This window comes from Podarcis melisellensis (genome assembly GCF_964234715.1).
Source record: "Podarcis melisellensis genome assembly, chromosome: 1".
Classification (NCBI taxonomy): domain Eukaryota; kingdom Metazoa; phylum Chordata; class Lepidosauria; order Squamata; family Lacertidae; genus Podarcis; species Podarcis melisellensis.
This window is the reverse complement of record NC_138528.1, coordinates 64,333,178-64,473,594: the sequence shown is the minus strand read 5'-3', so window position 1 is coordinate 64,473,594 and position 140,417 is coordinate 64,333,178. Positions and strand designations below refer to the sequence as shown.

Here is a 140,417-nt window from a genome sequence, read left to right as displayed (position 1 = left end):
TTTTATTAATAAACATTATGCAAGACACCTGAGAACCATGCTCTTCCGGGACGCTAAGTGACACCCCAATCCCATAATATGGATAAAGTCTCTCACATGTTGAATAAATACATGATAGGGTCACAGGGTTGCACTGCTTACCCCTATCCCCCCCCCAACAGATGCACACACTGACCATGCTCCCTGATGGCCACACATTTAGTGGCCTTGTGAAGTGGCCCTATATATCTACAAGAGACAGAAATCCTGGTAAGAGTCTTCAACAGTGATAACCATCTTCTTCTGCTCCTGGGAGGTGTTATCCCTGCGCCCAGGGGTTGTCTGCCATATTCCCCAGCTCCCAGTAGGGTGTCAAACCTCTTCCTGCTGATGCTTTTGATTATCTGGAAGAAACCCCTTTAAATAGACTCGGAGTCCTGCAGTGATTTCATGCTTTTTATTGAAGCTTGTAAAACAGAGATTGAATTTCCCCCCAAACCTCAGGCCTTTATATACATTATTTCCACAATGAGTCCCATCTGATTGGCCGATTCTGCTTGCCTTCTGGAGCCTGATTGGTCTTCCCCTGCAGGCCAATCAGTTGTTGCATTCTAGGATCCTACCTGCCTATTGTTCTAGAATCCAAGCTTAGTACATAACATCCCTTTAAAATGGGCTATGGACAACCTGTAACTGATGCCTGAAGCTCCCATTACTAGACCACTGAAAGTAAGTTTGTATGTTAGTCTGGATTAAGCATAGGATTAATTATTCCAATAATTTGATATGGTGATTTATGTCAATTTTGAGCTGCAACACTTGCTATTTCTCCCCCTCCCTCTGTTTCCCCCTATACTCAATTTGAATAAATTGTCTAATTGGATTCCTGAGCTGCACTGGTTTCTGAACACACTCAGGGCTGGTTAATCTCCTGTATACCTTAGGACTGCTTATGGCTATGCTACTGGCTGTTGAAGTGCCTGGGAGAGTGGTGGGGAGATGGGATGAAGTTGGCAAGCCAGGCACTTAGAATTCATCTGGCTGCTTCCCTGCACTAGAGGAGACCATAGTAAGGCACTGGGAACCCTGTCCTTGCGCTAGGTGACACATAAGCAGGCAGTGGTAGCAGAAAGAAAGGACTAGGATGGGTTCCCCAAAGACCCCTACTCTGCAGGGTTGTCCTTGGAATTGGGACCCTTCCTGTTTGTTACAACAGCTACCAATTATCTGATGGCAGCAAATATATTAAATGAAATAAAAAGTGGGTTTCCCAAGTACCTTAAAAAAAAACCAAAAGAAAAAAACACCAAAAGAATGCTAAGATGAAACATTTTCATCTTTGCCAGGAAAAATGCTATACACATAAATGTTGGATGTTTGCAAAAAAAAACTTCTGATTACCATAGGATAAGGATTGCTGTTCCAAATTCTACAACTTCATATCACATTTTATTTACACAATTATGTACAAACCTTGATATTCCTTTGGTTGTGTGGTTATTTAAAAGATTGTTCCCTCACCTGGGCTAGGACCAGTGGTAGAGGTAAATTCTTACCACACCCTCTAGCAGCTGTTATCACTCACTTTCCTTCTAATCATGCTAGCCTTCCCCAGAGTCTTTGACAAAAACTGTCATCCTGGAGAGTTGTAATCCAAATCAGCTGAAGCACGCCAGGTTGGGGGAAGCTGGCATGCTCCAAGCCATTTTCTCTTAGTATTGAAGGAACATGAGAGAGATGTAGCGCACTGATGTGCAAACCAGCCCCAGCTTCTCAGGCATTTGCTCCATCACTTTTCTCAGCATCTTCTACTGGAGGCCATTCAGAACACACATGATTCACACAGTGGATTCTCTCTCTTCCAATGATAATTTGTGTGAGCCTCCTACCTGTAAATGAAAGGGCAGCACAAGAGCAGTATGGGAAGTACAGTGGTACCTCGGAAGTCGAACAGAATCCATTCCGGAAGTCCGTTCAACTTCCAAAACATTCAACTTGCAAGGCATTCGGGATCCAAGGTACAACTGTATAGCACAAGACACTAGCTAGGAGGTTTGGAGATACAGGCACATATAGATGAAATCTTGCACCATATTCATAGTATTTGTTTTGAAAGAATGACATTAAAAGACTTTAGAAATTCTGATGAGTGGGCCAACTCGTTTAAACATTCATAAAATAATCCAGTCTTCTTGCCCTTATTCATAAGATACTGCAGGTATGTTATGCTCCCTGCCTCTTTAAACTAAGTTGTGTGGAATTCCCACACATAAATAATAGATTTTCTCTAGCATGACCAAATAAGATCACACACCCTCAAGCCTATTGTTCTCTTTTTCCTGTTGTTGTTTAACAAGAACTCAGTTTTTAGGCTAGATATGTCTACACTATTTTAAAGAGTACATAGCTTATAGCATATCCGATACATGTCTACTCAGAAGTAAGTTCCACTGAGTTCAACTAAATTACAACCTTAGTTTACTATTTTACAATTTCGGTGATTTATACATTTTAGCTGAATTCTTCATGCATTAAGCAGCTCTAAAATTAGTTTTAAATTAAAGTGATACACTTGCAACCTGATCCTCTATGCGTTTGGTTCCACTGGCCCTGTTCACATGTAATGCTAAGCTAAACCGAAGCTTAGAGCGAACATATGATCAAAGATCACAGCAGCGTCCTTCTCCCCTGGTCCTGCTGCCACCATGCTACCCAAGGCTAAGCCATGGTTTGGCTTAACATGATATCTAAAGCCAGGCTTGTGGTTTGTCTCCCCCAGGAGACAAACCACGACCAGTAAACCAAGAATAAACCTCAGTTATAGCTCATTGTTTGTCTGGAGTGAGACAAACCATTAGCTCAGATTTGAACATAGCTCTAAGCCAAATGCAAGCAGTACAGCAGCCACAATCTTTGTTCCAAAATGCCACGCATTTGCTTATTCATACTAAGACACGGAATTGGCTTAGCATTTCATGCAAACTGGGTTACTGACTACAGAGGAGCTTACTCCTTTCTAGGTATACATAGTTTTGTGTATTTATTTTACAACATAGCACAGCTAGGGTATAAACAAAAAAGTATTCGGTTTAATATCATTTTGAATTGTGCAAAGTTCTTCACAAACACCATAAGGGCTCCTTTATATTGAAACTTCTGTGAAACTCATAGCTTTGGAATGTCATACCACCTCCATTAATTCTGACTTGACAGACAGCTTCTATGGAATTAAAGTATCTACATGTACCAGTAAAAATTCTTTGAGTGGCTGACCCTCATTTAAACTTAATAAAACTAAGTGCTGTAATCTTAAATCTACCATTTTCAAAAGACAAGATTTTATTAATGAACATACTTCAGAATGTTAGCTTACGTTGAAAATATATTCACTAAATTATGCTCACCTACATTTAAGTCACTTGTATAGGTATTTTTTTTTCTGCTGGAGACTTTACAAAGCAAAAAAATATTATTACCATTCAGTCATGTTACAATCCCTGCTTGTTTTCCATGTAAAGAGCAAACTAAGTGGCAAGTGATGTATTTAAAGAAAAGATAATGGTACCTAAGTGTTCAGATTTCTAGTCTGCTATCACATGTGAACACTTAAACTGTATAATGGCTGCATTTGAAAATAACACTAAAGTATGATTTAGCAGCTTCCAGGTCATGTGGCCAGCATGACTAAGCCTCCCTCGGCCAATAAAGTGAGATGAGCGCCACAACCCCAGAGTCGGTCACGACTGGAACTAATGGTCAGGGGTCCCTTTACCTTTACCTTTACCTTTACGATTTAGCATTATGACAAGCCTGTTCAAGCCTTGAACTCATGTGTTCCCCATCCTTTCTCCTCCTCAAATGCTGCTGTGAGGGGATACAAATTTCCATTTCTATTTTAGATCAACCATTGCTTAGCATTACATTTGAACCCTAAACTGTGTCTAATATTAACTAATGTTTACTAAAACAAAGCCAGCTTCATACACCACTGTTTGAAGTTATCTTGTTTTAGTAACTACAGTTAATTTACTACAGTTTGTATGGGTTCAGAACTAAGCTGCAAAAACAGAAGTGGAAGACTCAGAATGTCTCTTGGCACTGCACCAGGTGAGATCACAATGCTTTATTGCCAATTTGGTGCCTTCTTCCTTTAATCATATAAGGAATAAATGGGTAAGATACTTTCAGTTACTCAGAGGAGTGTGTTAATTAGGCAAGAAATGAAGGAGAGAAGGGGAGAATTGGGTAGAAGAAGAGAAGGGAAGAAAGCAAAGAGAAAGGTAACATTCTCCAGTCTAACCCAGCTAAGCCTGGCTACAAAGGAACACACACAGAGTAGCGGCAGAATTCAGAGTGGTGGCAGAAACAAAGCCCCATGTATTCAGCAGGTATGTCATAAAACAATTTATTGTTCAAAGTTTCCTTTAACAGCCTTTACTATTAGTCTTAATAGGTGGAATGCGCATCTTACCTCATAATGGGAAGAGGACTGTATCTTCCAGCACTGTGTAGTTTGCCAGTTTTAGAAGATGCAGTCCAATTAGCTGCATATATAAATGATGCACATCGTTTGTTAGATAGAAAAGGCCTGTTTGAAGCACTCTGGCTGTATTTGCAGGATGCTATTATGTATGTATACTGCCTTACTGTAGACATCTTCTAGTGAGGCAAGATCTTGCAACTTGGACAGGGATCAGCAAACATTTTCAGCAGGGGGCTGGTCCGCTGTTGCTCAGACCTTGTGGGGGGCTGGACTATATTTTGAAAAAATAATAATGAACGAATTGCTATGCCCCACAAATAACCCAGAGATGCATTTTAAATAAAAGGGCACATTCTACTCATGTAAAAACATGCTGATTCCCAGACTGTCCGCGGGCCGGATTTAGAAGGCAATTGGGCCGGATTCGGCCCCCGGGCCTTAGTTTCCCTACCCATGAAAAGTAGAGCAAGACTTTCAAACAATGGGCTGCAGAAGGACCTCCTGGGAGAAAGGCACCCAGATGCCTCCCATCTACAATTTTGGGCTTGCTTGCTTTTGAAATAAGTACTTTAAATAATTATATTGATCCTATTTGGACTGCTGTCTGGGGCTGCTTCCAGACGACCTGTTTATTGAGCATTCCATCTGATTTGATTGCAAGGAGATCAGGCCACGTTCACTCTGATTGGTTTGTTTGGAGGCTGGACCTTCCATCAGAGCGTCCCATGCATTTTAGTACATTTTCCCATCACTTTCCTTTTTGCTAAAAATATTTTAAAACTTCTGTCTAAATTTATCTGAATTGGTTGTGTTTTTTAATTAACCCTTAAAAGGTATAAAAAATAGTACAGAAAAATATACTCTGCTATATTCTGTGAAAGGATATACATCTAGGGCTACTGAGCATAATCATATTCCTGCCCCACTAAAAGGAAAACAGTGTGTCTTACATTGTCATTAATAGCATACAACTAAATATGTTCTCTGATGTGCACATTCTGAAAAGCCACAGCCAATAGAAGCTTTCCACGAGATGCACCTTCAGCCAGATGCAGTCAACCTCACATGTGTTTCATGCTTTCACATGAAAGTGTTTCATGTGTAGGGAAAGCATATTGGGCAAAGTGGATCTTAATCTGTTACAGTATATTTCTGTTTGATTCTGGGAAAAATGCTATGGTAGTGAATGTAAACCAACCTAATAGATTGTGACAGGAAAAGTCATTTATAGGAACAAGCAATGATGGGGGTAGGGTAGGGGAAGAATCGAGAGATCTAAGTAATGGCTAATCAAACCTAAGAGGCTTTACCCAATTAATCCTGTGGTGAGGAGCTATCCAGATTGCTTCTGTCTCCACTTCATTTCTGTTACTTACCATTTGCTCTCTAGCAAGTCAGTTTTTAAGCAAACATGTCTCATTCTTCTGCACATGAAATCTTGCAGTGTTGGTGAAATGTCATGAAGACATCACTATAAATGTAGGTCTTCCATAACCACAGTTTAGCTAGACACTGTACGAGACACTTACATTGCTTGTCATTTTTTTTTATTTCAGAGATGTTGCCACCTTTAAGCACTTGTGATTAAATGATGATAGAAGAATTGTACAAGAAGATATTGAAGGATCTGGCCGTACAGAAATAAATTTTGAAGGACTAGATTCAACAAACTTATATTTCCTCTTGTCTTCTAAATTAACGTGAGGCAGGGAAGACAAATGTTTCAGAAATAAAAATATATTCCATATATAATGTATCTGCAAAAGAAAATCAGCAATAGCAGATGACAGTTGCATAAAGTTTTACAGTCCAAGTAAAGCAAACCTATGACGAGTTTTGAAGAAATAGATTAAGTATTTTATAAGCTATTGCTTGCCTACACTGGCCAGCTGAAGGCTTTAAATAATTTAATCCCTAGAGCAACTGCCAAGCCCAACTGGAATACTGAAACAAGGCTTCAGTTCAGTTCAGTTTGATTCATGACAGGTGCCATCTAATACTGCTTTCATAATGCAGCAACCCTGATGCTTTCAGAGGATACATAAGTTTACTTATTTGCTAACTTATGGACAATTCACACATGCAAGTTTAAGAGTAACCTTTGCTTTTTGAGTCCCTCTTCTACTTGCTGTGTTAACTACAGGAGATGGTTTTCACCAGAGAAGGGAGTATATGTGCTTCTCTTAAACTTACTTTTTCCTCCCATGCCTAACACAATGTGTTACATTGTAATCATGTGCATGTTTAATTGTTTTTAAATGATTGCTTTTTATATGTTTTAGCTGTTCCTAAGATGCCTTGAGCTGCATCAAGGAAGAAGTGTGGAGTATTAATAATATAATAATATTTTCAAGGCCAGTCAAGACAACTAACTTTTCCCGATCTTCACAATTTGCCCCCAGTTTAAAGAAACACAAGTACATCTGAACATATTCAGAGTACCTGTCTACAGCTACCTCCTCCCTTCATCACCTGGCTCAATAACAGTGCTATAATTAAATATTATTACATTTAACAAAAAGGAATACTAAAGGTGTGTGAACATTTTTTTTAACTGAAATATTTTCTAAGTCTACATTAAGTTTGAAACATCCCCCCCCCCCAAACTCTGCCCCAGTGACAGCATAAGCAATGATCTCTGCAATGAAACAGGGGGAGAAATATAGGCTTGATGAAACTTTAAATTTCACCCTATTTCAAATTGACAGGTCCTGCCCCTCCCCCCCTTCTGAGGCTATGTGGAATTAGTTGTGTGTTTTTCTGGGCTGGTCTCCTGTACCTGTCAGATGTCTCAAACTGTACATAGCCACTGGTATTTCATAATCTTTGCTAATGCCTGTCTCCTGTGGCTTTTTCTTTTGCAAAGCATTCTCTGAGGCTCGCACAGAAAATACAGACCTAGGTGCCGTAGGAATGAATTATTAGAGTACAAAGTGTAACCTGGAAAGGATCCAAGAACGGTGACGCAGTTTTGCAAGCCTGTTGACATAAACTAAGTCTCTGCGCTGAGGCTTCTGAACAGAGCCAGAGAGTTATTTGAATCCAGAATCTGAAACCCAAAGAGTGTGGGCCATTTTGGCATTAGGAAACAAGTAGGCAGGAGGCAATGACTCTAGCAGATTACATTGAACAGGAAATGGATTTGTTTATAATAATCATCACTGTTTTCACAAGAGCTTTTTTATTATTAAGGCAGGGACATGAGGTTGGAAGGAACTGAGTAAGGGAGTGGGGGACCTGGTTGAAGTTATCCCTGCCTGGCAAGTTAATTTAGCATAAGAGGGATGTGTGTGTGTGTGTGTGTGTGTGTGTGTGTGTGTGTTTTATTTTGCTGTTAAATTCAGATCCTACTTTCCTCCAAGGAACTCAGGGTGTTTTCTTTCCCTTCTCATTTTATGCTCATAACAACCCTGTGCAGTCAATTAGGTTGAGAGATAGCGACTGGCCAAAGGCCATCTAGTGAGTAAATGGGAGTGGGAACACAGACAAAGAAAGGGTGGCAGTGCCTCCGTCAAGTCTTCAGGCAACTCTGTTGATAGTTACCCAGGTAACCCATTGTAACAGGATTCTGGTCCAGGTGCTTGACACAGTTGCTTCTAAGCTCCCAGTAACCCCCTTGCTGGAATCAGGTAAGAGGAGAAGCTTTGAGAAACAGGAAAAAAAATTGCTCTTGCATTGTAAAAGCAGGGAAGCCCATTCCCTGCTCCCCTGCTTTTACAATGTAATTAACAGATGCACCCACCAGTAATTTGAACACTGATTTAGTCAGCAGGCTTACCTCCTCCTCTCTCCCCACTCCCCCTTTTCAGGCAGACTGTCTGCCTTTTATAATATATTTAAAGTGCCACTAAAACACCAGTAAAAGTTAATTTGTCCCCTTGTGGATATGTAGTTTATGTGCGACATGATGATCAGCCGAACAACTGCAGTGGTACCTCAGGTTAAATACTTAATTCGTTCCGGAGGTCCATGCTTAACCTGAAACTGTTCTTAACCTGAAGCACCACTTTAGCTAATGGGGCCTCCTGCTGCTGCTGTGTCGCCGGAGCACAATTTCTATTCTCATCCTGAAGCAAAGTTTTTAACCCGAGGTAATATTTCTGGGTTAGCGGAGTCTGTAACCTGAAGCGTATGTAACCCGAGGTACCAATGTATGTGCAATACTTTTCCTGCCAACTCACAGAACTGGTATGCCTCTGAATACCACTTGCTAGGAATCATAAGTGCAGAGAGCGCTAGTGTGTTTTTGGCCTATCGGTGAGCTTCCCTTAGGCATCCAATTCACCCCTGTGGGAACAGAATGCTGGACTCTTGGTCTGATCTAGTAACACTCTTCTTATAGTCAGTGGCGTAGCGTGGGGGGTGCAGGGGGGGCCGGCCGCACTGGGCGCAACATCTGGGGGTTAGGGTTAGGGGGCGCAAATCCACGGGTTGGGGGGCGCAAATTACTTGCCTTGCCCCGGGTGCTGACAACCCACGCTATGCCACTGCTTATAGTCAGTGCTAAAAAAAAACCCACACACATTTGTTTGCACAGACCATTGTGCATGCTACTTCCACAGCACTTCCATACCCAAGTTAATGTTTCATTGGGAGAATGTATTTTACTGGAATGCCATCACCTGTGCATGTTTTGTGGTACAAGAAGCTAAAGTGGGACATTCTTAATCAGTAGGACATTCTAGTCAAAGCTTTCCACAGACAGGTGGGGAGAGGAAGCAAAATAATGCAAGCAGGTGGTCATTGTGCAAAGGGATGAAGATTAGCCTTAAGATCTGGGGTCTTCTATGTAAACAGGAAGAGTTGGCAGATATGCACAGATGGCCTTCCTTCTTTAAACACGAAATCTCTTTACTCACTCTGGCAGCCCAGCAAAGTGCTCACTGTTTAGCTGTGCTTTCCAGCACCATCATTTGTGTTGCTTATTTATTTTCCTGTCTTTCTGCTTAGGGAAAGTCATCCAAACCACAGTCAACAGGAGTCCATTATAGGATTAATTGTATATATCCAGTAGGATAAACACATGGACAAATGTAAAAATAAGGTGGGTGACAGATATGAAGTCACTGCCCAATAATCTGAAGCCACCCTGCACACGTCTACCACCCAATCATTTTTTGCCACTTAACTACAGAGCTCACCCAGTTTAAAATCAGCCTCACAGCTGGGAATGTGAGAAGACTCTCTGATGGCTCCGTCTTGCAAATAAATCAACCTTAATCTACAAAAAAATATTGTGAACATTGTACTGAATACTGGGCAGCAGTGCTTTCCCAAATTAGTTAAAAATAATAGTTGATGCACACAACAGAGTACGGTATCTCAAGGGCCACATTCACTTCTTAATTTTCTTCACTGAAAATATTTGTATGCTACATGTGCTTAATTATAGGCCTGCAACAGTTAAAATACAATATAATAGTTAACACGCTGCATCAGCACAGTACTCCAGTGCCCCTTATTCCTGACCATTGGACATACTGGCTGAAGCTGATACGAGTTGTGGTTCAGCAACATCTGGAGAACCCCAGCTTCCCCATCCCTGCACTATGATTCTGTGTCTACTCCCCCCCCCCACTCATTGAGTTCAGTGAGACTTATTCCCAGAAAAGTATATACAGTGGTACTTCGGGTTACATACGCTTCAGGTTACAAACACTTCAGGTTACAGACTCTGCTAACCCAGAAATATTACCTCGGGTTAAGAACTTTGCTTCAGGATGAGAACAGAAATCGTGCTCCAATGGCATGGTGGCAGTGGGAGGCCCCATTAGCTAAAGTGGTGCTTCAGGTTAAGAACAGTTTCAGCTTAAGAGCGGACCTCCGGAACGAATTAAGTACTTAACCTGAGGTACCACTGTATAAAAGCTAAGGTAAAGGACACCTGGATGGTTACCAGTAAGTCCTGTCCAAAGCGACTATGGGGTTGTGGTGCTCATCTCACTTTCAGGCCGAGGGGGCAGACGTTTGTCCACAGACAGCTTTCCGGGTCATGTGGCCAGCATGACTAAACCACTTCTGGCACAACAGAACACCGTGACAGAAACCAGAGCGCACAGAAACGCCATTTACCTTCTTGCCACAGCAGTACCTATTTATTTACCTGCACTGGTTTGCTTTCGAATGGCTAGGTTGGCAGGAGGTGGGACAGAGCAACAGGAGCTCACTCCATTGCGGGGATTCAAACCGCTGACCTCCTGATCGGCAAGCCCAAGGGGCTCAGTGGTTTAGACCAGTGTTTCCCAACCTTGTGCCTCCAGCTGTTTTTGGCCTACAATTCCCATCATCCCTTGCCACTGGTCTTGCTAGTCAACCACAGCGCCACCTGCGTCCCTAAAAGTGTGTATAGGACTGCTTTCCTGAAGGTTTACAGAGGCATTCCAATGCACAGGCTGTTAACTGGGTGTTAACAGGGCATGAATACTTGTGGCAAACTCATGTTTACCCAGGAAGAGCCACTGGTGGTTTACTACCAACTGATGCAGGTTCAAGTATGACCTTCAGGCATCCCTATGTAGGGTTAGATGTAACTGAAGGCTACAGACCTCATCATTCAGGGGGAATGCAACCCTGCACAGAACAAGCTGTATGCCAGGTACCTTACTTGGTCCCTTGTATCCCACAATGGAAGAAGGGGATAGCTTTCTACTTTGGAGATGTGCACATGTACAGGAAAAGCTTTGGGCCAACAGTGAAGGGAAATAACAAAAGGGAGGGGGGTAGAGAGTAGATGGGGCTGCACTGCTAACTTTAGATCCTGTGGTGCTTCACAGTTAAAAGGATCCAGTCTCAGAGTGCTTTGAAACAGTGAGGACAGGTGGGAAGCAACCTGACATCTGCTTCTCCACAAGTCATAAGCGTGGGGGGGGGGAGCCATACATTTCCAACCTAAAGCAGAGGCTGATATGGGGAGTAAAGCTGCTCTGAGGAGTAAGGAAGCATAAGTGAAGATGTAAAGGGGGAAGAAAAACACGGAGAAAATAATTTTAATTTTAATTTTACCTGCCTTCCTTCTCCGTATATTTTTCCTCACATAGACTTGCAAGAAAGATTAGGGATTTGGTTATTTTTTAAAGTTGCCACCCTTTTCTGGATTGCCTTACTGGTTTAAAAAATAAATCAAAACGTTATTCATTTTCAAATTGGTATTTATTTAAGATTATGATCGGCATTTCCCTTTGTTCTCTCTTGACTTTCCTGCATTTTTCTTCTCTCAGAATCTATTTCATCACAATTTGTATTCATCCTGTGTTTCAGATTAACCACCACTTGGTTCTATTTTTAGACTTGACAAGATTACTTATCATGCCACCTTCAGGAGAGTTAACAGACCCAGTTAATTTCTATTTCTTGTCCAATTAAAACTGTGTTGGAGTCATCAGCAGGGTACTTTCTTCTTGGCCAAATGAAGTTTTTGGCTGAGTTTTTTTCCCGGGGTAGGTTTTGGGTTTCTATATCCGAATATTTAAAATTATACATACTAGTGAATTAAAATCTGTGTATGCAAGTTTAGTAGGAAAGATGAAAGAAACCTCAAAAACAGTGATCATTATTGTTACTACTACTACTATTAATATTTTATATATATTTTATTAGCCACTTTGAGTATCTCCATTTGGAGATCTACTGTAGATTGTGGAAAGTGTCTTGTCCATTTCACAGAATAGAATCATAGACGTGGTTGTCCATAGATTTGGCCACATCTTGAGATATCCCCACCAAACTTGGGTTCCTGACCAGGAGCAGGTGGTCATCATCAAAGTTTGGATGCAGGACACCATTTTCACACAAGATGGCAGGCCAAAATGTGAGTTTGGTTTGACTTTGCCCATTTTTTGGTCTAGGTTCATCTACCTTTCAAGATATCATCACCAAACTCGGCACAAGGGTTCTCAAGGTGGGAGCAGCAAACTTTGTCACCATTTGGATGGCAGGTGCCATCTTGAATCAAGATAGTGGACCAAATAATGACTTGGATGTGACTTTTTTGGCATAGGTTCAGCTGCCTCTCAATATATCATTACAAAACGTGGCATGGGGATTCCCAATGTGGGAGTGACAGTTGTCATCAATATTTGGATGCTGGGCATCATTTGATTCAAGTGTGACTTTGGTGTGACTTTGCCTTTTTTTGGCATAAGTTTGGCTGCCTCTTACCCTATTATCACCAGCCTCAGCATGAAGGTTCTCGAGGTGAGGGTGGCTGTCTTCACTGATCTGGTCCTCGAAACCAGTCCTTTGCTCAGTGGCACCATGTTCTTTAAGCACATGTCTTTTGAACTTGGCTTCAGTTGACAATCTCCATGTTGATTCCGCAAGCCTCAGGTCTGTCCTTCCCTGCCTTCCTCATCTCTTCTCTCTGGTCTTCCACCTTAATCTTACACATACCCATCCATTACTCTTCTGCCAAAATTCTTTACCGCTTTCTCATAACTTGGTGGTGCAATTTTCTCCTTCTTAAATCCCTACATTGGCTTCCTTTCTTCTCTTGTACCTTGCACAAGCTTCTCTTCCTGATTTTCAAAATCCCTTCATGAGCTTGCCCTCCCCTTATTTCTTTTAAATTCGCCTATTTTTTTTCTTTTTAATAACAGCAATGACAAATTTTAATTTAAATTCTCAGCTTTATATATCGACACAACCTATCTAATAACCTTTGCTTGTCCTGCTCCACCACTCCAAAGATCTCATGCTCTTTTATGCAGCTCTACCCTTTCTCCTTTGCCCTTTCTCCTTCATATCCCTGGGACTGCCCTACTAGAATGTCACTGTGAGAACTTATCCCATACTACCTTCAAATCCCACTTCAACCTTTGCCTTTTCTAGGAAGCCATTAGAGTGACCTTTTAGTCCCACTACAAAAAAGCTGAAGTACGTGTATAAGAAATAATTATGTATTTTCCCCATTGACTCCTGCTTCTGTTTCCCTTCCTCTGTTGTTTTTCTTCTTTATTTTTAGATGGTAAAACACGTCCCTTGGGTAGGGATTTATCAAGCACCGTGTACGTAGATGGTGCTATATATAGCAACCCAGTGTTCTCCTTGGTGCATCTAACTAGCAGTCACTTCCATTACGGTAATCAGATCTAGGAACTCTGACCTTCGGATATACTAATTGCTATGCTATAAAAGTAATTAAACGGAAACAACAGGACAGTGTTGGAAACACCGGACAGTGTTAATGGGCACAGCGATATGTTCTGTTGCATCTGACCAAGCGAGTCACTCTTTGCACTACGGGAAACGAAGACAAATCAATTCAACACACAATGTGCAACATGGAAGGTTGGAAAACCATCTGTGTTATGTGTAACTCTGTAACTAGTGCCCGAGATTGTTTTTCTTCTTCCTCCTAATCTTTTTTCCTTTTGTGTGAGGCCCTTTTGATTGTAAGTCTGAGGACAGGAACTATCTTATTCATAATATTTGTATGCCATTCTGGCAGTCGTCTTTTGGCCATAGAGTGGAGCGAAAATATTTCATATAAATGAATTGTGAGACAGTGGAGTGATGAACATAGCTCTCTCATCTGCACTCCCAATATGTGTTTCACTTTCCAGGTATCCAGGACACAGGTACCCCATTTCATTTTCTCTCCACCAGAGCAAACAACAGCAAGAGCAGATAATTTTGAGTGGGGAAAGGGTTAAGAAGCCCTCCTTCCAGCAACCCCTCCACTGGAAATCATAATTTAAGAGACAGCTTTCGGCTGCTTGGAATGTGCAGCTTGGCTCCGAAAAACTAAAAACTGCCTCATACTTATGCCCATTAGCATCATTTAAAAAGAAATACAAATAGTGGAAAGCCATGTGACTTAGGTGGCTTGTGTGCTGTCCAGGTTCTAATCAATTTTTTAATTGATTGACATTATACTGAAAGATTTTCATTTATAAAGGAATAAACTGATAAATGAAAAGGAGAAAGAAAGAAAGAAAGAAAGAAAGAAAGAAAGAAGGAAGGAAGGAAGGAAGGAAGGAAGGAAGGAAGAAAAGAAAGAAAGGAAGGAAGGAAGGAAGGAAGGAAGGAAGGAAGGAAGGAAGGAAGGAAGGAAGGAAGGTTGGTTGAAAACCACTGATGAGCAGCTTCATAGCCTCTGTTCTCAGAATTTTTATATTTAAACTAGACTTGGACCAAACAACCCTTCAAACAGAGGACAGCAAATCCTCTGTGAAATAGGGCATGTGGCCACTCTAGGGACTGATGCATAATAACTTATAAAGTCTGTGGCCACCATGAAGAAAAGGGAAACTGTGGAACTGCCATATCACATGGGAAGTTATCTGAATGAAATGGTTCTTCATTCTCTTGCTGCTTTGGCAGTTAGGCTATGCCAGCGCAACCACATGAAAATTGTGTGTGTGTTTGTGTAGTGGTAGGAAGATGCATTGGATCAAGTGGCAGAATGACTTCAAAATGATTGTATGGGCTGGGTGTTCAATATTGCATCCAGTTGTTTTGTGGTGATTGTGACAAAAACTCACACAAACTGCAATTTTGAGAAATCTTCCATGTACAGCACAGAATCATGTTCCTCACATCTAAAAGCCTGGTATTTTTTGCCTCGCCAACAAGTGGGTCTATAAGAGAGTATTTCATTAGTTTCCTTTCTAGAGCACTGCTGCCTATAAAGTGAGCAAGAGGATATTGAGAGCAGTAAAAATTAAATGTATATTTGAAAAACCAAGCAATGAATCATCTGGAAAGACATGTAGGGCAAAAGGCACCTTAGACATCCCACTGTAAATAGCAACTCCAGTGGAGATTATAGAGCGGCATATCTTGTTTCAGTGTCATAAGCAGCTGTATACATGAATACATTCATGAGATTATTATTTTTTAAAAGGAACCAGACTCAGTGACTGGGACATCCAGTTTTGTAATTTTGGAGAGGCCAGTCATGCCCACATTATATCCCAGGGGTCAGGAGAAACGGATGATTTGTTCTAGCTTACACTCTCTCATCAAGCTTTATAATTTGCCATGGACTCAGGTCAGAAATGCCTTGGCTGATGTGAGAGGCAAAGAGCTGAATATATTGGTTAGAAAAGGAGGGAAAGTCCCACGGCATTAGCAGGACACCTTGCACTGGCTTCCACTATTGGCACAATTTAGCTGAATCTGGCCCATTATTTTAAATTTGTTTGTGGAACCAGGTGCAGACAAAAATATATTTATATTTCAGAACAAGGAGCAGCTTCAGGAATTGCTTCAAGTATGTAAGACAGGCATGGGGAACTTCCAGACTTGGGATCTAATCTGACCACAAGGCTTTTTCATCCGACTCTCAGCTCTCTCTCTAAGCCCTCACCCCTTTCCCCCAGGTCATGCCCCTCCTCCAACTGTCTCATTATGTTGTGAGCTGCCTATGCAGAAAGAGACCTCTTCTAGCATGGCCAGCTTGCTCTGTTTATTTTCTGTGTGCTGAGAAAGAAGCCCTCTCTCTTTTTGAAGAACAGAAGAGCCCCTTCTCAATGTGCGTAAGCCGACGTCAGAAGAGGGTGTGTGGGTGTCTACATGATGCGAGTGTGTGTGAGGGAGAACAGGGGACATGTTTGTTTTGGCCCTGCCCTCTTTTGACATGCGCCCCCAGACCATTTCCCCCCAAGGGAATTTAGCTCTGATGGGGTGTGTGGGAGAGTTATCCACCCCTGATTTCAGAGCACAGGGTTGTCTGATCACATATTTTCAACTCTCACAATGCTTTAAAGACTATTTTAAAATCACAGCGTTTTTTGACAGCTAAAGCTGAAGATTTAGAGCCAGCCTTTTATATTTCCACAAGCATACCATGCAAGCCTTTTAGAAAAATTTAGATACACCCCTCTTGGCGAGACACAGCCCTCTTTGCACAGCTATGGTATGCAGCTTTTCTGAAAATGGCTTAATATAAGAAGAGAATGAAAGAAATTCAGCTAGCAAGATTTCAATGCAAATAGCCACTTGCTTTTACCCTAAATGCGAACAGGCACATTTAAAAATTAGCCAGTGACCTTCAGCAAAAGACATTTCATCCATCTCGTGGACTGCATTATATATAGATGCTTTGGTTTTAGTAGCACTGACGAATGCTCAGACTTAACTTTGTCTGCATCCAAGACCCAAAAGATTGTGGAATCAGTTGGCTCTGGAGAGTGTTACTTGGTGAAGGAAACTGACATTAAATACAAAAACAAAAACAAAAAAGCAATCATTCACTAGTTCCTTTGAAAAATGTAACAATAGCAACTCTGACTGACAGCTGGGAAAAAGCAGACAACAGCTGATCTGATCGTGTAAGAGAATTCTGCTGGGACTGTCGCTTGTTTATTTCGTTTATGAATCACTTCTCATAAAACATCCCAAAGTGATTAATAATAAAACATAAGCAATAAAAACATACATTAAAAACCACGTCAAGTCAAATACAGATGCAAACTAGGACAACCATTTTTAATTAAATGGCTTGCTGAAAAGGAAGGTCTTCAATAGGTGCTGAAAATACAAGCTGGCAATAGACAGATATAAACCATGAGGGAGTTCCAAAGGTATCAAGCTATAATGGGATTTGTATACTAGTATCAGCACCTTGAACTTAGCCCAGTAGCTAATTGACAGCCAGTGCAATTGTTTTTAGCTGCCAGGGCTACCCAGCCATGATGATCCTGAACCCGTTTATGCAATCCTATAAAGAGTCCCTTTTGAATTATGGTGCTGGAGGAGACTCTTGAGAGTCCCATGGACTGCAAGAAGATCAAACCTATCCATTCTTAAGGAAATCAGCCCTGAGTGCTCACTAGGACAGATCCTGAAACTGAGGCTCCAATACTTTGGCCACCTCATGAGAAGAGAAGATTCCCTGGAAAAGACCCTGATGTTGGGAAAGATGGAAGGCACAAGGAGAAGGGGACGACAGAGGACGAGATGGTTGGATAGTGTTCTCGAAGCTACCAGCATGAGTTTGACCAAACTGCGGGAGGCAGTGGAAGACAGGAGTGCCTGGTGTGCTCTGGTCCATGGGGTCACAAAGAGTCGGACACGACTAAACGACTAAACAACAACAACATAAAGAGTCCCAGATAGGTGAAGTTAGAATTGCAGTCTTAGTTATTTAAGGCTGAATTCAACTCAATAGATTTGCTAGCAGGATGCAAAACATACATCCAACACACATACACAACGTTTTGTTGAGTGCCCCAACTTGTTTTAACTAACAGGCAATAACAGATTTATCCCCTGTGAATCTGTCTAATCCTCTTTTGAATCCATCTAGGTAAGGAGTGATTACCACCTCTTGAGGCAAAGAATTCCATAAATTAGGCTGCAATCCTAGCCACACTTTCCTGGGAATAATCCCCATTGTATTCAGCTGCCTCAAAGGGGACTGGGGTTAGTATTGTGCTGTTGCTTCTGTTCTCAGTTCCAGCTTCTCCACCCCCTGCAAAATTGTTTGAACCTCCATCCTGTTCCTCACACTTAGCTGCCCTAAAAAACAAAAGAAAACCTCCAAACTCTGTAGCCTTTCCTCCATAAAGTACTGCAGGCCCTTGATAATTTCCATTGCCCTTTTCCAGCTTGGCAATATCCTTTTCGAGATATACCCAATATTCTGGGTATATGCCGTACATAGGATCATCGGAGGCATAAAGCTGGCAGGCAAAAAGTAGCCTCTTGAGCTCTGTAAACATTTGTGTAAAAAAAGCAAAAACCAACAACCACAACAACTTGCATTTCAGACTCCAGCTTGATTAGAGTGCATCTTATGATATTAGGAACTATTAAAAGCTGCCTACAAACAAAGGAAAAAGTTGTTGCTTCCATGTCCAGTGAGGGAAAGCTTGCTGGATTTGTGTCAGTCTGCCATCTAGTGGAGCAGATCTAGTACAAAGCCTGCAGGATGATCTAAAAGAACCCAACAACCTGTGGAGAGCCAAGAATTCACTTATGTTGAGTCTCTTAAAAGTCCCCCAGACATGTCACTTTATATTGAAGCTTGCTCCAGTTTTGACTCCATACTTAGTTTTCCCATCTCATATGTGGCCTTAGATTAGTAGCATAGCATGAGCACCGATGACTCCAACAGTCCCTCGTTCCTCACACAGGAGTTCATTACGTTGGCATGCTTGTCCCACTTCTCCAAATGGGGATACATTTCAGGGGTGCAGTTACTCCCCGGGTCTGGTTTCCTCTGGAAGGACATCACTGGAGACTTTATTGCCATTTTGTAACATTTGCAGTCATTTACTACTTGAGCATAGATGAGGTACAATGCCCCACAAAATTAACTAAGCCCAATAGCACATTCTGATCCCTCCAAATCCCAGCAAATGTCCTTTTCTCAGGAAGAGGCTGTGAATGGGTCATTCCACCTGCCCTGTGGAATGCCCTCCCATCAGATGCCAAGGAAATAAACAACTATCTGACTTTTAAGAAGACATCTTAAGTTTCAGGAATGTTTCTTATGTTTTATTTTGTATCGTGTTTCAGTTTGTTGGAAGCCACCCAGAGTGGCTGGACTAACCCAGTCAGATTGGCAATAAATAAATAAATAAATAAATAAAAATTCCTTAGCTGGGCAGGGAAGACAATTGCCAATCCAGAATCAAGTCCAACAAACTTTTGTGTCTTTTATACAAAAATAGTCATTCCTTAATTGTCTGTGGGTTCTAGGAGGGCAAAAGCAGCCTAATCCTCCTATCTGAAAGAAGTAAGGTGGTTGACAACTTTGCCAGAACCACTAAAGTCCAAGATATGCTTCAGGCAGCCTGCAGTGATAATGAAACCCATTTGCAGGCATATTGAATGCAGACTTCCAGTCCTCTGTATTTGTCCTTTAGGATTCTCCCCAAGGTATCCCCTTCTCTCACCAGGTCATGACCCTCATAGGGCCTGCTCAGCATCCCTCTTGAATGCTTTTGCCTTCCTGGAATGTGTCTTTGAACCGAGCTCCATTCTAGAAATTGGAAACACAAAATTTCTACGTGCAGGCACACGTGCACACACACACCCCTGTCACCATCACGTACACATCTATTCTGGGATGGAGTTTCAATACCCTGAAACTAGCTGTGTGTGCAAACGTGGGGTGTGGGGGATTCTTAGTCTACTCATTGTAAAGCACTGGAATTCCCGGCGTCCAGGTCTACCCATTAAGCAAGCGAGCGGGGGTGGCAAGAAGAGAGATGCTCGGCAAAGGAGCAAGGCTCCCAATTGGTTGAGACTGTGAGAACGGACTGAATTGGCGACTGAGAAAACGGACTGCAAGCTCAGTTCCATTCGGTCAAAGCCAACTCCTGCGCTCAGCGTGCTTTTAACTAAGTCCATGCCTCTTGTACCAGGCTCCGGCTTGGGGGTCTCATAAAAAAAAAAGAGGAGCAACATGGGCGTGGCTGCCCCATAAATAAAAACACATAGCAAACTGAGGTTCTGCCCCCCCAAAAAAAGAATCCTGGCTACGCCCATGAGGAGGAAGAAGGGCGCAGACTACGCCAGCCTACCACCTCTCGCAGGTACTACATGGCAAGTGTGGAAAACCTTTGGCCAGATGATGAACTACACCTTCCATCAACGCGGGCCGTTGGCCACGCTTCCCGGGGCTGAGGGGAGTTGTAGTTCAACAACATCCGGCTCCCCTCCGCCTACGGTATGCCGAGGCGTCAAATAGCGCCAGCGGCTTCCTTCCCCCATGATTAACCATCCTTTCAACTTGTGGGCGTTTTCCTTGCTGCCCCCCTTTTTTCCCCCGCCTTCGTTCCCAGTATCCTCTTCACTCAAGTTCTGGTCTGTTTGTTGGCTTAACCCTTCGCGCGCCGCTCTCCCCCGCCCCCTTTATCATACTGTGCCGCGAATTCCTTCCTTCCTTCCTTTTCCCACCAGCCCTTGCGCCATCGCGCTTTCCCGGTTGGCCCCGCCTCTACCCTTTACTGAGGAAGACTAGAGTTGTGGGGCGGTTGGGCCGCCATTTTGTTCCTCGGAACTAGGCAGGAGCGGCACGCAGGGGGCAATTTGGTGGGCTGCCTGGCCGGCCGGCTAGTTGCTAGGTGTGCGGGGGTTTGGGGAGGGGGAGGAGGAAAGAGGCGTGGGTCAAGTGCACACATTAAATACCCGAGGCCGCTTCTTCCCACCCCCTTCGGGGGCCTGTTTTAGCCTGCCATGTCTGGAGAAGCTCCCGCCGGCGACCAGGTGAGCGACCAGGGCCCTCCCGAGCTGAGCCAGTCTCACTTGGCGGGGGAGTTGTTTCGAGGGCGGGGGGAGTAGGGTTGGGCCTGGTAGGACGACCGAGGCCTGGAAGAGGTGAAAATGGCGATTTTCAGGGTGGTGCGGGGTCGGGCCTGTGTAACGTGCGCGCCTTTGTGCTGCGGCCTCAGCGCTGCTCCCCCAGTTCGTAGAGCCTGTTGAGTTTCAGAATTTAATATTTCCCCATCTTCCAACTCGCCCCAGTGATTTCTCCCCATTCAACTCAGTAGCTGGCTGGAACCATGACCGAAAATGCTTGTTTAGAACACAGCCCTTTCGAGGTCCCTGTGCCCGGTAAGGGTATTTAAGATTGATATTAATCCTAGTATTAAGGCCTTAATTTAAAGCTGATCCAGTGTGCACTTAGTCGGGAGCAAGCTCCGCTTTGTTCAGCGGCCCTTACGAGAATGTGTATAGCGTTGAGGCCTTAATGTATTTTCCCTCGTGGACTTAATTGCTCGGACGCTGAGGGGGCGTCTTTCCATTCAAATTTCCACGTGTGAGATAATAGGCGAATGCTTACAACTTTATATTACTAGAACGCAGGAAAGCGTTATTTAACGCACTGCGGTTTCATGAACCTGGGTTTAAAAGTTTCTACAGGTTTTGTTTTAGGAATAAACTGTTGAGTTTTATGTACCCGATTTTGTGTATTCAAAGTAAAGTGGGTGTGGATGTGCTCAAAGTTGAATGAAACTGCTTTAAATTTTATTTTTAATAAGAGTTTAATATTACAGAAATATTATATTATGGTGTGCTTTGTGAAAGAGACTACTTTTGGGGGGGGGTACCTTTAAGGTTAGAATTGTATCCAAGGTAGAGATATACTGAAGGAACTAGCCAGAATCCAAACATCACATGCACTGAAGTTGTGAGGCCAGTTTGTGTTTCTTAAAACAGAAGCTGCCTCCCAACTGTGTGGCAAATTACTGTTGAGGTTAGAAACATAATATACGATATAAAACAAATAGAACACAGCTTTTCAAGTGAAGGAGGTTCCACAAGCCCTTTAGCTTATTTTTATTTATTTGGTATTCACATTAAATTTGCAGATCACAAAACAAACATAACTCTGCTTTTAAAGTTAGGATTGCAGTTAATAATTCCTTCAATACATTTTAAGTAACATATGCCACTGGTTTCTGTTGAACCAAGTGGATGCCAAGGATTGCTTCCTGTTGGATTTATTTCTGGGTGCTGAGTAGAGTTTAAATCTCAGGTGATCAGATATAAAAGTTTTGTATGTGCATATGGATAGTCCTTCCTGAATGCTTCCTTTTTTTGTCAGCTGGGAAAAAACTAAATCTTTCTTCAACTATTCTGCCTGTGAAATTTTGATTATGTTCCTTCTTGTTAGTAGTGCTCTTTGGTTGGGTTTGGGTACATCAAGGTAATATTGGACATGGCAGGCTAAATTTCACTAACCAGTCTAGTCTGGTTATTTTGGCAGAGTGCATGAAACCAGGATGGTAGATGGTACTATAGTTTGCTTTGCTTCTGCGAAGGTGACAGAGTTTCTGGAGAGGCATACCTGCTCTTATATAATACAAACCTAACAACAACCCTCCTTCTGTTACTTGAAAGTCCATTGCATTTCCCACAGAACATACTGCCTCCAAACTGGAAGGATCCCTGGTTTTCACCTACGGTTGCAACAAATAAAAACAAATCCAAGTATCTTTGGATGCAATAGTCTGGATGAAGGATTGTTAAGGGGGGATTATCTTTTAAGCCCTCCGAACCTCATTTTATCAAACCTGATGTCTCAGTAGTACAAGCTGAGAACTGAAGCTGGAGACATGTCTTAGACTCCTGTATATCCACTGCTGCAGCCTGGATAACAGAAGGAGCTATGTTGGGATGTCTTCCTGTTATGCAGTTATTTATTCCAGCCACAGTTTTTTTTATTCATTTCACTAGCATGGGAGGGGTAGGCCTCGTGATTAAGCAGGGGCAGGAGCGAAGTTGAGTATAACTTGAACATTCCTAAAACCAGTTACAGATAGGTAGCCGTGTTGGTCTGCCATAGTCAAAACAAAAAAAATTATTTCCAGTAGCACCTTAAAGACCAACTAAGTTAGTTCTTGGTATGAGCTTTCATGTGCATGCACACTTGTATCTGAAGAAGTGTGCATGTACACGAAAGCTCATACCAAGAACTAACTTAGTTGGTCTTTAAGGTGCTACTGGAAATAATTTTTTTTATTCTCAAAACCATTCAAGGAATAAATGTGTGCATACACCAAATATTGGAGCACACTGCTTTAAGAGACAGAAGTTGCCAACAAAAGTGTTGGAAGACAATTTCAAATCTTGTTGAAGTTCTTTTCTGTAGAGCAGAGCTTTCCAAACTTTGCACATTGGTGACACACTTTTTAAACATGCATCATTTTGCGACACAGTAATTCAATTTTACTAGCAAACCAGAGGTTAAACTAATCCCTTATAAGAGTGTTCGCATAACACACCTACACACTGCAGCCGACACACGTTTTTCATGACAGTTTGGAAAGCTCTGCTGTAAAAATACAGGCAACTGTTTAAAATCCATGGCCATAGTATCACAGGCTTGGGAAACTGAAGTGAAACGGTAGTTGCTAGCAATACCTTTACATGGAAAAGGATTCCAAATGTCTTGGTTGTATTTCAGTTCAGGAAGAACAAAGTTAAGAATAATTATATGAAGATGCATGTCCTACTGAGTCCAGTGGAACTTCCTTGCTAATAAATGTGCAAATGATTTTAGTTTCTGCAGAATTTATAATAAAAATGAGAACTTATCAGGCTATCTGTCTCAGAACTTGCATGAGTGGAATCTACTTAATATAAACATAAACACTACAGTTTTGTCTAATCCAAAGCAATGTTCACCGGCCAAAAACTGTTCTTGTATGTTGGATAGCATGTTTGCTACATAGGCCTTAGGCTCTGCCATAAATCAGTGCAATAAGGCAAACATGCACTGGTGTTCCAGCATTGGTATTGTTGGCACTATATGTGGTTTCACATATCACTCTGGGTTGAAATGAAAGTTCTCTATCTAGGCTAGAATTTGGACAGGTGTCCTTCCCCACCATCTATGGGCTCACATCAAGGGGCATGGCTCCTGACTTCAGACTCAATTCAGCCAGAGTGGATCACTCATGGGAATGCATGGGAGTTTGGGATGCATTCTAGAGTACAGTTCATGTAAGGCAGTGGCAATAGCCCACAGACCTCAATGTAAATTGAGTTTGCATCTTTGACTATTGCCTGAATCCTCTGCAATGTGCATAGGTTCCTTGACAGACAATAAATGAGGAAAGACTTAGGTGAAGATTGCCACTCTGTAACCGAGTGGTTTTCAAACTTTTTAATATGGTCCCACAGGCAAATGGAAGGAGTATTAGTATACAGTGGTGCCCCACAAGACGAACGCCTCGCAAGACGAAAAACCCGCTAGGCGAAAGGGTTTTCCGTTTTGGAGGCGCTTCACAAAACGAATTCCCCTATGGGGTTGCTTCGCAAGACGGAAAAAATCTTACATTCCCCCCGCGGGGTTTTTTCGCTTTTTTCGCCCTTTTCTTAAGCCGCTAAGCCGCTTATCAGGTGTTCCGCTGATAAGCCGCTTAACAGCTGATCGCTGGAAGCCGCTTGACAGCTGTAGCGCTAATCCGCTAAGCTGTCAATGGGCTTGCTTCGCAAGACGAAAAAAACGCTATACGAAGAGCCTCACAGAACGGATTAATTTCGTCTTGCGAGGCACCACTGTACATCACACTTTATCAGTGCTCTGCTCTCCTCCCTCCTTATGACCAGTTCAACAGTACAACATCAGAGGAAAGAAGGAAGGCGGTAAATGGCTCATTCACTGGTTTTCACTGCCATCAAATAAATGTTATTAATTGATCTTACAGCAAAGCACAGTCATTTTTTACCTCATTCATTCCCACATAAATTTTAAGAATGGTAACACTTGATATAATTTTGTCACCTGGCTGGGTTTAACATTTTGCATTTTCATCAGCTGTAATACATTTATGACTTGTTTAAAACTCAATTCTTGAGCCTGTGTTTGAATACTATCCGTTCTCTCAACCCAGCAGCAACAGTTAACCAGTCAAGGAAGGTTTCATAATGTGCTTAGTTAAGGTAGATTAATGTAAGAACATGCTATGTGTACCATTTCCTTATTGTGTTGTTCCAGACAGCTAATTTCATCAGTCCCAGTATGTGCTGCTCCCATGGAAATGGAGAATTGCATAAAATATCTGAAGCTCAGAAATTACACAAGAAGTTTTATGACTGCATCTTTTTGTTAATTGTATAACTGTCCCTTCTCTACTATATAGTGAATCAGTTGGTTCATTGAAGCTTCATATTTCAAACACACCCACTTCTACTTCTCACATATTCCCCAGTTTGGAAAATGTCTGTGCGTGCATCATTGGTTGCTTAACCTTGTTCTATTTTACTACAGTGTTCATTAACCAGTACAGTAGACAAGGAGCTGTCTTTCTTGACTGAGAAGAAAGACCAATAGTGAATGTCCAAGTAGTTTTGCTGTCCTGCAGAATGAATACAAAGGCAGTCCTCCAGCCACACATGTATTGCAATGGGAGGCAGCAGTGTGCAGCTGAGATTGAGAACTCAAATCTGTTGATCACTTTCTTAGGCTTGGAAGGGCAGATAGAGATTTGTTCTTTCATAATAAGAAGTAGCTTACTGCTCTTTCAGTGAGATTCTTTTGCTTCATGCTATTCACACTTAAATTATCATAGGGTTGATTGATTTAAATTGTAAAAAAGACCAATTTAAATCATAGATGTAAATTGTTTCTCATTTTTGGTATTCATATATTTCCTGTGCAATCATGCATGTTTACTGAATGCTGCAACCATTAAAATGCATTGTTCCTAGCTTTCTAGGTGCCAGTTAAAGGTGGTAGTTCCTAGGGAAAGGTGATAGAAAGTAAATGCTCATGTTCGATAAAGAATAAATATTCATAACTAAAGAACTGAAAAAAATGCAAACTGAAATAGTGGGAGGCATAATAGAGATACAATAGCATGTAGTGGATGATTAAGTTGGGGTTCATTATGACAACTCTTGAATTCTAGTACACATAACAACTTGCTATAGTGGGTCCATTAGGAAATCCACAGTTATAAATATACAATACTTTTAATATAATACAACACTATTAATCTGTTATTATTATAATCTATCTATCCTCAGTGGACCCCTCCCAGTGCTTTATCTTTTATTCATTTTTAAGGACCTTGAATTTTGTTTTTGATAGTTGGTCATGATTCAGTTTTCAGAGTAAGTGTAGACATATGGGTGTTAAATCAAATTTCTTTTTAGGCAGGTTATTATTTTTTTAAGCCGCATATTACAAATAACGTTTAATTAGAATTATTTTAGCCACCCTGTACTGTTCAGCTCCACATATCACATGCCTCTCCCCATGAAGTTTGTTATGCCTGTCATCTTTTTTTCTTTCTTACTACAAATCTGAAAATGAAATGCAGGTTCCCTAGTCAGAGAGTGCTGTAATAAGGATTGCATGTTAGATCGTGCATTTTCATTTGTAGTCCATAGGCATGTGAATATAGGAGAGGCCCTGCTTGTAGTCCCACCCTTGACATTACTGCCACTTTCTGTAACAGCTGTATGGTGTCTGTTTGTAGAGGAATTTCAGTGTGAAAGTACCTGATTTTGTGGCTCTGCACAATTGGGATACTCACACAATTATCAGATTACTATAACGTACTCTAGGTTGGACTGAAAATGATGTGAAAGCTGCAACTGGTTCAGACCATTGCTGCCACAGTTTTGACTAGTTCAGCCAAGTAGAACAATGTAACGCCAGTCTGCACTGGCTGCCTATATGCCACCAAGCCCTATTCAAGGTGGTTGTGTTATTTGTTCTGGATGGCAGCTAGTGTTGTGCCAATAGACCTTTGCTCAGACAACAGGACTGTCACTTTCCATTGCTGTTCTGTTCAGCCACAGACAGCATTGGGTAACAAACCTTTCCCTTCAACTTGAAGGTTCCCAAGGCAGCTGCAACATTTCATCCTACCTGGGCTGCAAGATCTACTGGAGATGCCCTTGCTATTCCATGTAGAGTCCTATGGGAGAGGACCTTTAGAATGAATGCCCTGCCACAAAATTGCAATTGACACCAACTCTGTTTTGTTTTAGATGCTAATTAATACTTTTTCATCCAGGGCTTTGTTAGTGAAGGTGAGTTTAGTGGTGTATTGTGGCAGGAACAGATAAAGTATTACATGCTGTAAATTTAAATTTATAATTTTGTTTAACTTAATGGTTGTCACTGCATGTGTTAGGGATATAATAATAGTTAACAATATAATAAATCTAATTCATAAATGAATACTGTTAGAAATCTTAGCCATAGGACTGTTTGAGCTTATATGAATGAGTCCATATTGATTTTTTGTAGCTGAGTCTCATAAGCTCAGTTCATTAGGACATTGGGATTCTGTTTTATGCCAAAGTTGCATTTACCTTCATTACCTCTGCTGAAGTCAAGTCAGACTGGTTGTTGTAGTAGTTACTATTTTGCAAAGATACCTTTATATAGAATGAGAGAAAACATGCAAAATAATAGATACACTGTACATTGTACACTGTACATTAACCACTGTACATTAACCTGGCGTGCTCTGGTCCATGGGGTCACGAAGAGTCGGACACAACTAAACGACTAAACAACAACAACATTAACCACTCATGAATTGCATGAGTAAACAACGTAGATCCCATATTTTTGCAGAAATCAATAAATTTAATAAACTGATTATTTCAAGTTTAAGGGTGGTGGTGTTATTTTTTTTTAAAAAAAGTAAAGTATTAAGTCCCGTTCATGGATTTCTCTACCTGTTCGAATGCTCTACCTGTTCGAACATCCTGGTATAATGTTCTGCTGAATTAAAGCTAAAAGCCAGAGGACTAAGTCATGACACAGTCCTGCAAACCAACTATGCTCATACTTACATTATTCTTCTTAGTAGTTTTGCTCATTTGAACCCTTTTGCTTTGAATGGAATGGAATGTGAAAAAGTGGGAGTTGGGAGAAGGCAAGAAGAGCCTGCTAGATTAAGCCAATGGCAGCCCATGATTCTTTTGCTCCCATCTTTTGAGAAAAGGTACTGCCATGTTTTGTAATCCTGGAGACAGCCCTGTGTTGATTTTATTGCTTTTGAGCAGCTTTTTGTATTTTAAGTAAATAATAATGATGATGGGAAACTGTCAACTACCTCATTGATACTGGCCTGCAAGACTGCAGTCCTCTAATACACAATGTAAGATAAATAGGCTCAACTAGAATGTTAGTTTTTCCTTCTTGTTGTGTAGCTCAGCCTTAAGGTTATACTGCAACCACAGTTGCTAGCATTCTTGAGTGTTGCCAAATCTTAGTGCTAGTATACTGCACCCTTTCCAAAGTTAGATTCAACTCAGTCTTTAACTGTCACTAATAGTTTTTCAAAATTCCATATATAGCTAGACAACTATAAATATGCAAAGGTTTGGAGTCTTCCCAAATGACTGAACCTGGCACTTGCGCACTGTATAACAGCTCGTGTAGACAAACTCTTCTACTTGCTTCATATTTTAGATTATAAAATAAAATACTAATTTCAAAAAATATCTAGGCATTGGTTTAATATGGGTTGCTTGTGTGTAGTATCTGAAGTGTTGCATTTTTTTTTTAGTTACACAATAATGGGCTGCATTCTTTAAAAGAACAGGGAGTTATTACTACAACTAATAAGTCCCGTGTCTTCAAACTTACCTTCTGTCATAGCTTATTCAGAAGATCCTAGATTCATGGGATTGGGAGGAAGTCCAGTCACCTTACGCAAGCTCTTTGAAATCAGAATTTATTTATTTATTTGATGATAATTTGTTACTTTATTTATAAGAAGAGCACTCTTAAATCTTTGGAATCCAGTGGCAGGGTGAAAATCTATTGTTATCCTAAATTATTTTGAGGCTATAGAAGGAATTACTGTACCATTAAGAGAGTACTGCCAGGCAGCAAGATGGGCAACAGCTTTATGTAAAGCAGAAAATAATAAAATAGTGTAGAATTGCAGATATTTCATTTAAATTGTATTTTTATTTGTCTTCCTCCTTTCCTCCTCAGTTTGCATTGTAGACCAACAGTTTAAAAAGTTTCTCTCAAAGACTAGAAACTTGTTAAAATAATTCTTAACCAGTGATACTCTGTTTTTGTTGTTGTTCGGGAGAAGGGAAGGAGCTATTCAAATATTTTGTATTCCAAGACTGAATCAAACATGCATGTATTATTCTTGGTACTAATGCAGAAGACTGGTGATGCCTATTACAGTAACCTTCAATTTACTCTGTTATTTTAAACCTAACATTTTGAGCCATTTTTTACATTGCAATGGAGAGCTTTTCTGTGGACTTGATGTGTGATTCTTGTGCATACGCATCAAAATACTACTGAGGAAAAACTTGTAGGCTGGCATATATCAATCTAATGATTGCTATGGATATGTGAACATTGATGATATAGCTAGCAGATAGCATTGATTTTATTAACATATTGATATATCCTTTTAACCAACTACTTTGTGTTTTCTAGGCTGCTGAATATGTCCCAGAAAAAGTAAAGAAAGCTGAAAAGAAACTAGAAGAGAATCCATATGACCTTGACGCTTGGAGCATTCTCATTCGAGAGGCACAGGTTTAGTGACATAGGATTACATTTCCTTATCAATGGGTCCACTCACAGTGATTGGTTCTGAAGTAAATGTCAATACATTTTTACATTATAAATATTGTAAATATTTATTGGTTTTCAATTTTTAGAATCAACCTATAGACAAAGCACGGAAGACCTATGAACGCCTTGTTGCCCAGTTCCCAAGTTCTGGCAGATTCTGGAAACTGTACATTGAAGCTGAGGTTAATATTTTCATTTTCTTTCTTAAACATATAATAGGAATTTAAGTTGGCACTGAAACATAACTTGTTAGGCACATACACAAACTCAGGTAAAGGAGGGATTGAGCATTTCTTAATTCTGTACAACAGGTGAAAGGGGGTAATTAAAATTATTTCTAAATATTTGGGTCTCTCTATGATCTGATGATTGTTGCATTATGGACTTGCAACAACATTAAAACCGTTTCAATGGTATTGGAGTGCTTTAGCCTTTTATTTACTTGTCGTGTCAATTTATTGCCTCCTGTGTCATTTATTTAGAGCTCCTTTTCCCCCATAAAAATTAACAAATGGCTTTGTGATTTGTTGGGCTCTAACATTTTTATTATTATTCCTAGGCTGTTTCAGTTTTTGAAATGTTTGCTAGAGGGGGGGTTGGAAATGCATATTTTTATTTGAAAATCACTGAATGCGGTAAAACATAAATGTGAATTATGCAAGTCACATTTTCAAGTACCTGTCTAACAAAATATTTCATAACCAAAATGAATAAGCTTTTTATCCTGCTCTGTTAAAAGTGCAAAGGATGAACTGAAATTATGGATAGCATTCATTCTCAGAAAACCATCTTCATAATAATACTTTATATAAATATGACTTTCCCTGGCATGTGGAGATGCATGTCATAGGTTTTTAACATTATAATAACTATAGTATTTATGTCAAATTAGAGTAAACTTAAATCTTTATCTAAAATGGTAAGTAAAATAAGTTGTTAGGTGTTGTATGCGGCACCCTCTCTGCTAATGCAGGTTCTCAAATGTAAGGCAGGCTTTTTAGAGATGTATTCTCTACACCCTGCCAGCAGCATGTCCTGATCCATACCAGAGGCAGTGGGAATATTGATCAGCCATACTGATGATTAGCTTCTTTTTTTATCTGTGCTGATTTATCCACAGGTAGTATCTGACATGTTTGTTCCACAGATGAAAGATCTGTCCCATGAATGCTACTCTTGTTTTTTCTGTTAACAGAGCAAAAAAGTTGAATGCCACGCTATTTTTCTTGTTTTTATGTGATGTGCTTGGTCATAGCTTTAGGCTGTGGACTTTCCCAGTTCTTCTACTTGTCTTCAGAAGGCTTGAAGAGCTGCTGGTTTGAGAACCCTGGATTTAAAACTTCATTATAATAGCACACTTGCCTATGTGAATCCAGTAGGCAATATTGTCCTTTCTTAGTGGCCAGTACTCACACCTTGTAAACTGTTAGACTTAACCGTGAAGGGCAAAAGTAGATAGGGATTCTGTGCATTGTCAAAGTCTTAATCTTCAGTAATACTATTATAATTTCTTCTGGAATCTTGGAACATTCCTGCCCTCATCTCCCTGCATACTCCCTGCTCATTTTGTAAATTTGGTTTGACGTGTTGGGGGACAACCCTTCCCATCCACCCACCCTGGAACATTATTAGGAGTAGGCAAGGAGAGGACAAGGGAAGTTTTGTTGTGCAGCTAAAAGTCCTTGCACTGGCAGAACTATTTAGTTGGATACTGCCCAACATTGGCAATCCTAGTTGTAGATAATAGTTTATGGTAGAATAAGCTGGAACATTCACCTTTAGTATTTGGACAATATCCAGGATCCTATGGTCTGATTGAACTACCAGGGCCTGTTAGCGGAAATCTGCATAGGGACTTCTGCTAGCAACTCAAGACTTTAACCCTCTCCTTCCCCAACATGCCACACAACCCCCTTCAAATTGGCTTGGGGGGGTGTGAAAGATGCCCTGCATCTGAATAGCAGACGGGAGGAGAAAAGAGATTGTTTCCTTGGGGATGAGAAATGCTTCTACTGATAGAATGTTTTAAAATGTACAGCATTGAATTCCTCCCAGTGTGCCATCACTGTCTTCATATGCATTTCAGCTCTCTCCTTCCAACCAACCCCCTGTGACCCCCCCCCAATGAATGCCTTTTAAAAGCAACACCCATGAGCAATGAGATGGGTAATTTGTATCAGAAAATTTTTAGTTTCCCTAGAGAGCATACTTGTTTTACTTGTATTTAGTAAATAAAGCTAAAACCTTTGAAACTCCCATGCTTCCTTAATATTACATTTGTAATTGGTACATTTTTACTAATGAAGCCACAAAACAAAAAATTCTTTCCCAAATCACTTCTCATGAGACTTGGGAGACTGGCAATGGAAAAGAAGTCAGGACATTTTTTCATTCTTGGGCCCCTTTGGATGCTCAACCCATGGATACATGTCAGACCAAAGGTACACCCAGTAATAATAAAATGTATATTCTGTCTTTTCTTCAGAGGGGAACTGGCTAGAAAGTACTCACTATGGTTGTACTTGAAAATAGGATTTATAAGCTGTTGGTTTACGTAGTGGATTTTGACTTTACAAGTATTTTGTATGGCCCCAGTTTTCTTGAGCCATTAGTGCCGGCCTCCATATGAATTAAGGTTTTGGAAATCTTCTTTTGATTCCCGTGCCTATGACTACAGAAGCATTATCCAAGCCACTAAAGCATTGTCTTGTCCACTCACTCATAAGCATATAATTACAGAGCAAAATGATAGTTAAGTCTGACAAACTTCTTATCCACAAATATTACCTTGCCCTGGTCCTTTTACTGCCTTAGAATTATCATGGGTTACATGTTAATGAATTAGCATTTTAAAAGAAGTAATGGAATTTGTCAAATTTAGTTCATATGCAGATTGTAAATATCTTTAAATTTTAAGAATATAAGAAATATTGTGTGTCTTATTCTGCTGATTTCGCGCCTCTAACTCCTATACTGTTACTATCTTCCTGTTTATAGTCTTAAACACATTGTGTGACAGTAAGCCTTACTGCTTTTAATGAATCCTTTAAAAATGTCCTTAATCAGTTTTAATTTGAAAAACCCATAGGATATTTTTATTTCAGTACTTTCCAGGCAAAAATCAGCAGATTTCTTGAGATACCTTTTGGCCCAATTACTTTGCTAGTCATATTAAAAATGGTGATACCCAACAGTATGCAATTGACTTCATGCAGTAGGATATATCCTTCCTCTGCTCCACCTCAGGAGTGCTCCCCCACTCCCTTGTTGACCTCCAAATCTACTCCAGAGGGTTAGTAGTCCCATTGCATAAGTGGAAGTTGATTCCACTGGCGAATGCTTCTTGCTGGATGTTACCATGTAAAGGACTGGATTTGGGGCACATTGTTTCCTGCTGTGCCAGTGACACTAGAAGGATTATGTTAAAAACTATGTGATGTGTCAATTCCGAAATGAAAAATACACTCTGGGTTTATTTAGTCCTACCTGTGTCACTCAGTGGTTATGAGCAGTATTAGGATGTAGGTAGGAAACAGGCACTGGCTTCGTCCCCTAAAGCTTTATATTACTACTCGTAGTATCATTTACTGTTGGAAAAAATGTTTTTAATATTCTAATTTTCTAACATTATGAAAAGAAATAATTTCTTGTAAGTCAACTCCAAAACTTTGCACACAAACAAAATTTTTGTTTGTCATTCTGCCTTTGTCTTGTCAGGAAATAGGTACATGGCATTCCCTTTTCTGTCACTACTGCTTGATAGAGTTCTTCCTATGTGTATTTCACAGATTTTGCATCTATGAAAAGTTGTGTGTGTGAGTTGAGTGATGATGTATTTGATTGGGAAGGAACATGAATATTCGGCTGTGCCAATCTCTGTCCAATTAAAAATTGGTTGTTTGACACCAAGGTAGTTAAAATGTGTTCCTGCATAACCAGGGGTAGTTTGTGCCAGCTTGAAGGTAGATAGAGACTATAACTTTCAAGGCTACTGCTATGGGACAAATGAGATGGGAACATCTAGCTCCATCTATGTCTATTGTTGTCCATGAAGCAGCATCGGCTAGGTATAGAGAGAATCCAGGACAGAGCTAGGCCATGGAAGATTCCTCTTCTTCCATCTTATCCTGTTTTGCCTGGATTGTATCCCAGCAATGCTTACCTCGGTGCATTACCTGTTGCCTAGCAATCCTTTGCTTCTAAAATGTAGTAAGGTGTTTGTATTGCTCCTATACTCATTCAAACGTAAGAGTCTTTATTTCTACCTCTTCATCCAGAAAATACCCTTCCTTACTGTCTTTTTGTTGCCATATTTTATTCTCTTGCCACATCATCTTGCACATCACAGTGCAAGGTACAGATACATTTTTATTGCAGACTTATTTATCTTCATCCCATGTTTGATCATCCTTCTTTGTGGTTTCTTAACATTCACTCTCCTGGATTCTGCATCTCCACAGAGCGAGGCATAATACTGTATTGGTTAGCTGATCAGTGTTCAGGATACTGTGTCAGGGAATAGATTGGAGGAAATAGAACAGGAGCCCAGATTATTCATCTGGTCTTTCTCAGTAGTGAGCATGTGGATGGTGCTGGGCTAGAAGACAGAATAAGTTTTGAATGCTAGCGAATCTGAAAATTTGAGCATCAGCTCTTATGACAACGCCATGCATATGGATACAATTATGCAGTAACATGCTTTTATAACATACAAAGTTGTACAGAGGCTTAGCTATGGAAAAAGCTATGGCACAAGGATGGTGATACAATTTAACTTGAGAATATCTAACATGAACAGCTAAGTGAACATGATAAAAATTAATGATTGCTGCCAAATTCTACAAATAGTACTATGCCACAGCTAAAGAAACACAGAATCTTGGTGAATCCTCATGGCACATACCAATGACTAGATCTGAGCTTTCTCTTCTTACCTCTTCTGATATCCTGGGCCATTTTTGGTAAGTTTAATTAAACAGCTTCCCATCCAATAGCTATACTGTTACCTACCTCACAGGGTTGTTGTGAGGCTTAATTAAATGTTTTAGGTCCAATAATAGTGTGGAAATGTTACAAAGTACTATTCGGGGAATGTACTACACAAGGGACAACAACAACAAGATAAATTGACAAAATATATCCCTTTGATTTAATTTTCCGGAACGAGCAGTTAAGTGGCAAAGGCTACAATTCAAAACACATCTACTAGATAAATTTGTTTTCTGCTATGTGAATGAACTGTAGTAAGCCTTCTAAAGCCATAAGGAAGAGATTTGCCCCGAAATTTGGCTGCTTCTTAGTTTAAACAAAGGATAGCAACCCTGCGGGCCTACAGATGTTATGCTAAATTTGCATCATCCCTGAAGGTTGGCCATGTTGGCTGTGGCTGTTGGCAGTTGGATGCTGCAACACCTGGAGGGCCACATATTCCCCACCCCTAGTTTACGCAAACCGCATTGTGCTAGATGTTGATCTTGTGGAGAACTGTAGTTAAAAGTGGAAGTTTCAGGTGTCCTTGCAGCCATGAAGGAAAGAGAGCAGGGAGTTCCTTGATCTGTTAACATAGTGGGGAACCATGGCTTCTGTTAACTGGGCCTGAGAGACTTTCTTCCAGATAGACAGAATTCAGTCGTGTGTTAAAGTTTAACAATTTTGATACTTAGAACTTCATGTTATCAAACACCACAAATAAAATAATAGAAAATAGGGAATTTACATTTTCATTCTCGAATAATGTCCCACACCACTGCAGTTTGTATTTTTAAAAAATCTAGCTTCATAATAATATGCTTGAGTGTTCCAGTATAGTACAGTTGTAGATAACTAAGAAGGAAGTTTTACTTAGGCATTTGAATCCTATTGCTGTAGCTGTATACAGGACCCAGACCAAAACCCTAAACCAATTTTTAAAAATGTCTTAAAACATTCCTCAAGTCAAAACACATAGTTTTTTATGTGTACTTTATTATTTTTAAAATAACATTACATTTCACAGAAGATTAACACAACATTCATTAAAAACAACTTTAATACATTATACATTCAAAGAAGGGGATGGGGAAGGAAAGTGGAAACACGGGCTTCAACATGACCCACTGGGCCGTGTACTTCATGCAGACAATTCCATATACGAGCCCAAAATTTTGACAGTCGCCTGTTGAAGGTCACTTTTTCACACACTGAAAGAATTGAGAAAACAGACTATTTATAGTTAAAATTCAGTGATCTCTCCACCACTGCCCAGCCCCCCACAAAAAAGCAAAACCAACCGGGATAAAGAGGTTTCCACACTTTTCCTTAAAAACATGTCAGGAAAGCTGCTCAGTATTATGAAGCGGACTGTAGATTACGAAGGCTCGTGAGGGAACAAATTCTCAAGGTCTTGTTTTCACATTGAAGTGGGATCATTGAGCTGCTTTTCATTAAACTAATGCTAAACAAGCATTAAGTAACAATGCAGTGTGTAATCCCCCCTCCAATTTGTCAAAGATTCATAAACTCTTCTTAGGCTCCAAAAACTTAATATAAAATTTGATATGAAAATCGGCTTTTTTCTTTTTAAAAACTAGTGTTGGAAATTTGAATTTCCATTATATTTGAGAGTGTAACTCTAACTAACGTGTTGGCTTTGTTGCACTTTAGCATAGACTAAGAAGGATTTTTTCAAAAGGTATAGAGGCCACAGAAAATGTAGGATTTCAGGATTATGCATCTTTTTCTTATAGGATTTTTAAATATTTTGATACAAACATTCTGAGAAAGACATATTTAGAAATATATGGTTGAAAATATGATTGTTTGAGAATGTGCTTGGAGTTCTTTAATGTGAAATACCTACATATTGCTAAAATTTCCTCTGAAATTAATCTGATGCTATTGCTACAATTATGTAATACCCTACTACGGTAATTTTTTACAAAGTTGCATGTGGTTTTCTGTAAAGCAATTGTTTATACTAGACTTTGAAACACCTCATGAATCTCATACCTTTTTTTAAAAAATGTACTTGTATATTGCTCCTTACCTGTTAATAAATATTAATTTCTATATGCTTGTTGTAGTGTTGCATCAGAAATCAGATGCAATTGTGTCTGTGATTTTTGGCCCATCATTTATTGTAGTACGAGTGTAACAGCCAATGGAATTACCGGCAACTTAAACACAGAAGATATTACTTTCTTGCCTTTGAAACACACTACAAAGCTGGGATTTCCCACATATGTCATGAGTTTATATAATAAGCAATTCCAATAACCTGGTATACAAGACAAAAAGAAGTTAGGATTTGAAATACGAGCTTTCTAGTATAGTGGCTGTACATGGTTTTAAAAAATCATCATTCTTTCTCTTGTGTGTGCTCACATACACTTGTATTTCCCCCCTAAATATTAGATTTTTGTAGGTAATGCAAGAGACTTATTCCTAAAGTCATTCGGGAACATTGGACATAAACAAGGCAAAACAATTATTTTGAATTATTTTTGGAGTACAGAATCATATTGAGTGACATCCAACCCCCGCTTGGGTCAGGAAGGCGCTCTTCATCTCTCCTCCCTGCAGTCCTTAGTGTGCTTCCAAAATCTCCTCTGGAAGTTTGGGAGACCCTCTGGAGCAGATGTTTTTGGGAGTAATGGGCAGTTGCAGGAAGGTGGAAAGGGAAGCAAACAGGCTGACACAATAAGATGTCACATATATAATTCTTCTGGGTATCACCCATGGTAGAATTATTTTCACCAAGTACAAGAATGGCATGGGTTTCCTTTGTGCTTATCATGGCTTATCATTTTGTTTCTTTTGTTTTGTCAGCTGTTGAATAACACAGAGTTTTCAGATGTCAAAGAAAAAGCAAATTAAAAACTTATGATACAATAAAATAAAATTAGAAGCTTCTCCCCAGCCCCCTTCTCTAGGTATTTAAACTTGGAACAAAAATACTTGCAGAGGGGTCATATGATTTGCTAAAGGAGGCTGCTATTCACTTTCTTCTTCCTGAGCTATTTCAGAAGCCTAAGGCTGTTATTGAAGAACTTAGCTGCTAAATGTAATGTAAAATGTAATGTAAGCATGCTTGTGTGTTTCTCCATACAGTCTGCAAAGCACACTAAGGCTTATTTTCAGAATTTATGGTATTAAGTACACAATCTTAGTTCAGGAGCCTGCATTCTGTGTCATGTGTTAAATAACTAGAAAATATTTGGGAGGGGGTCAAGTTCTTTGGCTGCAGAAATGCAAAAAGTTCTATTTGCTATACGCAGGATTGTGTATTTTATACCCTGCATGTAATAGTCAGATTCTGTCAAGGTAACAAGTTTTACTACATATACAAACTAAAATTACACACATTCACATTTTCCATATTATTCAAGCTAGTCATGGGGAGGCAAAGAATCTGTGCAGTACCAACACATTGTTCACTGAAAATCGTACTTTGCCCTGGTCCAGCTTCTGAGATGTCACTAAGCATGTTCACATATTTTCAATATGCAAGGGTTAGAATCTTTAGAAGTGGTGGTAGGAATGGAGGTATAGAAAAAATGGTCAAAATGCTAAATTTGGGACTTGCACACAGCTATGGAATGGACACAGTCCAGAAATACTTTTACTGGGGAGTATAATTGCATTTCATTTTCATGTTCTAAGCTTTAGGTTATGCCTTAAGTTCTCAAGTGCTGTTCATGGGGTTATACCCCTTAAGTAGTGGACTCAGTTTAACCATGCTGCTGCATCCAGTGCTGCTATCTCTGGCCTAGACCATGTTTTATCAGCTTTGCTTGATTGCAGCTTCAGCCCTTACGTAAACTAGAGGTCTGGTGGTCCTTTTCACGAGTTGCTAACCTCTAAACCTGGTTATGTAGTGTGGTGTAACTCTTGAAAAGCAACCTGGAAACTTAGCTGGTTCAGAATATGCTAACTTTGCTTTGGTATGGAACTGACTATAACCCAGGTACTTCCCTGTCTGAGTTATAGGGTTGCCAGTCTGTTGCCATGATGTGTTCAATGTGCTGGCCCTTAAATAGTCATATGAAGATACTTAGGGGAGTGTCATCTTCCATTGATTCCATTTGTAGTGAATTTAGAATTAAGATCAAGTGAAAAAGCATGATGGCAAAGCTATCCTCCAAATGTTTTCTTTAAAGAGAGAGTTCCATTATGAAAGGAAGACTTAAACAAGCTGAAAAGGGCAGTAAAGGAGAGTTAAGATCTGCAAAATAAATGAGTGGACATAGAATTTCCCCCCCCCTAATGCTGTATCATTGACATACGATAGAGATGGGATGAATTCATATGTAACTAGCAGGTTCATGCATATTTAGAATAAGTGAGATATGTTCCTTCCAGGTTAAAGGAAAATATACCTTGGAAACAATGAGACCATTGTTGTCAGCTCCTGTTTGGCCAAAGATGAAGCAAAATGCATAACTAATTAAAACCTTTAAACCCAAGAAATTAACTACCTTCTCTTGAGATCTTGCAACATGCTCCCTTGCAAGAAAAAATACAATAGGTGCTACTGCAAGTAAGTAGTTGTAATTTTAAAAGATTGCCACAGTATTACTGTTGCTATTCCTCCTATACTAAGGGCCAGGACAGACTCTTAAAATTGTACCCCCAGCTTGAGGGAAATAGTTTACAGTATATGAGATTTGACAATTGTGTTTCATGCTGTTATCAAACATTCTTGCAAATGATTATACCCATCATAACAAATTACCTTTATTAAGGTAATACAAGTTCACTCTGTGCAAATCTTTCAGCTTAGAATATGTGTGTGTGATAGTTTTGTAGCAATAAGTCATTTTGCCATAGTGTAGGAGATTCTGGGATGGACTGTTGGCCCATTATTATTATATCCTGTGTGTTTCCCAGAAACATCTAGCTGGCCAGTATTCAAAATAAAAATATTTGAGTCCTTGGTCTGATCCAGCAAGGTAATTATTGCACAATTCATTTTTGGAAAATAATGGTTATGCTATGAGACAATGTTACAGCCAGCCAGCCAGCCCTTTTATCCTTCCCCTTTCCAGGGTGTTCTAACATTATAATATTTCCTAGCCTTCTCTAGGATTTCCTAAATGTATTGGAAAATGTATGGAACTGGGCTGAATCCCAGCATTGCATGAGCCAAGTGCACTTCCCCTCCTTTCCTCCCCACCCTCAAATCTGCTCTGAAGGCTCACAACCTTCCAGAGCACATATTGGAGGTATACATGGGTAAGGAATGGAAGTTCTAACGTACCTTTTAATGATAAACCTTTGAAATAATTTTTGTTTGTTTGTTTGTTTTAATGTTCCAGTGCCCTTTTACATTCACAAAATGCATGTCTTGTCATGAAATACCAGTTAGAGCATAATTAAATTTCTTCCATTCCTCCATATGTATATTTGATTGTGTATGCCTTATTTAGCTGTACGAAGTATACTTACTGTTGTGAATACGACTGAACTCTCCTTTCACAAAAATACAGAATAAAGAGGCATTTTTAAAAGAACAATTATTATTTTCTGTATCCACTCTTTTCACAGTAGTTCTTCATTGGCTTGAAATGAATCTGTCTTCAAATCAAAACCCTGCCCTAATCCAAAAAATCTTCCCTTCATTAATACATATTTGCTCCATATGCCAGCTATTCTATAGACGCACACAATTCACTTTGTATGCGACAAGTGGAAATAGACCACAACACGAAAGGGATGCTGTTAGCCCAAACAATGAACCAAGCCATAGAAAACAACCACACGTGTCTGTAATTACTCCCTTAGGGAAATTTATGTGAGAAGATGACATATTTCATTATTTCAATATTTCTGAAAACATTGGAGTCATTGGACTCCAATATAATATATCTTTGCAATAAACTTTGCCACTAAAGGTAGTGAGCTAAAAGCTAATAGTTAATCATATTCAGTATTGGAGACCAACTCTTCTGAGCTAAGCATATCTGGCATAATACCTAGTTAAAAGATGGGACTGAAATTATAACTCATTTTTAATTTCACCTTTTGCACTGCTACTTCTTACATGTGTGATACCTAAACACTTAAATGAGAAGTGGCCTATTGGCTTTTCATTTAAACTTGCAGAGCTTTAAAAGCAATGTGAAAAATGGAAATTGAAAAGCTCTTCAGTTGTACGTGGGGAAGAGAAACTAAACTTTCTTTTTCGTACACTTTGTTCTTAGGTGGCCTTTCCTTTGGAATCCAGCTTGCTTCATTTTATCCAGTGCCTTCAGATTGTCTGTGTCTCTTGAACACTCCTTACCAAAATAGTAGAATTGTTCTGAGTCCAAAGCGCCCCCCCATTTTTTTGTCTATCCTGTTTTCAGCTGCTGGTCATGTGATTCTATCCAGGGAGCAAATGAAATTTCTCATCTTCCCATGCCACACAATTCATTTAGGGGCTTATAGCTGTACTGCTCCCTATGAGTTGCTTGTTATGGTGCAAAGTAGAAGTCTCCAGAAATAGTTGGATATTGTTATTTTTTCTAAGTATAGATACAGTCATACCTCGGGTTACGAACGCTGCGGATTGCGCATTTCCGGGTTGTGGATCGCGCCGAACCCCGGAAGTACCGTTACTTCTGGATTTCGGCACATGTGCAGACGTGCCGAATTGCATATCGCGTGCGCAGATGCAGCGCTTCAGGCTGCGAACGCTGTGGGTTGCGAACGTGCCTCCAGAACGGATCAAATTTGCAACGAGGTATGACTGTAGTGGCTTGTGAATTTTGTTTACATAAACTATTTGTAAATAATTTGCCATTCGTAATTTTTTCTCTCCTGCCTCATCAGCTTAGACTTCTTTGCTCCAAGAACTTTGCCTTGGGCTGCTAGACCTGAACCTTAACACTTGATGGCTACATAAGCAAGGAGGGTTTTTTCTGGGGGGGGAGGAGTTCTGGGGAGAAGAAATGGGAAAAGGTGTCATTTATTCCTATTCTTCCTTTAATTTCATAGCATATATTCCATCCTCCTTTTCTTCTAGGATACTCAATATTAGCTGTATGCATTCAAGGAGATCCATTTCTTCCTCCCTCCACTTTCCTTTCCTACCCCCCCCCTCAGTTGATGACTAAACCATATACTGGCTCCATTACATCATTTTGTTTTTATTTGTAGGCTTGGCTGCTATCAACATCTATCATTGAACCTCAGAGGTGCTAGTCAGACCATTGTGTGTGTGTGTGTGTGTGTTTTCACATGTAGAAAGTCCATGTAGCACCTTGTCCAGAGTATTTTCAAAATCTGAAAATAGGCTCCAAATAAATTACTTCAGATAAAGGTTGATGAGAGAGAGTGTGGATATATTTTCAGAAAAAGCTCTTGTCAGAAATGACTTTAATACCAAAGTAGTTTTTTGTTCAAATCCTTATTTTTTCTTTGTCAACCACCATTGCAATTATTTGTGTTCTAAACTTCATATTATATGTAATCAAAAGAATTGAATCCTTTTAACCACTTTCTAAAACGAGTTCCTTGTGTGGCTGGAAAGAGACTTCAAATATATTCATTTTTACATAAAATACAATAAAAAATAAACTTAATTATAATAAGAAATTAGTTGGTTCAGATTTAGAAACAGTGGTCTGTGTTGGAGACATCAACCTTGTTTGGCCTGTGGGCACATTTGTATTTTTGAGCAACCGCCATAGGCACCCCTCTCTCCGGTTACTTCACACTCCTTTCCCTAGATCAGTTGTCCCCCCACCCCCAAAAGTCAGTGAAAGTGGCAACTTGAACGCACACTTTGCTTTTCCAGGGGATCTTTGTAAAAGTCCAGTGGAATGAATTTGAAAAGCTCTTCTCATTATTTGAACTTACTACTTACTTTTTTAAAGAAGAAGGTAACTCTAAGAGACTTGCAAAAAATTAAACAGCATGAAAACAGTATAAAATTCAAACAGTAAAAGCCGAATATTATATTTACAGTGGTACCTTGAGTTACAAATGGCTCAGGTTAAAAGCGCTTCAGGTTACAGACTCCAGTAACCTGGAAGAGTTACCTCGAGTTGAGAACTTTGCCCCAGGATGAGAACGGGAATCGTGTGCTGGCGGCACAGCAGCAGCAAGAGGCCCCATTAGTGAAAGCACGCCTCTAGTTAAGAACAGTTTCAGGTTAGGAACGGACCTCCGGGATGAATTAAGTTCGTAACTAGAGGTACCACGGTATAAGAGAGTAGGACTAACATATCTCACACAGAAAAGGCCACATATAATCAAAACCAAAGCCCTGACAAGAAATGCTCCCCTCCTCCGGCACCTAAAGATACATAATGATGGCACCAGGCATAGCTCCTTGGGGAAAGCAGCGCATAAGTGGAGAACCATCACTGGAAAGGCCTGCTCTTGTTTTTACACCTCCTGCACCTTCCTTGGAGTGGGTATATGAAGAAGGACCAAGGGTATGGGTTGGTTTATGTTGCAAAGAGTCAGTCCTTAGAGTATTGGGATCCTGAGACACAAAAAGTATTTATAGGTCAAAGCCAGCACCTTGAATTTAGCCTGGAAATTAATTGGAAGTCAGTGTAGTTTGCCAGAATTGGAGCTGAAAGAGAAATGGGAGAGAAAGTAACCCTTCTAATGTCTTGTCAGTCTGTTTCTAATCAATTCTTTAGTTTTTCTCCCTGCTTCTTCAATATTACATTACATTCTTCAATATTACATTAAGAACTATTGTGTCCATAGAGTATTCTGTTTTTACTCTTTGCTACAAAAATTCTCCCTGTATACTTTTCTGCATTCCACATGAGCATAATCTTGGTTTTGGCCACATCTTCTCCCAACACAAAAAATTGCATTTCATAACGATACATGTTATACATTTTCTAAATTGCTTATCTATCTCTTGTCTCACTTCTTGTAGAAAAAGGTGCCTGCTAAATCTTTCTCCTGATTTCCTTTGGAATTTCAACTCTTCCGGTTTTTTAAAGCTCTGAGCCAGTCAGGTTTCTTTCTTTTTCTAGTCGCCTTCCCATCAATTTCTGCTTGTATATTTGAATTTACAGCATTTTCTCTAACATGAAAAAAAAAATCTTTTGGGTATCATGTCAGTTGTCTTTATCCATAATGTTTATGAATCTCCCCATCCATTCAGTGATAATATTAAAAAAAAAATCCCTGAGGAAGGTTTGTGTGTTGCCTTTAAAATCTCTGTTTAATCTGCAGTAAATCTATCAAATATTAAAACCATCTGGGATTCTTGACTCCACGTTGTCCACAGACTTTCTGAAGAGGATTCAAGGGTGGACCAAGATTGGCCCACCCCTGTTCTGTGCATTTGGTCATTTTAATGCTTTCCATCAGTTTGCCCCGGAGTGACCAACATTAAACTAAGTGGCCTATAATTCTTCCTTGTCCTTGCTTTTTCATTTTAATTTTCATTTTTTTAAAAAGATGTTTATTGTTAGTATTGCTAATAATTGGTCTCCGTATTTGAGGACTAGAAACTGCTCAATCTTGGCAGGAATTTATTTTGGTTAGATGATCAGCAATTCCACAGTTGGATTCTTTTAAGAATTCTTGGGTTGATAATTTTTTGTTTTTTTAAATAGGGCATAGAACTTTATTTCTTGCCATCACGTTCCTCAGTTCTTTAGACAAACAGCTATCTACCTGACATGTTCTGTAGTGAAAGTAGATGCAAATAATTCATTCAGTTTCTCTGCAGTCGTCTTTTCCTCCTTTAGTACATGCTCGGCCCACATTTCTTCAGCCCTATTATCGCAGCTGGTAAAACTAGATTAGCAGGCTTTTGAAACAATACAAAATCTGCTTAATGGAGTGAAAGTGGAATATGTGTATTTGTTATTCTGTAAACTTAACTTCAGGGAATTTTACCAGGGTGGTTTACAAGACTGTAAAAACAAATCAATGATAAAAGCAAAATAATAATAAGAACAATAATAATTATTAATAAAGTAATAATAAAATGGCTTAAGCAGCAAATTCATCTTTTACACTGCATTCACATGGGGGGGGAGGAAAGTTGTTTTTTTCTCTTAATGTTTTGAACTTGAAGCAGGTTGCAGTAAGAAGTGTGGACAGAAGAGAGGGCAACAGAGTTATAAAGAGGAGATTTTACAGACTTGGGACAGTGTTATAGCATAAGGCACAGGAATTGTAATGGCAGGGGAGAGATCTGATATTTGATGAAAACTACAGCAGAAAAGTAATGTGGATGAGGAAGAATCCACAACAGGTGTAGCCTAGTTCAGAAGGGTGGATAAAGTTAAATATAAGAACAAGAAACTTGGCATTTGTGCGGAGCGTGTACCCAGAAGAGAAGGAAAATGATTTGGGAAGGCCAGGTGTGGGGGAAGGGAAGGCTAGCTCAGAAAGGGATCTAGCCATCAAAATAATAGCAGTATTTTCAGAAGCCAGGTTGTTTAACTTGTTTTGCATAATGCCCAAATGTCAAGTTGCTTTCATTCAGGAGTACAGCTGTACTTTGAAACGGGGAGAGAAATTCAGCATAGTGCTATGGCAATTGTGTCCGCCCAAGATTTTCAGCTTGCCAGATGGAACACCCACCCTCCCCCTTTCCCCCTGTATGCTGTTCTGGAGATTCGCCCAATTCTTCCCCTCCTCCCCTGCAAATTTCAGGGCACACAGGAAGAGGAGAAAGAGAAAAAAGCCCGCTGTGCTGGTGGAATGATGGGACTAGTTAATTGAATCCCAGCCACATTGCTAAGAGGACATTACATTTGGAACACTTGCAGGAAATGGGGGCTGCAATTTTGCAAAGTTCTATATTGTATGTCCAACTGAAAATCAGTGGGACATAACCACCTGTGCATATGTGTAATATTTCAGGGAAGGAGCAGGACACAAAGAACTGCTTACAGGTGAGTGCAAGGGTTTGCACACACTGGTGGATTTTTTTTAACAGCACCCCCACTCCCCCAAGTGGCAAATTACAAATTGCTTTGGGAAGGCCCCTTGGTACTTAAAACTCATTCACCATGGAGAACGCAGGCTGCTGTTTTCAGAAAGCATATGCACAAAGCACATTAGCTACAGAGAATTAGTTGCATGGTTTGTTAGTCTGGCCAAACTCTTATTGCAGTGGTCAGCAGCCTTTTTCAGCCGTTGCCGGACTATATTTTGAAAAAATAAATGAACGAAATCCTATGCCCCATAAATAACCCAGAGTTGCATTTTAAATAAAAGCACACATTCTACTAGTGTAAAAACACCAGGCAGACCCCATATATAACCCAGAGATGCATTTTAAATAAAAGGACACATTCTACTCATGTAAAAACACGCTGATTCCCGGACTATCTGCAAGCCGGATTGAGAAGGTGATTGGGCCTCATCCAGCCCCTGGGCCTTAGGTTGCCTACCCCTGCTGTATTTCTGTTTACCAAACTTCATTGCTGTACTTAAAGCTGCTTAATTTCCAAGCATGTTGAAGCTTCTGTTTCCTTTGGTTTAATATCCACTTGTATTCCTAAGATTTTCCTGATTGAATACCCCCTTCGTGTACCTCTGAATTCTAAGGTATGTCTTCACCTGGGAGAGGTATTCTATACCAATAGCAAGCTCTAAATACACACACTGAGAGCCACAATAGACTTATGTTTCTACCGAACTTGTTATCTCCCTGACTCCCAACGTCTCACTTCTCCATCTGCTTTTGGTCCTTCTCTCAAAAGCGTTTTGAATCTTCTTTGATCTCTTTGTGAAAGGTATAGAGCATGTTTGTGTCTTTTGCTCCTGTGCTCCAAAGACAAATTTCTACTGAATTTCTGTTCACCTTGAACTGCTTGTAGCTATATCACTTCACAAAGAATAGCATATATCTAATCACACTACCTGCCTGGTGCCTGATATGTTGATTTCTACCATGGGTTCTACCATATTCTTAACATACCCTCTAAAAATGTGTTTTGCCTATGTGAGGTGCATTGTTAACCACTACAGGTAGGTAGTAACCTCATCCTTTTGCCCATTTTGTAAGAGAAACAAAACTAATATAAAAGAACAAATGTTCAGTGTGACTTTTAAGTGTTTGCTCAAATTATTGTCTCTCTGTGTTGAATTAGTGGAACCTTTGACCAGTGTTGACAGATGGGTTCCAAGCTTCTCATTCCATGCCATGGCTAACACATGGCTCATCCACACATCCCAAGTAATTTTGGGTAGCCCAGAAAGGTCATCGATAACCTGGCTGCAGTTAAAAAAATGTAAATGGGTGGTGCTGTCCCCCCCCCCCATTGCAGAGAAGGGGAAACGAAGGTGACACCTCTATATTTTTACTAAAGGGCCCCTTCTGCCCCCTGGGATGGCACTGTTCTTAAAAGGTTGTCGCCATTGTTAGGTCTTGGAAGGCTAGAAAACAGGAAGAAGACCTAACAGTGGTGTCACACCAAAGAAGGGGCCTTTCTCCAATGTCAAGAACAGGCAGGAAAGTGCTGGGGCAGGGGTAGACCCTGCTTGAGAGCAGGAGCACTGCTAAGTGAATGTGTGTTTTTGTCTGCTGAGTCCACCCTTCCCCTGCTCTGTGTGCAGGCTCTTGTCTATCTCCTGTTGAGTGCCTGAATATGTAAGTGGAATGCCTGCCTTCCCTGGCTGCTGAGGGTACGTATATGTGCCTCTGAATCAGGTTTGGGTGGCATGCAGCCCTCTACTGCTGAATTACCACAAGAGGACTAAACACATGTAACAATTTCCCCACCAGTCTGTAAACCTGCATAAAATTGGCATACATCATCATACATTCAGAGCCTAAGCATAAACAGTTTTTATGTCGATAAACAATTTTACTTGTGCTGAACTCACATAGTTTGGAATACAACAACACAATTCCACCGTTCCTTCAAAATAAATAGCATGTCATTTGATGCATTTAGAGTTTACAAACAACTCTTGGTTAATTTTTACATTTCCACAAGGGTCAAAGTAGGTTTTAAAACTCTAGGTGTGTAAAACTTACCCTTCACTTTTCTCCCTTGGCCAGTATTCCTGACTGGGTTATCGCCAGCCTATACCTCCTTAAATGGCAGACTATTTTTTGGATGCTTTTGAAAATGAGTATCTATAAGAAGCTCAGACCCTCTAAATTATAATATTGTTTACAGTGAGTGCTAAATTGCTAGAAAACAGAGTCTTGTGTGGGAAATCTTCTGATACAGATCATAATGATAAGCATATTCTCTCTCTCTCTCTCTCTCTCTCTCTCTCTCTCATCAAGCCTATCTCTTATTGTTTGAGATGACTATTGCCATCAGACTAAAGTCCTTAAATGATCTTCCCAAGATACATTATTCCTTAGATAATCATTCTCTTGTTTCCTGAAAGGGACACATTCTGCTGTGAAATTTATACAGATTCATACACTAATCTCCATCATCCTTTTCAATTGACTAGTTTGTAAGATGACGTTGGATTGTATTTGTAGTGACAGAACTCTTAAATTTATGCCTACACAATGTGGTGTTGAACACTGCCAAAGGAAGAGAAGATCTAGAAAGTTAACTGGCCTGGCTCCAAAAAACAGCTCCAGCAAAAATAGAGAATGCCAGAAAACAACAGTCAGCAACTTCAAAAATGTCCAAATTGACATGATGTCAAGCTCTTGAGTTTGGACACCTTTAGGATAAGTGTTCCATCCAAAGAGAGAGATTGAAGTTGATGATGTTCTCAGGTAGATAGAAAGGCAAACCATCTGACTATGCTTTATTGCAATTCTGTAGACTTGATTTTTTAAAATGGACAAAGTTTCCATCATAAAATTAATCTCCATGGTTCAGGAAAAGGAAAGGTTGTTTTGTTTCTTGTTTGTTTTGGATGCTGCAAAGAAAATGACGTTTGTATTAAAATTGAAGATACAACATGCACAGTTTGGAAGGAAATCCAAGTCAAGTTGCTATGTAGGTGAAGCTGTAGTAAGAAAACCATGTTCTTATTACCGAAAAGTGTCCTAAATTGGCAGAATGAATAGAAGGCTGCATTAAGAAACAAGGAAAACTTAAAAGAGCACACAGAAATACAGTATTGGCAATGAAAATGCTTCTGAGAAGACTTCTCCAAAACAGCCAAGCCGTAACTTATAACCATTACTCTACCATAATGTAGAGAATACAAAATAACAGTTGTTTGCCAAGTTCATAAACAAGTGTGCTAAGTTAGTTGCATAATTTATTGGTGGTTTTTCTTTTTAAAACTTGCTGTAGAGTAAATTATTGGTTTTCATTAACTCTCCATAAAGTACTTATAAACTTGTCATAACTTTATCCTCATACTATCCTATCTCTGTCTACTAATCATTGTTCCTTTGATAATAATTCTATTGTTCCCTGAAAGGGACACATTTTACTGTGAAATTTATGCAGATTCTCATACCAACCTATTCCCAGCTACTGAAAGACATCTGAAATTATCTGAGAGTACAGTCAGTCTAATAGAGCTGTCCTAGATTATTTAAGACTTGACAGTAATCAACTTGAATTGTGATTGTGCCCAAAAAGAGTAGTTCAGACACTGAAGCACTGGTGAAATGGGCTCTCAATTATCCTTCCCACACTTGAAAGCAGGCCAGAATCGTCATATACACATTGAAGAAGATAAGGGACAAAATGGAATCCTACCGTGACCATTGCAGTGGGGTGACAGTTTTCAGTTTCTTGGTGCTTATTCAGAGGAATGAAAGAACCACTCTGCCAAATCACGGCTTGTAGCCAGGCCAAATGAAGTCTCAAACTCAAGTGGCATTCATCAGTCAAATTTCAGATGGTTATTGTCATACAGCCAAGTACATTTTTTTTTACACTGCATGGGTGAAGACACTGAAAAAAATATTTCAAGACAATGAGTCATAACCAGAGTGCTGATGTTCTTGATTTTGTACTTGAGCTGCAACTCCCAAATGAAAATCAATATTACAGAAAGCTGAAAACTGCTAAGAATGAAGACATCCTGGGTCAATTAAACCCATTCATCACTAAAAACAATTCAGCTGGCTAAGGAGATGCAACAGCAATTGGGAAGGAGTTCTGTTATCACAGCTAGTGTCATAGAAATTATTATGCAGAGTTCTGTGCTCTTTGCTGTGAATCGAGACTCAGTGGTACTCTTACTCCCATTTTCTGGCTCAAGCTCTGCAAAATTCTAATCTGAAAATGGTGGGGAAGGACACATAGCAACAACCATGTCAGTGTCTAGTAAGCCAACTTCCTGTATTTCTAGCCAATTAGGCTATTGACTGAAAAGCTTTCAAAGTGGATGAGTATGTCTTCAAAGCTTTATGGAATCCTTTTGGGTTCACGAGCGCTGAGGGATTGATAGTCTTAACAAGGACAGAAAATCAATTTAGCCTATTGCCTTTGTTAGCTAAACATTGTTGGAAGTACATTGCTTTGGAAGTACTGCATCTAGTGGGTTTCAAATTGCAAAGCAGTACCATGGCGAAGTTGTGGAAGACCAATAAGACTTGTGGGATTTCGTAGGTGCTAGTAGAGTGGGGAAATTAGAATTGGGAGTTTGTGAGATAGAACCATCTCATCTTCCTCATCTGTTCAGTGGAACACAAAACCTCCTTTTTAGATACTGCCCTGTCTCTTCTTATTTGTTCACTGGAAAACAAAACTGCTTATTCAGACTATCATATATCAGTCTTAAATATTCTGCTAGAAATGTATTTACATCAGCTCCCTCCCCTTTTTCCACCATGGAACTTGCCATACATGGGTTCCTATATTGTCTCCTCAAGATGCTGACCAGAAGCAAACAGACTTGGCTTCAGTGAGGTTTCTGCATCATGCGCCTTCAGATCATTGTTTTCTGACACGGCTAGAAAGAAACTCTTAACAGGCCAAGTGCAAGCTCAGCTCTTCAGGTGGTAAAACAGTGGCTGGCAACAGTGCTGTGTGTTTCCTTACAATGATGCTCTGTGCAGAACTTGCCCAACTGTGAGCCTCCCGGTAGCACGAATGCTGGGAAAGCCAGGCCACATGGCTTTGATTTTCTGAATAGAACAGCTGATACACTAGTAATACATAAGTAGATTTGTGTTCTTACTCTCCTAGCCCATGAACCAAAATGTCCTACCAGCCCAACTATCCTTCGTAAGCTGCAAGCAAGATTTTCATCAAGGATTAACTTTAAACCTTTTATTATTCCATAAAATTCATGTGCCACTTGATGGTTAAAACACCTCAAAGCTGTTTCCAAAACTTCCATTTCAAAGTTTTTTACAGATGAAGCAGAGAACGACCCTAACTTTTTGACATAAGAAAATGGCACAGCACAGCCAGTGGCTAACCTCTGACAAACTGTTGCAGTTGTCTTAAAATTTATGAATGCTGATTTTACCACCTTATCATTTTTACTCTGCCACTTTTTTTTTTTTGCTAGTCCAATAGGCCTGTTCTTCATGGCCAACTGATTTCAAACTGTAAATATGACTAGATTTTCAAGAGCTTCATAGAATGCAGGTCTCCTGTTCAAAGGAAGAAGCCAAATTGTACTGGGCATATCCAAGACTTATGGATCCTGACTTTCAGTAACACGTTTTTCCCACCTTTTTCCCTAACCACTGTCATCCCACTCAAATTTGCCATGATCTCTTTAGTAATTCTTCATTTCCTGAGACGGCAGACTTTCTATCACAATACCTTCCTAAATATAAATAATATGTTCTTGTTTCTTACTTTGGATGTTTCTTACTTTTCGCCACATTGAATTCTGCTCTGGGCAGCTCCTTCAGGAACAACATGGGAGGTGGGAGGTGACTTAGTCCAGGAAGGAGGTGTATTATATTTTAAAAAGCCCCAATGTGTAAGCAGAAAATGGTACAGCCATTTGAGTCCTGACCTGACCTATTTAGCTAAATATTAGAAGCCATGTCTGGCAAATCTAGCCTCAAATACATTTCTGTAGTAACAAAGAGATGGAACCAATATAATGTTGAACAAAAGGAACCTGCATCTTCTCTTTGTTAACAATGATCTATAGACTCGGTGCTAAGATATTGGTTAGTTTGTACTCAAACTCCTGCTGCCTTTAAGTTTTACAGAATAGCTTTAATAACACAAGAGGTGTTTTTTTTGTTAGCAAAACAACACCTGTCTTCAGGGCTTAAAATAAGGTATCTTAACTAGTCAGTGAACCTTAGTCTCATATTTCTCAAACAGTAGCTTCCCATGCCTCCTGGCAGACTCTTTTAGGAGCTGAAAAGAATTTCAAAAGCAGCTTGTAATACAGGTTTTACTGTTTGGGGCGGAGCCAAAAATCCACAAGGCAACTGCTAGCCATTGCAAGACGGAGCTGTGGTGCTCCTGTTTCTTGCTCCCAGAATCTGATAATTAGAAGACAGATGAAATGGTTCAGTTTAGTTATCATGACATTAGTAGGTGCATCCTTTGAATTTGCTTCATTCTTTTTTCATAAGCTGTCTGAAGTCTATCACTAACTCTAGTGATGTATTAAAAAATGAACACTTAAAAAAAAGGCTACATTTGTTCTACGTTGGCTGTAATATGCAGAAATCTTTTCTCTCCCCCCCCCCCCAGCTTTTTAACAGTGAGCCATGATTAAATCAGGAAGTGTTCAGCCACTGTTTCCCATTTCATCCCAAACAGGAAACTATGGTTACCAGCTTTGGAGCAAGCCAAGTTAAAAATTGGTTTATGATCCTGGTTTGTTCCAAAGCTGGTAACCATCGTTTCCTGTTTGGGATGAAATGGGAAGCAGTGGCTGAAGACTTCTTGATTTAATCATGGCTCACTGTAAAAGGAGTGTACATACAGGCAGAAATCTCAGTCATCCAAACCAGGTCATTGTGCCACAAGCATTTTTAAAGAGTGGAATGACACAGATTTCATATTCCACTGTTTGAAACAAGATATGAGAAAGTGGAAATAGAAAAGTTTTCATATATAATGACATAAAAGCTGACATGTTTATAAAGACGAAAGGAATTCAATGGTAAAAATAGCATACCCTCATTTATTCTTCAACTAAATATTAGTGTAATATATGTTTCTAAGAAATACATTTGTACTGGTCTCAGCTATGGTTGTAAAATGAAAGTCTTTGGGTGTATAAGGGTATATTGTATAATCACACTGAGGCTTACAAAGCCTGTTAGACACAAAGGGACTTCTGTAATATGAGACAGTGTGTGTCTTAAAACAGTGTCTTGCTATGGTCTTGCACAATTACCATTCATGTCAATGGCCTGTTGTCTTCCACCTTGTTCCAGAGAAAGAGAAATAAAAAAATAGTGAATGACGCAGGTGGCGCTGTGGGTAAAACCTCAGCGCCTAGGACTTGCTGATCGCATGGTCGGCGGTTTGAATCCCCGCGGTGGGGTGCGCTCCCGTCGTTCGGTCCCAGTGCCTGCCAGCCTAGCAGTTCGAAAGCACCCCTGGGTGCAAGTAGATAAATAGGGACCGCTTACCAGCGGGAAGGTAAACGGCATTCCGTGTGCTGCGCTGGCTCACCAGTTGCAACTTGTCACGCTGGACACAGAAGTGTCTCCGGACAGCGCTGGCTCCCGGCCTATAGAGTGAGATGAGCGCACAACCCTAGAGTCTGTCAAGACTGGCCTGTACGGGCAGAGGTACCTTTACCTTTACCTATCTTTTTGTGCCCCTGTAAATTGGATGCAAGAGAGTTAGAATTTATGCTTCCTTATTTTCTTTTTTCACATCTTAATTCAGCCTCTCTTGCTCCATAATGAGCAAGGATTTAATTTAAAATGGACAATTGAAATCTAAGGCTTTTCTACTTTCTCTATTGAAAACATTCAGCATGGAAAATGTCACAAGGAAAGACATGCAAGTTTTGGGCCTTTACAGCTCCTTATTTGTAGGAAGAAATGTGCAGCTGGTGTTTGTGTGGTGGACAAATACTTGTTACTGGGGAAAGCCTATTTCCCCCCCAGCTAGCAATGAAATTGAGAATACAGTGTGGAAGATATGTTAACTGGTGTCATTGGTACAAAACAGTGCCTATCTGTCCAGTGAGTGATATAAATCTCTGGTGCTGCTATATGCACCATTTTATAAACTGTTTTTAAGTTTAATTCTTATTTTTGTTTTTAAAAGATTAATGGCAGAGGAGGAGTATTCTGTGGCTATATCACTGTAGCAGGGAATCATTCATCTAGCGTCTAGAACAGTGGTTCCCAACCTTTTTTTGGCCACGACCCACATAAGCATCTCTAAAATTCTGACCCCCCCCCCGTGACATATAATTCTTATTATTCAAAAAGTGAACTCCTATTCACGTGGAGGAAGCCTAAAAGGCCATTCACTGTTAATAACTCATTCTCAAATTGCCCCCCTTAAAAATCAAATTGCCCTCTGTGGGGCGGGTGCCCCATATTGGGAACCATGGGTCTAGAACATAGAACATGCAAAGTGTCACAGGATCAATCCCCAGCATCTTCAGCATCTTGCTACAAACATGGGAAATTAATGCCAGTCAATGTGTGGTCTGATTCTGTATAGAGTAGATTCTTGTGCTCTAATCCCCCATGTAAACTGGAGACATCATCAAAGTTCCTTCTTCTTTCCACAGCAACACCCTTCCATTTAATGAACCTTTTGCTATTTCTCTTCTCCTTGTCTCTCAAGGATAAGCACTCTTCCCTTCTGATGCTGGAGTAGACATCTACCCTTGTAAGCAATTTAGTGAACAGGGTTCACTAAATGCAGCGCCCCACAGTGAAGCTAAATCATTTCCTTCCATTATAAGTGGGATATTCTTTAATGTGCTGGATCAGGAGCACTAAGAGTTTAGTGCTACATTGTAAATACCCTCTAGAATATGGTAGCCTGCTCCCCACCCCAAATTACTAGCCTACAGGAGGCTGGCAGAAAAGGTGCAGAGAGCTGTATTTCAATGCTGGGCATGGATGAAGGGGCTTCCCTCCTCTAGCAACCCACTTGGCTACTGTACTGAGCTCAGCGGACGAATGGAGCACTCTATGTTTCAACTGATGGACTCACCTGCATGCAGTTCCTGGTCACCTGTGGTTGCCAGGGAAATGTTCAGATGCAATAATGGTTTAGTGCTAAGGGAGAAAAATGTCTTACTGTCTGGAAAGGCTCAATAGAGACTTTGCGGCCCCTCTTGGTTTTGTGCCAGCTTTGCCCGTCAGTGGTAGTACAGACAGAAGCACTCCACATGTCTGGACTGTGATGATCAGAAGAACTGAAACAGTGCACCTGCTGATCCTGAATATTGCAGCCCTGTAGATGTACTTTAGAAATCAGTTATGTAAAGCAATATAAACTTACCAACTCATGGGGATCTTTGCAGACTGAGTTGGAATGCAGAGATATGGGTGAAAAAATACGAGCACTTACAGTGACTTTGAACATTTCATTGCTGACCAGGAACAGGCTGCATAAGTTCCTAGTGCTTCATATTCATTTATAGCAGGGGTTGTCAACCTGGTCCCTACCACCCACTAGTGGGTGTTTAAGAATTCTAGATGGGCAGTAGGAGGTTCTGCGGCACAAGCTGAATCCTCCTTCCATCGAGCACTGGTGGGCGGTAAGGAAATTTTAACATCAAGAAAGATCATTAGTGGTCAGTAGGTATAAAAAGGTTGACTACCCCTGATTTACAGCTATGTTCCATGTACAATGATAGGGCAGGCTTCATTGCAGAACCTTTGTTTCAGATGTGACATTGCACAAATGCCGGAGACTTGGGCACCCTATTCTTGCCTAAGTAATATCCAAGCTGCTCTTAGACTGGGTTTCAGTCTCCATGGTCTGCTTTTGAGTCCTGATTCTAAATTATTATTATTTAATTCCTTTACAAAAGGAACTAGTGCTTGGAAGCAAATAAGGAGAGATTCCTCTCTTCCGAAGAGACAGTACTGGAATTGTGGCTAAATTGGACAGTGCATAGCAATGTGTTATTGTTCACCTGTACTGTGGAATGGAAGCTCACAACTGCAGGGTGCATGCGACCCTCACTATATATTATGTACCTTGTTTGGAAGCTTATCACTAATATGACCACAGTGTCACGCGGAGAAAAAATAAAGCACCCAAATAGTGGCTTTCAAATTTTGTTTCTTGAGGGAATCCATTCCATGTACATTTGTCTGCTAAGAAAATCCCATCTGTTGAAAACTTAACACCAGCTAGGCCTTTTAGACATAATCACAGTTGTTCTATGACCACTGAAATTATGCTCTGCAGCTGGGGAAAATCTGCAATGGAAAAGCTACTTCATAGAGGAAACCCTTCAGAGCAACCACACTTTGGAAACAAAGTTTGAAACAAAGTTCTTTGGAAACAAAGTTTGAAAACTACTGCAGGAGGACAGAGTGCTCTTGAACTCAGGTCCTACCTTCCAGCTTCCTACTGGCATCTGGTTGGCCACTGTGAGAACAGGGTGCTGGACTTGATGGACCACTGGCTTGATGCAGCAGGCTCTTGTGTTCTTAATGCCACAAATGGGTGCCCTGTAAGCTTTAGGTAAAGCATTCATTTTTGGCAAGCTTTGATGGCTGCTTGTGCAAGAAGTGTTGCATCAAACACATAGCTAGACATACATAAATGTTATCAAAACCAACTCCATACCGAATGAAATGCACATAAAGGGTTTTTAGTATGTAAGTGGTTTATGTCTTGTTCATAAGAAGAGCTCCAGCTGTTTCAGGGAAAGCAGTATTATCCTTTTAAAAAGGGGGTGGTGTGGGATTCATCAAGTTGAAGAATATTTTGCATTTAATGATGAAATGGAAGTCCTAGAACACCAAACCGACTGAACCTAGATCAGGGTGCAGAACCCTCACCCCAAGGACTACATTCTCATAGGCAATCTCTGGAGGTGGCAGGCCAGTGCTCGGAGGGGCAGTGGGGAGAGTCAAAAGTGTGGGGGGCAACAAATGGAATTCTTAACTTGGTGCAGTAGGCTACATATCAGCCACACAGAAACCAGGAATGCATACACACGCCTAAACTATTAGTTGTAATTGAAGGACACATTCTAAGCAAAAGCACTTGAGGAGGGTTAGCTGAGCAGTGCCTGTGTGGGGAAGAGCTCAAAGGAGTCTTAAGAGACCACGAGCTGGAGGTTCCCCATCCTGACTTAAATAATAATATAGAATGCTTTTACTTCTTTAGTGCAAGATTGACCTAACCGTTTGAGTTTTGTTTGTTTTACAGATAAAAGCAAAAAACTATGACAAAGTAGAAAAGGTGAGTGTATAAGTATGCCCTATATTTTAAATAGATTTGGAAGGAAGAATAAATACATGGATCATCTATTCTCCTTTGTTAAGTGATGTGGAGAAGTCAGTCTTAAGCTTGCAAACAGCTACAGTAATTTGTGCTAGCATTTCCCTTGGAAATTGAGTATAAAGTGTCTGTCACTTTGTGGCAAAAGGCAAGAAACTTGGAAAGGGGAAGAGACACACACCCCTTCCCATTTCTAACATCTGCTTGAAGACCCATTTTCCACAAGAAGGTTTTGGGGTCATGGCCTAGTGGTGACTCCCATGTGAGTACCTCAAAAAGAGGTTGGGCTGCCCCAAGCCTTGTGACTTCAAAAGTACTTACATGCAGGTGCCATTTGTGAGAACCACATATGAGAACCACTGCCCTCCATATGGATACTGTCTCTGTAGCCACCAGGCATCCCCAATCTGCAGCCCTCCAGATGTTTTGGCCTACAACTCCCATGATCCCTAGCTAACAGGACCAGTGGTCAGGGATTATGGGAATTGTAATCCAAAACATCTGGAGGGCCAAAGGTTGGGGGTGCCTGTACTACACTCATGCAAATTGTAGCAACTACACAAACATTTCCCACATGGAGATGCCAGACGCCGCCTTTGTGTGAGTGATGCCAGTCTGCGAGCTCACATTCTTGTGGCACTCATAAGGGAACTACCATTAAGTATGAATTGAGTCTGTATTTTTGCCCTCATGAAGGGAAGGGAAGGGACATTCCACAGTGGGGGTGCCACCTTTGAAAAGGCCATTTCATTCACTATATCACATGAGGCTGCTTCACTCACTCGGCAAGGGGCATCCTGGGAAAGGTCTCTGAAGAAGATTATAGGATAAGAAAGGGTGGAGGGAATCCCTTTGGTAACCAGGCCCCAAGCCACTTAGAACCTCAAAATTTTACAGCAGTGTTACGAATTGAGCCTGGAAATGGACTGGAAGCTAGTGTAGATAGCAAAGTGCCGGCATAGTATGATCAGAATCACTAGTCCCAGTTTGTGATCTTGCTGCCCTATATTGGACCCGCAGAATTTTTCAAGGCAGCCTCACATATTGCAGTAATCCATATGGGAGTTTACCAAAGCACAGCTGTCTGTCTAGGTAAGATTGCAGTTGATATGTCACCTTCATCTGATAAAAGGCACTCTGTGCCACTGAGGCCACCTCTGCGTTCAGTGACATGATAGATCTAGGAGCAGCCCAAACTACAAGCCTCGGAAGCTGGCTTTGGTCTGCCCTCCATGGACCACTTCTTACAGGTAGGAGGAATGCCTACTTGTCAATCACCTGATGTTATATATGACATTGGATGATTCAGATTTCAAAGGAAGATTCAAAGCTGACTCAGAAGTGTGCTCTTGATTCTTCCCTTCTTCCTTTGCAGCCTGACTTTTGCTTAAGATGGAGCTGAAAAGGATTATTCTTTCTTTCCAGTCCTGGTTTGAGTTCAAGATGGGGTTACCAAAGTTTCTACCACAGGCTTTGTCTGCACTCAGAGTCAGGAGCTCTGTTCTGGAGCTCACAAGTGAAACCAATCCCAGTTGATCCATTTATTATGAAATTTTTAAAGCACCACTTCCCAAAGAACAATTGGGAGCACACTTTTAAGGCTCCTGATCATTCCTTTGCAGCAGCAGTTTTACCTGCCTCAATCCCTGCTTTAGGGGGAGTGCAACTCTCTCCAGAACAGGTTTTAAACCACTCAGATAAATGGATGAACCACTTAGTAAAGTCATTCCTCCTTGTATGCTCATCTGCTGTTATGCTCATATTTCCCAGTCCCACTTAGTCCTTTCAGCTGTGATCCAAAGTTTATTTACTGCTCCTACACACAGTAATTCAGAGGTTTATCTGAATTTATCTGTGCTTCAATATGTGTAAAATGGCAATGTCAAAACAGAGGTACACCACTATGCCAAACAGAAGATGCATGAATTGCAAGGTTCTCGTACTAGATGGGTGCATTTCACAGTTCTGACAGCATCCTTACCTTTACATTAAGACTTGGCTGTTATTCCTGAGACTGTGCCTGTCTGTTTTAAAAGGAATGCAGACTGAACCTTAGTTTGTTTGTTCAAGCTCCAAAGTGCCTCCTGATGTCTATTCATGGATTCCTGTTGTTGTTTTTCTTCAATGTGACTAGCTGTTTCAGAGGTGCCTTATGAAAGTTTTACACATTGACTTATGGAAGTGCTACCTTTCGTATGTGCGAGAAACCAAAGGGAAGCTACCTAGTTATAAGTAAGTAAATGCTGTTTGTGTTAGCTTCTTTTTTTATTGCAATCTAATTCCTTTTTCAGTTAAGGATGCTGAAGCAGGATCACAGTCTCCCAAGTTAGCTTCTCATTTAAAGTAATAATTAGACAAATATTGCCAATGTAGACCTGCCAATGTAGCAAGGTGAAGCAACCTCCACCAAGACAGGCGTTGGTAAAGGCAGGAACTGATGCCTGAAAGGTTCAGCAAGACATTTAAAAGGGTTGGCTCCAGTGGGGGTCACGTGGGGACACCCAACGTACAATGTTGTCCTAGATGGCCTAGTGCCATAAACTTGGGTCAGCACTGACTCCTACATGGTGTTCTTTGTCGTTGTATACATGCCTCTTGATTCCTTCCAGTTGATTATTAAACTTCATTTGCGAACAAAGTGGCACTTCTGAAGCAGCCTTACACAAGGTATCAGAAGGATCTGTTGCTTTTTTCCCACTGATCTAGTAATCCAAAGAAGGCGTAATCGTCACAGCTGTTTCTGATTCCCCTCCCACTGACAAGTTTTGTTTATTTGATTTAGTTACGAAATTTCTAGACTGCTCTTCATCACACACAGCAATTACAGGGCAAGTTCTCAAATAATATAAAATTACATCATAAACCTAAAACAGCAATAAAATACAATCACTAAGAGGCCAATTGTCAGAGCAGGATAAACCTGAGACTTTGCGTAATCTCTGCTAATTTCCTCCCAAAGCCAGGAAGTACAAGTATGCTTTCACTTGGCACTAGAAACATAACTAAGTTCTTACCATCTGCACTTTTAGGGAGAGAATTCTATAATTAGAGCAGCACAGTGCCACAACAAACCAAGCCTGGTGCCATTTTATTTACTCTCTTAAGTATTTTTTCCAATCACATCCCATGTAAGAAGCTTAACAACAATAAGGGTTGTACAACTAAAAACAAAACCAGTTATTTAAACCCAGAGAAAGAACAATAAGAGCAACATTTACACGATAGTATCCCCTCATATAAGCAGGCATGTATTGCATTTCTTTCAAAATATTAAAAGGAGGATGAGGAACCATTAGTGAGCTTTGGTTAAGTCAACCAGCTACAAATCCACCTAACACTTACCTCATCCAGCCCACATTTTACTAGCTTCTCCACAAGAATATCATGGGGGACTGTTAAAAACCTTACTGAAATCAAGATACACTACGTCCACAGTATTCCCCTGATCTACCAAGTGAAATGAGATTCATCTGGTATCCTTTTCTAAGTCCTCACAGACCAACCATTATCTGTTCTAGGACCTTTTCTGCTATCAACATCAAGCTGACCTTGGTCTTCTCTCACCCCTGGAGATTTGAATTCTTCTAAAATAGCTAGATGCTCGCTTACCACCTCATTTTTATCTTAGACTGCAGCTCCCTCCTTGCATAATTTGTTCTGTTATCACTAGGCTGGGCACTGCTTATTAAGATTGTAGTTTAAAACTGTATTTTTTGTAATTTTAATAGTAATTTTACCATGTGGCTCTAATAGTGTATGTTTTTTCCTCCAGAGAAAAAATGGCTCAGGCATATGACTTTGCTCTGGATAAAATTGGCATGGAAATAATGTCGTACCAGGTATGTTTCTTTTCACATTAAATATTTATTTGTGGTGTTTGATTAAATGTTCACTGCTCTGATTCTATATATTTTTACATTAGATCTGGGTGGATTACATCAATTTTTTGAAAGGCGTGTAAGTACAAAAATCTGCCTTCACTCTTAATTAATGCAGTGTTAATATTCGTACAGGTTGCAGTATGTAATTGCTGGTATGTTACTGTCTTGCCTCACAATTTAGTGAAGCAGTAGGATCCTATGCAGAAAACCAGAGGATAACTGCTGTGCGCAGGGTATATCAACGGGGCTGTGTGAACCCAATGATCAACATCGAGCAACTCTGGCGAGATTATAACAAATATGAAGAGGTAAATAAAAAGATGCCTGATGTTCAAACAAGATTTAGCTATTTTCTTCGACCTGCAGCAGTGAGATTACTTGAATAGGCTCTCTGCAAGCCCCTTTCTGAGTATTTCAAGTGTAGACCTCTGAAAAACATTGTGAAGGGTGGACAGAAGGAGCAGGACAATAAAGTCTTTTTCTGTAAGCAGCACAAACCTGCCTCTCAAAATTGCTGGGACTTTTTGTTTGTTTGCCTGTACACTTTTGCCCCAATTCTAGGTGGATGAGGCTACTCCCATTGCCTTAAAGATCCTGGGTCCTCCAGCCATCTTTAGATTCTTCATCTGATGGTGTTCTTTGTACAGTGGGAAGGACCATGTCCCAGTGCCAGGAACAAGAGAACGAGGAGCTCCAGTTCACTGACTTGGGAGATCTGTGCCTATCATTTCATGGATACTTTAATAGGGATTCCTGCATTGCGGGGGGTTGGACTAGATGATCCTTGGCATTTCTTCCAACTATAAAATTATATGATTGTATATGCTTAATACCACTAGGCTGCAGAACATAGGATTGTCTCCTACTGAAGCAGCAACTTTACCCTCTTTGAGCCGGACCCTAATCCAAATGACAAGTGTTTTCCCATTTTCTCTAGCAGAATAAAATTGTAGAATAAAATTGTATATAACATAATAACAATAACCCCTCCACACACATTGTTGAAAAGGTCATAGATTGCTTAATCAGCCAAAGGCCTGGGAGAAGAAGAATGTTTCCGGCACGTGCCTAAAGATACGTAATGAAGGTGCCAGGCAAGCCTTCGTGGGGACAGCATCCCCAAAACAGGGAGCCACTGCACAAAAAGCCTGTTCTCAAGTTCCATCCTCCAGACCTCTTGTGGAGGAAGCACACAAAGAAGGGCCTCAGGTGATGATTGCAAGGACTGGGTCAGTTCATATGGGCAGAGGCAGTCCTTGAGGTATTCTGGTCTTGAGCCATTTAAGACAGGCTTTCTTAAACTTGACCCTCCAGATGTTTTGAGACTACAATTCCCATCATCCCTGACCACTGGTCCTGCTAGCTAGGGATCATGGGAGTTGTAGGCCAAAAAACATATGGAGGGCCGAGTTTGAGGAAGCCTGATTTAAGGCTTTATAGGTCAAAACAAGCACTTTGAATTGGGCCCGGAAACCAATTGGCAGCTAGTGTGGTCAGGCCAGGATTGGTGCTATAAATAAAAAAGCCCAAACACTTAGAAGAATAAAAACAATCAGAGTAAGGCCGACCCCACAGTAGACAGTGTTAAGGGGGCATCCCTTGTCTTTGCTATCCCACTGAAGTGGCTCTTGCCAAAGGGAGCCCAGCTTTTATTCCACCAGCCCAGCTAAATGCCCAGCTGGGAGTGACGTTTCAGGTGTTGCTGGGAGCTGCCAAGTCAGGGCTTCCGGAGGCAAGAAAGCTCAGGAGTCCCACTGGGAAGCAGGCAGCAGCAGGCAGCTAGTTCCCCCTTCGATGTTCCTGGGAGTCCTCCCTTTCTCACACAGGGGTGCTGTGTATCCAGAAACCCCCACAGCAGCCCAGCTTTTATTTCACCACTTACATGGGGATAAGTACAAAGTGACAGCTTTCCAGTGCAGTTCTATGTTGATTAATGCTATCTAAGTCTCAGTGAGTTCCATGATGCCTACAAATGAGGAAGCATGCATGGGATTGCAAGCCTACTGTGGTCCTGGGCAGGGCTTCACTTCTTTTTTTTCTGTCTTCCAGGGAATAAACATCCACTTAGCTAAGAAAATGATTGAAGATCGCAGTAGAGATTATATGAACGCTAGACGTGTGGCTAAGGTACAGGCTCCCGGTTGTTTTGTTCCTCTTTTGTCTTGATCTAATACAGCATGAATATTTGTTGCATGCTTGAGCTGCAGCAGATTACTAAGTGGAGTTGAAAAAAGGAGTAACTTTAATATAAAGTTTTGTTTCAAAGCCCACCTTAACGAAACCTCTTCTCTGTTTCTTCCTATCTCTTCAGGAATATGAAACTGTGATGAAAGGTCTGGACCGCAATGCTCCTTCGGTCCCACCCCAAAATACTCCCCAAGAAGCTCAGCAGGTAGACATGTGGAAGAAATATATTCAGTGGGAAAAGAGCAACCCTTTACGTACTGAAGACCAAACCCTTATAACAAAGAGAGGTGACTGTACATTTTTGTTGTGCTCAGAAATAGTGCAAAGATAACCATAGTAATTAAGTCGTGCTGATGTTACTTCGGGGTGCAGCACTCTTACAAACTATACAAACCTAGCTGCCTGGACTGTGTACTTAAATCCCATTGATTGCCATGGGCATATGGGGCACAGATGGCGCTGTGGGTTAAACCACAGAGCCTAGGGCTTGCCAATCAGAAGGTCGGCGGTTCGAATCCCCGCAAAGGGGTGAGCTCCTGTTGCTCGGTCCCTGCTCCTGCCCACCTAGCAGTTCGAAAGCATGTCAAAGTGCAAGTAGATAAATAGGTACCGCTCCGGTGGGAAGGTAAACGACATTTCCATGCACTGCTCTGGTTCGCCAGAAGCGGCTTAGTCATGCTGGCCACATGACCTGGAAAAACTGCCTGCGGACAAACGCTGGCTCCCTCGGCCAATAAAGCGAGATGAGCACCGCAACCCCAGTGATGTCCGTGACTAGACCTAATGGTCAGGGGTCCCTTTACCTTTACCTCGTTGAACTTTGCTTTTCTTCAGAAAGAAAAGTTTCTACTTAGATATTCCTAGCACTCCATAGGTAGATAATTTCCAAAAGGAACCTGTTGGTGCCTCTTGAAACAGTAGTCATAAGCTCCCATGGCTTAGGGTGCAAAAACATTTGGAATCTTATAAAGAAAACATCACGTTGGTCCTTTTGCCATTCAAGGGCGTGTATAATGAGACTTTCCTGTGAGGACAGAGCTCAGCTTGACCACCAACAGTTTCAAAGTCAGCATTTTATTAGCTGGAGAGGGGTCAGGAATTATATGTCTGGAAATCTCTAAAGATGTTGATAGGGCATAGAATTGAAGATCTCTTGAGATCATGTGGCTGGCTCTTTAAGAGACCTGCATTTTTAGTTACATTTGTGAATCATTGGTAGTGATTCAGCTCGTAAGGTTCCACCCACTAGAAATCTATCTTGTTTCAATGTCTTCCCATAGTGATGTTTGCATATGAACAATGCCTGTTGGTGCTGGGACATCATCCAGATATTTGGTATGAAGCTGCACAATATCTTGAGCAATCCAGCAAACTACTAGCTGAGAAAGGGGTAAGAGAAGACAGTAAGAAATACTGCATTTTATGTACAGCATTTAAACATATTTATAGTTGGTACTAAACTAAATAAGTTGAACTTGGGTCCATTGAGATCAGTGTGAAGTTAGACATGATTAAGGCAAGTCATGATTTCAGTGACAACTAAATTCAGCTAATTTAATCTGGACCCAGCCTATCTTTTCATTTGTTTGTTTTGTGGGACCTTGTTATTTGACAATGAAGTGGTTAATTCTATCAAAGTTGTATGGGATCATATGCAAAAATATATCATCCCATTTTTAAATTGTGGGAGATCTTTAAAATAGAAAATAAAAATACCAAGTCCATAAAAATAATTAAGTATTCTGAATTTACCATGTTGCTAAAGTATATTCAATTTTTACAATTAGCATGTGACGTGAAATCACATGTTTCTAATAAGATCCATTATTGTAGCTGCTGAGTTTTTGCTACAAGGTAACCCACTTGGGTTTCCAGTATTCCTGTAGAGCTGTTAATGAGCACAGGACTGAAAACTCTTTTTGTTTTTCATACTAGTCCTACAGTTAGTTGATTTTCTCATATTTTCTCGATTCCAGGACATGAACAATGCTAAACTGTTTAGTGATGAAGCTGCAAATATTTATGAACGAGCAATCAGCACTTTACTAAAAAAGAACATGCTTCTTTATTTTGCATATGCAGATTATGAAGAGGTGAGTCCTTAGGTGACATTATTCTTTCAATCTCCAGTTCAACCAGCTTTTTCTTTCTTGTGCATAATCTTGATTGGAAAACTTAATCTTGGCAAATTCAAATAAGCAGGGCTGGTAATAATTTTGAGCATAAACTAGTTAAACTAAACATGGCCTTTTTTGTATTTTCTCAGAGTCGGATGAAATATGAGAAGGTGCACAGCATATATAATCGGCTCTTAGCTATTGAAGATATTGATCCCACTTTGGTATGTTTAGTCTTCATTGTTTCACCTTGTTGAGATGACTATAGGATAAAAAGTTGTATATTTCTCTTTGGTCAGTTCCTAAAGTATTCCAGTTGAAAATGTATAGATAATGTCAGTCACATTTTCAAATTTTGTTATCAATTCCCTTTTTTCTTCCAATTTTTTTTGTACATTATTCAGCTGTTTTGCCATGTCTGAGGTGTATCATTTGTGACTCAGTAAAATTTGAAAGATTTCATGTTGTAATCTGTTTCTAACCTTCCACTTAATTATAAATAATTATGAGCAGAACTGTTGTTGACAATAAGAATGGCCTTGCTCACAAATAACAGCAAGCCAAACTTAGGAATGAGCAAGCATTCTGTTGCTTAGAGGGGGGAAAGTGTGGCCTCTTTGCACCTCTGCCGGTTCTGCTGCTGTGACCCTACTTAGAACTAACCATGGTTTGGCTTAGGATGGTATTCAGACCTGGGCTCATGTTTTGTCTCATTTGAAACAAATCAAGAGTCACAACCAAGGTCTAGAAGCCATGTCTTTAATATGGTGTTGACTTCTGAAAACAGAGTCACAGCTTAAAGGTGATCCTACCTTTTCCACCTATATGTTTCAGGTATATATTCAGTATATGAAGTTTGCAAGGCGAGCAGAGGGCATAAAATCAGGCAGGATGATATTTAAGAAGGCACGAGAAGATGCCCGGACCCGTCATCATGTCTATGTTACAGCTGCTCTGATGGAGTATTATTGCAGCAAGGTATTATTGCAACACAGTGAATGAAACTTTTGCTTCAGCCTCTGGATTCTTCTGTCTACAACTAATAACATTTTGAAATCTGCAGGACAAGTCAGTGGCCTTTAAGATTTTTGAGTTGGGGCTAAAGAAATATGGAGACATTCCAGAATACGTCTTGGCATATATTGATTATCTTTCTCATCTCAATGGTAAGTTCTGGGAGCTGGGATAATTCATTACATTGGACTCTGGGATTATAACTTTTTTCAAGACAAAAACCTTCTTTACCTGAAATTGAGCAGTTTGTTTGGCATGGACCTGTGAAAATTCAGAATTCAGTTACCACTGATATTGGTGGCATCCCTCCACATTATATCATCAGTGAGCAGATGGGACTTCGCTGCTCATTGTTTTGCATACTGCTTGCTTTGTCAGGTCTGTAGCCAATAATGTGTTGGGGGAAACTTCAAGAGTGTGTAGATGGATGTTGATGCATCGTAATGCATAGCTTATATGTAGATAATTTGTATAGAATTGTGGCTAAGAATGTGAGCTGAGAACCTTCAATTCAAATTTCTCCCCACTCAGTAGTAATTGTAGGCAGGCTGCTATTTCCCCAGCTCTTCTCTCCATCAGTAAAATCAGGATGATAGTGGGAGACACCCAACATTGCACAAGTGGATTTCTACTCCCCTTGCTCTCCTCTTTCCTGAAGTCCCCCACAATATCAAAATTCTCTGGAGCGTTGGGGGATGAAATTAAAAGCCAACACCTGAGAACGGTCAAATCTCACGACTGTTCTTCAACTGGGTTAGCTTCAGACTTGTGCTGTGAGGAGTTCCACTTGCTTTTTGGGAAGGTGGGCAAGGATTTTCTTTTTCCCTCTGCAGCCCTCTGAAAATCTGTTCTGGGGGTTTGTAGCAACCTCCAGAGGAACACAGGAGGTATGGGGCAATTGGCGAAAGAGAAAGGGGCAGCTGGTGAAAATCATCGCCACCACCTTTCAGGGAACATTTTGTGTATGGATGGAGTCTTGCTGTTTGCAGGCAGGAAACTCACATCCAGTCCATAGACTGTTAATTTGAGTGAGGACTTCAGATTGAAAAATGAGCAGCCTGCAAGAACACAAAGGGCACAAAAAAACCAATGGCCAGTATTGTCCTAAGCAGCTGCTTCTTGTTTAGTACTTAAGTGTGCTGCTGCTGCTGCTGCTGCCACCAATTTTTAAACAGAGTATTTAATTCTTATTTTATGGTTCTGGTTGTTTTAATTCATTTGTGTGTGTGTTTTTATACCTACCTCTCAGCTGCAGTTGTAATTTGTGGGTGTGTCTTCTGCAGAGTAGAAGTGAGACTTTTCTAAAGCCTTTTCTCCGTGTGTCTCTTCTCCCTGAGATTACTTTAGCAATAATGAAACTGGAGTTGCAAATTGGGTTTTTCATCTTTCACAGGAATTGAAATTATGTCAAGATATTGTCTCTCCCCTCCCCCCCGTAATGTCCAGTTTTTTTTAATATATATATATATATATATTTAAAGCTTGTTTTCATCTTTCTTTTTTAATACTTTTTTTAAAATAGAGGATAATAATACAAGAGTCCTGTTTGAACGAGTATTAACCTCAGGGAGCCTCCCACCTGAGAAATCTGGGTAAGCTTCGCCAAAACTCCATTCCAAGTCGTCTGCTTTGCTGTACGTGACAACCCTTGTACAACATAGATATTATCACAGATTAATGAGGGGATGGTTGTTGCAGCCTGTACTGCCATTTTCGTCTTAAATAAGGAGCCAGCTGCTGAGAGAGAGAAGCCAGAGACTGTAAGAATTTTCTATGGAGTTCATTCCTTGGATGCCAGAACGTGCTCTCATCTCCATTGTGAAGATAACTGCTATATGGAGTGTTGTTGGAAAGTAGACTTGGCCAATATAGAATATAGACTCAGAGCACTGGGGCATTTTTGCTTGCATGCATACACACAGGGGCTCAGATCTATACCTCCCTCCTGCTTTCGTTCCATGTTTACCCACGGAGATCGTCTCTCTTTGGCAAATGCCCTCCACAGCCTCATAGCCAACTCTGTGCTGCCTGAAGCCTATTCCAGGAAAAGTAGAATTTGGGAATTATGTAAGTGGTAGCTAGACATTTATCTGCTGTTAACCATTTTTGTTTGTCAGTATCAGGTAGTACTTTCCCCCAGCAACCACGGCTTCCAGTTACAGTGCAGTGTCATGCGGTTTTTGCATGCAGCTTTTTTCCTTCTACATTCTGCCTAAAGGACTCTCTCTCCTGTGCCCTTGGTGCAGAGGGGGCATGCACACCAACTGGTTGCCTCTTGCTTTCAACCTGAAGCACCTAGCAAGCAACACCAGCAGCAGGGAACCAGTTTCTTTGCCTGGCACTCCTTGCCAGGGCTGCATGTACAATGCATACAGATGGTCTGCAGGCCCCTTTACCAATTCCCAGCTGTTTGGCATTGTAAACTACCTAGGAGTGAACCAGTGGGCTCCTTGCATAGTGTGTGTGTGTGAGAGAGAGAGAAAGAGAGAGAGAGAGAGAGAGAGAGAGAGAGAGAGAGAGAGAGAGAGAGAGAGCAGGGAAGAGGGGAAAGATCAAAGATCTGTGTGTGTTTCTGTGTCCACGAGTGGGGATAAGATTGGGGAGCAGGAGAGAGGGAGTCCCTGCCCTACCTGCTATCAGCATGCTGCTTATGAGCCGCTGGTTTGCTGCCCTGGATGTACACAGACTGGCCATTGCTGCCTTCTAGGATGCCCTCTGGGTACCAGGCAGATGTATCTGCTATGGCTTCTGGTTGTAGAATAAAGACATGATAGTTGACTGGCAGCTGCCCACAATTCCCTTCTCCATCTTGCCAACATGGAATTGGATATCCGGGGTAGCAAGCCACTGGAAAGAGCAGACGAGGGGGTTCCTTAGTCAGTGGGCAAGCAGCTGGCTTGCAGTGGATTGGGCCTGCTGGTTGCTGGTAACTGTTGCAAGTGATTGCACTTACTGCAGGCCATGTGTGCTGAGCATGTTTTCTTTTGAACATTTGTTCTCTTTCTGTCTTTTCTTTCACAGAGAGATATGGGCCCGATTTTTAGCTTTTGAAAGTAATATTGGTGACCTGGCTAGCATACTTAAAGTGGAGAAACGGAGGTTTACAGCCTTCAAGGAGGAATATGAGGGCAAAGAAACAGCTCTACTAGTGGACAGATACAAGTTCATGGATCTGTACCCCTGCTCTGCCAGTGAACTCAAAGCTCTTGGTTATAAGGTATGGAGATGATAACATTCCAGAATGTTTAGTTGGAGAGGGAATGCAGTTCCATAGCATTGCTACTTGCATGCCTTCAGTGCTGCTTTAAAAATGTTAAAACCCCTTAACTCTCCTAAGCCTTTAGATGTCCATTCAAGCACAAGCAAAAACACCTTCTCTTTGTTTGGAATTACTATTCATTTCCGTTTCTTTTTTACTGTTTTCGTCACCATGTAGAAAACAGTTCATATTATTCCAAATTGGTGGCTGTTACCCTATGATAAGCTATTTGTGGGCAGTAGCTCCCATCACAGAATCACAGAGTTGGAAGGGAGTTGGGAGATTATGCTGTCTAACCCCCTGCTTGATGATGAATATACAATGCAGGATGCAACTACCGCATCCCTGACAGATGGCCATTCAGCCTCTGCTTAAATAATCTCCAGCCAAGAAAGTCCCACCACCTCCTGAAGCAGTCTGTTCCACTCTCCACATGGCAGGTGCGATTTTCTGTCGAGAAGAGAAAGGTTGCCATTTTGGAAAATCGCACCAGCTGCATAGTAAGCTGTTGCAAGTATATGGTTTAACACTTTATAGCAGTGCTTGTGAGGAACAATTTAAACCACCTCCATGTGGTACCTGTAAGGTGAAGTCTAGCTCAACAGAAGATGTTAAAAAGCCAGCATTAAATCCATTCCAAGTTTTACTCCATTCAGGTTCTAGACTGCTGCCAGTGATAAAAAGTATCACTGACCACATACTTCCCATGTGATCCCAGCTTAAAATACTCTTAGCTGATTATCAGTTGCCTGCCCGCATCTTTACATATGAAGTGCTGGTGCATTGATCTTACAGTTTCCTAGCCAAGTTTCTAAATCAATATGGAGCTAGTTTCTTGCTCTATCTGTTATGTTTCAAGTTTTTGATTCTGTATATTGGAATTTAATAATGCATTGCCTGTATTTTTAATATTTTGCATTGTTTATTGTAAATAATTCTAGGCAAACTTTTATTACAAAGGCGGTTGATAAATTTTAAAATTATGAGCAGACAGAAAACTTCTCTTCCATAAAATTGGGCAGGGTTTGGTCTGGTGTCCATTGTTGCTTTATGCAAACAGAAATGCTACTCTGGACCAGTCTATGTTGAGCATTATGGGTTCCGCTCCTGCTTGTGAGCTTCCCATAGGCACTCAGTTGGTCACACGATAAACAATATGCTGGACTATAGATCAGCCTTTGGATTGATCCAGCAGAGCTGCTCTCACACTATTTATGCTTCTTCTCATGCTATGAACTTCCAGGATGTGTCTCGGGCAAAGCTGTCAACCATAATTCCAGATCCTGTTGTGGCTCCTTCAATAGTGCCTGTGCTAAAAGATGAAGCGGACAGGAAACCAGAGTATCCAAAACCAGATACCCAGCAGATGATTCCATTTCAGCCAAGACATTTAGCACGTAAGCTAATATCGAGTCATGTAAATGTGAAATAGAAGTCTACCTTATTCTGATTGGCTGCTTCTTTAAAAAGCTTCAATTCATTCAGTTCATTCTCATTTGGGCACACAACTAGAATGTTTTATACCCTTCCAATTCTCTGCTAAATTGGAATCCAAGTACAATAAACAAAAGTTTGAGGTTTTTGTTTGTTCTTGCATAGTGCTTGTAAGGTCAGTTACATCAACCAAAGGAACTCCCATCAGCATGCAGTTGATTCTCCTTAGCTGTAAGAGCCATGAAGACTTAAATGTGTTTTATTTTATTATTTACTAGCTCCAGGTTTGCATCCAGTCCCTGGTGGTGTCTTTCCAGTCCCGCCTGCTGCTGTAGTTCTAATGAAGCTTCTCCCACCTCCCGTGTGTTTTCAGGTTGGTCATGAGATCCTGAAATGTTTTAATGACTTTGCAGTCTGGTTGTGTTTTGCTTCAATGCATTAAACATTTCATTTTCTTTTGTCTCACTGGTTTTTACCATAGCATTTCCTGTTAAATGGTCCATCTTTTTTTTCTCTTGCAGGGCCCCTTTGTGCAAGTGGATGAAGTCATGGAGATTATCAGGAGATGCAAACTCCCAGACAGTAAGTTGCTTTTGTCCTTTTTAAATGCATCACTAGACTGTACTATTTCACTTAAACTCTGATGTCTTGGGGGTGGCTATTTGAGGTATTGACAATCACACTATTTAAGGTTAATGACACTGCTGTGTGTGTGTACTCAAATTAGCCAAAATAATATTTTTTCTTATTTTCAGGACAGTGAGTAAATATTTAGCGGCTTCTGTAACTACTGTTAATAGAGAACTCTGTCTTGAAGTCCACAAAGGAAGTGGCTGTAAGACAGAAGTTGAAATTACAAAGCCATGCTTTTTTAAATACATGTGTGACTTGCTGGCTATATGGTTCTAACAACCACCCCATAAAAGATCAAAATAGGATTTTGCACCCATAATGACACAGGAATATTCTCTTGTTGAAATCAACAGAATTAATTCAACACTGTTTTGTTAACTGTGCTGTTTTTTATTCATTTTCAACAATAGCCACTTCGCATTTTCAGTAGCAAATGTGTTTCTGCATGGTTGGCACCTGTTGCAGGGTGAATACTACAATTTGAAGTTGAGGCCCACATTTGTCAACACAAAATGGACACACATGCAACTTCTTGATGCAAGTCAGCTATCCCTTTAGACTGCTTTTTTCTGGGGGGATGCATACCCCTAAACATTTTGTGAATCTAAGTCTAGCCTCACTGAGGGGCAATATATCAATATGAGTAGGAAAATGAAAGTACCCCTAAACTTTTTTTTTTAAAGAAAAAAAGCACTGCCTTTAGATGTGCCTTTGAGCTTTAGTGTGTAATGTCAAAGAGATGGACATACTTTGAATAAATCAGCAAGCAAGAGCTATAGCAGATAATTATATACCACAACTATTATCAAAGGTATATTCAAATGTGTGTGTTTCAAGTATAGCTCTTCATCAACGCAAAATCTAATGTAAACCCTCAATATTCAATCCCCCAGTGGAATATCATTTCATAACCTAATTGGTTTGCTAGAGGATGTTGCTCTAGTTCTAATATTAAAAGATTACATCGGTACTTGGCCTTTGTAAAGAGCTGTACTTGAAAAACATGACACTTGCATAATTTGAGTATACTTTTTGAAAGAACACCAGTGGCTTGTTCTTCTGTGATCTTATTTGAAACAAGAATTTCAAAATGAAATATTTTCCAAAAGCCATTTCCTGCTAAACATTTTTTAATTGCCCTGTGAGTTATTAAATGCAAGGCTAGTATGGACAATTTAATGCACAAATAAATAATAAAATTAATGAAGCATATAAGGTGGGCACTGTCATAATTCTTCAGCCCACATAATTCTAACAACAACTATTTCTCTTCCCTGTTCCAAAGCTGTGGATGAAGCTGTGCGAATCATTACTGGGGGACTGCCAGACTTAACAGTGGAAGGGAATGGACCTTTGGAAAATAATGCCCTTCTTAATAAATCTGTAAAAAGACCAAATGAAGATTCAGATGACGATGAAGAAAAAGGATCAGTGGTTCCTCCAATTCACGACATTTACAGAGCACGACAGCAAAAGCGAATCCGATGAGACATGTTGCAGTCGCAATGATGAAGACTAAAGGACTTGTAACAATTGTTTTCCTTCTACAAAATCAAATGTTTAAAAGGGATTGAAGTTTCTAACAAGCATCTTGCAACTGAGGTTGTTTTATTACTGTGGTGCCTCTTTTTTACCAGCTGATTCTTCATCAGAAAAGAAAAGGGCAGGTGAATTTTACAACAAGCAAATTTGAGCTCCAGGTTTTGAACACAATTTGTGCAGAATGTCTGAATTGCATTTGGTTGCTCTTCACATGTGTATCCCCATCTTACCACTTGAAATCTTGCAGGGGTCCTGACAGTTTTATTTTAAAAACTGGATAGCATAAAAATTGTGAAATATTTTAAATTCACACCTCTGGAAAACGAAGTTGTTCTCAGTTTGCTCATTTAGTGTCTGTCCTGCCTTATTCTTTGTTTTTATTTATGGCAGAATGAATGGAAACTGTTTTTTGTAGTTTAAAATGGAAGAACATTCCTTTCCAATAAAGGATCTCTCCATAACGTCATGCCTCATACCACTTTATTTCTAGCATTGAGAGGGGTGACAGCTCTTCCCTACCTTTTTGTTTGCAGTTTGTCTTTCCTTCCCCCTCCCATTGTAGGCAGTGGTGGTGGGGAGTTAAGTACACCAAGCTCCAGGATTCCTCCTGTGGAGATGGCAAAGGAACAAGGGAACCCAAAATTCCCCACACCACTGGCAGAACTTGCCCAAGATGTACCAGACAGCCTCTGACAATCTGGGTACAGTTGCTTTGCTGGGGCTCCCTTCTGGATACTGGCGTACCCCTCGCAGCTGGCCTTCTAACAGCTTTATTAACTTATTACAGTGCAATTATTCAGAAAATTCATATCTGAACATACATGACAGACTAAAAGCAAATGTCCAGGAATGTCATTTCATGTTATAAATATTAGTAGTGGCTGTTCTGCAGCAAGAGCCCTCTTTACATCTGGTTCAGCTAAGAGCTGAGCCTTCATGACAGCACTGTAGTCATGGCAAATTTTATTATATGCTTTCCTTGGGTAGCTTCCATGAATTAAAATGCAGTATATGGGTTTGCCTCCTTCTAAAAGGCTATTTGTTATACTGGTCTTAAAGAAACAATTAGGTAAATTGTTATTTCATTTGTCTGTGGACCAATTTCCTTGTTTTTGAAGCCTTGGCCATTTTTAAAAACATGGCAACAGTGACATTACTCCTAAGAAGCAATATTGTTGAAACAAAGCACGGTTGTTGAGATTCAGCTACAGTGGACCTCCTAAATGTTCTTCCAAACTGGGAATATACTGCCTTTCTAGCAAGGTACCCAAAGCCTTCTACAGTTTTAAAAACTGTCTTGGAGAGAATGGTTGTAATCCAGACAATCATGTCAGCAAGAACCGGTTTAATTCTACCGCATGGCAATTAACACCCTGAGACAAACCGCTGCATTCGGAATGCTGCAAGCAGTTGATTTTTACAAATTCCAGCTGGACCTCAACTGATCTGAATGAACTCAGACTAAGGTACGTTCTGAAGCTTAGTTATCCACCAGCTTCTTACCTTCTCAAAAAAAGTATTAAAATATATATAAATGCAATTTTATACTGGAATTTCTAAAAGTATAATTAATGCAGAAATGGGATGAAATTATGGGGATACATTTACTGGGGATTATTGCAAGGTCATGTGCAGTATCCAGCCACATTCAAACAGAATGCTACCCATCCTACAGGTCCTTAGGGGCCAGTAATAGCCAACACACAGGTATGCTCTTGAGGTTACAAATACAGTGGTACTTCAGGATTGCAAACTTAATTAGTTTTGGAGGTCCGTCCTTAACCCAAAACCGTTCTTAACCTGAGGCACGCTTTTGCTAATGGGGCCTCCCACTGACACCATGCCACCGCCGTTTTCATTCTGGGGCAAAGTTCTCAACCCGAGGTACTACTTCCGGGTTAGCAGAGTTTGTAACCCGAAGTGTTTGTAACCCGAGGTACCACTGTAACCACCTCCTTATGTGGCAAGTGGCACTGCTTCTCGAGTAATCTACTAGCTAAAATAACTCAATGGCAATAACGCATACACAGTAACAGGTGGCATGGGGGAGTCCACATCACTCACCTGCTTCTGGTTGTGTCACTGCTGTATACCAGGACAGAGGGACAAGGGAGAGGTCTCTCTTATCTCACTGTCCTCTCAAATCTCTTTGTACCAGTATGCAGCGGCACTGCAACAGAAAGTGAGCGCTGCAGTCCCACCAACCCATCCACTGCTCCACATACCAGCAGTTCTTGTAGAATTGCACTTTAAGTATAGCTCTTTCTTCCAGGACTTGAACACATACATGGATATTAAGGGGGAATTAAAAAGATAAAATACTTGCCTGCAACAAGTAATGAAAGGAGCAAAAACTGCATACAGACCCGAAAGAAGAATGGCGGGCAATCACTGTTTATCTGTAACTGCAACATGTAAAGTACACACAAAAATTTATCACAGATGAGTTACAGTCTCACATTAGTGGTGCATAGATGAAGTAAACAGCAGCAACATAAAACACATAAGAAAAATAGTAACAATATCACATTAACAGCTTCAAGGAAATACAAGTCAGACAATATTAGAATACTGAATTTCCACCTTTACCATCCCCACCCCTTTCCAACTTATTGTTGCAAATTATCAAGCAGCACTTTTTTCTTTAAATGGTCAGATGTGTAGGAAGCTAAGCCTAAAGGAACAATTTGACTAATATAACCGAGGAATAATTATTTTACTTTGGCAGTTCTAGACCCGAGAGGTACAACCCAGCCAAAGTTAAGTACAGTGAAGTCTATATCAATGGGAGAGATGACTGTTTTTTTTTTTGGGTTGTGGTCAATGTTGTTCCGTGTGAAGAACACTGATTTGATACTTTGTGGTAGCCCAGGGTATCTTATCTACTCATCTATCTCCTGAGTTGGAGTGAGCTGCGCCAGGTTTAGGCCTCACCAGTGTGACAAACACCTTGGGAAGGAGGAGGAGATCTAGGCATTCCTTAATCTGTCCTGCCTTTACTGCAAGCTGTACATGTCTTTGCTTGCTGCTTCTATGTCCTTCTATTCTGACTTTCTTCAGGCTTGTTTGTTGTTTTCATTCTCTTTTTCTTGTCCTAAGAGAGACAGAGAGTGGCTGGCTGCTTGACCAAGCATTTGATTGCTTTCATAAGTGTTTGGGGCATTTATGGTGAGTGCCATTTGTCTCTCATCCCCAGTCGCCATCTTTGTCTGCTGGAGCAATGGTTTGCATCCCAAGGGAAATGCAGGAAGTGGCCCCTGTTGACCTACCCAATAAAAAAGCAGCTGCCAAAGGGGAAGCAGGCCCTGGACTGCTCCTTCTGGCGTTCCATGGAGGACACAAAGCAGCTCAGGGTGCCCAGAAGATTGGCAGCACCTTGGCAGAATGTCAAAAGCTGACAGAAGAGGGGGTTCCTTTAGAATAGCCCCTGGCTTCGCTTTCCCACATCCCGGAGGCAGAGAGGTTCACCCATTTCTGGATCTGCAAGGCCAAAATGCTGACCCGCCAAGGCCCATTTGATGCAGCTGGGCTGCATGGCACTGCAGCTATAAGAAGTGAGGGAAGCTGCTGTGAATATTCTGAGGAACTTGAGTTAGGCAGCCTGGGGTAAACAATGGATTAAGGGCCTGGGACCAGGAGGTGGGGTGGTAATGGCTTCCCTCCTTTCTTGGGGACCATCTTGACTGTGAGTCCTGGAAGACCTGCTACTCAGGATACTTACAAATTCTTGCCGTGCGATTCAGGATTTTTTGTTGGGGGGGGGTCAAGATTTAATTTTTGAGATATTGATTTTGCTGTTTTTGATACAGTGGTACCTCTGGTTAAGAACTTGATTTGATCCAAAGGTCCGTTCTTAACCTGAAACAGTTCTTAACTTGAGGTACCACTTTAGCTAATGGGGCCTCCTGCTGCTGCCACCGCCGCACAATTTCTGTTCTCATCCTGAATCAAAGTTCTTAACCCGAGGTACTATTTCTGGGTTAGAGGAGTCTTTAACCTGAAGCGTATGTAACCTGAAGCGTCTGTAACCCGAGGTACCACTGTACTGATTTTTATTTTTATTTTTTGTATCTTTTGATCATGTTGTGTACATTTTATTTATCACTCATGGCTACTTTTGTTATGTTTGCAGTTATGTAATTATTTTCATGTAAACTGCTTTGAGAATGGTTTTAACTATGGATAGGCAGCATACAAATAAACAATGATAATGATAAATCTAGTTGAAGAGCTGTCTGCACCTCTCACAGGTGTGACCAAGTTACCTGACCCAAAGCCAGTGACTAGATATAGTCCAGTTCCTGCTCCATTTACATCTGTGACCAAGGATGAGTGGAACTCTCTGCTGAAGTACAAAAAATATGCTTGTTTTGGCTAACAAGTTTTATGTTCTACAACTTGACATTACAGAACTGCTGAAAGTACCTTCCTGTTGCTAATCTACTCTGCCACACTTCACACCTGAAAGATGGTCAAGCACAATTTGGAGATGCCACTGAGACATGCCTAGATTTCACCCTGTGCACCTGAGCTCCAAAAAACCACTGGTTTACCTAGTGATTCAGCACATCTCCCCTCAGTTTTGCCTTTTTCACATCATTTTGTGCATAGACAATGCTACAGTCAAATCATATTTGAACAGGCAAGGAGGCAGGAGAGGGAAAGACCTGCAGTAAGAAGTATCCCTCCTTACTGCAGAGAGATTTGAGGCAAACAGATTCCATTTTTGTGTCCTTTCAGCTGCCCTCTCTGGGGCACAGGATTTCCACATCCATCCTTGCTAGGTGGGCTAAGGCTTGCATTGTCTTTGCATACAAAATTCAAAAGATTCCAGTACCAAAAAATGTGGCAACGCATTCCACAAGGGCTGCTGCCTTTCCACCAATGCTCCTTTAGAGGATATCTGTAAAGCAGCTACGAGCGTAGCCCCAAAAACCTTTTGTCAAACACTATAAAATTGACAAGTATGTCATTTAAAAGTATGTCAATTTTATAGTAAATTGACAAGCATGTCTCAGCTGCGGTTGAGGCTGTCCTTCAGCAGATCTTCCCAGATTAATTGTTAGGGTCCTGCCCAAATTGGGGTTAGCCATTTTATGTCCCAACCAGACAGGCTCACTCCCACTGTGGGTGCAATTTGCACCTGCCTGAAATACAGGTCTCCATAGTGTGAGTGAGCTAGTTAAGGGCCACACCCATATTCAATGAGTGTAATAAAATTTGAGAGTTGATTGGAAGTATCACCTTGTTGGGATTAGGTTGGCTGCGTAATTATCAAGCCTTGCTTTCAAGGCAAATTTACTCCTGTTGCAGTTCTACTTTTGGAGAGGGACGATTGTATGTTTGTCCTTGTTACTGTTCTATTTCATAACCATTTGAATTTCAATGCCTGCTTTCCACTTGGTGAGTCCATAGACTGAGGAATGCTGGGAGCTCCACCCTCTTCCCAAGACATTTGTCTTGCCTTTGCTGCACTGGTGGGTCCTAAAACCCAACCTCACAGACTCACTCAAACTTCATAGATCTACGTTTCAGGTAGGTGCCAACCACAGTATTTCACAGAGGAAAACCTTTTAGCCCTATACCTTTGCCGTATATCCAGACATCACGAGCATCACATTTCAAACACAATGGGCCGAATAGTTAAAGAGAACCTCTTTTTAAAAAAACCATAAACAGAGAAAGTTTCATCAAATAATGATGGGTGGGGGCTGGTCTGCTTTACAGCAATTCTATTATTCAGAGAGATCACTTAAGCACTAATGTGGAGGCTTTTATCTTTGTACCCTTTTAAGATTAAAACAGCTACCAAACATTCAGGAAGCATACTGTGCATTGTGGCTTTTCAACCAAAAGCAATTTCAAAAGCCAATTCACAGAATTATTTTTGCCTCACATATTTGTGACAACATACACATCCATGTCTCAATGTTAGAAAACATTTAACAAGAGAGCCTACCTAAGTATCCAATAAGTCACATGTTTATGAACTCCTGAAAACACTTGTTTTAAAACCTAGCAGAAAGTTTTCTATAAACTCCATGGGACATTAAAGGTAGTCCACTTCCTACTATAAATTTAAAATCACTATTTCTAACATTCAAATAAAAGTATTGCATCCAAGTCCAGCAAGGGTGATGCGACGGGCAGAGGGAAACTTCCTGCCTGTGGGTTGTCTGCTGGATCAGGCCTTCCAAAGGCTACTCTATGAGGTAAAAGGGTGGTGGTGGGGGGGGAGGAATTCACCATGATCAGTGCCAGCAATATCTCTGCCAGCACACATGCTAAGCTGTAGGCTCATAATGTACAACTATGTTCAAAGAGCACTTGAATTGGGGACACAGTATTATATTACTAAACTAGGAGCTAACCCAACTTCTCACCTAAATCACAGGCTTTTATAATATGTAGATAAATTCCAGAATGTACTTAAATGGATACTCTATTATCCAACTTTTTCAGATATCCAAAGTTTTCCTCACCTATATTAGCATTTCATGCCTCCAGCAATACAGAAATTCCCCCATCAGACTTTTTGTTTTCACTTCAAGAGGAGAAACAATATATAGAGTCTACAGAATGTGAATACTGCAGTAGAGAAGAACCAGAAAATACTCTACAAAAATATAGTTTTATACGCTTTTGGTAGAATATCTGCAGGTACAGAATAAAATACTTTAGGGGAAAAAACCTGGCTGGCAGAAGGACTTAAGAGTGTTGAAGACTGCATATAAAGTGCTTTAACTACCAATATCCAAGTTTTGAGTATCTGGAAACTGAAGTTACTGCTACAATTTTTGGGATGATCTTCAGAACTATTTAAAACTTAATATAGAAAGAGAAGTTTACTAGCCCCTTTTGTATCAATGTACATGCTAATAGGATAATTTGAACATCTATCATTTTAGTCTTACCTTCAAGCCCATATTTCAAAAGTCAATACACCGTCAGTTCTTACTTGCTTTGAATTAAGTACTAAACTGATGTGTTTTCATGTACCTTTTACATCACCTGATGTATCCACTTGCCACTCAGCCATTGCTACCGTATTAGTGAAAGATTCCCAGCAAAGCTGTTGCCCAAGGATTGTAAGCTTTCTACAACACATACAGTTGACCACCCTGATCCAAATAACAGTGATCCATGTATAGAAGCACACTCGCATACACAGCAGCCAGAAGGACCAGGATGGGAGGGGAGCAGCACATCTCTGCACTAGTCCAATGGCGGACTGGCATTGGCTTCGAGCAGTTATTAAACTTGGGTGAAAGCAGGGGGAGTGAACATTTAAATCTTGCAACTTCTCACTCTACCTCCAACACACAAGTGCCTAAATAAAACTGTGCTGTGTTGAATTTTATTTAAGTTCCTAATCAGAACTGGTCTGTGTTTGAGGGGGTCTGGTGGGGAATAAGGGATACCAAGACAGATTGTGGGGATCCCCAAGAAACAGCTGGGATCTGAAAGAGGCCTCTGTTTCCCAACCCTCAGCATGAGTGCAACAGCCTTCTCCTACCCTATCTTCTTTAGGGCAGCATACCAATGAGTCTGACATCTTCCCAGTTTTGCTCACAGATAGCTAAGATGAGTCTTCTTCATTCAGTATTTTGCTGAGAACTGCATCATAGTAAGGACTGAAGACCATCTTGTTGTAGTCAACAAGGCGAACGTACTTGATAGCAATTTCCTCCAGCTCTTTCTGAATAGGGCCTAATCCACCAGGAATGGCAGGAAGAGATTTCTGATGGCCAGAAGCAAGGTAGCTCTCCAGAAACGACTGGATTCTTGAATCTTGAGAAGGGAAGTAAATTATTAGTAAGACTTACTGAAAGATCCCAAATTCCTCTTTTGATAATACGCATCAAATAGGCCCATTATGGTGCTTAATTTTTATTTTCATACAACCATCTTATCGTAATCACAGACAGAACAAAATCTGGAGTTCTTTTAGCATCATTTCACCTTCATTTCAAACATTCCCATGTATCTCTGCTTCCCAGTTCCAAGAGGAACACCACCACTCATAGATAGAAAACTCAAACCTAACATCACTTTTCAGTAATACTTCAAGAAAACGTTTCATTTTCCAAAAGCAGCCCTTGCTTCCTGGTTTTTTACCTCCACACCTTGACAAAGTAGCTTTTTAATGGTTATGCTAGGCAGTGGTTGCAGGCTCCTGCCACTTCCCTTTACAGGATCCAGCACTTAAGCATAGTTTCCCATTACATGAAAACTTTGAAACTGGTTTTTAGCTTCCAAACAAGACAGAGTCATTCAACCAAGGTTTAATGTTGGTTGAATACCTTGGCTTGTTTTGAAGCCATTAGTCATAGTTTCAGGATATGCATATAACAAGAAGCTATGGCTCAGTCCTGGCTTGCTTTTGCAGCTCAGGAAAGGGAGGAATGAAGCAGCAAGAAAGGGGCTGTCTACAAGTGCATACTGCTCATGCATATCCTGGCTCTTGGAACCAGGATTTTTGGCTTAGTCTTATGATGTGCACATGCAGCCAATACAATCTCTCATCTCAAAACGAGTGCATTCACGCATTTGAAGCATTACTATCCCCTTCACTTTACAAAAATAAGATATACCCATGTCCTCAAATGTATGTTTGACTTAGACATGCACAACTATTGCAGGGAAAAGAGCAATCATCTGATCTACAAAGCATACCTATCAGTTTGCACACAGTGTTATTAGGCTTGGCCACAGCCTGGATCTGTCCTTTAAGCTCCGTCTCCTTCTCAAGTGTGAAAGGTGTGAATCCATGTTGGGAAAGGCAGCTATTAACTTCAGCACAAATCTTTTCACTTATGACAGCCAATGCTTCACTCAAGTTGAAGGAACTAGAAAAAGATGATCAAAATTCTCTTATGTTTTAACAACTCATAAGCAACATGGAATTGAATTGACAGGTTAGCTAATGTATGCCAATCAAACAAAACATGAGCTATACAAGTAAAAACCTTACAGGCTGAGGGAACATTACTGGAGGAATCATCACACACCAACCACTTCCTTTTTAAAGAGGGGATTTGAGTTCTCAAAGAAACAAGTGGGTGTGTCTACATTGGGTGGGGGGTGTCAGCAATTTCCTAGATACAACTAGGAGCTACATTAAGAAAAATTCAGACTCATAACTCTTCAGAATGCTCTGCGAGTGCACATGTTTAAATGTTCCCCACATAAGAAACTACCTATAACCCTTTCCCATTCCATTTTATTTCTTACATGTGAGTATCAGGAGATTCCCACAGCCCTGTATTCTGAAGTGATATAATCAAAGGTTACTCCAAATGTGAAGATTAGAATTATCCGAAAGGCTATTTATTCCTCATAATGGAAATTCCTCATAATTTCTAAAGCCTTTTACTACTTGGAGAAGTAGGGAAGTAGTGCAAGTCTCATTTCAAAACAGGCCTGAGTTCTAGTTGAAACTGACATCTATATCATCCTGCATCACCCTACAAAGGGCCCCAAAGGCACATGGTACTCACGGGAGGTGTAGACCTGTCAGCAGTACCCGGATAACCATTTTGAGATTGGCCGTAAATGCTGGCAAGCCTGAAAGTGCTGTGCCTGCAGCATTGAATGTTACCAGAAGAATCGCTCCAGTTAAGATAAGCTGGTCCAGTTCCAGCTGCATTTCCTGGAAGCGGCTCTGGTCCATTAGCACAGTCTGGGGAAAAAAATTAACACAACAGAGGATAGTAAATTCAGAATGCAGGGAGGAAGGCGAGATGATGTAATAGTTATATAGTGTAAGCTCTCCACATCCATTTCCTAGTTCAGGAGACTGTCTGGTGAAGGAGACAGTGCTTCTAAAGTTAACGGCAGCACCCTCACCTCAATCCTCTGGTCTCGCCAGGTGCAGTACTAAGTATCCTTGCAAGAACAGCCGATCCACCCAAGCCTCAGCAAAATATGTCAGGTCAGCCCTTTCATCCACGATAAGATTGCAGATGAGCATAGACCTGTTCCAGACTGACTAACAGCTCCACTTGACAAGAGGACTCAGTGTATAAACTACCAGGAACTTCTGGATGAGCAGAGGGCCCCAAAAGAGCTGACAAAGACCAAACGTCAAGATCTCTAGCCCAGATGGTAGTCAGCCTCTCCATTTAAACTATGCCTCCCCGATGCCCACAACCACTGAGGATGAGGCAGCATTATGGTAGCTGCCTGCCACAAACAAGCACATCTTGACACCATCAGCCAAACGCACTGTATGCAGCATAAAGATTAGGTTCAAAGATGATAATCTAAACACCACCAACAACAAGCACATTCCACATTGCCACACAATCCCATATTCATCCCCATCCTTCGCATTCAAAGGGACTTGCCCAACCAAGTTCAAGTGTATGTCTGAATGCACCCTACCAATCCATACATTGTTATAGTAATTGCAGAGAAGCAAATAGTTACCTCTGGAAAAGGCTTTTGCAGATGATCCCATTTGAGGAGCTTAAGGTATGCATGATTCTGTACAGCAACAGGACAGAGCACAGGAGCAGTACTGGTAGACGTGGCACCATGATCAATAGCAGGCACCATTCTGGATCTCAGGTCATCCGCAGCTTCTTGCAGCCACTCAGTGACGAAATCTAAGGAATCTGTTTTGAGGGAGAAACTGACTTACCAGACCATTTTCTCATCAACCCATTTTCCTGCCTATCCATTTGAAATATTTTTATACCGCCCTTGGTCAAAACAGATTGCACAGAATGGTTTGCGCAATATATGAACAAAATAAAAACAATAAAAACAGTTTAAAACAAAAGACATGAAAAAAGCTGACAAATAAGATGAGCAGGTGTAAGATATGAAACAATACTTAAAACGCCTAGGGGAATAGATAGGTCTCTCATCATCACATATAAAATATTTCATATTTGGAGCACCACAGCTAAGAAAGCCATCTCTCTACTTCGGATCAGCGTCACCTCCAATGTGAAAGATATTTAGGGAAGGGTGTCGGTCTTTAGGGAAGATGGCCTTAAGAATGAAGGCATGTTGAATAATTCTACCCAAGGGCCTATTGTTTCTGGGTTTTCAGCTGACTGAATTTTTTTAGTTTGTTAATAATTTGGCTTTAAAAACTGAAATAGATATCCAGACATTTGCACTCTGAATGCTTATTTTTATTAGCACCGCTCATTTTCCCCTAATAAAGTAAAGGGACCCCTGGCCATTAGGTCCAGTCGTGGCTGACTCTGGGGTTGCGGTGCTTATCTCGCTTTATTGGCCGAGGGAGCCAGCGTACAGCTTCTGGGTCATGTGGCCAGCATGACTAAGCCACTTCTGGCGAACCAGAGCAACGCACAGAAACGCCGTTTAGCTTCCCGCCGGAGTGGTACCTATTTATCTACTTGCACTTTGACATGCTTTCAAACTGCTACATTGGCAGGAGCAGGGACGAAGCAACGGGAGCTCACCCCGTCGCGGGGATTCAAACCGCTGACCTTCTGATCGGCAAGTCCTAGGCTCTGTGGTTTAACCCACAGCACCACAGTTATGCTAAAACTGCAACCTTTAAACTGCATTGCATGCTCCCATTCATGGCACTGAGGAACACCCAAAGTTTATGCAGAAGGACCTCCCATATACAGCTCATCAGACATAAGCCCCCCTGAGTTCATTAAGCTTTCTGCCGTTCATGGGGAGTTATTTTGGCATAATTATCAAATTAAGGACTGAACAGTTATGATGAATCAGCTTAATAAATTTCTCTTTTAATAAACAAAAAGCAGATCATTTAGCAATGCAAAATAACAAAAACCGTACTTGGTTGTTTCTCATAAAGTTCCTGAAACTTCTTCCTTTCATATTCAACTGACTGCTGCATTAAATGTGGCCTTATGCTGGTGACAGCAAAATTAGCCATGTCCATTTTCATCAAGTCCAACACAGAAAAAATCTCTCTGCAAAATCAAGAAGACATTTCAAGCAGGTGTGTGTAGTTATTTAAGGACATTTATAAATCGCTTAATGTTTTTTTTAAAAAAAAGAAGAAGCAATGTGCAGTATTTTAAAAAATGGTATCAGTAAGAAATACAGCATGTCTAAATGTCTGCAATAAATCAAGTCACATGCCCCCCCAAATTGCAATATTTATCAAATGTAAAAGGAGATAAAGCAAATGAAAAAGTGAAGAGCTAAGGGGGCAAATCATATTTAAGTAATCTAACTAAAGAACTATGTGGGGAGAACTAGAAACAATCCCCTTTTAAAGAACAGGAAGAAATACAGTGCTTTCTAGAGCAGTGTTTCCCAACCTTTTTTGGGCAAAGGCACACTTGTTTCATGAAAAAAATCTCGAGGCACACCACCATTAGAAAATGTTAAAAAATTTAACTCTGTGCCTATATTGACTACCATATTTTTCGCCCCATAGGACGCACCGCCCCATAAGACGCACCTAATTTTTTGGGGGGAGAATAAAGAAAAAAAAAATTTTCCCCTCCCCAGGCACGGGGCAGGCGCGGGGGAAGCCCAAGCTTCCCCCGACCCCAGCCCCCAGAACAGCCTGATATCCGCAAGCCTAGGGAGCCACACTGGTCTCCCCAGGCTTGCGGAGAGGTGCGTGAAGCCCGGGGGCGCTCTTCAGCGCGCACCAGGCTTCGGGATGCAGGCAGCTCTGCGGTACCCTCCAGAGCCCCGTGCGGCTTCGCGCTGGGATCCGGGGGGTGGCGCGGAGCTGCAAGAAGCCCTGGAGCGCAGGCAGCTTCGCACCACCCTCCGGAGCCCCGCGCGGCTTCGCGCCAGGATCCAGAGGGTGGTGCAGAGCTGCAGGAAGCCCTGGAGCCCAGGTAGCTCCGCGCCACCCTCCGGAGCCCCGCGCGGCTTCGCGCCGGGATCCGGGGGGTGGCGCGGAGCTGCAAGAAGCCCTGGAGCGCAGGCAGCTCCGCACCACCCTCCGCAGCCCCGCGCGGCTTCGCGCCGGGATCCGGGGGGTGGCGCGGAGCTGCAAGAAGCCCTGGAGCGCAGGCAGCTTCGCACCACCCTCCGGAGCCCCGCGCGGCTTCGCGCCAGGATCCAGAGGGTGGTGCAGAGCTGCAGGAAGCCCTGGAGCCCAGGTAGCTCCGCGCCACCCTCCGGAGCCCCGCGCGGCTTCGCGCCGGGATCCGGGGGGTGGCGCGGAGCTGCAAGAAGCCCTGGAGCGCAGGCAGCTCCGCACCACCCTCCGCAGCCCCGCGCGGCTTCGCGCCGGGATCCGGGGGGTGGCGCGGAGCTGCAAGAAGCCCTGGAGCCCAGGTAGCTCCGCGCCACCCTCCGGAGCCCCGCGCGGCTTCGCGCCGGGATCCGGGGGGTGGCGCGGAGCTGCAAGAAGCCCTGGAGCACAGGCAGCTCCGCACCACCCTCCGCAGCCCCGCGCGGCTTCGCGCCGGGATCCGGGGGGGTGGCGCGGAGCTGCAAGAAGCCCTGGAGCGCAGGCAGCTCCGTGCCACCCTCCGCAGCCTCCTCCAAAGGGCGCCCCGCGCTCCGCGCTGCAGGCTGCCGCCCGCAAGCCTTGCGCGCGGGGGGGGGAGTTCCCCCAGGCGCCCAAGGCTTGCGGACAGCTGCGCGAAGCACGGGGCGTCTTCCAAAGGGCGCCCCGCGCTCCGCGCTGCAGGCTGCCGCCCGCAAGCCTTGCGCGCGGGGGGGGAGTTCCCTCTCCCGCCTCCCTCCCGCGGCACACCAGGCAAGGTCTCACGGCACACTGGTGTGCCGCGGAACACCGGTTGGGAAACACTGTTCTAGAGAACTATTCTGTTGGCGTATGTATTATATGCTAAAAATTACCTTTAGCAGTTTTTCAGATTACCACTGCCCAATTCTTGCTTAGATGATAAGCCTGAGACAGCTTCAGACTGCAGTTGGGGCTTACATGAATTAATGCTCATCTTTACAAAAACAAAGAGCCCCCTCCCATACAGAAATTACAATGTCAGGCAGAAGGCCGGACTAGAATACTTTCCCATGCATCTGGTATCCAATGTGGGAAAAAATCTTTCTCCTCCTTTCCATTCCCCTTCATCATTGAGGAACATACAAGCAAAATATGAATTCCCACCTCAGTCTGACATGTCAGCTAAAGCTGTAGGGAAGAGTAGACATAAATGCCACATTTTGTGCATATTTAGGAGTATACATGATTTTATTTACTTTCTAAATTAGCTGGGGGGGGATCCCAATTGCAATGAATGCCTCTATAAAAGTAGTCTTGATAAAAATATAATTTCCATATTATTCACTATTTTTGCACTTGCATTTTCACCAATAACTTCTCCATTAAACAAACACGAACACACACTACATGCATAATTTTTGTATTCTGCCAATGGTTATCAAAAACATTCAAAGTATTTTTCCATAGGCAGATACTGATTTAATGTGAGTACCTGAACAGGGGAACAATTTCATGAATGTCTTTCAACTTCTTAATTTCCTCATCTCTAGCTGGAGCACAGAGCGTTCCCATCATTCCAATAATGAACTCTGCCAACTTCGAAATGTCAAGGGCCCCATTCTCTGCCTCCTGTTTTATCAGCTCCAGGTCTAGAGCTTCGGTAATCTGATTTCTTAATCTAGTATGGCCAGGCAGCAAAAAAGACAAAAGTGTCTGAAAGAAAACAATGTTCCTTTGTTAGCTCATAGCAGTATTATGTTGCTGTATCAATCAACACTATTCCAAAGTGAATAACAGTTGCAGCAATATTGTGTTACTAGGAAAAGTAAAATAAGGCCAAATCATTAACAGTTTTAATAGAAGTTTTCATTCACTGTGTACAGAAGAACTGTTTTGGGGTTGTATCCAGTGAAGTAATCCCATGTGTACAAGGATTTCTGCTTGTTCAAGAACATCCCCTTCCAACCCTCTGGAGCATATTTGGGGGATGGAATGTGGGGAGAGGGAGGGGTAGTTCCATTCTGCAAGTGGGAGCCCTTGCACAAACGGGATGACTTTGCTGGATGCAACCCTTGGTTTCTGGAACAGGGGATTAACAATGGTGCTTATGTGTGTATGCATGCATAAACTCCAGTGTATTGAAGGGTGACAAATTCTGCTCCATTTTATATCCTTAAACTCACGTCTGATGCTTCCATTCTGCAAAGTGGTGTCAAGGAGGGACATCAGCAGGGAAACAGGGGGTGTGAGAAAGGGCACTTAACCTGTTCTTCAACTGCCACTTTGCTGAAATTTTAGAATGATTATTTCCACCACAAACATGGATCTGAAACAGAGATGGGGTTGCAAGAGAGGGAGGATTAAGCTCCACTTCTCTTGCTGCCACTTCGTCCCTGCAAATCTCCCTCTACTCACCTCACTTTGCAGAGGAGAAGCAGTGTGCAGGTTCTGAAGATACGTGGAGACACAATGAGTAGTTCCAGCACAGATATTAAAGGGGCTAGGGAAGAGGAATGAAATGCCTCAGTCAATCAAGTGGCAGACTGTGACCGACATAATTTTTCACTAGCGACAGGTTGTAAATTGGATTATGAGACAACAGAAACTGTTTGCCATACTGATTCCAGAGCACAGAGGGGCAGGGCTTAAGGCTATGAGTCATTATGGAAGCGCTGCAAAGCTATCCAAAGGATTCAGGTGTTGCCTGCCACCAGTCCATGCCCTTATGAAACAGGGTCAATGCTGAAGACAAGACACTAAAGTTGCCATTGGCCTAAGAAAATAGGAACTGCCTTGATAGATCAGGCCAATTAATTTATCCAGTCTTGTACATTGGCTCCAGCACTACCCAGTCAAACGCCTTTGTGAGGCTCGAACAGGACATGAGGATCTCTGTTTGTCTAAATCAAAGATGCTTCTGAACATGCCCCATTGTATTTTTACAACTCTTTGCAGATATTAGCAAACAACGTAGATGAAGTCCATCTGGAAGATAATATAAACACTTGGACTTTCAAAAAGCTTTTGACAAAGTACCTGCCAAAGGAACTTAGCAGTCACAGGAAAGCAGGGCAGAACCTTTTTACTGGGAGCAGGAAAGAGTGTAGGTCTCTGTACTGGGATTGATAGAGCTGCAACTACCCTTAAACAATGTAGAATCATGTATGGACAAGAAGTATGCTTATGGAAATACATTAGCCCCTCTTACCTCTTTGATCTCTCCCACAAGTTTAATTGCATGATCATATGATGGTGGATCTTCCTTTAGCTGTGTTTCCAGGCAATCCCAAAAAGCTTTGTGGACAATATCCCTTACTTTTCTTTCAAGGCTGACAAGCAACACAACAGGAGAAGAAAAGTGAAATGGTAATTCTAACACAAAGCCAAATACAATGAGCTTGTGATGCTTTGAAGGGGGGGGAGCCATCACTAGCAGTTAGATGGTTACTTGAAATGTCCAACATTACAGTTGAAGAAAATACATTGGTAGAGAACAAGATAATTCACTGCATCCAAGAGGAGGTTCTAGCTCAAAAAGAACACGTAAGGGAGACTCTGTCGCCAAAATGGGATGAAAAGGATAGGGGGTGTAGCTGCCAGAAGGGCTGGAAGGTTTTGAGAACTCCCTCCATAAATAATATGCAAAACAGCTTCCTAAATGAGTTGTGTGGTGAATGTGGAAATTTGAATCACAGTTGATTGTGTGTGTATTCTGATGTAAGCATTCTATCTCCTCCTAGGGCAGGAAGGCTCTTAATAGACTTTATGTACAAACATGAACATAACGTTCCCTGACTATATATAGGATATAACACTTGAGCTAGATGTACAAAGCTAACCTTCATGGCTATATGAGCCTGTTGCTGATGGCCTCCGGGGAGAGGATGTGGTTCACAGGGTGAGGAGGATCCCATGCATTTGGTTCATGGCAAACAGAATATGGTGTATCCACTGTTAACAAGCTTATGTTCTCTCAACAAATGCCTGACCAGCCACAAGATTTTCTGTATTTCTCACTTCCATGTAAAAACAGTGAGATGTTTTAAACTGATTTTTCCCCACCCCTGGATCCACTAGTTGCGGTGCTGCCTTTTCGTACAGCAAAAATTATATTTTTGTTTTAAACTTTTTATGCCTGCGACAATAGACATCATACCTGTTTTCTGGCAATTCGGCTGGCTTAATCTGGAAGCCTCCATTGACGACAATTTCATGGGCCAACACCATGTTGGTAACTCCTTTTGCCGTTTCCATTAGTTCCTCCACTGATACAAACTGAGGAGGGCTGGCTGTAAGGCAATGAAATATACTTCAGCAAAATGTCCCATTAATTTATAAAATGGTAAATTAACAAAGATGACTGTTCCCATCTCACTGAGCATGGCCTGTATTATTTTAAAGTTTACAGTTCCTAAGAATTGATAAGGATGGACAATCAAAGATACCACTGGAAATAGTAGAAGTAAATGTCCACTATATTTCAATAATGTCCTCAAAAAAAGATAAGCTATCTAATGGTGCATCTCAACCTTTCCCAGTGTGGTGACTTCCAGATATAGTTGGCCTGCAATTCCCGTCATCCCTGACTGGCTGGGGCTGGTTTGAGTTGGTCCAACAAGATCTGGAGGGCACCAGGGTAGGGAAGGCTGCCATGTTCAGTCTGTGACCATCCTGTAGAGCAGTGTTTCCCAACCTTGGGCCTCCAGCTGTTTTTGAACTACAATTCCCATCATCCCTGACCACTGGTCTTGCTAGCTAGGGATGATGGGAGTTGTAGTCCAAAAACAGCTGGAGGCCCAAGGTTGGGAAACACTGCTGTAGAGTTTGTATGCTACCATCATGTTTGAAGCTGCACAAAGAAGTGGGCTGTTTACAGGTCATTCTGTGCAATTCCGTGCCTGTAAAATTCAAAGATGAAGAGAAGGAATATGCTTCTCCTCACCAAGCCTTCTGAGAAAGGAAGGTATGGTCACAAAAAGGAAAAAGTGAAAGCTGTCAGATGGGCAGAATTTGTGCTACAATAACATCAAAGAGGAAAATTTGAAAGGAGGGCTGTTAAAAGGAAACAAAAGATATAGCCCTTCATCAATAAGTGAGGTATGCTGAATTCATGACATTGGAAGCAACCAAAAACTCTGCCATTTAAGGAAGAAACAGAAAGGAAAAGCTGCAAGATTTCCAGCTTCAGGAAATCAAAACTGAGATTGGACTACAAATAAGCATAGGGCAGTAGTCTATTAATGTGCCCCATTAATGCTAGGATTCTCACTTGTGCAATGAGATTCCTGCATTGCAGCAGGTTGAAATAGATGTTTGGACTAATCTTGTGAAGAATGTAAAGAATATAAAGTGAGAAATTAAGGAAAACTTATGGGAAGGATAGGAAGAACAGAGGTTATGGCGCCTGAAGTATAAAAGACGTGTGGCGTAAACGGTGGAAGTCTTTTAAAACATTTTAATTAAGTCTGATATTTTGCAAGATGGAAATATAAAATTGTATGCAAGTATAGATCTGAAATTGTTGTTTATGGTGAACACTTTTCTATTCTCTAAATTTCCATTTTTAAATTTTCTTTTTTCTTTTATTCTCTTTTCCCCCCTTCTTCTTTTTGAATATCGCTTTACAGATGTATAAATAATTATGTTCATGTGTTTACGTAAGAAATTTGTTTCTTTATTTCTTTTCTTATTTGATATTCTTTTCTTTATTTTGTATTTAATAAAATTTATTTAAAATTTTTTTTAAAAAGGAATAGATGACTCTCGGGGTCCCTTCCAACACTACAATTCTACGATTCCATTACTTTCACACCCTCTCCTTGCATGTGCCCTCCCCAAAACTGCTCAAGAGATTTGGGGAAACCATTAGAACAGATTTAGGGGGCATGTGGGAGTAGGATAGGATAAAACATTCAATAGCTCAAGCAGAAGTCCTTGTGTTCACAGAACATTCATGTAGCACTACTTTGGATACAACCCACAGTTCTAACATTGGGTGTCAATCCAATGTCTTATTTCCTCCCCATGCATTGGAGTATGTGGTGCAATATCACAAAGTGAGGTAGAAAGCCTGGTTCAGCGTTACTACTTGTTTAAGAAATATGTTTTATTGAATAAAAAAACATGCTGTTCAGAAAATGCTCCATTTATAGTGAGAAAATTACCTTGATGTACAGAACACAGAGAGAGAACTCCTGGAGGGTATTTTGGTTCTGAAGAGGGAAATCAGGTTTGAAGTAGTAATTTTGCTTACCTTGAGGTGTATTGCCTCTGCTGGGACTTGGCGTATTCTGTCGAATCTTCTTTCTGGAAGACTGTTCAGAGTTATCCAAGTTGTCCTGCTGATTATCTTCTGATTTACCTGATATTCCTTCACTTGTATCTGGCCTGCCTGGGTCCTGGGACATTCTCAGCTTTTTGGATTAAGAAGAAAGAAATTAAACCAATACACGCACTCCCACTGAGGCCAAATTCTCTGCTAAATCCTGCATCTAATTCAGTTAATCCAACTAGGATTCTACCTAAGAATTTTGAGGGGAAATTCCCTGAAATGGGGAGGGGGGGGATATGTACTGTACAGAAGTTAGACCTATTTATTTAAAAACACTTGAATAAAATAACACTGTTTCAGTATTGACAATGTTGCCTGGAGACGTTTGGGTAACAATAAACTAATAGATAATCATCATCATCATCATCATAATAGCAGCAACTGTAATTTCAAATACGGAAAGATAGTAGCTCTGACATCATGCCATATTAAGAGCTGTGATATAGGCTGGAAAATAATCCCTTTCCCAAAGTACATGGTATTATAACCTTAATTAGTAGCATAATTAATAGATATAACACATGGCAAATAAGGCAGTTTTAAAGTTATAATAAACTTTTCTCAGGTGGCTATATTTGACGAAGCATAAATGTATATGCATATAAAATACATGCATGCGTGACAAAATTATATGGCTCTGGTTAAAGTATGTTCACATTTTTCAACAATTTCCTGGGTTTGTCACCTTTTTAATTTTGTGAAATGTAACCATGTAAGGAAATGTACGCTACTGAACAATCACAACAAAAATACTATTCAAGTAATGCTTTTTAATTAATTTGCACGTAACATTTAAACCATATTTGAACTGCATTCTGTACACTTAATTGATTCACCTTATTCCCAATAAAATATTTGACTAGTTATGAGTTATGAGTATACTGGGAGCGGGGGGTGGACTTTGACGTGTTCAGACAGTTTTGCTTACTAAATATAAGTCATACATGCTAAGGGAGTTCCCCATCAATTTAGGGCACCGGAAACCTTTCCCAGAAATGTTTCTAGAATATTTCTGGTTTTAACTTTTCGTTTCAGAAAATGTTGTTTTCAGACTATAGCAATGGCTTTTGTAAAAAAACAAAACAAAACCAAAAACCAGCCCCTATTACTGATAGAACATTAATTCACCTAAAAGGCAATAAGTGATGAAACAAGAGACCTTTGCCATCCAATGATGTGAAGATGTGCGCTTGCCTCCACAGATCACACACATCTACCAAACTAACATCATCTCAAACAGAACACAGACTATGGGAAGCAGTTCACACTTTCAGCATCAAGTCACTGAGCAATGAGACAAGTGATGCTGATGGATATGAAGATCTGTGTTTCATCTCCCCAGGAAATGCTGATATGAATGAGATACTGCCTCTCATCGCTTAAGACTACAAAACAAAATCCATCCCGGTAAAGACCATCTGGGATATGCAAAGCTGGCTGATTGCCTGGTTAGCTAGTCTAGAAGGGAAGCCTCTAAATCAGCAAAATGGACAAAGGAAAGGAAGAACAAAGAAGAAATGCCTCACACAACTCCTACTATAATTTTTTTTTTAAGAAAAATTGCTCAGAGGTAGCAAATGGGATTTGAGCAGCCTGGGTGGGGCGGGAAATCTGACCTTTTGAGTCTATAATCCCATATAGGCATTCAGGATCATATTATAATTGCGTGAGGCTGGAGAGCACATGCCTGCCCTTTAGATGCCATTACCTCAGCCTCTCCACAATGCCATTCATGTTAGTGGAGTCACATCAGCATTCCAAATGCATGTAGGCTGCCCCATGAGATGGATCTCCAAGCGCTCAAGGTTCCAGCTCATGGGGCCATTTGGAAGGGTGTCACCACCCTCCAGCAGAACCCTGCAAAACAGGGTAGGCAGGGTGACTGATCATAGTCCCACTCCCCAGCCTCATGTGATCATAGGCACATGTTCTTGAGGGCATGCACTAGATGATAGTAGCCTCTTTGCCATATAAATGAATTGTCACATAAATGAACTGTCACACTTACTTCTCACTTAATGTCCTTGGACCAAGCCTTCAGGGTGTAAGAAAAGGGCAGAGAGCTAGCGAAGCAGTGGGGCGGGACTACAGCTTCAAGTTCTGCAAAGCCAAACAGAAGCAAGAGGTCTGTAAGAAAGCCACCACAACAGAGTTAGGTTCCACAGCAACAAATACAAAACACCATTAACAAAGGGCAGATTTGAAAATAAGCACAGGAATCTGGCATCCTAAGCCTCCCAAATCTCTTACATGGAAGGAGGCCCTACTTGTTTAGATACAATATATACATAAATAGGCTTGTGACTGATTATAGGAATTTAAAGGCAGACTGTCACAGCAGTATCCTTCCCATATGACATTTTCCTGCAGTCACACTGCTATTTTCATTATACTGTACTGTGTGCTGTGTGTAGAAAAAAATCCTAGTTATTTTGTACTCACAATGCCTCTTTCGAACTCACTAGCATCATTTGAAAAGCATTTAGAATCCACTATGCATTCTGTCAAATTTTCTTCAACACAACTGACACTGAGTTAATTAACATTCAGAAATATATCTCATAACAACACATAATAACACATCAAACATTAAAATGCTTCCCTATACAGGGCTGCCTTCAGATGTCTTCTAAAAGTTGAGTAGTTACTTATCTCTTTGACATTCTGATGCAAAGGAAAGTTAGAATTTTCTCCGGATTCATCTTCTTGAGTTTTGACACAAACACAAAAGTTTCCCAAACCCAGAAGACCCAAAGTATGTATGACTGATATAATCCAGGATCGACACCTGTTTGTATATTTAATATATTATTCACATTCTAGACAAAACTTCTAAAATAAATAGAAACATAGAACATAAATAGAAAAATAGAGCAGACAGAGTTTATCCATATTTTTGATGAATTGTGTCTGGACTTCTACCAGTGCTGCCTTCAGTTTTTCGAAGTAAGTGTTGGTTAATAGCTTATGGATTAAGCAAAGAGCTTCAACAAATAGAACAAAACAAGACACTTTGCTAGATTATAGTGTACCATGTTGCTATTTTTTTTTTCCTCACCCCAGCTTTGGAAACAGATGACTGTATAGGAAATGAGGGATTTAAATAACCGGTTTTCCACTCTAATAATTAAAACTAAACATCCCTAACTATACCCATGATTTACACATATTTACGGTTTGCACTAAGCTCCCTGGTGTCATATGTAGTTTGAATGGCTCGGCTGTCCATAAATTGCCAAATTAAAAAGGAAGCAACCTACAATGCACTGGATTCTTCTGAGCGCATTCAACAGCAGAACTATGCCTGTGTGACCAACTCCAGCCAAGTAGTTCTACAGCCTCTGACATCATGGAGTCTTTTAGCATGCTTGTGTAAGTGAAAAAGAATCCAAAATAGCAACATCCCCATCAAGAAGGCTGATTTCTCAGACACCAAGAGACAAACTAGATATGAAAATGGCAGATCCAACATGGATCCTGCCAACTCCATATGAAGTGGTGGAGTGGCAACTGAATGGAAGCAGGGATGTGTGGGTTGGGAAAACTAACTCCCCCTCCCAGTAAAACTGCTGTACATCTGCTGCTTTTCTCCAGCACGATTTATTTTGGTTCAGAATCTCACTGAGAGGAAAACAATAATGGCAGTTCGTTGGACAAAAAAGGATGGGGAGAGTCACATTTACCATCCCTCTGACCACTTTTACATATGGGTTCTATGACAGTAAAGATATGGGTAACCGAGATGGTAAAACCTGTTTGGGTTCTACCACCTCAGACTACAGACTATATGACTGAATCCGTTTCCTTACACACACACACACACACACACACACACACACACACACAAAATTCTCTTCACTAAATGTCAGGGAGAGGAGTTCTAGCCGAGGTTTCTTCCTAACATGCTTGCCTTTATCATGTGAAATATGCTACTTCTACTGACACTTCCATCATTTTCCTTTCCCATTCAGTTCTCATCTCAACACATACTTCCTTTTAATCCTGATATCATTTCCCCATATGATTCTCCCCCCTTGTTATCATCACTTTCCCAAATTGCCCTCTCTTTACTTTCTTCAGAAGTTCTTTGGTGGTCCCTTTCCCCAACATTCTTAGACCCGCCTCATTTTTTTCACTCAATCTTTTCTTTTCTATTTTAGCATTTCCAACTTCACTTTGGTTTTGTGTGTTTTTCCTCCTTTTAATGCAGTAGCCTTTGTGCTGTAATGCACCTTAAAGGTATGTGAACCGCTTGCCAGAACAGGTGAGAAGTATTTAATCAGCCAAGTGGTTGAGTCTGCCTCTAGAGTATGTGTTTGCACCTGCTTTTGTTTAGACTAATGAATAAACCTGATGGATGTGTGGCGGGCTTGCACATCCTTGAGTTTATTTCACAGAACTTTTGAGAAGCAACCACCATAGCCTTCCCTATAAGCCACAGGGTTTAATTTGAGACAGGACTTCACAGCTTCAGAACCTTAGGCAGTGTGATGCTCACACTAAAAATATGCTAGGTAATCATTATACAGTAATAACTTATTCCATAACATGGGCCTATTCAACCAGCAGACATGCATTGAGAAATGACATCCATGTCAAAAGGCTATAATTTCCAGCTAGGTTTGCACCCTGCCACCTCCCAATTAAGGGGTGTCTGAACAGAAGGCAGCAAAGGAAAATGAGAGAAACAGAGCAATACAGATCAACAAGACAGAATTCCTCTTTGATGTCTTCCAAACTTTGCAGCCAAGTTTTAACAGCACTGTTTACAGCAGGGGTGGAGAACATTGTTTCCCAAGAAAATGCCCCCCCCCACCACACGGAAAAAAATGGCACAGCACTGATTTAAATCAATGAAGTTCAAACCAGGCAGCTTTACAGGCATAAAAAGAAAAACTGAGATTTCCTCCCCACTCTCTTTTTCTACTGTCATGCACACATGAACATATGACTGTACACAAGTTCTTGGAAATAAAGCAGCAAAATTTTAAAGTTTTGTATAGTCCCTATTATCAAAAGGTTTCCTTAGCACACATCAAAACAGGTTATTATAGTGTCAGAGCATGACTTGCCCTAAAGCATATACATAAAATGCATATATATTATCTTGTTTGGATTTTATTTACACCACAGCATGACTATGCAGTTTCCTAAAAGTCTGCATGAAACTCTAAAAAGATGACTACTCAGACAAGCATGTAATGTTGAGGTTAAAAACTAGAAAAACAGGGATGTGAGTGATGTGCCAGCTATTTCAGTTAAACTATATATTTCCCAATGTGACACATAAAAATTTTCAGTGGGCACAGAATAACTTTGAATAACACGGAGAGAATAAAAATAAGGGATATCAGAGAACTGGTGTATTTCTTTCTGGGGAGCTGCAGAGTTATGAAATAAAATATATCCATTATATTCCAAAACAAGGAAAATCTTCAGATATAGGATTAGAACAATAATATCCATTTAGCAAATGAAAGACTGTTGCTGCAATCCTGTATTGGGGGGGCACCTCGGTCTCAGGGGGCAAATGTCATCCTCCAAGCATCTCTATCTGGCCCTTGGGACGCTCACCACACCACACCCCCTCCCCAGGGGACCCCCATCACTGGCCCTGTTCCATACCCTTCTTTCCTGGCCAGAACACATCCTTGAATTCTCCACCCTGCCTGGCTAGGAGAATAGAGAGAGAGGTTTATGAATGTGTGTAGAAACCAGCCGACTATACAAAGGTAAAACTGAACAGTTGTTGCTCTTGCCACTTTGTCCTCTAGCCCTGCCAACCACTTACATGCATCCCCTGGTGGGCAGTGGCGGAGGAAGGGGGTGCGGGGGCTGCAGTCGCCCTGGGTGTCATGGGGGGGGTTTGACAAAATGAGTTTTGAGGGAAAGGCAGAGGAGAAGCTCCAAGAGTTGGAGAGGCTCGCCCCGCCCCCGAGCAGCTAGCTATGCCGCTGCTGGGAGGCTGCCCAGAAGGGAAGGCAGGCCTTGATAATGCATGCATGCCTACCTAGCAGTAAAGTCCCACTGTGCTAGTGGAGCTCATTTCCGGACAGGCGCGCATCGGGAACTGACTGGAAATCGGCTGATTTTGACAGCCCTTCAAAACAAACTCATGCTTTACGGATGTTAACCCTTGACGAATGCTTCGGGCAGGGCAGACACGGTGGAATTTCCCCGCTCTCTCCATGCATGCTGATAAGCAGTGCGATCCCTTCCGATTTAATCGGGATTAATGGCCCACACAGGACGACAAGGCTTGTGCTCTCTCCCGCATCCCCGTCGCGACCCTGGCCTGGGACCCCGATGCAGCCGAATAACAAGCAGCGCCATTTCTGCTGCAGCGCCCGCAGGCGGAGGCAGAGTTTGCGGCTCTCTGGGGCACCAAAATCCGACCCCACCACCCCCGGCCCTGGTGCAGACAGGGATGGCAAGGGGTGGGGAGGGGGCAACCGGGCTGCAGTGGGAAGAAGACGTCCCGCCCCCCAGTCCGCAGCCCCGCTTACCCGAGAGGGAGGCTTCGAGCGCAGGAAGACAGCAACTTTTTTGCACCCGGTCTCCGGAAAGCGAGTCCGGGCGGCGGGGGGCGGGAAAGGGCGCGGCTCCTCAACGCCAGCACCACTAGCGGGAACTCCTCGCAATCCCCGTCGTCGTCGTCCTCTTCCTCCTCCTCCTCACAGGCAGCCCGGAGCCTGCAGAGGGCAGGGGAAAGCTGGCGGCTCCTCACAGGGCGCCGCCATGTCTGCGCTCTTCCTCGCTAAAGCGGCAGCGCCTCAAAGCAAAGCGCGAGGAGTCCTAATGGGCAGCTGCGGGAGGAGGGAGGGAGGAGCGCGCGTGTGCCGGCGATAAGCAAGATAGCTGTCAATCAAGAGACGAGGTTGTTGGCGGAAGGCGTGAGGGGCGAAAGACTCTTCCCTCGCCACCCCCGGGCCTTTTTTTCTGCTCCAGAACTACCGCTGCTGCATCCAGGCTTTTCCCACTGTACGTGTGCATGGAGGGAGGGGAGCGTCGTGCCACACAAATGCCCCACCACCACACGCACACATACAGAGGCAGGGCTGAGTACTATTATGACGGCTTTTATTTTAAACCGCCGATAAACCTCGAAACAATGAACTGACAGCCTAACGCCATGCGGACTGACTGGCACGGGGCGTGCTGGAAACGCCTCCCTGCAAACATGTTTTTAAAACATGCACGCTGTTCAAGGGGCAGCCTTTGTTTGGCTCTCTCGCACAGCCGTCCTGCAAAATAGGTTGCTGGTCAATGTCCGAAAGGCATCAGTCGCGCCAGCTCGTCAGGTGCATTGCAGCCCCGGGCATGTTTACTTGGGAATGCCGTCCTGCTGTGTTAAGTGAGGTTTGCTCCCCAAGATCCCTAGGGTACATGGCTTCGGGGGGGGGGGAACGAAGAGAAAAGAATGGCGTATGCACCCCACTCGCTGAATGGTGAGAGATTTCAAGGGTGTCCGCACCTATCTCGTGTTTGGTTTCTTTAAAATAAAATTAAGATCACCTGAGATTCTGGCGTCGTTACGATAAACGGTTTTATTTACAGGCTGGCGCTGAGCATCATTTGGACTCTCAGCATCAGAGCGCCAAATAAAACTGCTCATTAGGTTTCAGGGGGCGGTGGCTTCACAATGCCTTAGTACTGGATTCTCCCAGAATCGGGCCTCTGGGTACTTTCAGCAGCAGGTGTGGGGTATATGGGGAGCTGAGCTCCGGTGTCTAAATGATGCCTCCTTAATAAAGAGGGTAGTTGATCGCCCTGCCAGCGCTATCAGTTACCTCAGGAAGTTATGCTGCTTCCATTAACCCTCTCCTGACTAAACTACAGTCTTACAATCAATAATTAAAGCTATGAAGGAGCCCTTTAGATGACATCATTCTAGACTAACCAATACAAATATGCAACAACAAAAGCAGATACAACAAAATGCTATGTAAAAACAATAGAAGTCAACAAAAGCAACATACAATGCACTCAGTAAAAATAGGAAAATAGAAAAGAAGAGGGGGCCTTCCTGAAAGATAGCCTATAACTACCAATAATAATAATAAGCTATACAACGGCAATTAAATAGCTGGGCAAATAAATGATTTGGAGAGATATACATTGTGTCACCACAGAGAAAGTTTATTCCCTAGTCACCACCTACCTAACCTCCGATTGAAAACAGTGAATGCTGAGTGGGAAGCAAAACAGAACAAATGTGAATAAATTCACATTGTGAGAATAAACCTATATTGTTCTGCAGAGGCAACCGACAGGTATCATATCACCTTATGTTTATTCTTGGAATAATCTAACTGGGGGAGAGTGAGTAGGGAAATTATATTATTCCCTCTATAATAATGTTTACTTCCAAGAGCACAGGTCTGTTGCTGTCATTTTGTTGGAAGGATCCTGAACGTGTTTAGGAGACATGTGAAATGCATAGGAATCCTTAATCCTCAATATCACTTCTATTTTTTATAGAAAAAGAGGTGTTGGAACTTACCATGAACACCTCTATTATAATGGCAATGGCTCCCACCTAAGAGATACCGGAACTGATTTCCGGCAATTTCTGGCTGAAAAAAGCACTGCTCAATATGTATTTCATCTAGGTAGGAGGGTTAACATTATAAACCTTCATCAGATTCAAGTGCCTTATTTCTGTTCCCTTATAATCCCTACAGATCTGTGACTGATGGCTTACTTCTACTTGGACAATTCCCTACAGCTCAGAATTGGTTGCCATCCAGAACAGAACATTAGTCCAGGGGGAAACAATGAGAGCTTAGACAAAACAAATAAGATATCTTCAGAAAGTAATAGTACCTTTAAAATCACTTTATTCTGTGCTTACCTCTGAAAAAAACTAAGGAACACCAAATAAACTATTAAAAACATCACCTGAAAAGGGACACATCCACAATTTTACTATTTATATAAAGAAAGATCAATTAAATCCTAGGAGGAAACAAGTCAGGAAACTGGGGGGGGGGGGAGGAAGAGAGATAAATGTAGCTTCAGTACTACAGTACTTGCAAAGCATTATAATCAGCCATTTGAGCAAAAGGCAAAAATGCAAGCCAAAGCTGAAAATGATACCATCAGGCGAGAAAGCCAGCCATGGAAAAAAGCAGTCAGTGAAGCAGAAGACAGCACCTAGCAATAGAAACTGGATCCAGATTAGTCCAACGCAACACACCTAACTTCAGCCGCACTCTGCAGTCACTAGTCACATGAGTACCTAACCCTTGGACATATTGTCTTGTCAGGTTACTATGGGATGGGCCTATCTTGCAGCAGTGACTTGAAACCAGACAGCACTTTTATCCCTTTGATTTTTGCACCCAATAGGTTGTTTCCCAAGCCCTTATTTTAGCAATCAGAGAGCCAGCCACATAATAATGCACCAACCTGGTGTGTGCTATACTGCATGGCTCTCCTGTGCCTTGGCGTGGCTTTGTCTCTGATTGAGTCCAAGTACCATAAACCTGCTGTACCTTTCCACTCCCCCTGCCCACACTTGGGATGGGGCTTCCATCACAGATTGCCATTGCAATCTAAGGAATTGCTCTTTGAGAAACAAAACAAAAGCATAGTTGGCCATTTAGAAACTATACATATGTACTATACGCATGAAGGCCAATGGTTAAGCATATGCCTTATTTGGAACCATTTCCAAACAGGAAAACTTTTTAAGATATAGGCAGCAGCATTAAATTTATTATTATCAGCAGAAATGCATTAAAAGCAGTCTACCCCCATTTATTTTTGGTTCCTCTTTGAACTATTTATGTTCCCATGCGCAGAAAATTAGCAAGTAACTATTTAAGCCTAGAATGCCAAGTAGTATGGTAGGGCCAATACTTCAAAGCCTATCTACTGGCACAGATAAATCCAATATGCCACATTATGGTGGGAATAACACAATTAAAGGAGTGAGAAATATTGAAGCAGAGCTTTGCATTTCTCTCTTTCTTTTTTTGGCTGCCTATTATGGAGCCAATTGCAACAGTAAATAAAAATGGGTTCAATGGTGATAGTCTCCTGAGGAGCGAACCTTTATGTTGGAAAGTTTTGCTCACCCTTGGCCAGTTTATTAGCTCAAGGTCCCTATTGTTCAACAGAATGGAAAACATCTACCAACGAGCATTCTTTGCACTGATACAATTCTTGTCATGTCCATGTAAGGGCAGAAGTGGTGGTATGGCAGTAATGATGATTTACAACTGCCCTCTAAATCCAAGAAGGTTCACAGAAACCTCCATTAGGTTTCTACTACAGATTTATGTAGATGTTCCATGGACCAAAACAGTGTTTTGTTTTTTTAAAAAAAATACTGTAGATTCCAGATCATCATCAGCTGCACTTTTAGATCTATCAGCAGAGAAGGCAGTAACAGTGACTTCATGCATATCCCAAACTCTCTTGGCATCCAAGTACAAGGGTAATTTACACAACCCTGGAGTATATGATTCAGTCCTTATTTTCCAAGCAGGTACTTAATCCCTCTGGATTGTGTGGTGCCACTGACAAAGCAATCACTGGGACTCACTGCCCTGGGCGTAAGCGACATTTCAGCATGCCACTATCAAATACAATTAAGCTGAGGTGTTCGCAAGGATCATATGAACTGGCCTGTACACAAGACGTGTCCTACAAAAACAAGCATGCTTTTTCTAACAAGCCCTTTTATTTTTTACATTTACTCTGAACCCCACTGAATTCAATGGAGTTTATGCCCAAGTGGACCAACAGAAGATTGCTGCTGCTCACCTTTGTGGAGGATTATTTGTTCGTCAGAGTTCAATAAACATGAACATAAGATTAGACACAGTCACAGGTATTTACACAATTGGCAAGTGACTGCCATGCACTGTTAATTCAAGACCAACTTGGCCTAAAAATATCCTTTTGAATTATATACACAATACATGGAACCTAACAAAGGGACAATATGAATTGACTCTCCACACCCTTACTATAGCAAGAAGACTGGTATTGATGAACTGGAAAAATAAAAATGCAACTCCCTTCAACAAATGGATTGAAGGTATTTATAAACTTACAACATGTGAACAAGTCACATACAAACGTAGACTTGTCATGGACAAATAACAATCTTGTAATAATTTATATATCCAACAGCCTTGTGTTACACGGAGAAACCATGTGGTTGTTATAGTCCAGTGGCAGTGAGATCTGACAATCAGGAGCAAAAATTATATTCACCAAATAAAGTCTGGTTTTCAGGAGCTTCCAATAGTGTTTGAACAAAGCTAAAAACTCATACACTGGCCTAAACTTCCCTCCCAACCCCAGTTTGTTTGTTTTTTTAAATCAAGAATACATCTGAACAATTAAGATTTAAATAGAAGCTTTAATTATTTTTAAATAATGTTATTACATGGGGACTCCATATTACAAAACCACTTTTATTTAGGTACAATACAAAAAATTTAAAAAGATACAAAATAAGTGCTTCCAAAAGTTATTAGTATCCCAGTATCCTTCTAGAGCTAAAGTTTGACACCTCCATCAGTACCTCTGTCATGAAAATATTGCAAAAAGATAGCTGGATTACTAGCATAGAATTGATCAAGCAACCTCTTCCGCTCTTTGGCAGAGAGACTGGAGTCCTCATCAATAGATTTTAGCAAAGATACAAGTTCCTTTTTTGTAGTCTTCTTTGCACTGTGGTGATACTCACTTTTGTCAAGTTGCTGGCAGAAAGTATATCCTAAAAAGCAAGCATGAAAAACCATTCATAAAAGTATAGTGGTAACTTTTGTCATTGATATACAGTATTCTCATATCCATAATCAATAGAGCAGAGGCATGGGGAGTCTCTGGCCTGCCAGGGATCCTAATTTGGCTTGCGAAGGTGAAGTCATTTCCCTCCACCCATGCCCACATGGTCCCACACCTTCTGAGCTGAACTGATCCCTGCCACAACTGGAACACATTCTCATGTTTCCCTCATACTGAAGTTATCAGATGTAACATGACAACAGGCCATCGACAGGTGGGTAGCCCTACCTACCTAGCAAAGTGACATGTGGGGGGGGAGGCCTCAGAATTTGCCCCCCTCCTAAGCTGGATCCTGTTCCCCACCCTTGCCCTATATCACTCTGGAAGGTAGTCCAGTATTACCCCCATTTCACAGATTAAGGACGTAGGCTGAATATCTTGCATAAGACCACCTAGTAATCTCATGGCTAAAGAAATTGGGACCAGGGATTTCCCACTCATGCTCTTGACCATCTCACAACTGCTTTCATCTCAGTCTACTTAATTAGCTTGCATTTTCATAGAACCACATTGCTGAATGGGCCCCAATGCATCACTAACCCAACCCATGCCTTACCAAGTTTTGTTATCACTACGTTCAAATAAATGGTAGAGTCAATTAAGATAGATTTTTCCAGGTTTTGCCAGAGGTTTCTTTAGAAGTGATTCAAAAACAGGCATGTGGAAACTTGTGGCCCTCCAGATGTTGCTGTACTTCAGCTCCTATCAGTCCTAGCCAGCATGGCCAATGGTCAGGTCTGATGAGAGCTGTAGTCCAGCAACAGGTGGAGGGCCACCGATTCCCCAACCAAGGACTTAAATGTTATTAAATACATGGTTACCTGTATTCAGGTTGGAGTCTTTCCCCTGCTGTATAGCCACAAGCTTGTCACTAACCATTTTATGCAACGTCCCTGGGATCTTGGAGAAAAGCAACAGCTTCTTTTAGTCATTAAAATTTAGGAAGATAATTCAGTAACAAGCAACAGCAAGGGAACAAGGTTTAAGGCACTTACCTTTAATACATCTTTCTGGTAGTCCACCAAAAACAAAATTAGAAGGTCAGTTTTTCCTTTAGATAAACTTTTATTGTTGACTATGGCTTTGGAGAAAGTTCTTTTCACAACCATCCGGTTGTCGCTCTACAAAATAGGGGGGGAATGATTAAAGGAATGTTTCCCTGCTTACTTACTCTATTTTCAAACACAAGTTTCCTATAGTTTGCTTTGTTAGACTACAGAAAGTTATGTGAATGCAAGTTACTTCATTTGTGAAGTAAGCCTAATAGAGTTCAGTACAGCTTATGCATAAGTCTGCTTAAAATCACCCCAATGCTATTGTTATTGGTCATTTAGGGGTTGTATCCAACACTGTGCACAGAGTTCCCATTGTGCAAGTGGACTTTTCCTTCCTCTCCTTTCCTTGCACACCTTCAGAATCTGCTCCAGGGGCTCCCTCCAACCCTCTGGAGCAGATTTTGAGTTTTGAGGGTGCACAGTAGACGGGAAAGGGGAAATACTATGCTAGCAGAATAGTCACACTGGAAATGACCCATTATTTTTTATCATTATTAACTATTACTATTGTTATTAACCACTATTTCTTACCTACTCTTTGTCATAAGGTCCCAGCTCAGATTTAAAATATATATAAAATATTAAAGTAAATTAAAACAATGTTCTGTCTGGTGGTGTGGAAACTGCTGCAATGTGACTCTTTGATCCATTGGTTAGCAGCACTGGAAACCCAAGGTCACGTGGGAGGAACCCATATTGAGGCTCCTTCCCACTTCAGAGCTTCAGTTTCTCAAAGGACGGTGCCACCATGGGAAGGAATCATGGCATGGGTTCCCACCATAGCAATCTCATATTTCCAACATTAACCTAGTGGCACTGCTCTGCTCCAATGACTGACATGTCATTGAAGGTTACATTAGAAGGGGCCCTAAGTGATCACACTTGCCTCTGCTTGGAGCTTAAGATCAGAATTCTGAGCGATAATAGCCATGAAGTAGAGTAGTCTCCTGAACTCCTCTCTTCTTGTACTATCCAATAACTTCAAGTAGAGCTGAATCGCTTCCAAAGCTTGATCAGTTTTCCCATTAACTGGAACAAAGAAGAACGATGGAGTTTATGACTAACACCCAACATTACTGTTCTGTTTAAATACCGACAATTCCCCATCACCACAAACTTGTTAAGTTTGCCAATAAAAGCACAGTTACCATTGAGCTATATAGTACAGTATGCATTTTACAAGAGTTTTCACTCCACATGTCTGCATACATTGAGAAAGAATGTCGCTAGTCATCTAGAAATTTGGAAGCCAATTGCACTTACCTAGCAGCTCTGCAATGCCCAGGTGGATTTCAGGTGCATGACTTAACAGTGGTTCCTTCTTTTGGCTATAGTATCTACCAATGGTATCAAACAGCAGCAGCTTCCCAAAATGTACTTTGTCAGGCTGCTCAGGCAAATTGCGGCTCACATCAACCACCATCGGATCTGGCAGATATTCCAGACAGTCTATTGCTGCCGACAGCCATTCATCCGTCCTAGAAAATGAAAATTCCTATGTCTCTATATTTTCAAAGTCATGGGCCCTACTCCAGGTAAAGTCTGTCCATAACCAAGACCCACTGAAGTCATAGTAACAGCTTAGGGCCAAAGCTAGGTGTGACCTGAGAGATGAAGGAAAGATCTTCAGTGGTGGCATTTAAGAAAAAGATCAAAGCACCTTGCAGGTGGGATGGGAGGTGAATACAATTAAAATGGGAACTGCAGCACAGAGGCAGGAAAAGTAACCCTTCCTATTTTCCTAGCACACCCTTCCTAGCACACTATTTTCTTGGTCCAAACCCTCCCCCTCCAAAATAAACATGCCTCTAAAGATGCTTTTTGCCCTGCAGGTAAAAGTAAACTTAGTCTGTAACTCAACTTCCTGTGTTCCTGTTCATCAACATACATACTTACTGAGAGTCTCCAAATGCTTTCAGAATTTCTCGGTCCAGGTAGTTGCTTGTGATGTTACATTCAGACTCTTGCTTTGTTTGTGGAAATTTAGATCCTGCCTTCTGGTACTCAAGTAAAGAGTCAAGAAGTGGAAGATCTATAAGCTGCAGGAGGCGGGTAATTGTTTGCTCTCTCCAGACTTCGTTAATAACTAGAAGCACAATTCAAATGCCAAGATCCAGTTAGCTAAAGTTATTTAGGGGTCAAGGAGTAATTTGCTATTGCAGTATTTGTCTTTTAGCCTAAGAGACTTAATACTTCACTGAAAGAACACTTAAGCGACCTGCTTCCTTATTAATGCATTATCAACTTACAAGTGTACTTTATCAGGGTAAAAGGAAGGTGACCAACAGCAATTTATGCAGGGAACAGCAAGCATTTGGACATAGCCAACATGCTTTACATTTTTTTCCTGTGGAACTTGCGAATGATCTTTGCTGCACAGGGAATCCAATCACATAAATCATGCTAATAAGGATGCGTAAAGAAAGGAGGCCTTGTTGAAGACTTTAGAGTTGGAACAATGGATTCCTTAGCTTCAAGAGCCTCTGCCACATTCAAGGATTCCAAAACTGAAAAGCAAGAACTTGTCTGCTTGCTGCATTTTCTAATCAGGACTAAATTTTCAACTACAGAAAAACAACCCTATGTTGGGTTTTCCCATCAATGAAGATGAAATAGTGGCAGCAACACATCCCAGCCTTCTTAAAACCAGCTAAATTTTAAAGGTAATGAAAAGCTTTGAACACTTGCACTACTGGTGGCTAAGCTTTAAATCTGAGTTTTAAACCGAATTTCATTAAAAAAAATAATTTGAAATAGTTTTTATTGTTTTATGATGCACCTATTTGTTGCTTTGTAAGCCATCCAGGGAACTTCTATTCTGGGGTGGCTACATAATAAATGTAATACATAAAAGTTTTTTAGCCACTACAAGTAAAAAATGTGAGGCAATGCCATTTTCAAAACCACCACAGTCAGCCCTTCCCTTTATTGCTTGTGATAGTTTTGCTAAAGTCTAAAGAGCTAAAGTCTAAAGAGCTTGGGGAGAGAAGGCAGACAGCAGCACATCACTGGATAAGCAAATGGCTAGGCCATGCTGGCTGGGGTTGATGGAAGTTCTAGTCCAAAACACACCATGGGTACTGACTGAGCTGGTGAGGGCTTGTCTATACTGATCATCACCAGACCCTCCAGCTTAACTTCACAAACTTCTATTCCCTGTGACAGTTATGGGTCAGTGTCAGAGGCTGGCCTTGCACGATTTATCAGGATGGGGAAACAATAGGCATGTGCTGTAAGTCAAGAAAATACACTACACAATGTATTCCTTTTATTCTAAGCACTGTACTTGGTAGTGGAAAGGAGGTAAATTTGCAAGTTCCCACCAGTTTAAAACAAGACATCAATTCCTTCCCTTGGGTGCAAGCAAATATGATGTTTGCACATCACTTACCTTGGTGAGAAAAGTTTGGAGAGGTATTTACTTGAGAGGAACTAACAGGCGTTAGACTCAAGTTTTCCAAGAGATCCTCCAAGCTTCCTGATTTCACTGGTGTTATGCTAAGTAATGCTCTTTTCTCCTGTCTGAAGAAAGAAAAATTGATTATTCAAGTTATCTGCTCATCAGCCAGAAAGGTCCTGGTAGCGATAGTCTCTACAAGTGAGCTTTGAATTCATGACTACTCAACTGAAGGGCAAAAAATACAAACATTCCGCTTCAAATATAAAAATGAACCAAAGAGATATCTGCTCAAGATAACCGAATATACATTAGTGTCCCTTATGTTAATCACCTCCTGGCAAATAAAAGGGGAAGAAATGGAGGCAGTGAGAGATTTTACTTTCTTGGGCTCCATGATACTGCAGATGGTGACAGCAGTCATGAAATTAAAAGACACCTGCTTCTTGGGAGAAAAGCAATGACAAACCTAGACAGCATTTTAAAAAGCAGAGACATCACCTTGCCAACAAAGGTCCGTATAGTTAAAGCTATGGTTTTGCCAGTAGTGATGTATGGAAGTGAGAGTTGGACCATAAAGAAGGCTGATCACCGAAGAATTGATGCTTTTGAATTATGGTGCTGGAGGAGACTCTTGAGAGTCCCATGGACTGCAAGAAGATCAAACCTATCCTTTCTTAAGGAAATCAGCTCTGAGTGCTCACTGGAAGGACAGATCGTGAAGCTAAGGCTCCAATAGTCTGGCCACCTCATGAGAAGAGAAGACTCCCTGGAAAAGACCATGATGTTGAGAAAGATGGAGGGCAGAAGGAGTAGGGTACAGAGGACAGGATGGTTGGACAGTGTTCTCGAAGCTACCAGCATGAGTTTGACCAAACTGCGGGAGGCAGTGGAAGACAGGAGTGCCTGGCGTGCTCTGGTCCATGGGGTTGCAAAGAGTCGGACACGACTAAATGACTAAACAACAACAACATGTTAATTGACCTGTCATAAGAGTATCAAAACCAATCTGTTACAATCCCAATCCCATTTGCCTAGTTCTATTTCAGTAGGATCTATTTCTGTGTAGAAATGGCAAAGATTGTGCTGTTAGGCCTCTTCTTCCAAGAAGTTTTATATAATGGGCATATTTAATTGTGACTGCATTACTTGAAGCTGTGATAAAACATATTGAGCTAAGACACACAGCCCCAGACCCGTATTTATAAATACTTATGGTTGGCCACAATTGCTGAGGCTGAGCCCTATTTATGTTTGCAGTGTCCAATTAAGAACTGATATTTACAATGTGTCACTGATGTGAATTGTGTATTAGTTCATGCACTTCAAAAAACTAAATATAAAGTGCTACTGCATTTGGGGTGGGGAGGGAATGGCGACTAGCAATCTTGTTTTTGCACCTGTAATCCAGGTTCCAGGAGCCATTTGGCTCCTAGTTTTTCTCTCTCAGTTTCCAACACTGCTTCTAAGGGGCCAAGCTATGTGTACTCAGACGTAAGTCCTACTAAGTTCAGTAGGATTTACTCCCCTGCAAAGGTGCTTAGGTGTGATGTCTAAGGCAACCCTACTTCCAGGTTAGTGGGAACAAGCACCACTGACTTCAAATGGACTTGTTTCTATTTATCTGGCTATATATAGATTGCACTGTAAAGCACAACCAAGTAATATTCAGCATCTTTCACAAGGGTTGCGCACATTGCACCCAAATGAGGCCTCTCAGTTCGCTTGACAACAGGTTTAATTTTGATTAAGGGCAGATCCACACCACACATTTAAAGCATATGCCTTCCCCCAAATAATACTGGGAACTGTCATTTCCCTCTCACAAAAGATACATTTCCCAGCATTCTTAACAAACCAGTTCCCAGGATTCTTTGAGAGAAGGCATTGGATGTGGTTTAAATGCATCGTACGCTTTTCTCCTAAGAGTTAGAAGCATCTTAGTCATCTTACATTACACACATAAGCTCACATCCTTACATTCTACTTTGGTGTCCACCCTTGGTTCCATTCTCAAAAGACACTAACACATTTCGAATGTCCACTTCGCCCATATAATAATAGACCAAAAGAACAACTCTCCCTGTAATCATAATTAGTTCACGTGAGTGAGTCTTCAGCATGTGCCTTCAGATACATCACTCTCTCATCAGCTGGAATGATACAAACAAAATCCTGTCCAAGAATTGTACTTGATTCAATGGAAATTAGTCATACTTAAATTCATTTGTGAATGACAGAGTTGAAGTGTAAATTGGGTTGTTTTTATTTTATGTATTTTGTGTTTTTTATATTGTGATTTTCTCCTGTGAGCCACCTGAGACCTGTGGATATAGGGCAGTATATACCGTATTTTTTGCTCTATAAGACTCACTTTTTCCCTCCTAAAAAGTAAGGGGAAATGTGTGTGCGTCTTATGGAGTGAATGCAGACTGGGCAGCTATCCCAGAAGCCAGAACAGCAAGAGGGATTGCTGCTTTCACTGCGCAGCTCTTGCTGTTCTGGCTTCTGGGATTCAGAATATTTTTTTTTCTTGTTTTCCTCCTCCAAAAACTAGGTGCGTCTTATGGTCTGGTATGTCTTATAGAGCGAAAAATATGGTAAATTTTAAGAGGAGGAGGAGGAGGAGGAGGAGAAGAAGAAATTGACCCCCCTCTCTCTAGCTGGGACTATTATGGAACAGCTACTTGCAACTTTCATGGTCATTTTTGGATTTAAAAAATAACACCATACTCTTCCCTCCTCTTCCCATTTGTAGTCATATTCACCGCAGTTTTATAAACAGAAATATCCAAAGTTGTACAATCTTACTACTATTTAAAAGTAGCCGAGTTGAATGGAACTCACTCCCAGGAAAGGAGGTATAAGACTGCAGCCTTGATCTCAAATCATATCTTTATTCATATTCAATTGTTTGAATGTCGTCACTTATGTCGCTAAGAGGAGCAACAGTGACACAAAAAAAGGGAGGTTATCGGCAGACCTGAGAAAATCCCAAGGTTTGGTACAATTGTACAATGGTACAAAATAAATGTTAGGAAAACCGCTCCGCCCCCATGAGTTTTGGGGTGGGAGGAACATGCTGGTATTCAGTTCCAGCTACATTGAAATCTACAATTTCTCCATTGGCTTCTACAGGCAGCTCTACCTTCTATCCCTGGGGACATTTTAAAACCAAGATTTATAACCACGTGAACCTGCCTGCCTGGCAAGATCTTCACTGGAGGCTCTTGTCTGAATGCTCCCTGCAACAGGAGGTAAACTGGTGGCATCAGAGAGAGCCCATATGATGGTGGCATCCCCACAGTGGAACACTCCCCAGAAACACTTGGCTGGAAACTAGTTCCTAGTGTGTTAGTTTCATTACCAGGTGCCTAAAGCTTTTAAATTGTCCAAAAACCCTTTTTACACTAGGCAACTAATTTTGCTGCCATAGCCTTTTTGTGTTTGTTTCTGTTCAGCTTTTTGCTTTTACTGACTTTATTGTCCTTTTATTGTCCATTACAGTGATATCATCAGCCAATGTGGAAGCCTTACGCTGAAAGGCAAAATATACATTTAAGAGAGACACACATAGACATCCAGCAAGGATGGAAACTAGCTTCAATTCCAGCACCCCTTGGTTGGATGAGAACTCCTAAAAACTGGTGCTGCATGCATAATTCCCAGGGCATCCTGAATTCAGGGCTGTTCTCACACATCCTTAGTCAGATGGCCAATAGCAGCACCAATCACCTTGTCTTTCTGACAAGTAGGGGGAGTCGACTGCCCCTTTCCACATCCAGAGGCACCTGGCCAGATAGTGACAGTGACATGTACAGAGTTGGTGCACAAAGCAGCAGAGATAGATCAAAGCAAAGTCCACCATGAGTTCAGCTAAAGTAGATCTTCCTCAGTTGTTGACTGTGGAACAACTTATGCTTACCATTTTTCCTTCTATAGACAAGACATCCTCCTTCCTAACCTTTTAAGCTGCATACACAGTTCTTTGGATTGCAGCCCACATAGAGAATTAAGTTCTATTGACTTTAGGGCCATTCAAGAAGGATTTGCTTTTATTTATTTATTTGTTTGTTTGTTTGTTTGTTTGTGTGTGTGTGTGTGTGTGTGTGTGTGTGTGTATTATATATATATATTACCTTGGATGTGCAGATACATCCACAGCAGCAACCAGGACTGACTTCTGAGCAAATGAGCACACAAGATAGGACTGCCAGGCTCCCGTCTTACAACTAGAAAGTCCCAATTAATACTGAAACACTGAAGTTCAAAGTAAGTCTGATTAGGGTTAGGCTGCTTTCAAGATAGAACAAGAAGGAAACATGGCAAATATTTTCATTTGGTACTAACCTTTGATGCAGAGTCCGGCCATACTCTTTTCCAAACGGACTGTCCATTTGGTTACACGCATTTGGAAACCTGTAGAGGCTGCAGCTGCTATCTTCGAACACAGACCGTTTGTCTTTTCCAAAGACTCTGGTAGAAACTGCTTCAAACACTTTGTAGTCCATCAGTGCCTGGCACACTCTCACAACTTTAGTCCGGGAAATATCTACATTGCCAAAGTATTTGTTCTGCAGAAGGTGGGCATAGACGACGTCTACTGCATCGGAGCCAATAAAACAGTCGTTAAAAGATTTCAGGTTCTGACGCCGCTTTTTCACTTCAACTTGGCTCTGAAGTGCGTTGATAATGCTGCTCCAGACATATGTGGCTCCAAATGGTCTCTGTGCCAAGCTGAAACCTAAACACGCAATGCAAGAGATGTATTTCAGTGAGTTTTCTGGAAGCAGATTATGGACCTACCCAATATTTTTAGGAGTCACTTCCAAAAGTGTGCATCATTTCCCATGGAAATATTGGTGGAGCCCTTTTACTGGCAACATTAGCTAAACAAGGTCTCTAGCGCAGGGATGGGAAACCTTTTGCCTGCCAGGTGGAGTGAGATTCCATCTCCCATAAACTTCAGCCAGTATGGTCAATGGTCAGGGATGATGGACTCTGGGACTCCAACATCTGGGGAAGGACAGAGGCTCCCCAACCCTGCTCTAAGGTTTGACTCGAGGGAATATAACAGTTATGTGCCCGTAACTATAAAAATGCTATCAGTTAGCAGGGCTGGGAAAGATTTCCCTCTGCCAGACACAGAGACCCTATAAAGCAGATGTCAGACAATTATTGACAATATTGGGGATCTTCATTTTCTCACTGAGAAACTTTTGTGGGATACTTTTTGTGGGAGAGTCTTGCCAACACCTGCCCTAGATTCTTCTATGCAAGGCTGCCATTTCAAATTCCTGAGGTGGGGGAGGGAAAGAGAAAGAAGGTATTTTACAGGTGACCATGATTCTTCACAAGATTGTAAAAGCTCTTGTATCCACTCAGGATTAAAGTTGCAGAGAGAGAGAGAGAGAGAGAGAGAGAGAGAGAGAGAGAGAGAGAGAGAGAGAGAGATGTATTTTAAAAGCATGTGTTGTGGTTACTATTTGTACTTTATAATTACAGCAAAGCCATCAGCACAGAACGGTCTTTTTTATTATTAAAACAAATGCCTGAGACACACACACCTGGTACATTCACCCATCAAATTTTTATGCCTATGACCATAATATTTATAGTCAAGTACTGGAGGATGCAAAGGCTGCCCCAGAACACCTAAATCTACTGGTACTGTCTGTATCAGACCAGTAAACTCAAATGCCTGAGTAGTTCTGCCGAGATTAAAAAAACCCAGTTCCTTTTTTAAAACAAAAAAAATCTACCATACCATAGCCAACAGCACTACAGCTTTTCTAATTCTTGTTACCAAACAGACCCCAGGGAAAGCTTTGTTTGCTAACAACATTGGAGTCAAGACTACCCAAACTGAGAGGAAAGTATTTCCTCTCCTGGAAGACAGTCCATAAGAGACCAGCTCCTGCAGATTTACATATATGAACTTCCATAGGGATCACACAGCCAGCGTGAATTTGATCACACTTAAGCAGCAATTTATCCACGGCTATATGTTAAGAAGGAACCCAATATGCTGATGAATAGCGCCTCCGGCTTTTGGAGAGCAGTTCAGTTACGAGAGACAGAACAGACCTATTGCGGGAAGCGAGGGAATGAAAGCACTTTATGAAATTAATGTAGAAATGTGAGCAAGTAAAGCAAGCTAGAAGAGCTTCCTCTGTCGAGGAAAGGCTACTTGCATATTACCCAGCGACTCCAGCCAACCTGAAGAAACAGGCCACCAGCTCTAACCACACAGACAGAGAGAGATAGCCTGCCCAGCGGCAGGTCCGGAAACAGCAAACCTACCAGAGCTGAGAGGAGGAAAGTCCACGCCATCCTAGCCCTTAGGCACAATAATTAACATTTTTAACCTCTTATATGTGTTTGTGAGAGGGGGTGGAGGAGTTATTGGTTTGTTTTGTTCTTGTTTTTATTATGCGTTTTTCTACTGCGATCCGCCCTGAGATCAGTATACAAGGGCAGTATACAAATTTATAATAAAATAGGATTCTGCCGGAGCAACTGGACCCCTCCAGAATAAGAGCCAAACAACAACAACAACAACAACAACGCTCTGTTGACCGCCCGGCTGACCTTCCAACAGGGCTAAGGCCAACCATTCCCCCAGAAAAGAGGAGATAGCCGTCGAAGGGAGAAGATACGGGGTTGCATCACAGCAACCGCGGCGGGTCGGGCCAAAGGTCCATCCGTCGATCAGACCCGGGCGCTGCCTCCACCTGCGGCCGGTCAGAGAACGCGCCTTCCGCCCGCCCCACGGGGCGAAATTGGGGAGGCGAGGGCGCGAGATAGGCGGCTTTGCATATGACTTTATAGGAGCCGACCCTTAAGAGCGAGAAGAGGCGGGGAGCCCACGGCACCCACCTGCCTTAAGTGGAGGCGCTTTGCCCCGCAGTATCTCTTCCCCCCCGAAGAACATAAAGAAGCAGCCGCGAAGCCGCCGCCTACCTGGAGGCTTGTTAGCCGGACTGTACACCGCGCAGAGATTCAAAGCCGCCGCCTTCTCCTTCACGCTGGCCATAGCGCCGGCCGGTTTCTGCCTCGGCGTCCCCGGGAATGAGCGGAGCAGCCCGGCCACCTCGCGGAGGGGAAATAGGCGGCGCTCGCACGCAGGCGCTGCTCCTATTGGCTCGCGTTGGCGGCGGGGGCGGAGCCCGCCCTCTACTTTAACAAGCCGAAGGACAGCCGCTGGGCGTTTTGGCCGCCGCGGCGAAGACAACGGTGCGCTTACCAGAGCTTCCCTAAAGGGGGTTGCTGTGCTCATGGGGTGCGTTGCAGAGGACGCTCCCACCCACACAAAGGCTCCCGTTTCTCCCTCTAGCTCTAGGGAGAAGCCAAGAGTGAGCCACCTTCTTTATCAGGCTTCTTCAATCTCGGCCCTCCAGATGTTTTGAGACTACAATTCCCATCATCCCTGACCACTGGTCCTGCTAGCTAGGGATCATGGGAGTTGTAGGTAAAAAAACATCTGGAGGGCCCAGGTTGAGGAAGCTTGTTCTGTATGTTTGCATTGCATACACGGGTTTAGAGGGGAGTGGGGTCAGCTCACATCTGCCGGCTGGCTTGCCTGTGAACAGGGAACACCCAATACATTTTGGCCTTTTTGGCACCTGAGGCAAACCTCAAAATGGCGCCCCATCCTCCCCCCACTAGGGAAGAAGGGTGAGTGAAGATCTGCATCAAGAACAAGGGGGCGGGGAATAATAATGATCTGCCACGGGATCTGTGGACCCTGCCATCTGAGGCGATTACCTCACCTCACCTAATGGGTGGGCTGGTCCTGATTGGTGGAAAGGTCTGAAAGGAGGAGTAGTAGTGGACTTTGGGCTCTCAAATTTCAGCAGCACCCTATGCGACACTAAGATTTGGCACCCCTCGCCTCCCTTGCGACATTGTTGTGACACCCCCTGAAACCTCCAGTGCCACTGCACTGGTCACACTACATAAAACCTCCTCTGGAAGGAAGTTGGTCTGTGTACAGATTTCCATGTGGATTTCAGGCTGAGTGCAAGTGAGGGGAAGGGTGAGGGGCTATTACTTGGACTCCTGCTTATAAGGGTCCCAGTAGGCCTTTGCCCATGGTGTAGGGTAGTCTCTGCATTGTACCCACGCCCCCTCCCTGTTAGCCCCTCTTCTTTATAAAGGTCTCAGGTAGCAGGGCATGTGAAAGTGTGTTCCCTGCTCTTTGCACGTTACAATCTTGGTGGTGGGAGCATTTTACCCCCATCAAATTCATATTAACCAAAAGTCTCCTGTTGCCCATGGTCTCAGATGTAGCAGCCTATGCAAAAATGTGCAAGCTTTGATTGTTGAGATAGAATTCATTTACCTTTATTATTATACTAATATCTCACTTTTCCTCCCCAAGTAGCTCAAAGTGGGATATAAACCCTAGTCCCCCAGGTTGGTCCTAAATACACCACTCCTGGAAATTTTGAGCTGAAAAAGACCTGAAAGTGCGGATACTAGCATTGGGGCAGATTCAATTCTACTTGGAATGTAGTCTACAAATTTACAGAGTTTATATCAATGTTGTTTTAATGTGTCCAGAGAACCCTGGAAACTGTTATGTTGGAATATTCACCTCAGAATATCACAGTCACTATGGATTCTGGAGAGAGGGAATGCCTTTTTAATATGCCCACATAATCTAATCTGAGGCAAAGCTCAGCCATGGACCTTGTCTAGTTCCTTTTTCTATTTTAAATTGATTCGTTATCACCTTGTTAATAATTAATTTTGTATTCTGTTCTGTATATACAGCTTGTATCCCTTTTATAAACTTTTTTCCATATTCCATTTCTTCCATCACTTTCTTAATAAAATCCCAATATATATTATCAAACGCTTTTCCCGCATCTATAAACATCATTGCTGCTTTTTACACATTTCTTACTTCTCGATATTCTATTACATTTAAAATATTTCTTATATTATCTTTCATCTGTCTCCCTGAAAGGAATCCTTCTTGATCTGGATGTATATAAACATTTAAGACCTTTTTCAGTCTATTAGCTAAAATATTAGCAAATATCTTGTAGTCAAGAGGTAAAGTACGGTACCTTTGAGCACATCATGAGACCGTTTCCTCTTTTAGTGTGTTGGTGTAGCTTAGTCCCCACAGTTGTTTGACCAGGGAACAGAATATTAACTGCAAGGTGACTTTTAGCCAAACTACAGTACTTCAAGCTATCAGAGTCAAGCATTGTCATACATGCTGCAGTCATAAGCAATGACTAGCTGTTCTGTGTCTTTCATTTCTATCTGCTTTATAACAATCGCTAATGCACGTATACCGGAGTCAAACATTTTTACACCTGATCATATCTACAAACTCAGCTTCTTATAGGGCACAGAGTAGCAAAAAAGAAAGAAAAAGCCCTGTTCCATTTCCTGATAAAGTTGTTCATTATCATAACCAATAGGATATTTGGACATACTGTGCAATCTGGGCCTATTTCTAAACATTATTAAAAACTGGAATTCAAACAACTTGCAGAACAATGAGGTTTTGAGTTTGACAATTTTACTGTTGGGGAGTTGCTGAAATAAAATTACACACCAGCAACTGAGCCTCTGTAAAATTTTGAATGGTTCAGGATGATTATGCCTACCATACCAAATTTATAGACACAAGTAGCAGCATAGCAGCATAGCAACATACACAATACACTGTTAATCAAAGAACATACTGAAAAAAATTACGGTATCTGCTTGGTACACCAGGACATTCAGATCTAGGCCAGCACACAATGAACCAAATGTGTTGAGGTCACACTAATCTTTGTTTTATTTTGTTAGATGAAAAACGGATGTCAGTGCAATTGTAGTATGTTGCTTCAGAAGAATGAACCACTATTTTAAAAAATCATTCATTTTTTCTTGTGATAATTCAGCCAGGTCCGTTTATATGAATGAATATATTTGTTTTGTTATGCTCATCAATGTCATTTAACAATTGTATTAACAAGGGGCTTTCCACAAGGCCTATTTTTTAAAAAAAATGCCCCTTATTTCAGATTCAGGAAAGATATTCATTTATTGTAATCCAGGAGAAGGTTTTTCTATATAAGCATAAAATAATTAATATGTAAGTGTCTTATGAGCTTCAGGCACCAACTTAAGACTTGGTGATTTCAGCACACTTCTTTATGAAACTGATTTGTTTTTTAAACCTTTGTCAGATGACCCATTTTTGTATTGATTATCCTTAATGCATTTTTGCTTGATTTTATATTGTTTTGATTTTAATGGAGATCCTGTAAACTACATATTGTATTGGCCTGAAAATAAGCTGCACTTTCCCCCCAAATCCGATCGTGAAAAGTTAAAAGTGCAGCTTATATTCACAACCTTATGCCATCGGTAAAGTGGTGCGGCTCCACCCCCCAGGAAGCAGCCCAGAAGTGTGGGGCAATGGCGCCCGTCCCATCCACAGCTCCCAAGCCGCCAAATTTTAAAGATGCCGCATATTTGCAGGTTTGGCTTATATTTCTGCCAATACTCTGCAATTTCTAAAATCCAATGATAACTTTGGGCTTTTCAGATGTTTGATGGGGTGAGCTGAGTTCTTCTAAATGTAACTAGGGTAAGAAACAGTGACATGACAAACTGCGCAGCAGAGGCTCTGCACAAACTATACCTTTTAGAGCACGTTCCCTTGAAGAATTCTGGGCACTGTGGTTTGTTAAGGGCTGCTGGGAATTGCTACCCTGTGGGGTAAACTACAATGCCCAGAATTCACAGAGGGAAAGAATGTGATGGCTTTAATGGTATAATGGGTACTATATACCCAAAGAGAGCTAGGTCCTAGGGAAGGCAGCTCCTGAAGTAAGCAGTGGGGAGCAAAGTAAGCAGTGGGGAGCAAAGCATCCTTGGTATCTGATCCCTAGGAAGTCCCTTGCAGGGGAAACTGGGCAATTAAAATAGATTTGCAGAAGTTTAATATACTGAGGCTACAGTCCTATACACTCTATACTGGAATTACACTGGAACTGAGGAGGGTACACTTTTGAGCAGACATATACTGTATATGTGCTGCAAAAGGTTTGGGCTGGCCATGCTTGTGGAAAGGGTGAGGGTGAAATAGCAAAGGTCAGGTCGCAATCTGGCCCAGAAGCACAACCATGTGTTAATTGTGCCTTGCCAGTGGTGTAACAGACAGGGAATTACCTTGTGAATTGTCCTGAGATCTATGATGAAGGGCAGTAAAGGTAAAGGGACCCCTGACTATTAGGTCCAGTGGTGGCCGACTCTGGGGTTGCGACGCTCATCTCGCTTTATTGGCCGAGGGAGCCAGCATACAGCTTCCGGGTCATGTGGCCAGCATGACTAAGCCGCTTCTGGCGAACCAGAGCAGCACACGGAAACGCCGTTTACCTTCCCGCCGGAGCGGTACCTATTTATCTACTTGCACTTTGTCGTGCTTTTGAACTGCTAGGTTGGCAGGAGCAGGGACCGAGCAACGGGAGCTCACCCCATCGCGGGGATTCGAATCGCCGACCTTCTGATCGGCAAGTCCTAGGCTCTGTGGTTTAAGCTAGAGCGCCACCCGCATCCCATGAAGGGCAGTACGTAAGTCTAAAAAACAAGCAAAAAACAAAACAAAAAACAAGCAGGATTTTCTTTCACAGTGGGAATAAATTTTGGAGTGACATGGTAACTGATGGGATCTTCCTTGCTTTGGCAAGTGATTGAGATGATGTTTGTGTCAGATTAGCACAAACCGAGAAAGAAAATAATCAAGCAGAGGTTGAATACTACTTTTCTTTTCTTAGATAGGCTTCATATTTTACGCTAACATTAAGAAAAAGTTTAGAAAATGGCTCAATTCAGGTGGTAAGTCTAGGTTTTGTTCATGCAGAATAGTTCACCACATCACAAGTTACTGTAGTCTTCACTATATCTTCTTTAATTTAGTGTTTGGAGCAGCACTGATGTTTCACTTTATATTAGTATGAATTGCTTCTTTGGTTCCTGTGTGTTGATCTTGGATTATACCGAATGGTTATTTACCATAAATATTTCATAGACATTCCAGTTATTTTTTAATGACTCCTCATCTGCATCTTTCTCCAACCTATGAACAATGGCTTCATTCAATCAAAATGAAGCCATTCTGAAGAGACCAGCACATGGAATACATAAACAATTGCTTATGAAAATGTGCTCTGTGTCCATTATCCTTGAAGAGACAAGTAGACTTTCAGCATATAGGTCACATATACTGAAAAGAAATAAAATCCACACAAGTTAACACTACAGAAACACAGAATGCTTATTTATTTTGCATAGTTTAGGCCTGCCCTTCATCATGTGATCTCAGTGTACATTACAATATAATTAAAATAAGAATTCCAAACAAGTTCAGTCGTGAAAACCTCCAGACTTGCAGCAGTAGCGAACATCCCAAAAATCTCCAGGCAAAAATAGGTACATATTTGCCTAGTACCAAAACACTGGAAATATTGGTGCCAATTGGGTTTCCAGAAGGAAAGAATTCCACAGGTGTGGAACTACCACAGGGAAGCACCTATCTCATATATAAGTGCAATTTTATCACATAAAAGCAGCAAATGTTATAAATTGCTCTGCTTCCAACATGGCTAATACAGTGCAGCTATTCAAGCACTATGTGAAATACATTAGCTTGGATCCTTATAACCCCATGAATGGGAACTCTGCCCAAGGATTGTTTCTGCTGGCACCTGGTTTCCACCAATTGCCCTTTCATCTCCCTGTGTACCCCAAAAATCTGCTAAAGTGTTGTGGGCCCAGTTCAAGGGAGAAGGTGCTAGCCACAATCACCTAGCCACTTTTAAGCAGTGGTAACTTTCCTGAATCAAAAGCCTGAATCACTAACAGAAGGAAAGCTCGGAATCCAAACCAGTGGTTGTTTGAAATGCATTCTGCTGATATTCGAAGGGTGACAGGTGACCAATATTGATCAAGTAATTCATACTAATGAGTAGGCTAAGTCTTCCAAAGTAACAAACCATGACTGAATTTCTGTAATATAAACAATGAAAGTGTGGAGTGGGTGGGTGCTACATTGAAAAAAAGCCACCAAAAACAAGACATTTCATGTCATTTGGAGCTTCTTGAGGCTATACCCCTTTAAAAAAAATTAACGTGTGCAGCTGAGACAAAAATGGCAACTATAATAGATATTAATGGCTTAGCAAACTCAGGTGCTGAGTTAAAATGGTTATGTAACTCAAAACGGGGCTACTGGTGAATAATGGGAACTTTTGCACAAATAGAAAAAAAAATCTTAAGCAGGTGATACTAACAGTTGTAACACTCGCCTTAAAAAAACAAACACCTCGTTGAGGAAATGGTCATGCCGTCATTTCCTGCCAATTCTTGAACCACAGCATATGCAGCAGCAGTTTCTCTCCCATGTTTTGCAACTGCGCCCTACCCTTCCACCTTATAGGAATTCTGAGTTTCCAATGGCAACTTACAATGTGGCACAGCTAAATTATGTGTGAAAAGTAGAGAAATCAGGTATATGTGCATGCATGCAAGTGTTACATATATGTGAAGCCTGTGGCCACCATTTGGTCTCTAAAAAAACCATATTTGAATCATTATACTAACGGAATACTTTGCAAATTTACAAAGCCGCTTGCCTTAGTCACTCCCAATTCTTTCAGTTTAATGTTTTCCAGCTTAATAAACCACTAAACAGCATTTTGAAAAAGTGTCTTTACTTTAATGAGCTTAGTAACATCAAATCAACAATACAAAAATGTGATTTCTTTTTCTTAGCTTTATACATTATTGTGGACCACCTGAAAACTGGACTAAAAAAGCACCTCTCATTAGTCCTGGCCTAAATGTTTGCAGTACATAAAAGGATAGATATTACTATGCGTTTTGTGAATGAAACGTGAACATTAACTTAAATAGCATACAAATATAGAAGGAAGTGCACTGTGTAATACTACAAAAATGTATGTTAGTGTAGGATGAAAAATGTTAAATTGCCATTAACAAATCTGAAGTTACTATACACTGATTTTCAATGTCCTAGTATTGGCTTGTTTAAATTATTTAAACTATTTAAATTATTTTAAATAGTAGTAAAATTTTAAATATTTAAAATATATTTCCTCTATGAAGACCTGTTTATTGGAAGACAGTTTGAGTTTCCTTTTTAACATATATTACTTAAAGCAAAAGGAAAATGATACAATGTTCTGTTAAAGAAGGCTGTACAATCCAGTTGTATCACTCTTGATGCATACCGAGGCTTAAAAGGAGGGAAAAAATAATCAAATGATATACATCATCTAGAGATGTGGAAATAAAACAAATGTTTGTTGGATTACCAATATGCAGGTGCAAGTATTTAGTTTAGCACAGTGTTATCGATTTGTTTGCTTGCCCCCACTGATAAATTAAAAAAGAATGAGAACTTCATGTTTATACATTTGAGTGGGTACTGAATATTTGGAAATCACATGCACATCTGTAGCCAGCCAGTTCCACATTCTTGCAGTATTATGAGAATGCAGACACACAAGTGATGAGTGTGTATCCTATTGATGTATCCTATTGAAATCAGCTACATCACAATTCTAAATACAAAGTGGAAGAAAGTCTGAATGGTTTCAACATATATTGTATTTAGGTGATGTTTCAGCTGTTCAAATTCTATAACTCTACTTATTGTAAGCACACTAGCAATTCTCCAAAGCATATTCAGCACTCTCTCAAAATTGCTACTTGCAGGGGGGTGTCCTTGGAAGGAAGAAAACACAAGGCGGTTATCTGAGACGAGTAATGTTCCATTTTTATCCCAGAATATTTAGAAAATGTCTCTGAGCAAATAACCGTATTTCTCAAGTAACGTTGCTGTTACTCTGCCCCTTTATGGCTACAAAACATATACCCTGAATGCAACAAATACACAATTATTGCTACAGCGAAGGCAAATTTCTTCAGTCTGTTGGTATAAGATGCCTAAAATCTTCGCTTACATTTTTTTTTTTTTCCCCAATGGCATTTCATTCTCCTAAACTTGCTTGATTTTGGATACATAAAACACTGTCTGCCTAGCATGGTTATGTTCTCTGTTGTTTACAGGAACCATGGAATATGCTTAAAACTAATTAGAGGCTTCTCAGTTAAGAGAGAAATGATGGTGTGCAATTGTGCCTAGGAATACACCCAGGCCCCTACAACTGTAGACCTTTTCCTGCGCCACAGAGTCACAGAAGACATTGGGTGTGTTCCAAGATGTCCACACTTCATGTGGGACAGTGATTAGGCCTAATAGGCCTCACCAATGCTCAACATGAAGTTGTGTACCTTAGAACAGACACTCTTTGCAACGTACAGGCATTTCTTGAAACACAGGGAGGGCAAACAAGCTGATGCAAAAGAGTTCTCTGAGGGTAGGAAGTTGAATACCCATCTAGCAATACAAAACTGTCTTTTCCATTCTACTCCCATATTCCTGAGAAAGTTCCTTATTTATCGTTCACTTGATAAAGTTGCCACCGACTCAGCACGATCCTCCCAATTACTCAGAAGTAAGTTGCAATGATTTAAACGAGACTTAGTCCTAGGTAAGTGGGCATAGGCTTTCATCCTGGGTCTACAACATGGGGCAACCCCTGTTCTTTTGTTGAATTATTAAACCAATATATGTGTAAGCTTGTGTTGAGATGTGTATTACTTTGCTGTAGAAGAACACATTTTGATTTTGCACTTTGAACCTTCAGTGACTGGTTCTTAAGTATTTCAATTCTAAAATGAGAAGTATGGTAGTGTCTTCCTCCAGCTGAGCAGGCTATTTACATGATGGCCCCAAGGATATTGCATCTACATTATAAGAAGACTTTCAAATATCTTCCTAACACAACATACTCTCACAGAGCAATGCTACAGACGCCTGCTCAAAAAAAAAATCTCAGAAGTTCTACAGGGCTTAGATAAGCAGGTAAAAGATTGCAGCCTTAATTATAAGTGAAGATGTACATTTGTTTGCAGGGAGTATGTATATATGCTGAGGTTTCCAAGATAATTCAGCGGTATTACGCTTCTTTTTTGCAGGTAAAATTCATGCCTGAAATGTTTCTAGGAAAAAGATCAAGATGCAGCCCCAACACTGGTATAGTTTGAGTCTAGACCATTAGTTCTTCTACAGAACTAGCAGAGATACAGCAAAATCACAGTCACAGTAATACAACTTGGCTTTTTTCAAGGCAAGTGCAGTATGAAGATATTTTAAGACAAATATCAACAAGAAATTTACCAAAATTTTCATTGCATTCCGCCCCCCATCAGAAAAACGAAGTACCACCACATCCTACAATATAAAAACCTTTTGAAAATGCAGAGGTAAACCAACATAATAGGTAATCAAGATCAAAAATGTTGTCCTTTGATATTTTGAAATCCTAGTTTAATTCATGATCACAGCCTTTCATTATTCTTTACAAATCTAAGGTGCAATGAACATATGTACAACTAAAGAAAATACACCATGCTACATACAAGAATATCCTGATTGGCTAGTGAATGAAGAATTCTGCTTTCTTGGTTGAAATTAAGGCACTAAGTGGCAGTGAAAGGACAAATGAATTATATATATATATATATTTATGTATATATATTATCTGACAAAAGTACAATATGTTTAGTCCTTTTACAAATCCAAGCAGAGGACTTACACATTTTGAATCCAAGACTGAGGTAAGGCATTCTGTTGGCAGATGAAGAAATTTTCCTACTGATCCGAGTTTAACACATTTGTAGTCTAAGTGGGACTACTGGTCCTACTGATTAAAAAAATAATCCAGCTGAGAAAGACAACTACAAAAGAATGTCTGAGGATTTGAAAAGGCACCAAGAAGCAAACAGTTCTGCCATTACCAATTTTTTAAAAATGTCAGCTGTGTTTAACACTGCATATATAGTCTAGCCAATCATCAGTCTTCGGTATCCAGAAGAGAAATGTAGTAGCTATTCAATGACAATTTCAATTATTCATGTTATTTTATTAAGAAATTTATTTTCATTTATCAGAAAATAAAATGCAGTGTTTAAACACAACTTAACTTATAAAGCAAACTTATAAAGTCTAGTATGTCTTATTCCTGGTTAACACTGGAGGAAACCTGTATAAACAAAAGGATTATCTTAAGATATAGTTTACAATATGAAATTAATATATAAAAATGAACAGAATTTACTGAAAACCTTGAAAAGTGTATTACAAAGATACACAAAAAAATTGTAAGCCACAATATTTTCTCTGTGAAAAATACAACTATTTGTGAGATAAAATGTACAACTGATTTCTTTCCAAAGGGAAAAAAAAGCACAGTATAAAGAAAAATACGTTTTTCTTCAAAATAAAAAATGGGGGAAATAGTTAAAGTCACTGTTTTTCATTACAATATAATTTGACACAAAATAGCCGTCAAAGGATTGCACCAACTCCATGTTCAGCCTCCTGAACATAACAGCAGTAAAAGGAGTCCATAAAGCAGAATGAGAATTCTGAATTTGTGATGGCGATTATTCATGTACAGAATTTCATGTCATATTAGCTCTGTTTGCAAAATGTAGAAGACTCTACTTGATCAGACAAATGTAAATATTTGTTTACCACCTAGACTCTTCCTAGTGTACAGAGCCAGAAAAAGCCATGGTATTTTCACCGTAGCCCAAAAATATAGATTTAGTGCATGCTTTGATCATTTCAAAAATAAACCTGTCATTTCAATACAAGAGTTTACAAAATAGGGAAAAAAAATCATTCTTCAGATTAAAAATGCAGTGAGGTTCATTTGTAGTTCCATTTTCATGGCAGCATAATTTTTCCACGGAACCAAGAACACCACGGATTCCTCAGACTCAGAATAGTCTGGCATGACCAGATTAACCAGAGCTTCTCTGACCTTTCAGTTTCTCGTGATGAGTGCTATAGAGGGGGAAAATGTAACATTTGGGACAGTGTCTGTTATGAACATTTCTGCTGTACATGATTCAAAAGTTCACCAAACTTCTCAAAGAGGTCTTCTACCCATTTCATATTTTTCATGCACTGCTGTACAATCTCCTCCTGGCCTAGATCTGCACTCTTCTTTTGAACGGAAGAAATCTATTGAGGAGCAATGGAAGCAGGAGATTAGTTTGCAGGTATCTATTCATTCTCAATACTCTCAGAAATCAGAGGTCTTACGTTTTAGTGGATTTATTCAGCCACCCACAAACCACCTGTGACCAAGGGACAACCTCATAAACAAAATACAATGCACTGATACTAATGAACTTCCTTACGCAGCCAAGAAGGTTCCTTGGCTGAAGCTCTGTTTCTGTACTCATGAACAACCTACAATATTATTTAACGACTTTACACTCCCTGCAGGTATGCAGCTTGCAAGTACTTCTGGACCCAGTGCTGTCACTTGAGGCTCAGGTGGCCTTGGTGGTGAAGAGTGCCTTCTATTGGCTTTGGCCAGGTTGCTTACCAGGGCAAGATGGTTTGACCATATAATACCAACCCTAGCCCAACTGCATTGGCTGCCAATGATTTTCTGGGCCCAATTCAACCTGCTGGTTTTGACCTATAAAGCCTTAAACAGCTCAAAACTACACTACCTCAAGGACTGCTTCTCTCTATATGAAACAACTGGGACCTTGCAATCATCATCAGAGGCCCTTCTTCACGTGCCCCATCCACAAGAGGCCCAGAGGGCAGGAACACGAGAATAGGCAATTTCTGTGGTGGCTCCCCATTTGTGGAACACGCTCCCCAGGGAGGCTTGCCTGGCACTTCATTATGTATCTTTAGGCACCAGGCAAAAACATCCCTCTTCTTTAAGGCCTTTGGCTAATTATACAATCTATGGCCTTTTAAACTCTGTGTGTGTGGCAGCAGGGAGTACTGATTTTGTTTGTTACTATGGTATGGATTTTTGTGTGTTTTTCTATTGCAACCCTGTATAAAAGTAACTAAATACCATAAATAAAATTGGCAAGTTTTTCTTTTATCTGAGCTACCTGCATTCATTTCAATCCACAGAAATTGTTCAATGACTTAAGAAGTTTTCAGAATAACCTTAACATTTCCTGTTCACAAAAGCTCTTGAAAACCCCATATTACTGTAACCAACAAATCTTAGTATTTTAACTAGTATAACTTCCACAGCATTTTTATTTATTTTATTTCAGAACTTATGAACTACTCCTAGATTTATAGATAAATGTGACAGAATCAGATAGAAAAAACTAAAAAATTGCTATCATCAACTTGATAAAAACTGACCTCAACTTTACACCTCAGAAACATGTGGTATTTGTAATGATGGAGTGAGTGATATAAAGAGCACAATGATATCTTTTCTGGATCTACAGCAAACTCCTGCAGAGAAAAATAGTTTTTATTAGCCATGAAGTTAACTATGAACTGGTGAGTTTATTGGTACCAATAATTATTCTGACCACTCAGAGATAATATGCACTTGTGAATACATTCATCCACACAAGGCCTGGGTCTAGATTAATCCTTCAGTTTGAAAATGGAACTGAGATCCAGCAGAGACTCTTGCAAAGGGGGTTGAGGGAGGCACTGCTCGTTTTATTTCACTTTCCCACTGCAATCCCTGTGCATCCTCCCACATTGTTCCAGTGGCGGGTCCACCCTCCATAGCAGCTTTTCACGGGACACAGGGGAACTGGCAAAAATAACCCAGTTCCTGTGAATGGAGTTCACCCTTCTCAGTTTATAATGGGAACCCCGGGTTTAGTTCCAGCTAACACTACCCTGCGATTCTGCCCAGTAAAGCTTAAGAGGGCTTGGGGTGTCAATTTCATGCCCTTTAAGTTTTACCCTGTCTGATGATGATGCCTGGCTCCTCCTCCCTCTGATGTGCTTCTCAGATATCACAATGGATGAATAGGTGAATGCTGGTTTCTTGTTCACTCTCGGATTCTATTTTCTCTTAGGCATTTCACCCCCTTGCACTGAATTCTCTCTGTCCAAACATCACTGTGCAGCTGCCTTCAGTTTGCTGCTGCAGCAACTCCCCCATCTCCCTTACATTTTTCTCTTTCCCGCTTCAGATAGGCAAATTGCAGACTACTTATTTCTGTTTGCTATATTGATGAAAAAAACCCTTTTAGGAAATGTCTTCCATCATTTCCACCTGGGTATCTTATGATGGCATTCAATGAAAGCAGTTCAGTGGGGAAAATATTTGCCAGATAGTTAAATGTCTAGGGCTCGCAGAGGCACAGATTTAGAACAGAGATTCAGAGAACCACTGCAGTTGCTTACATACAGTATTAACATGTTTTGATACAGGTTGAAGTCAAATGTGAAAGCTACTATGTAGGGGGTTAAAAGGGCAACAAGGTAAGTGCAAAGGAAGCCATAAAGAAAACTGTCAATATTATCAGCCATAATGGCAGACCTGGAACCATCAGAGAGAGATGCTTACAGTAAATCTGACTGCACATCATCTTAGAAGTCCCATTTGAGTTCAGTGGGGCTTACCTACTCTCAGAGTAGGTACATGTAGGTCTACAGCCTCCAAAGGACCAAATAAAAAAAGGGGGGTAGGTTAGTACTTTTGTGTAACGGCTCATTCGTAAGGGAAATTAATACCTCCTGTTGTGAAATCTTTCATTTAGAGAGCCCCTTTTCTATTCTCTACTTCAACATATTTACCCTTTTGCATAAAGTTTAGTACCACATTTTAGATAATGCATATAAAGAAGATGATTCTAGAAAGGATATTAGTGTTCCATTAAAAATATAGCAGCAAACCACCCCCAAACACTTAAAAAAAACCACATACCTGTGCTAATTTTGAGGCTGCTTTAGAAATCCTCAGTGTTTTCTTGTTATAAGCTTTGCCATTCATTTTGATTCTAGGAATTACACTCACTCCAGTTTTTGTTTTAGAATCTCGATTGATTACGGTCAGTTCAGGGAAGCTTTCCAAAGCAGCCTTAGAAGAGAGCAACAAATTTTATTAGAATTCTTTGATAAAATAAGTCTTTAAAAGAATGCAGGAGCAATTACTGTTATTTAAGTTCTTAAAAATACATTCAGTTAATCCTGTTCAGGTGATTTACCCAATTAAGGTAAGATATAGTTTCATATTATGCTAACTGATGTTTACAGGAAGTCTCCCTTTCATCTGAAAATGCAGGATTATAGCTGGGCAATTTTTATCTGAAAGGATAAAAATATATACAAGAAATCCAATAGGAATTTGCACTGATGTTTTATTTGCGTTGTATGATTAGACACCACTTCCCAAAAGATCTCAAGCAATGTAAGAGCAGTAAATAATTAATAAAACCATTTAAACTATCGATACCTTGAGTGAACGCTCCAAGCTCAATTTGGACAGCAGCCTTTTTCTATTGTCATTTAGCATGCCATCAATTTTTCTCATATGAGGCAAAAGCAGCTCATCTGAAAAAGCAGAACACAATGTATGACACTTCAAAGCAAAGCAAGCACTGGCCAGAAGCAGAAAGAGGTAAGAAAAAAAGTAACAAACAAGCTCAGTAAAATATACCCAGGTGACTCAAACAAGTTAATCTGTATTTGTAATCTATATTTCAACCTATTTTGTATTTTATATATTGGAGTTTACTGTATACAGCTTAGATAATCAGTTTGAAGCAGAATCTAAACAAGCAAGATCTCTTGCTTGCCTAGATGGGAGGATTGAGGGATGTGTGTATAGAAACCTGACTTTTGCATGACTGGAATTAGCCTACAATACAAAGAGTCAAATCTGCCCACCCACCTTTGCCACTGGCCCCTCCCACCATTGACATGTGGCCCCTCCCCCTAGAAGGCTGCCCCTACCAGTGATCTACAGACTACCGTTTGGGACCCCTGAACTCTAAATGCTTGTGATCTTAAGCTGATGTCTTATCCATTCCTTGAACAAAGATATCATATGGGAAACAGAAATAAGCTACACAAAGTGAAAGGTTGAACACACTGTACCATTGCTCCTCTCCAACGCCAGCATAGTATCTGGATCCAAGGCAATACTAACAAGCAGTTCCATGTAGCTCCTAAATGTTTCTTTCATAGCTCTGGTGTTCAAAAAACGAGCAATAATAGGAGCTGGAGGTGCAGTGTCTGAAATACAGTATCAGAAATACAAATATATTGTTCCAATTGCATTTTGTTTACAGGCCTAGAAATTTATTACGATTCTGGTGACCTCTAGTGACCATTCAAAGAAATACAGATGGTTAATATGCATTATTTTAGTAAGGACTGAGCTGTTAAGATCCTTAACAGTTGAAAAAAAGCTTCAAATAATTTAAACAAGAACAACAAAATATGGATTCTTACTGGATTAGTTATAAGCTGAAAAACAGTGCTTAGGAGGAGTTATTTATGATTATACTGCATTCAAATTCAAGCTTAAACGTTTTCTTCATTTTGGAAAATTAGCATCCTTTGCTTTGAAAACCTAAATGAAACATCTGAAAATAACATGGCTTCTACAGAAGAATTAACCAATGCCCAAACACACTGCAAGTGCCACTTAAAATTAAATGTCAAAGAAGTCATTCCTAATAAGGACAGTGGAGTGGAGACTTGGGAGAAACCTTTCTGCCTGACAGAAATTGCCAAAGGTCAAACCAATCCACAGAGTGTTACCGACCCTATAGACAACACTGCCTGCCTCATCTCTTAGTTGCCTATGTGTTCTTGAGCATGCTGTCTGCAAAGAGTTGCAAATGTGTTGGCGTATGCTGTATGCATGTAAGCATCTCTTCACAGACACTGAGCTCAACAAACAAACATTTGGTAATGTTGAGCTGGGTCCAAGAGGTGCAGCCCCTGTTCCCTCCTCTATGCAAAGTAAATGTGTGCTGGCAATGTCTGCATAAGACTCTACTCATCCCACGTTATGAAGCAATATAAAAAAAGTTGCCCTCTTCACAAATGGTGGCTTTGAAATGTTCACAATTACCATGCAACAAAACGGAAAATTACATTTTGTGAAGCCATGATTCTACTAAAAGGGGGTAGGAAGAGCAGCACCAAAAGCAAGAGAAGTCATGAAAGAGGCTGAGCCTCAAAGTGGTACCAGTAATAAATCTTTACAAAATATAGTTTTTGCAAAATAAAGTCCAATGTGTTTCGGTTAAAAGCAACCTTCTTTGGGGCACTTATTAAGAATGAGGTTTTCCTATCAAGTTAGCACCTCTCCACCAAGTTTTGCTGAGAAATTTGCAAATCTTATTAATTTTTTTTGAAGATATTACATAATCAGAATACCTAGTTTTGACATTGTGGCACTTACCTTCCTCGTCACTCTGGAGTTGAGGGGCAGGGGGCAATTCTTCTTTCCATGTTTTCCGTTTCTTTGGTGGTGGTTCTGCCTTTATCTTTGGCTGCTTAGCTTTGGGTTTCACTACAGAAACTTTTGTTGTTGCAGGTGTAGTTTTTGATGCTGGAGGCTCAGGAGATTTGTTGATGCTAGTGCTTGGCTTACAATGGACAGGCCTACAAATTGAAAGCGAGAGTAAATGAAAGGAACTATTGTGAGTACGGGGACACGGGTGGCGCTGTGGGTTAAACCACAGAGCCTAGGGCTTGCCGATCAGAAGGTTGGCAGTTTGAATCCCCACGATGGGGTGAGCTCCCGTTGCTCGGTCCCTGCTCCTGCCAACCTAGCAGTTCGAAAGCACGTCAAGTGCAATTAGATAAATAGGTACAACTCCAATGGGAAGGTAAACGGCATTTCCGTGCGCTGCTCTGGTTCGCCAGAAGCGGCTTAGTCATGCTGGCCACATGACCCGGAAGCTTTACGCCGGCTCCCTCGGCTAATAAAGTGAGATAAGTGTCGCAACCCCAGAGTCAGTCACGACTGGACCTAATGGTCAGGGGGTCCCTTTACCTTTACATTGCGAGTACGAGTTTCACCTTTATAAACTGAATTAACTTCATTTAGGTTATTCATTAATTTAACCTCTATTATTCTCTCTGCATTAATGCCTTTATGGACTTTTACTCCATTTTCACCTGCAGACAAGCACAATTGTTTAAATGATCTAACTACTAGGAAAGATCCACTGCAGCATGATCAGACCTCTTCCGCTCATGCAACAGGGCTTCTCCTTCTCGTCCTCCCCCTGGACTCTGCACCCACCCAAAAAACAAATCTGCTCCAGAAGGGCAGAGCAGCTGATTTTGAGAGCACAGTGAGAGGAACTGGATGAGGAAGAAGTCCTGTTGCAAAGCAGGTTTCCATTGTGCAAGTGAGTGGTCATGATTAGATACAGCACACCGGTTCTGAATGTGTTGTTAGCTGGTAATCTGATGTGTTCAAATTCACTCATGCATACGCCAGGTTGCTCCCACCCAACCATTAGCTGCTGAAAGACTAACTAGTAGAATTTTGTGAATGGGAGAAAGAAGGAATGTCGCTTCTCATTTAACAGCAACCAAGCTCCACAGAAGGAACTAAGAGGAAACCCAAAGAATGACACTATTGGCTGGGGAAAAACATATCTATGAACAACATCACACAATTATGATTTAGAGCACTGCCAATGGGCTGCAGAGAGTCTTAGGGTCATGTGCTCATCATAATTCAATTTGTAATTCAATTCAGTTGTAAGGCAGCTTACAACATGAAAAGATACACATAATTATAAACATAAGTAGTCATAAACAAAGCACATCAAAAAGCAGCCAAACATAATAAACCATAAGATCCAAAAATTAGTAGCAATAACAGCAAAAAAAACCCAAAGCAATACTCCAACCCCAAAGTCTGTTCAGCAGCCTCAGCTTTCGTAGCTAGAGTCTGTCAGGCCTTCCCAAGCCAGGTGGAAAAAGGCTAGTAAAGCAGGGAGCAGGTCTTCCAGGACTCAGAGCTAAGATGCTCCCGTTCTGTTCTCCATTGTACACAAGGAGAGTGAAAGTTCCATATTCTCTTTTACCTAAACCTCAGTTCCCAAAGTTTGTACATAATGGGAAACAATGGTTTAGTCAAAAGTGAGCAAAGATACCTTCCCTCCTCTCTTATACATGGAAGAGAACCATGCACGCCCAAAGTGTGTAATTACGCAAACCAGTCCACGTTTTCAGTCTATTCTATTTGTTGCAACTACAAATAAATATTATGGATGTTTGCTGTAAAAAAATACAAAATATTTCTGTTAAAATCTACAAATGTTAAAGCTTTTCTTTTTGACACTTTATCTTATCAAAATAAAATACCTTGCAGATGGTACAGGCTTATTTCTGGGTCTCTTGGAACACACTCTGACATACTCTTTCTTGTTTGTATTTTCTATAAACTTCACGTATACTCTTTTGTACTTTGATTTTGCGTCTCCAAAATACCCAAGATACTGCAACGAGAAAAAAACGCAGACATAGTACATGCAGATTCTTGCACTCGATTTTGTACAGGATAATTTATACTTAAGTTTAAATAATGGGTTGCGTCCAGATATAAATGTGAGCACAAGGCATCTATCCCTCCTGAGGGTCCTCCAGGAAAGGGCTGGGATGTAACATGGGAGAGTTGAAGTAGGTGGGAACTAAGCCCAAGAGAGGCAGTGTAATAATGCACACACACCCCAAAAAAGCTAACACTATATTAGGCTGCATCAACAGAAATATCGTGTCCTGATCAAGGGCACTATTCTGCTTTGGTCAGACCACACCTGGAATACTGTGCCCAATTCTGGGCACCACAATTTAAGCAGGATATTGACCAGCGAGAACATATGCAGAGAAGGGCAACCAAGATGATCAAGGGTCTGGAAGCCATGCCTATTTTATTTATTTTAAATTTGTATACCACCCTTCATCTGTAGATATCAGGGTGGTTCAGAATATTAAAAAAATACAATATGAGGAATGGTTGAGGAAAATGGGTATGTTTAGCTGGTTTATCTGGTAAAGAAGAGAGTGAGAGAAGATATCATAGCCATCTTCAAATATCCAAAGAGGGAACAAGCTTGTTTCCTCCTGCTCCAGAGGCTAGGACCCAAACTAATGGATTTTGGAGATTCTGACTAAACATCAGGAAATTTTTTGATGGTAAGAGCTGTTGGACAGTGGAACAGATTCCTGCAAGAGGTGATGGAATCTTCTCCTTTGGAGGTTTTTAAGCAGAGACTGGATGGCCATCTGTCATGCATAATCTAGCTGAGATTCCTGCAATGCAGGGAGTTGGACTAGATGTTCCTCGGGATCCCCTCCAATGCTATGGGTAGAGTTTTCACTTGTGAAAAGTCTTGATGCAACCAAATAAATAGAGTTAAGCTTATCACACACTCCAAGTTAAAAGAATCAGCATATAAAATTTAGATCATGTATTCATCACTAAGTAAAAATAATGTCTAATAGGTTACTCTTTTATAAGCACATCCTTTAGCCTGAAGGTTTTGGTAGAATTCAACACACCAGTTTAGCTCAAAGGCACATAATATGTAATGTGCCTGGCCTATGTTTCTGAAGCTTAAGGCATTAGGTGCTCATTTATAGTTGGGAGAATTAGAAATGATCCTTCGGTGGGGGAATAAAAAACCCAGTGGCCTTTCAAGTAGTTTCTGATTATTACAGTTAGTAACCACACATTACCTGATTTGCACGTCACAGCAGGTTATGGCTGCCATGAACAAGGAGTGGAGCAAGCAACGAATGCCTAGGAAGGGAAGAAGGAGGAGGTGGCAGCGGGAACATGCCTTTCTGCCAGCCGTGGTCTATGAAAGAACTTCTATTAACATAGTGACTACAATGTCACAGGGTTCTTTGTTGCTGAGTACCAAGATTAATGTGGAATCCTTGTACGTACACTGTTAGTAGCTGTGAACTCTCTCTGTCCATCTCGCACTTCAGGAACAAACTTCTGCAACAAAGCTTTTTGAACCTTCCAGATGGCTGGGGGCTCCATCCCTGTTTTTAAAGCAACCTGCAAGGGAAAAAAGAAAAGAAAAGCAACCATTTCAATTAGTTTTATGCAGCTGAAGTGATTAGTTCCAACTGTACCCTACCTTCATGAGTTTGTATATTTTACACAGTATTTTATGTTTTCAATAGCAGCTCTCAACACATACTGTGATGATTGCAATTGCCACTTGAAGGTCAAACTGAAGGGTGTGGGCCTTCCCAAGCATATAAATTAAGACCTTTGGCCCTCAAAATATTGCTAGACTACAACTCCCATCATCCCTATTGACTATGCTGGCTGGGGCCAATGGGAATGGGAGACCAACAACATCTAATAGGCCACAGCAGGTTTGCCACCCATGGTATACATGAACATAATACTTCTCATGGGAAAACCCAGCACTCCATCCACTGCACCACCCTACCACAAGCCCCTCTTCCATTATTTTGAAGTCGTGACAACAAAACAGCAAATGGAAATATCTCATATTTGTGATCTTTCCAGTGAATTGCCCTGAGACCTACGGGTATAGGGTGGTATATAAAGCCAATAAAATAAAATAAAAAGACACACACATCTCCCCCAATTTAATGTTTTAATAAGGCCATTTGAAAATGCTGTAAAATTATACAGAACTATCAAAACCCAACCAAACAGAATTTACTGCAGATCTGAATACAGCAGAACCTCGGGTTACGTTACCCTTCGGTAGCGTAAACTCCAGGTTGTGAAAGCAGCAAACCCAGAAGTGTTTCGCCACTCGCGCATGTGCAGAAGCGGTCTCTCTGGTTGCGAAAACTTCAGGATACGGCTGGACCTCTGAAATGCATCCTGTTCGCAACCAGAGGTACCACTATACAAGTAAATGACAATTGAGAATTGTCATATCTGCCCCAGAGATGATATTGAGTTAACAAGTTGTATTGAGGGTGGGCTGTTGTTTTCTTGTTTTTAGAGAGTGATGGGCACAACTACAGCCTGTCAGCTCAGGCATCACGCAAAACTAATCACCACAAACCCACTGAAACCATAGTTTCCACTTCTGGTTTAATGGCCAATTTTAAACCATGGTCTATCAACTTAGATATCAAGCAAAACCAGTTAAATTTCCTAAACAATGTTTTAGCAGGATCTCAATTTGCGTCTCCACGTAACAAGCAATCATAAGATTGAAAAGTAATACATATACATTTACAAACGCTAGTCCCTTGTTATCAGAAAAGATTTGTACATATTTACAGTAAAGTAAGCTACAAGATACCAAGAAAAGGAGATAAAATTACACATGGCAGGAAATACTCTTTGATCAGTGTGTTCTCTTAAATTGCTCAAAGCAAAATTATTGATTACCTTTAGTAATTCTATATCTTCAATCTTCACTACAAATTCATCACGTTCTCTGTACACGCCCTCGCCTCCACTTTCTCCGTCGTCGTCCTCAATATATCCTTCTATTGCAGCAGTTGCCTGTGTTTTTGCTAAGTGTTCTGTAAGAACTCTGCCCATCTCATGTTGCACTAAACACATTTTCACCTGAGAATCTGCCACAGAACTAGTTGTTTCAGAAGATTCCTTCCTTACGACAGTATTGGTGGTGGCATTAGATACAGTCTTGATGATTTCTGAAGTAAAAAAACAAGCATTTTTTCATATTTCAATTAACAACTGTTTTCAGCTTATCGTAAGCCACTTAAAAATTGTTCCCGAGTAGAACAAAATGCTAGTTCCACTGATGACATTAGGAGGATCCCCTATCTGAAATCCTAGGCTACTGTATGTCTAACGTATTTACTATTCATTAAAAATTAGTGCAGCATACCAGAAAAAGACTGAAGCTTCAACACCATCCCCCAAAAGAAATCAAGGCACCCTCAAATTTGAAAGGTTTGCTGCTTTGAACTACATATGGAAGAAATTGGATCCTCAGAGTGCTAAAAGGGAATGCAAACAGACAAGACCACACCCATCTTTTAATATGTATGATAAATGTGTTGCGGTAAACCTAAGGTGGACTGGGATTTTTCAAAGTTGAATTTGTCTCTTAACACACAATCGAGTGCTTAGCTTTGTGGAGACACTTTCAAAGGTAAGACTTGGACACAAAATATCCATCCTAAAATAAAAAGGACAGTCACTTAATAAAAAGGACAGATATTGAATTATTTATCTTGTGCTGCATAGGATATGGCTCATTGTGTTACTGTTTATGCACCGTGAATAGGGAAAATAAACTTTTTTATAAAAAGAAGCTTAGGCATTAAAATGACCCTTAAGAAGAGAACGATTGTGTAAAGTCACATAAACATATTACAACATTTTTAAGCTTTCAGAATAATTTATATCAAACCAAATTAAATCAGGCCTATAGATTATATCCAATGCAGCTTACACTGCAGACGTCTGTGCATAAAAACATACCTTCCTCTTCTGGCTTCTCCAGCCCCTGTGATGGAGAAATCTTATCCAGAGGGGTAGTGGATCCTCAAGAACAGAGTTTGGGGTTGTGTGGTGGGAGGAAGCACTGTTGCATGAGCAGAACTGTTTGCACAGCACTGGACAAAAACCATTGTTTCCCAATACCAATAGTGGAATGTGACAACGCTTACAACCATTTTCAAGAAAGCTATATTGACTTCCAAGTATATTTTCACCTGTCAGAATCCTGCTTTGCCTAAATAACAGTGAAATATAGATATCTGTCTACAGCATTTGGGATAAGCAAGAGCGAATCATTTGAATCTTTTACTTAAGTTATTTTAAAACCAGATCCACATATCCAATTGTGAAGAAAATAATCTTTACCTGATTTTTTCTTTTTATCAGAAGCATCGTCCAAAGTTGACAATGCAGAAGTGATGCACTTCTGAAGATCCTGGTTAGCCCCTACAGAATCTTCATCAGAAGAAAACGATGGCAATGCTTCTGAATTTTTCTTCAGTTCTTCATCACCCTTTCTGTTTGAACATTCAGTGCTGCTCTCAAGTGAGGCAGAAGGTGCTGCTGCTGCTGCTGCCATGTGAGGTTTCGAAAGTGGATGTGGACAAGGTGCTCTAACAACAGGGGTAACAGGTCTCCGCACACGACTAGGAACACGCACAGCAGGAGCTGAAAACTGTTGCCTGGGTCCACCTTTTAAGAAATCTAAAAAAGATGCAATGAATCCTGTTCTGACTTCTGGTTGTTTTTCTTCCACCTCTTTTATTTTTTGCCTCATTTTCTCTTGATGCTGGTAAGTTTCATGGCAGCTTTCAGGAGCAGGGGAATATGGCAAGGCAGCATCAGTTCCTCTTGAATTCTGACGTTTGCACTGTCCACTTCGCTTCAATTGCTTCTGGTGCATGCCATCTTCGTTGGCATTTTTAAGCTGATTTTGCCCCCTGTCCTTTTGCTTCTGAAATTCCTCTTGTGATAAATCTTGGCTCTTGCCTTCAGCTCTGCTGCCATTTTCATCACCTGGCTGTTGCATAGATAGTGGCTGCAGTGGAACTTTAGTTTTGCTTCCTGTCACAGTGTTGTCACTTTCCATGTTAAAAACACCATGGGGTGCGGCACTCTCATTTCGAGCCCTACCACTTAAAACAAGATCTATATCTTTTACATTTATGGTACTATCCATATGAATACCGTTTTTATCTTCACATTCATTACCAATGCCAGACTGCTGCTTAACTAAGCCAGGAACCTGTTCATGCCTCTGTTCAAGCTCTGAGGTAGCAACTCTAGTAGGAATGCTGTGATCAGGAGTCTCAAGGTGTTGTTGCTCAAGGCTCCTAATTTTTGGCTGCATTGTAGGCACTGCTGTTAGGTTTAGTGTAACCTGGCCTCCATTTAAAGAAACATTGTTTATGTTCAGTGGCTTTCCAACAACAGTTGATGAGTTGTTGAAGCTAGAAGTCACATGTCTGACATCCATTGCCTGGAACTGAGACTTAGAATTCTCCCCATTTTCAACTGACTGGATATTTTCTTCATTAGCCGTAGATTTGGCAAATTCAGACGTTGTTCCTACACAAGCTGCAGCTGTTGCTGCCAAGATATCTTCCACATTAGACAGTATATTCCTCTCATCGTTGAGAAGCATAGACTCTGGGAAACATACAGAACTAAGGGAAACAAACTGATTCTTAGATTCATGATCTGGCCGCACAAAATTCTCTTTCAATGTCAGGTGTTGCTGTAGTGGCTTTGATGGTTCAGAAATGTTCATTTTCATAACTTCAGAGTTCTGAGAATGAAGCTGCTGCTGAGAATGTCCTCCATTACTCTGAATCATATGACCATCTATGTGAAGGAATGGGTGAGTTACCTGCTGAGAACCCTGAAGGCGCTGCTGGACTTGTGAAGAACCTTTCGTGTGGCCCAAGCCAGATTGTAGTATTGACTGCTGAAGCATTTGCAAATCACAGGCAGATTCTAGAAGTACCTGTGCACCAGGCAAACACAGCTGCTGGCCATGTCTTATGGCTTGACTGTGGAGCTGTGGTGGTGTGCTCATGACTTGGCCCTGTTGCTCTGATGCTTTCGCTTCATGTACTTTATGCAGAAGAGAATGCTGCTGGCTGAGTTCTTTAGAATCCACATTTACTTGGGTTGTTGGCAATAAATTAGCTGCCTTTTTAATATCATGGCTTCCTACGTTAGTGATATGGCCAATTTGCTGGGTGAGTTGTGCCACAGAACTAACCATTCTTTCGTCTTTTTTTGATCCCTGAAAAGTAAGCCCAACAACTTGATCTTCAAGACGAGAGTTACTCCTGATTACACTTTGAGAATACCTATTATCTGCTTTGGAAACTTTGTAATTTGTATCCTGAGCATTAACTTCATCATCAGTTAGCCTCTGAGTGGAGGAATCCAAAGATGTTTGCTGTTGCAATGCCTGCATATCTTGCATTGGGAACTGTTCATCCTGCTTGCACGTTTGATATAAGTTAGGGTCAGATTCCCTTTTGATGTATAACTTAGTATCTGAGGAAGACCTGTTGTTCTGCAATGCCTGTGAATGAGCTGGCATTGCAAAAGAAGTTGACTGGACAACTGGCAAAAACTTCTGAGACTGCGGAGAAGATGGCTCTTGTGCCTGAGAATGTAAAGAAATATAGTTCTGGGGAGGGCTCGAGGCTGACAAGTTCTGAACATGTGGAGAAGAATATGGAAGAGATGGCGACGTTAATGTTAAAGGTTGCCCTGTTGTATATGTTTCTGAAGGACTAACCACTGACAAAACCTGTGATTGAGATGAATAGCTACCTTGGGATCTGCTAATGGTTGACAAACCCTG

General features: G+C 41.1%; 4 protein-coding genes and 2 long non-coding RNA genes across 11 annotated transcripts in view; 2 read left to right on the top strand and 4 right to left on the bottom strand.

The window, feature by feature from the left end:
* Positions 1-20,305: 20,305 nt before the first annotated feature.
* CSTF3 (cleavage stimulation factor subunit 3) lies at positions 20,306-73,175 on the top strand. The gene is made up of 21 exons (XM_081906851.1): positions 20,306-20,620; positions 29,298-29,399; positions 29,525-29,620; positions 56,576-56,608; positions 58,782-58,879; positions 60,420-60,486; positions 60,570-60,604; positions 60,710-60,836; positions 62,578-62,655; positions 62,840-63,002; positions 63,996-64,105; positions 64,692-64,808; positions 64,982-65,056; positions 65,667-65,810; positions 65,896-65,998; positions 67,369-67,438; positions 68,868-69,063; positions 70,349-70,502; positions 70,818-70,912; positions 71,061-71,121; positions 72,458-73,175. Exons 1-21 carry the CDS (start codon positions 20,591-20,593, stop codon positions 72,658-72,660), a joined length of 2,157 nt encoding a protein of 718 aa, XP_081762977.1. The 5' UTR covers positions 20,306-20,590; the 3' UTR covers positions 72,661-73,175.
* Positions 38,678-39,414, bottom strand: LOC309367537. The gene is made up of 2 exons (XR_014167199.1): positions 39,032-39,414; positions 38,678-38,993 (listed from the first exon to the last, which is right to left on the bottom strand). It is a non-coding gene; the product is annotated as an uncharacterized lncRNA (long non-coding RNA).
* A 1,917-nt stretch (positions 73,176-75,092) lies between the features above and the next one.
* Positions 75,093-98,692, bottom strand: TCP11L1 (t-complex 11 like 1). 6 transcript variants are annotated; one of them, XR_014167191.1, is made up of 12 exons: positions 98,447-98,692; positions 93,949-94,067; positions 91,863-92,022; positions 89,766-89,898; positions 88,818-88,938; positions 87,102-87,322; positions 84,505-84,641; positions 83,146-83,333; positions 82,215-82,396; positions 81,391-81,563; positions 80,231-80,505; positions 75,093-75,119 (listed from the first exon to the last, which is right to left on the bottom strand). XR_014167191.1 is itself a non-coding variant. In XM_081906906.1 (12 exons), the coding sequence occupies exons 3-12, from the start codon at positions 92,014-92,016 to the stop codon at positions 75,790-75,792; spliced, it is 1,446 nt and encodes a 481-aa protein (XP_081763032.1). In that variant the 5' UTR covers positions 92,017-92,022; positions 93,949-94,067; positions 98,447-98,692; the 3' UTR covers positions 75,093-75,789. The 6 variants fall into 6 exon arrangements, 5 of the variants coding, with proteins under 5 accessions (XP_081763032.1, XP_081763033.1, XP_081763029.1 ...); XM_081906906.1 differs by having other exon boundaries at positions 75,093-75,808; positions 80,388-80,505; XM_081906907.1 differs by having other exon boundaries at positions 80,388-80,505.
* A 179-nt stretch (positions 98,693-98,871) lies between these two features.
* Positions 98,872-100,863, top strand: LOC309367542. Its single transcript, XR_014167201.1, has 2 exons — positions 98,872-99,388; positions 100,625-100,863. It is a non-coding gene; the product is annotated as an uncharacterized lncRNA (long non-coding RNA).
* A 2,434-nt stretch (positions 100,864-103,297) lies between these two features.
* DEPDC7 (DEP domain containing 7) lies at positions 103,298-115,289 on the bottom strand. Its single transcript, XM_081927653.1, has 9 exons — positions 115,164-115,289; positions 112,551-112,944; positions 108,195-108,325; positions 106,700-106,889; positions 106,067-106,281; positions 105,690-105,832; positions 104,744-104,869; positions 104,570-104,648; positions 103,298-103,677 (listed from the first exon to the last, which is right to left on the bottom strand). The coding sequence occupies exons 1-9, from the start codon at positions 115,234-115,236 to the stop codon at positions 103,457-103,459; spliced, it is 1,572 nt and encodes a 523-aa protein (XP_081783779.1). The 5' UTR covers positions 115,237-115,289; the 3' UTR covers positions 103,298-103,456.
* Positions 115,290-121,910: 6,621 nt separating this feature from the next.
* Positions 121,911-140,417, bottom strand: part of QSER1 (glutamine and serine rich 1) — a 40,309-nt gene continuing 21,802 nt past the window's right edge. Inside the window, exons 4-13 of the mRNA XM_081927194.1 lie at positions 137,939-140,417; positions 136,487-136,758; positions 135,041-135,157; positions 133,453-133,586; positions 131,528-131,730; positions 130,210-130,347; positions 129,566-129,663; positions 129,038-129,190; positions 127,504-127,599; positions 121,911-126,336 (exon numbers count right to left, since the gene is read on the bottom strand). The exon at positions 137,939-140,417 is cut by the window's right edge and continues 1,184 nt beyond it. Coding sequence (XP_081783320.1) covers positions 126,196-126,336; positions 127,504-127,599; positions 129,038-129,190; positions 129,566-129,663; positions 130,210-130,347; positions 131,528-131,730; positions 133,453-133,586; positions 135,041-135,157; positions 136,487-136,758; positions 137,939-140,417 — 3,831 coding nt within the window. The 3' untranslated portion in view covers positions 121,911-126,195. The remainder of the gene's footprint in view (positions 126,337-127,503; positions 127,600-129,037; positions 129,191-129,565; positions 129,664-130,209; positions 130,348-131,527; positions 131,731-133,452; positions 133,587-135,040; positions 135,158-136,486; positions 136,759-137,938) is intronic.

Bases quoted from the DNA above. Each gene is read 5' to 3' on its own strand.
- TCP11L1 (XM_081906903.1), bottom strand. From the start codon at position 92,016: ATGTCCCAGGACCCAGGCAGGCCAGATACAAGTGAAGGAATATCAGGT. The intron at 87,323-88,817 runs GTAAGAGGGGCT...GTTTTCTTTCAG, and splicing joins TTGTGGGAGAGATCAAAGAG to ACACTTTTGTCTTTTTTGCT. The intron at 80,506-81,390 runs GTATGCTTTGTA...TCCCTTCTCAAG, and splicing joins CACTGTGTGCAAACTGATAG to ATTCAAGAATCCAGTCGTTT.
- DEPDC7 (XM_081927653.1), bottom strand. From the start codon at position 115,236: ATGGCCAGCGTGAAGGAGAAGGCGGCGGCTTTGAATCTCTGCGCGGTG. The intron at 106,890-108,194 runs GTAAGTGATGTG...TTGTGCTTCTAG, and splicing joins TCCAAACTTTTCTCACCAAG to TTATTAACGAAGTCTGGAGA. The intron at 105,833-106,066 runs GTAAGTGCAATT...TCTTTGTTCCAG, and splicing joins GGGCATTGCAGAGCTGCTAG to TTAATGGGAAAACTGATCAA.
- CSTF3 (XM_081906851.1), top strand. From the start codon at position 20,591: ATGTCTGGAGAAGCTCCCGCCGGCGACCAG. The intron at 60,605-60,709 runs GTAAGTACAAAA...CTCACAATTTAG, and splicing joins ATCAATTTTTTGAAAGGCGT to TGAAGCAGTAGGATCCTATG. The intron at 60,837-62,577 runs GTAAATAAAAAG...TCTGTCTTCCAG, and splicing joins ATTATAACAAATATGAAGAG to GGAATAAACATCCACTTAGC.